Raw genomic sequence first — 137,451 nt, forward strand, 5'->3', positions numbered from 1 at the left:
AGAAAGATTCCATAGAGCATATATTGCCCAACAATGAAAGCAATCTCCATGGTGGTACGGATTAAAATACTGCAGACATAGGTGTTTAGCAAAGTGCCCTGAAGAATTATTCTCCCACTGGGTTCATCCCAGCAGGACAACTCTGTCTTCTCTGGTGCTGGGTAATCCTGCTGGGAAAAAGAGTCACACTTGTTCTGGATTGTCCTTGCTCCTTCCTTGGCCTCCTTAAGTTTCCTCTTCTCCTGCATACGGACAGTATGCATTGCGTGACCCATGTATAACAGGGATGGTGTGGAAACAAAGATAATCTGAAGGACCCAATACCTGATGTGGGAGATTGGGAAAGCTTTGTCATAGCAAACATTCTCACAACCGGGTTGCTGGGTGTCGCATTTGAAATCTGACTGTTCATCTCCCCAGGAAGATTCTGCAGCTGTGCCCAGGACAAGCATCCGGAAGATAAAAAGGACAGTCAGCCAGACTTTTCCCACTACTGTTGAATGTTTATGGACTTCTTCAAGGAATTCTCCTAGGAAGCTCCAATCACCCATGTTTGTTCAACTGGGAGATTGGCGTCTGACGGTAAAAGAGAAAAAAAGGAGTTATGGTAAACAATGTGTCGGACATGGGAAATGTCTTAACTTAATGACCTCCAGATGTATTGGATTCTAATTTTTTTATAGGTGGCCATTAGAAATGCACTAATTATTAGAATTGAAGTCCTCCACATCTGGATGACATATTGGGCAAAGCAGTAAGCCTTTGTGAGTAGCTTTAAAAGACATTAAAGGCATGAAAATGTCACTTTTAAATGTAGATTATCATAAAGGTAATAAGGGAAGCAGGAAGTTATTTTTTTCAGTGTTTAACTTTATATCAGTGCAGCATAGAAAATAGGTTCAAAATTTGTTCAGGGAGTAATATACCCTTTGATTTTAATCTTATTTGTTCATATTCCCAAGCTTTAGACAATGTTTTTCAACCTTGGCAACTTTAAAATGTGTAGACTTTAATTCCATGAATTCCCCAGTCAGCCATTCTGATAAATGGTGCTTTTTAGACTATCCCATACGCACTATCATCCAACTGCCTTCTCTGGTGGCCACAATGTACCTAGATAGTATGGGAAGTTAAAACAAAGGTGGCCATCTTTCTGTCACTATATCAGGGTTTCTCAATCTTGACAACCTCCAGCAAACGTAGCTGGGGAATTCTAAGAATCAAAGCTCTCACATCTTGCAAAGGTTGAGAAACTGAACAATAGGAAGGGCTGGATTCTACGGTGAATTAATGCTAAGAATCCCCTTGAGTCTTTTTTCACTATGTGATCCTTTAGTGAGAAAAGACTCAAGTGGATTCTTAGCACTATCAGTCATGAGGCCTTTTCAAGCTGTCCATCTCTGATTCCTTAATAGATTTGTCTTTCTTAGTTTAAAAAAAAAATGACAGAAGATGAATAGGAAAACTGAGTCTTTATTACATAAAGTTTATTACATAGTTTGGAGCCTCTGTGTCTCAGTGGTTAGAATGCAGTACTGCAAGCTACTTCTGCAGCCAGCTGCCTACAATTTGGCAGTTCAAATCCCACCAGGCTCCAGGTTGACTCAGCCTTCTATCCTTCCGAGGTGGGTAAAATGAGGACCCAAATAGTTGGGGGCAATATACTGACTCTGTAAACCGCTTAGATTGGTCTTTAAAGTACTATAAAGCGGTATATAAGTCTAAGTGCTATTGCTATTGTCCATCTTATTTAAAGGGTTAGATCAGGGCTGTCAAACTTGCAGTTTGCGAGCTGGATATGTCGTGCACTGGCCCTGCCCACGCCCAGTTTAGTGAAGAGGGAAAAAGTCATGTTATGTCACATGACGCCACCATAACGACATGAGTTTGAGACCCCTGGGCTAGATGTTGCAGTCTTCTCTTACCCCGCCCCCATTTTCCATTGCTTCTGCCATCGCTGCTCCTTCAAAACAAAAGGAGAATTAAAAAAGCAAAGAAACAATAGCTACAGAACATCATTTGCCTGGTAGCACTACACACTCTCCATCCAGAGAAACACAGCTTATTGCACTGGAATTAGAATGCTTGACAGATGTTCTGTTTCCAGATTTATTTCAAGCATTTGTAGCTTTAAATAAATTCTGACACTGAAATTCCAATGCATGCTGCTGAATACTTGAGAAACTAGCTTCAGACTCTAACCAAAGGATAATGCTAAGTGGAGATAATGACCTTGGGTGTGAGTGTACAGAAGGCTGCTGCCCAGATGGGTGTTAGATCGAGTTTTGCTCGTTCATTATCAGTGACTTCAGTGTCAAGTTAACCAGTATACGACTAAGCGTGAAAATTGTAGGGCTGGTACTAAATTGGGAGGTGTTGGGTATGTGAGGAGAGCCAAATAATTTTGATCAACCTAGAGAGATTAGGACATATTGACATAGTTTTAAGACAGTTGAAACAAAAGGTTACAGCTGATGCTGCTGAATTTCTCCAAGTTTTAGTAGTTTGCAGCCGGCAACAGGGACTTTTGCTCCTTTAAGAATACATTTTGAAGATGGCGAATAATTAAAAAGCAACAAATAGTAAAAATACTGTGTAATCTTTAGCCTCAGAAGAAATACTTGTGATATGTGTTTATATGCTTAAGCTTTGCAGAAAAGTGTCACAGAGTGCATGTCTTCTGTCTTTCATGTGATACTGTTTGGTTAATTCAAGAAACAACTCACAGTTTAAGATAAACAGTAACTGCAATTTAAACTAGTTTTTTCCAAAACAGTAAGAAAGTCCCCACTTTCTTTGTATCTCTAATAATAACCTGCATTTCTAACTCTACCTTTTAGGATCCCTTTATCTCTTATTTCTCCTTTAGATTTTTCCTTCTTGATTTTATTACTAAATTCCATAACCATTGTCATCTATAATATCTTCATCCTTCATTTTCTTTCTTTGCTCTGCCCAAGGTATCCCAATTGGGAATATTATCTCATGCATAAAATAGTGGGTTCTATTCCAGAAGAAACTATTTAACAATCTCCAGAGATCAGGAAACACTGGGCTGCAGTTGGTATATACACTGTTAAGTGTAAAATATATCCCCATTTGTTTTTTTCTTGCATTATTGTGTAAAGGATTGAGGATACATCCAAGAACTAAGGAAGAAAAATGTCAGTCTCTTTCTGTCCAATATCAAATGTGAATTTGCAAAAGAATGATGAGAACAATATTTTTGGAAGTTTATTCTAATTCATCTTCTAGATTCAAGGGCCCCATATTTATACAAGATATGCTTTGATTTATGGCATAAATTGGGAATTGGAAATATTGAGGAAGGGCTAGGGAAGGGGTAGTGGACTTGATGCTTGAGTAGAAATTATGCATATGTTTGAAGCAGTAGCAATGTTAATTCTGTATAACCAACTATATGATAAATTATGATCACTCCATTAAACAGCTAGAGATCAAGAAATCCATGCAAAATATACTTTCTTCTACCTCTAGTAATGTACATACCTGGACAGGTATATCTTCATTATATGTAACAATAATTCCATATTTAAATTCAATTACAACTTTGCTAGGTTAATTAAACTTCCTAACATTTTTATGTATTATTTAATTTGCTGCTAAATGTCGGAGCAACATGATCTGCAACTTACACATTCTGCAAGCATTGTGGCTCTCCAAAGATCACTTTGTTTTCAACTCTTCTTTCTTAAGGAGGCCAACAAATTTACTGGTTATGATGATATAAAAGAATTCATTTGCTGCTTTACCCAGGAATGAAGCACAATTGATTCTTCTTTAGGACATATAAACTGTTCATTGTTTCTATTTTGCTTTTTTAGTGCCATGTGACAAAGAAGACAAGGACAGTGGAGATGGATGTGTGAAATCTGCCCTCAAGCCAAATAGAGAAAGAAAATAATAGCACATTCTATCATGTTTCCGAATCCTTCTAGCTTTAGCATTCCAAGGGCAAAATAGAGGAATAAAAACATGTAATATTTATACTTGGCATATTCCCAAGTGGTCATGAATCTCATCATTCTGAAGTTCCCATACCAAAATGTAGATAAAAGCTGTGAGAAATAAGTTTGTCTAACTAATTATTGTGTCTTTTATACTTCCTTATTGTATTACCTAAGAGATGATCACATTTTTCAATCATTGTTTCATAATGTATATATTTTAATCAGTGCTAAGGTAAATGCTATATTTAAAAATTGTTTCAAAAGAATTAATATATGCCTGCAGCAACTGGCTAACCATGTATGGTCTCTGAAGCTGGGGCTAATCTTGGAAATTAAAAAAAAAACAACAATCAGAAAATGCCCTGTTCCCCCCCTCCAATTATATATAAGGAGCCATATTTGATGCAGAGAAGAATCTTTATCTGTTTACAAGTTTTTGACTAAGCCTTCAATGCAGTCTAGTAGTTGGAGAAGCCTTGACGCTAAAGAAGATACTAGAACTGCAAAGGGTGGATCAATTGTTGCTGTGGTTACGAAATATCAATACAAGAATATATTCAAACTTCACATCCTGTTGTGTCCCCCAATGTTCTGAAAGTATAATTCTGAAAATATCATGCGGGTTAGCATCAATTAACAAAGGGAACATAGAAATGAGACAAAAAATGAAGTTAAAACATTAAATTACAGCACTGCTCTTGCTCGTTTTTGAATTTCCCCAAAGTTGCATCCCACTTTAGAAAGTGGGTTCTTCCAGTCGTTCTGATATAAGCTTAAATGTACACAATGAAAGGGAGGGAACCTGATATATCTATAGACTAATCATGGTTGCTCATCTACTTTAAAATATTCTGAATGTAATATAAAAATGTCAAATTCTTATACTCCAAAAAGCTACCTGCTTACCCTCTTAATTGTATTTTAGAAATACAGCTTTCTTTCTCAAGACAGAAGTGACAAATTTCTACCAGCTCAGTGCAATTCATCTTTCTGTTTGTAATGATTTTCAAAGAACAGTTTTACTTACCTAACTTCTTTTTCCTTGAAATTCTTTTTACCCAGCATAGAGCCTTAGGCGTTTGTGTTCAAGGTTTTATTCATTTTTTTTCTCCATTTGCAGCTTGTCAGATACATTACTGTCTTCTCTCTTAATATGTGTATTTACTTCTCATCATGTTTGCTCACCCCTTTCCTAGACACTTTTTTTGGCAAAATTGGTAATTTTATAGGTTTCTTTCTTCCTCCAGGGTCTACCTTTGCAGTTGTTCTTACACAAATACTGCTGTTTTGCAGGTTTTCAGTTGTGCTGTTTTTAGTTGTCAGGAGAGCAAGTACTGCTTGTCAAGTGTTCTTTGAAACTGAGGGAACAGTGTGAATCCCTTTGCAGTTGCAGCTCTACGAAAAAAAGTTTTCACCACTCATAAAGAAAAAGAATGGTTGATATTAATGGGTGGGGCAGAAATAGGTTGCCCCTAGTTATCTCTGAAAAACTCAACCAATGAAATAATCCTTTATTCAGCAAATCCCTTGTTTATCAAAGATGTGTTTCTTAGGGGCAAATAGTCATAAATTATGCTGCATTGCTGGATAGTTTAAAACAGAATCAGAAGTTTGTGGATTTTGCTGGCAAAGCAACCAGCTTAATGACAGTTATGGTTTTGAGGCACCATTCATACTGAATCTTATCACACCAAGATTTGTATAATTTCAATATATTTCCAATCCCCTGAAATTCAGCATAGCTTGCTTTTGCTTTATCCTCATAGATGAAGTTTGCAAATGCTTTCAGGAGCTTGTTATCAGCACCTCAGTGAATGGGACATGTACGTATAATTTCAGCAAGATCCTTTAAGATCACCTGGAATTCTTCAGACCTTGTAAAATCTGAGAAAGCAGAAGAACCTTCTGGGGCATGAACTATGTTACTAATAGACTTGTTACATGGTCTTTGTAAGCTTGTTTGTATGTCTGGGCAGTCCTAATTGACTGGATATAGGAGTGGATCCATCTTCTTTAAGGGAGGGTTAGTGCAGGCTGTCCTTTAAAGAGTAAGTTGTATGGTATGCCTTTTCTAAAGAGATCACCTCTGAGTCCATCTGTTTCTGACAATGATCAGCCAATTGCCAATCTTGTTTTTGGAAGAGAAGATGGATCAGTGTTAAATATAGAGGATTCCAGAGGAAATAGATTTTATGGCTCTTTTGAGTAAAAATTCAGACTCGGGCATGAGATGGATACATTCTCGGTTATCCTCATATTAATCCTCATATTTTATCTAAATGGAAGGTGTCATTCAATATAATCAATTTGCTATGAGAGTTGTGGCTTAATAATAGTATAGTACTTCTAAATTTCTAGTTGGTATGCATGAGAAAGATTAATCATGTTAATGTTTGCTTCAGTGTGAGGCTCCAAAATTCTTGGTCCTCTCCCCCATGTTATGTAATGAAGCTACATATTGTTATGTAATAAAGTTACATGAAACTGCTAGGGAAGATAATCCATCAAGTTGACTGAATTAGGTCAGACTAGAGTTATCATTCAAATCCTATCTTGGTCCTTTGAGACTTGAGTAAGTCTCAAGTAGGACTCAAGTAAGGGACTTGAGCCCAAAACAAGCTTAGATTAAATCCCTTGAGTATGAAGTTATGGCATTTCAGTGATTATTCGGGCTCAACATTGGCTTCAACTTTGAAGGTGACAGGAGTTGCAGTCTTCCTGAAGCAGCAAATATAACTTTGGAGAGATCCTATATTCACAGCTCCTGTTAGATCAGCAAATAGAACTGGTAGTCAAAGAAACTTTTCCCATTAGGGGCCTAACTGGGAAGCTGATAATAGAGATTGTGCCAAATGCAGGACCTGATTCTTGCAGAGAGTATTTAGGCCAAGGTGTAGGTGGCTTACTTATGATATACAGTAGACGGGTTAATCAGAAAAGCAAGTGTGGAAAGGCATAGTAAGATGTGAATACAGGAAGAAATGTATAATGCTAATAATGGGCATGGGAGAAAACAAAGAAGAGTATTAATATACAGATCAGTTAATATATTGAATGAAAATTGATTTTTAAAAATGAATATCATTTGTTTTTAAATATCTTATAGTCTAATTAAAAAAGAAAATACTCTCTGAAGCTTTGACAAGAAAACAAATAGCTTTTAAACCTGATGTAAATATAAAATAAGAATACTCCTTTTATGGCACTTTGAGAAGAACAAGTAAGTTTGTGTAAAGCTGAAATTTAGAGCTAATATGGAAGTCTTAAAGGAAGGAGATGGTAAGGGATTCACAGAACCAGGTAATAGATTCTAATGTTCAGCGACATTATTGCCAGGCACAACTTTGATATAAGAGATTGTTGGCAAAAATGACCTAAGAAAAATAGATCACATCACACTCTTTCTTGAGCCAATTAGAAGTGAGATGTGTGAAAAGGCCAAGGCCTTTGTATTTGGGCTATGTTTTTGGCTGAATTAGGAAGATAGAAACTCGGCAAAGATTGGGAGCTGGGTTGATGTTTTTTTCTTTGCTGATCCAGTGCCGGACAATTGATTTTGTTCAGTTTCTATATTTTGTATGTTAAATCGCAAGATTTTGATATCCAGCAACTATCTTCTCACCACTGAAATAATGCCTAAAAGAGCCTACAATTTATCAATTAAAAAAATCTGACAAATGTAATTATTTGGTTACACCTTTCCCCCAAACCCGAGCCCTTATACGTGGTTGTCCCCAGCTGTTTGTCCTTTGTGACAGCCATTCAAATCTATCAGACTGAGAGATAAGAATGGGCCAAGGACACCCAGTAAAGTGGGAATATTCTATCCACTATACCTAGATTGTCTTTCCTGGCATCTTAACTATTTTTTATTATTTACAATATGTTATGTCTCCTCTTGGAAATTCAAACGAACAAACATAAAGCAGCCGTTTCACAATCAAATCAAACTGAAGGGAGTAACAAGATAACAGCTGGCAGAAACTGTTAGGACTCCCCTTCAAAATTCAAACAAACAGAGAGCTCTTTGCAGTGACGTCCTCATTCAAAATAGTCATTTTGTTCCTGGCAAAAGGCACCAGCTCAGCTGTGTCCTTTTATACCCATTAAGGCAACGTGCTAATTAACTGGCTTGCCCTTCAGATTAACGTTTCCTGGTCCTGACGTCAATCCACGATCTAACAGTCATCAGAGTCAAAACTCCCCACAGGACCGATCCTTCCAATCACAACACAATAAATATGCAGTATGATCCTATACAAGTTGCTAGAAAGTATGTTCCTTATTTTAATGGGAATGGCATAACAACAGGTTTGGTTTGTGCATGCACATTTGCGCCAAAAGCATGCTCTGTGTGTGTGCGTAGTACTTGTAAAACAACTTCTCCTGTGAGCTATAATCATCTCCTGCTGATGCGTGGCACTCAACTGTGCTGCGCAAAGCAACTAAGGTTGCTTTAGCAGGGAATAAAGAACAGCCTAGAGCCTGGACAGGTGGGTGGACCCAACTGAAGAAAAGAAGATCTTCAGAGTGAACCGGTTTGGTGTCAGCTGCTTTTTGGAGCTACTGGTTCTATTGTACTGGGCTGAATCGGTAGAATCCCACCCCGCCTGATAATATATACTATTTATCGGTCAATTGCGCAAAGTCTGAAAAAGAGACAAAATGTGAACTGCTATATAACTGAGAAGGAGGGCAACTTTGCACTGCAGCATTGAGTTGCTTGTCTTTCATGCAAGCATTTTCAATTGTCTTTGCAACAACATAATATGAAATTGGTTAAGCAACACCATGTCCATACTTCAAGCTTTCATAACAAACCTGGTCAGGTGGTCTGTCAGAACAACAGGCATGGCAAATGTCTATGGAGATTCTCAGTCATCCAGGTCATGGTTGTCTCATTCTTTTTCAGGAGGCAACTGGACTATATTTTTCATTGAAGATGTTTCGCTTCTCATCCAAGAACTGAAGAAACTTGTTGAATGAGAAGCAAAACATTTTCAAGGAAAAACAAAGTCCAGTTGCCTCTTGAAAAAGAACCTTTGGGATAACTGGAATGGCAATGGCCAATTTGTGGATTCCCTTGTTTCTGTGGCTCTCCCTCAGAATGTGAGAAAACAAGAGCTATTTACTTTATTTTCTATGGGAGGATCTTTGTGGCAATGTGGTTTTCATCCACATGGGTAAAAAAATATCCAGTGGTCAAAGAATTATGCAATGGAAAGAACTTTAGAAATCATCTTCAATTTCTGCTCAGTGTAGCAGTTGCTTGCTTATGTTTCACTGGTCCACTGATAGATTAGTGGGGAAAAACCCATACCATCATTTAATTGTTCTTTCACATTTGAGCTATAACAGGAAAGTGGGAAACTTGCAATTTCACAAATGTGTTGTGAATTTTCATTTCAAAACTGAATCAACATTCAAAATTGAATTGATTTGACATATTTATTTTTTTAAATTTATTGGCTGCCCAGCTTCAGTGGACTTGGGGTAGCATACAAACCTAGAAAAAATATATCACTTCCTAATATACCAATTTATGAATATATTCATCAGCTTTTGATTTCTGTTATTTCTGCTTTTCACTACCAAGTGATGGCTATTCCTGCTAATCAACTATCAAATTTGTTAAACTAGTGCTGCAGGTCAGATGTCCATAAAAATTATAACCTAATCAATCGTAACAGCCCCTATCCCTAACCCTTGTGTACTTAGGTCTCTGACTTGTTGATAGATTTGTAATCTAAGCATATTGCACATACATACCTACATACACTATTAAAATCACTGGCTATAATCGTTGAGTATTACTTTTTTTACAACATTATAACTATTTGGTAATTAAGTTTTTGAACTCTAAAGGAGATGAAAAAACATTGCTTGATATTAAAATTGCTTTTTGGTATTAAAATCCAGGCCATTGTCTTTATTCTCTTTTCACTCTACATGCTTCACTAGTCAGTCACTTTGCACAGAAACAGAAAAGCAGACAGAAATTCCAAGTAATAGTTCAGGAGGTCCTGAAAAAATTCAGACGATCTATTTTGCGTTATGAGCCAAAATGAAGGATTAAAATAATAAAATGTCAAGATACTTAAGTAAAAGAAAACATATTTCTAAATAGACTGTCATGGTTTTTATAATAGCTATTGAACAGAAATGCATTATTTAGAGCTACTCTTCCTCACTAATCCTCAGTCTTTTTATCATGCTAATCTCATGAATATTCATCTAGTATAGACAGTGTCTGTGCACAGTTATTTGAGTATAAATCCCACTTACTACTCTAGGACATGGATTGCTTCCAGAAAAGGCATTCATCATCCACGCACTCCAGTTATTATCATAGTTTTAGGGGATCTTGCATTGTCATTAATTATGTTTTCCATAATTAATTTTATATGTATTTTTTAAAAAATCTACAAAAAAAATCAGAGAAAAAGTTTTTGGATTGGTTTTAGGAGCCCCCCCATCTGGAAGCCTTCCCTCCCAACTGCAAGACTGCAATAACATCTAATTTATCAAATTATCTTGCAGGATATACATTTGCAATAATAAACTATTTGCCAAGAATCATGTAGCAATGTCATATTTAAAAACTATAGAAATGCATATTTGTATTCAATATCTGCTAATTCTTGGATTTAACGTAAGTATGACACTCTAGAATGAAATGGAATCATGGAGACATATATAAATACAGTTTTAAAATATATTTAAAATATATTAAATCTAAATATATATTATATATACATATATTTTATATATTTTGACCAGACAGAAGAAAACCATGACCACCAAATTAAAACTATTGCTAATAAAAAAAAATCACTAATCTATTAGCTTTCAGATCTCTGTTGGAGTTTGCAGGACTGTACCTTTTCTATTTATATCCAGTACAGATTTTTGACTGATGTGAGATAAACACAATCCAGGTGGCTGTTGGAGCTCCAAGCCTTCTGGTCTGGGATCCGCAGGCTGGCTGAAGGATCCCAAAAGATCTGAAAGAAGCAGAGTGGAGGGTCTTCCAGCTTCTGTGTGATGTATGACATGCCCCAGCAGCTGTCAGCCTCCTATAGAGTCATCACCATGAATCAGGATATAAATGTGGTCCCAAGAAAGCTTTATTGTAAGCAGTGACTTGGCTCCAGTCAAGCACTTCCTCTGGCCCTCAGCTCTCTATTTTTAATGAAGGAATTCAGGGTTATCGCAAAGGAAGTCAAATTGTTGTCGGAAAACAATAGCAAAGTAACTAAATGTTTATTAGTTCCTCCCCTGAGGTCTAGGATATACTTGTCAATTGGACTAATGTGATGTATGGATTATTATTATTTTTAAAAAAACAACAACAAATTCTTAGGGCTTGCATGTCCAATCTTGTTTATATTTGGGGGGCGGGGGAGAACCCAGAATCTAAGCCATGCAGCAATTTAGCACTTCAAGTAAAATGTAAGTGGCAATATAGTGGCAGTATCTACACGGCTGCTATGTGATTTTCTCTAAGGCTAAGTGTTCACAGGCCCATAATGCTCACCTCTCTACAGTGCTTTCCCAGTTAAGCAATTCAATTTTGAATTAAAAAGTGTAGTAAAAGTGAAAATCCCCCCCACTAATCTTCTGCTCTGCATCACTGAGCACAATCCACTGGGGATTTGTTTATACAGGCTTCTTTGAAATTTATGATAACTGCTTACAAGAATGTTCATAAGATGTTTTTAAAATGTTGAAAAGAATGTCCCAGGGATCTGGGCTCTTGATGTGCATTTTTCTCATTATGTCTTAAAAGAAAACTTCATTTTTTAATCTAAAACTTATTCAGCATTTTCCCACATAGGACAAGTGGTTTGCATTCTAGCAAATAACTTGAAGTAAAATCATATGATGGCTGAGCATTATCTCTTCTATTTAATCATCTGAAGCTGGAAATGGAGTGTTGAAAGTGTTAGAACAGTAAGGTCTTTTCCTATAATGTGTTGAGCTGCTCTACTACCATTTCCAGTAAGCAGGTTTTTGCAAGTTTCTGGTATTGTCTGAAAAACCTGACACAGTAATGGGCAAAAGAAAAGGTTATGTATGCACAAAGAGAAAACCATGAAACCTCTCAATTTTCACTTTCAACTGTTGAAAAGAAAGAAAAATGTAATCACTTAAATGTAGCTTTGAAATATGATACTTTGAGTTTCAACTCAGTGTCATGTACCAGTTGGAAACTGATAGTTGACAAATGCCACAAGAGTTTGGAAATGAATGAGGCTACACTTCTTACAGACACATTATGGTGCACATGGACATGAATGGAGAATAGAACGGAAAAGAGTATTTTGTCTAAACAGCCAATAAATATAAGCACATGATAAAACCTTGGATAGGTCAAACCAGAAGCTTACTGAAGATGTTTCCTATTGTCCCAACAGATGTCAGAGGAATAGCAGCCTTCCACTTATGCATCCCAGCAATTGGTCTTGACTTACATTTCTTCTAACAGTAGATGCAGATTGCTTATAATCAGAACAGTTATGTAATGATTGAGAGGGTATGAGAGCAACCCATACAATCTGTTTATGGAGAATGAATGAGTAAATTTCTTGACTGGTCAGTTTCAACCAGGTTCTTCTATTTTTGCAAATAAGATTTGGTTGATCAAACTGGAGAACTTCTCTTTTCAGGTCACAGAAACTTTTGGTGCACATTTCTCCAGATTTATACATTATTGTTTCCATTTTTTGCCCAACAGTCATAGTTTTTGCAGAACATTCTCTATCATTATTTTAACCTTATTTTAATTAATTTAATGTTGAAGGATTAGCAACTTTGGTTTATATAAAATAAATGATTTCTCCTTTATAAGTATCAGAAGTTCCCATAATCACACTATTGTAAAATAAATAATTAAATCATTTTCTTAATATCAGATAGATCTTCACTTTCAAACATCTCTGGCAAGAAATTTTAAACTTTTCAAAAATTGTTTGCAATAGAGAATGAACACTTCTTGAAATAGGAAGATCTTGACCACACAAATAGATACTAGAACAGCTTGCATCGTCATGGGAGTGTCACGTGATGTAACGGCTCTTTTCCGCCCTTCACTAAACCAGGCAGGGGCGTTGCCAGTGTGTGACACATCCAGCCCGAGAACCGCAAGGACCTCTGTACTAGAAGTTAGCCTGGCTTCCTAAAATAGATATTTCTGCAGCATAGATAAAGTCACTAAAATATGTATCTAACCTTCTTTTTTTTAGTTTACTATATTAAACTTGACTGGACTTTGTATAAGGTGTTGCACTTTTATTTCTAGAGAAGGAGATTGTCTTTTAAAAAAATACTATCAAAAATGGATTTATAGAGGACAGTGGTTTTTCACTAGCAAGTCTCCAGTTTGGGTAAAGTGTCATCTATAAGCAACCTGGTGTCAGCTGTAACAGCAGGATGGCTGTGCAAAAATGCTTTGTTTCCACTTTTTTCTTTTACTAATAAATAATATTATTCCTAATCAAAGTAAATTAGAAAAAGTCATTGAAAGCTACTATTTGAGTACAGCTGCTTACTGAGAAACTGGCTGCATTTGGGAAGACTAAACATTACAGTGCTGGCATCTTGAGAATTTTGTGCTGGAGTCTTCTTTAAGAGTCCACATTCCTGCCTCCCTATTTTGCTACACAAAGTAATTCCATTCTCTTCTCCCTCACAGAAGAGCCAGAAGCACTAATGACCCTTATAAGTTTAATGGAATTCAGGTTAATGACTGGAGAATAATAGAAGGGAATGGTGAGGAGGTAACTTTTGGCCTGCCTAAAGTCATTCTTGATGCCATTTTATCTACTTGTAAATTGTCTCATGAAAGCTGGTAATGGCTTTTTGCAACTTAGACAGCCTTCTTTTGATTGTTCCTTCTCATAATTTTTATTCCCTGGTCCAATACTAAACAACTGAATGTCCTTTCATCTTAATTCCCATAATACCCTTGAGAAGCATCATTTTAAAGGATTATAGCAACCACACTTAGACTTATATACCACTTCATAGTGCTTTACAGACCTCTCTAAGCAGTTTTCAGGGTCAGCATATTGCCCCCAACAATCTGGGTCCTCATTTTACTGACCTCAGAATGGTGTAAGGCTGAGTCAACCTTGAGCCGGTGAGGATTGAACTCCTGACAGTCAGCAGGATTAGCCTGCAATACTGCATTCTAACCACTGCGCCACTACGTTCCATATAGAAAATTAAAATGGTCAGACAGTTAATATTGCTGCTAGCACTTCAAATTCCCTGTTTTATCACTAGTACACTTTTCTGGCTAGAACTCAGCTGATCTCAGTTGAGGCTTGATTGCAACTCTGCAGCTCAGGTTTTCATTTTGGAGGCTGTGGATGTGTCCAACTCATTTTGACAACTAGATACCAGTTTTCTTAGGAGAAACCAATAATGGATGATCTGACCATGGTGGGCTCATGCCCAATTTCCTATTGGTTCTTGCCTGAATAAAGCCTGGTGAGATCTCAACAAAGAATTTTAGATCTTGATTTACAAAGAAAGAGAACCCACACTTTACATCTCTGCTATATAGAGCTTGTGTACCGTCCCTTCACCGTCCCTCTAATATTTGTATGATTTACTAGTTGCATCTCATAGGAGGGCCTTCACATTGGAATATCTGGATACACTTCCTTCAGTGGTTTGTTGGATACATTCAGTGGTATTCCTCTTCAAGAGCACTTATGCATCTGCTCTGATTCTGAAATTAAAACGTAACATTTGTACCCCTGAATTGTCTGAGTGACCATCCTTGGAGGGTAGGGTTAGAACAGAAACAGCAGAGATTTAATACATAAAATGTAAGGTTTGCTGATATGCAAGTCATGTTGAACTTCATGCCAGAATAAATCCAAAGAACATTCCATTTTATATTTACCGTAGGTTACCCTCTTTGATTGTGACTCTATAATACTGGTTGCAGGTGAGAGAAATAAGAAACACCCCCATATCCTATGCTACCAAAAGTGTTGGGTTTTCATTGTTCATGTCTTTTGCAATGTGTATGCACTGTGAGGAAGAGAGAAGAGATGATCAACCAAATAATTGATCAGTGCTTAATGCTGTATTAGGACAGAGAAAGACTTTACTGTAGTAGCTGATAAAAAGCAGATACTGCAGTTGCCTTTAATTCCTACAGCCGTCCCAATACAACAGAAACTGGAATACCCCAATTGTTAGAGTGTGTGTATAAATATATGTTTATAAAGGCACCTTGGCCGCTGAGATGGTAGGGTGGCTTTCTCCAGCTTTATAAAGTTAACAGCAGCCTAGGTTGTTTCAACTAGCGTTCCAAAGGATATTTTCTTGACATAAGTTTTGTGAGAATGTGCATTATGTGCATTCTTAAGAAGGAAAAGCAGCTATAGAGTTAATCGGTTATTTCATTTTATCTACATCTTTCACTCCTCCAATCTTAAACAGTTTGTATGACAGGAAATGCCACAAGAAACCTGTCATCTGCCAGCCAGAAAATTTGCGGGCAGGGAGAAAAAGAAAAAAAGATGTGTGCAGACTGAAAAAATGGGTGACACTTAGGATAATCAGATTAAGCTTAGAGCCTATCTTTGAAAATGATTTGAATATCTGCCTGAGGAAGAACAGAACATCAGTGCCACATGTGATCCTCATGGGGCTTCTGAAAGCCTTTTAGAAAATTATTCTGTGTCCATATAAATCATTTAGCTAGTTCTTCAGAATTCAAAAGAAATTTAAGACTGGCTTAGCACAATGCACCCATTATTTGAAAGTTTTGGCCATGAGTGAAGTTTATCACAGGATGTTCTGGATCATTATTTTAACAGAACATTAGAAATGATTTAAGAGTCAGACAAAATATTTTGGCAGAGCTATGAGAATGACATTTCAAACTATATTCATAGGTCCACCCTTATGAAAGGGAAAATGTGCATAGTCTTGCCAAGAAGCGGGGCAGGCATAAAATAAATAAATAAATATTGAAGCATTTGTATGCTTAAAAAGACAAAGAAGTGAAGTAATATAGTTTAGTGAAAGTTCCTTAAATACTTTCATACCAATAATACTGGGTTTGGTTTGGGTTTTTTTAAATATAAAAATAGTTGAGTAATGTTTAGTTTATTGAGCCAAAGCAAACTCCTTTTAAAACTCATTGACTACTGGGGAAGAGATGGTTTTCTTACGAGACATTTATTTATTTAAAGCATTTGTATAACTGCCCATCCTAAAACCAGTCTTTGGATGGCTTATAGCCTAACCATATAAACAACATATACAGCAAAACTAAAGAGCTAGCAAACCAAAAAGAAAGAAAGAAAAGTAAACGGGAAAAAAGGATGCTGCAGCCACACAAACCTGCTACATCCCTTTGTGTTCTCATCATGCTGTGACCTCACCTTTTCCCAGCAACTGAGGGAAGTAAAGGTTCTTAAATGCTCTTCAGAAGATTAAAAGTGGGAAGATATTCCATAGGGCAGGAGCTGTAGTGGAAAAGACATGTTTCTGAGAACCCACAAGGTGACAATGTTTAAGGAAAGGGACATGGACCATTACTATATCTATTCTGGTAAATGGGCAGGTACCCTGCTTGGTTCCTCAGGCAACCTGGCACCATGCCTTTTTATTGTACCATTGTTTTTGCCTACTTGAAGATGATTAGGGTGCAATGGAAAAGTCTGATAAAATATAGGGCAGCTTTGGCCTGCTTGTGTCACATGCTGAAATTGGCTAGAAATGGACTTATATTAAGAGATTTGTCATTCATATTTTAATAGTTCTTTAGCTTTGGCTGTGATGTTCGCCTGTTTCAATGGTGGTCGCCCTAGTTCCCAGTTAATGCATTCCTTCTCTCTTTAAACGTCTCACCCATACTGGGAAAGCAGAACTGTTTTTCTTCCTTTCTATAGGTTGCTCTTTAAAGTATCTTTATGAGAGCCAGTGTTGAGTGATGTGGTGGCCTAGTAATAAAGACACTCACGTCCCAGTCAGAAGGTTGGGAGTTCAAACCTAAATAGCAGCAGATGTTTCTCTCTTAGAGTGCAAAGGAAAAAAAAATCTGTTGTGAACTACATGTAGGCATCAGGAAGGGCATCCAGCCAGTAAATTCTCGGTTCCATTACGTCTCCCAGACTCTACCCCAAATTAAAGGGACTGCAGGGTCATAAAAAGAAAAAAGAGAGAGCCAGTGTCTAGCTTGTACTATACAGCTTCACATCCTTTACAATTTGGGTGGATAGAAGGAAGGAAGGTCAATAATTTAACCATTCTTCTTACAAAATGACCTAGATAGGGGAAACTCCCCCTTTCTTTCTTTCTTTCTTTCTTTCTTTCTTTCTTTCTTTCTTTCTTTCTTTCTTTCTTTCTTTCTTTCTTTCTTTCTTTCTTTCTCCAGCTTTATTCCCATGACAACCAAGGAAACTCAATGAGTGCCTTTCTGCCAATCATGCACTCTCTCCAATCATGGCACAAGTTGGACAACCACAGACAAATAAAATCTACGTATGGATGGAGAAGCACTGGCTTAAGTATTTTGGCATGTCTTCTGGGTACAATGTGATACTCTAGAATGGAGAGACATTACACACACTAAACTGCTTCTGTGTGAGTGGACACTTATAGGACTGCTGGCTGTAGACAGTCAGGCTGTATTTCTGAAGGGCTTGGTGTTCATCAATATCAATATGAAAGTTAGAATTTTAAACAGCTATTTCCCACTCCTCATGGAGTGTTAAAATTTTACTCAAAGGTTTTAGCTGAAGAGAGCTAGCAGCTCTATCATCTTTAGCTTGCAGACTAATATGCAAGCCAGTTTTCTAGAATATTTTTTTCTGATATATTCTTCGAATTAACCTCTAATATTTTTGTTTTACAGTTGTGTGATGATTTGGGAATATAATGTTTATTTCCATGTCTGGGGAATACTACATTCCTCAAACACCGGTATTATAACTGCCACTGCAAATAATACAAAAAATAAGTATCACAGCAGGTTTGTTGACTAAAGCAGTAGTTGCCAACCAGTGGGCCAGGGACCACTGTGGTCCACGAGAAAATTTTGTTGGTCCGCAGAGAAATGTCTCCCCCAAAGCACTCCCCCCAAAGCAATTAATCCAGGATGTATGGGAACACAAGGCTGAGCTGTCCGTATGGCCCGCCCACCCACTGCCCCCCACCCTTCGGCCGAGCGCAAACCTTACTTTGATTAGAGCCACACAGGCTGGAACTGGAAGGTAAGACCAATGGCGGGGAGGGAAATCCACCCCGGGGTGGCTTGCTGACGTTGGTGGGAAAGTCGGTCCCATATTCCAGAGCTTCAGTAGTCACAAGACTGGCCCTTTGATCATCCTGGAGCAGCTCCTCCAATCCATGGCAGGCTGGTGCACCCAGGTGGAGGAGCAGCTGCTCTGGGATGACCGAAGGGCCAGGCCTGTAACTACTGCAGCTGTGGAATATGGGATTAACTTTTCCACCAACATCAGCAAGCCACCGCCAGTCAAAATTCATATTAGTGGTCCACAGGATTTGAAATTATGAGTTTAGTGGTCCCCGAAGTCCAAAAGGTTGGTGACCCATGGACTAAAGTGTATTTACTTACAATGGAGTAAATCTCAATGGTAATACTCCATCTTTATGCAAGGATAACTTGCATGAAAGAGACAGCTTGGTCTAGTGGTTAAGGCTCCAGGCTAGAAACAGTGATAGTGAATTCTAACTTCACCTAAGGAATGAAAAACAGCTGGGTGATTTTGAGCCAGTCCCTCTCTCAGCCCAACACACCTCATAGAGTCACTGGGAAAATAGGAGGATGAAACAGTATTAGGCATCTTCTCCTCCTTGAGTTCTTTATTAAAACAATAAAAGCAGGATAAAACTCTAATAAATAAATTATTTTGTGACTGCTTCAATTTTCTTTCCTAACTTGTTATTTAAAAATAATATTTGTCTTTTGTGTAATTATATATAGGGGAAAGGCTCATAATATTGGAACCGATAGGCATAATTTTAAATTACTACCATGCTGCTTGCAAGATATGCTGGGCTAGATGTCTTAGCAGTTCCAACCTATTTTGTATAATCCTGCTGACTGGACACAATGGAACTTGTAACCCTAAATCTCTAGAATCTGTCCTAGCATTTTGCCTAGTTCTAATCAATATATAATCTTGCCTGCTTTAATTACTTTTTGAAAAATGAATGACATATTGTACAATGTTTTGCTCTGGAAATGCCAAGACTGATGTCCCTGAGTATTATTTTATTTTATTGTAGGTACCTATGTGAACATGTATGGATGAGTATATACTGTATGTATACATTTATATATGCTGATCTATGGCTGTAATAAAGATTTGAATTGGTTTGATATGTATAGATGTTTATGTTTGTGTGTATACACACACACATACATATATACAAGCATACATTTAATGAACTGAAGGGCTGTGTTTTTCTTTTCCTTTAAATTACTTCATTTTCCCACTTTTTCTTACCCAATGAGAGACTAAACTGGCAAAAAAAGTCCTTGGCTATATTTACAGGATGTATGGCATGAAATTTCAGGAAAACAACTTACTGTAAGCATTGCCTATCTCCCATTCCACATGGAGGAGAGAGCTTTTACATTTGCCTTGTGGATAATAGGATATTTAACATAACACTCAATCTGCTAGGTTCCCACGATAAGACAGGGTGAATGCTAAACAATAGCAGAACAATAAAGAATGGCCCTTCTGATCAATATCCTGCCTAGACGCTGAGTCAAGTGGTAGTCCAGATCTATCTAAAACCTCTCTTTTGTCTGTTTATTTTTCATTTGACTAGTGATCATGTCGATCTTTGAGACAAAGCAGTAGGAACTATCAGTCAGCCTCTGCACATTCCCATTCTTTGGTTGGCTTATTTGAGCAGAACCCCAATAAAATATCATACACTGAAAGATATTTGTGATTTATGTGGCAGCATCTTGAGCTGCTAGCAGTTACAGAGTTACAGATATTTTTAATTGATTCTTATTGAAAGACCACAGGATATTATTGATGGAGCCTGAGGAGGGGCTATCTAACTGATATGACCTTTGATTTGTAACTTCCTTTTTGCTACTTCTTCTTTCATTATGTTTCTTTTCAGAGAATATCTGTTAAAGAAAAAAAAGAACAGCTGAACAGTGCCCTCCAATCAGTAGCCCTTGGGCAGTGGAAGCAGCAAAAATTACTACACCTTGGTAGTAATAAGGACTGGTTTAAATAATGTTGCCCACAGCTGCAGCTATTGTCATGATTATTCTTTTCTTTTCTTTTTATTTTATTTTATTTGGTTTGTCAATTGCTTACAAGATAATAGGTATAAGTAAAAACATAGTTATGAATAAATGGATACATATAAGAAAAATAAAAGAAACAATAGGACAGGGACGGTAGGCATCTTGGTGCACTTATGCACGCCCCCTACAGACCTCTTAGGAAAGGGGTGAGATCAATAGTAGAAAGTCTAATGTTAAAGTTTTGGGGGCTTGGGGAAGAAACCACAGAGTCAGGTAGAGTATTCCAGACATTGACCACTCTGTTGCTGAAGTCGTATTTCCTGCAATCAAGTTTGGTGTGATTAACCTTGAGTTTGTGTCTATTGTTTGCTCTTGTGTTGTTATGGTTGAAGCTGAAGTATTCATTGATAGGTAGGACATTGCAATGTATGATTTTATATACTATACTTAGATCGGATCGAAGGCGGCGTAGTTCTAGGTTTTCTAGGTCTAGAATTTCAAGTCTGGTGGCATAAGGTATTCTGCAACGAGTAGAGGAGTGGAGAACTCTTCTTACGAAATATTTCTGGACTTTCTCAACTATGTTAATATCAAATACATAATGTGGGTTCCAGGCTGATGAGCTGTATTCGAGTATTGGTCTAGCAAATGTTTTGTATGGTCTAGTAAGTAGTGTAATATTATCAGAGAAAAAGCTACACAAGATTAGGTGAACAACTCTTAATGCCTTTTTGACCATGTAGTTACAGTGGGCTCTAGCCCTTAGATTATTAGAGATGAGTACTGCAAGATCATTGATAGAGTTTGGATCATCAACAAGGTCTTGACTATTCAGCCTGTATTTTATTTTCTGATATATATTTTTTTGCTAATATGTAAGACAGAGCATTTATTTGTTGAGATTTGAAGTTGCCATTCATTTGACCAATTTGATACATAGTCGAGGTCTTTTTGAAGGGTAGCAGTATTGTTTGTGGTGTTGAATAGCTTTACATCGTCAGCAAAGAGAACACAGTTGCTCTTAATATGATCACAGAGGTCATTTATGTAGAGTATGAAGAGAGTTTGTCCTAGAACACTGCCTTGAGGGACACCACTTTGACAGGTACAGAATTTGATAGGATGTTCCCAATTTTGACCATTTGTTGCCCTGATCGAGCTGTGTAGTCCATATGTTTTTGCAGTGTAAGAGTTGCAGATTGCAGGATAGTTTTTTTTAAATCAAATTGTTTATTAGAGAGTAGGTTGTTTGTCTCTAAGTGGAGGATAATGGACTGGTTAATAATTGATTCCATGACTTTACAGGTGACGGAGCATAAAGAGATTGGTCTCTTTATTCTTGAGAACTTTAGTTATGAAGCTCTTTTTGATATTGATTTATGGTTGCAGCACTTCATAGGGCATTACCAGATTCTGCTTCATATCCATATAAGAAGTGAATTGATCCCCTTATAGACAGTCAGTGATCTGGGCTGGCTCTAGAAACATTTTGGTATCTTATCGAATTCATATGCTGGCACATCCTATGCTTCTGTTCGTCTTTCAATCTTATTAGAAATGTTTAAAAGGCACCCTCTTCTGGGGGTTTTTCCCTTTGAGTGTTTAGACATAACAGTTATGATTTTCTTTTTTCAGACATTTTCATCCTATTTACACAGTGGGTCACTTTAATCACACCAGCTCCCATTATTGTCCCATGGCAACAATTCTGTGAAATTATATTGAACTCTTGAGTAGGTATACTGGCTTATAGAATGCACTGCTTCGCATTCTTTTTAATTGTGTTTGTTGGAAGTCTTTTCAACTTTGGTGCTGACTAAAATTTGGCACTCAGGCCTGTGCCTATGTGGCTTTAGGTTAGAGCCACTCCTGTCACTGATGTCTATGGGCACTCACCATTATGTCTGATCTTGCTTTTTTTTTTTTTTTTTTACTGTTATGGCCATAAGCCAATTGGGAAAGGATCCAGTTTGCTTCTTGAGTAGATCTGAATTTATAACACCCATAAGCATACAAAATTTGGTGAAAGGAAGCAAATGGTGTTCTTTTAAATAGCACAATTTAAGGAGCATTTTAAAAAAAATCTGCCTAATCACATGCCAAAACTTTGATCCAGAGTAAATCATGTTTGATTGTGGAGCATAGTTCAACCATTTCATCATGAATTATTGTATTGGTTATCAACAGAACAGCTAAACAAACACGAGAGGCATTGGCTGAGATTATGATGAGAATAGTCCCCCTTTTTTTCCAGCCTGATATACAGTAGATATTTGGCTCCCAAGTGCCACCATTCTGATGCATATCATTGTTGCTACAAAATTATCTAGTGCTAAAAACAAGGGCAAGGAATGTAGGCATAAAATATTTAATGAATTTTTCCATTTCAAAAATATTTCCACAAGACTTTTAGAGGTCAAGTAGGGCAATTCAAGTCATTTGATTTTCAACAGACACATGGAAACCTGGCAAAAATAGCACTCATTTACATAGCTTGATAAAATACTGCTCTTCCATTTGAAAAAAAAAATCCTGTTCCCCACACTGACTGAAAGAAAAGACAAACATGAACTTTTCTGAATGGGGGGAGTCTAGCAGTTTAGGCTATTCAAACTTTCTTTGCAGCAGCATGTCATCCAATACAATTAACACAACCAATTCAACCCTGTGTTGGATTACTACTCCCATCTTATTTGGCCATGATGAAGTTGACTGGAGCTATATTCCAAAGCACATGGGACCACAAAATTAGAGAAATGTGCTCCCTAGATTAAAATGTGTATTGTTTTGTCCCTTGAATAATTATTATTTGCTACATTAGTTTCTTAAAGTGACATGCATTTCAAAAGCCTATCTTGACTGTATGCATTTTTCTACCATGCACATGATAAAAGGGCAAATTAAGGGCTACATCAATTGTATGATATGCCCAATCAAAGAAACCATTATAATGCTTAATGCAATATTAATGCACTGTTGCTTAATGCAATATGTGAACTCAGCTGTAATGTTCTGTTGGACCCACTACCATACTTTTTAAAGTCTGTGTTTGGTTTGTCTTTCCATATGATTTTTAGCATGGATTTCATTCTATTGGAAGGGAATACTTATATTATGTAGAAACAACTCTTACAAGTTGGAAATTACATTTTAAAAACAGTATACATCTACAACATTATGTTCAGTATGTCTGTTTATAAATTGACTTCTTTACAATTAATTCTGTAAAGATTCTGCAGTATCTCATTTGCTGCTTAGTTTCTCAGTTAAGGTGGCATATGTCAATTTTTTTCTGAGTTAAGTAGGCAAAGGTTTAGAGTTTTCAGACATGTAGAAAAGTGAGCTGATGGCACAAATATATTTTTGTAATAGCTATTTAGAAGTTAAGATGTTTTAAAATAGCTTTAAATGGTAAAGCCTAATCTAATGCCATTTTAGACTGCCTTTAATAAGCAATCCCCTATCTGGTAGCCTTTTGATGTTCTGGACTATGCTCTCAGTCTTTTTCAACACAGAGATCTAATATTTGGGCTGGCTATACGTGAAGATTGGAGTTTATATTACAAACATTTAAAGACTATTCAGGGAGAAATGGTTATGAATTCCTCAGATTTAATTCCTTAATTTAATTCTTTAAAGATTAAAGAAAAAAGTTTTAACAATTGTAAAGGATGTCAACACATACCTAAATGCCATAGAATTGGGCTCTCAGACTATTAAACTGCCTTTGCTAGGTGCTGAGAAAGGAACTGTTACTTTCCCTTGAATCCTGATGTCTAAATACAAAATATACTTCATTGCTAATTCATCTTTTGGATTTAGAATCCTAATATTTTAGATTTGTATAGAGCAATTTAAATCATCAATTCTATTCTTTACTCTAGATGTTTTAATTCCTACTAACATAAATGAAATGTTAGATGGGGTTGAAGTTGCAGGAACTTTGGACCAGAGTGACCATGTCATGTTGAATTCAATATAATGTAGACACAAGCAATAAAGCAAAATCAAACTAGTATCTTAGACTTTAAGAAAGAGCTAATTTCAACAAACTTAGAGAAAGTTTGAAAAGGATTTGATGGATGAAAATCTTAAAGGGGAAAATAAGTCAAAAAAAGCTTGGGAACCTCTGAAAAATGAAATTATAAAAGCCCGGTCCAGCACAATACCACCGAAAAAGAAAAATAAGAGATCCAAGAAGAAACCGCAAGGTTGCATAAATAACTCACTAATAAACTGAAAGATGAAAAGGACAAGTATAAAAGAAATGGAAAGAGGGGCATGGATTTCAAAATACATGATCCATAAAACCCACTGACCTTATTTAAGTTCTAATTGTTTACAATGGTGTGTTTGAAGCTTGCATTTGACATGAATAATAAGAATTTAAGAATAAATAGAAAAATTACTTTGTACCTAATAAAACCACTGATCTTTTTAATTCAACATTGACTGTTGACAGGCTGTAATTCTTTCCTGTCCTACAGGAAATGACATGGACCAAAGACAGGTTCTACAGCATGTAGAGCTTGCCTACAATGTAGTTTATATACAGAAATGCTAAAGACATCTTCATTAATCATACATTAATTCTGCCATACTCTTTCCATGGTAATAATGCTATGGAAGCCTGGGAACATTAAAAAGAGGAGAACAATACTAAGGACTTTCTACAAGGCTGCAGAATGTATGCCTGGCAGGACATAATCCTCTTCAACAGCACCTTCTTGTTAACTTTTAACACTTGCTTATCACTTGTTGGTTTACCTCCTCGTGGTTCTGATAAAATACCATCTCCAGTTAAGTCTTCTGACCAGGCTTGCTGAGAATGCAACAGTTTTAGCAGTGGAACTAACACTGGAACTCATAAACATTGAGAAATGTGTGTGTGTGTGTTTGTTTGTATGTGCCAATGTTCAACTTATTTCAAACTGTTTTCTCTCTTTTCTATCCATATATTTTATATATGTAGTAGCACCAGACAACTGGTGCTTATTTCATACTGTTCTATCTCTTTTCCATCCATATACTTTATATATGTAGTAGCACCAGACAAGCAACTTCTAATGCCTTCAAATTCAGATAATGTAAGAGACTGAGAAGAGTAGTGACTCATCAGCAATGTCTGTTTCACCATCCTGCCATTTACAATAGTCACCCACTTGTTGCCTTACTCTAAGAAGTCCTTAGAATAAAGCTCCCCAGAGGTATTGCCTTCTCTAGAGCAACTGAAGATTATTCAAGATCCCCCAAAGGTATATAAATTAATGAAATATAACTTCTAGAAATAAAGTCATCAGGAAGAAAAACTAAAACAGAATTTATCTTCTTTTATATCCCAGGTTCTCTATGTTACATTATTACCTTAAATATCTACAATACATCAAGTAGCCATAAATGTAGTTCTAATACCTTCCATCTGTACTTTTAAGAATTTTTTTAACAACTATAACAGTCAATTTATTAAACCTTATTTGATTAAATGATTTTCCATTAACTTAGCTGTAATTAGTAAGAGAATATATTTTATTTATTTATCAAATTTATATAGACAGATCTCTCACCAAAAGTGAATCTGAACAATGCACAACAATCAGATAAAACACCAAATGAAAAAAAAACTGATAAAAATATAAAAACCCATATATATATATATATATATATATATATATATATATATTTATTTATTTATTTATTTCTGAGGTTCTCGCGGGTATTTGTATGTGGATCTTTGGTTGTTCGGGTTTTCTCCCGCGTAAGATTCGAAGTATCTAGGCAACGTTTCGATGAAGTCTCATTCATCATCTTCAGGCTTCTGTCTTCGGCTCTGTGCTTCTCAGAGTGATGTGAGATTGCAGCTGCTTCTTCCTTTTAACTGCTAGTGGGGGTGTGACTTGATTGGGTGGGGGTTTGGCTGTGTTCTGATTGGTTGGAGGGTTGGCTATGTTCTGATTGGCTAGAGGTGTGTTCTGTTCGGGTCGGGGCTTGGTTGTGCTCAGGTTAGTCTTAGTTGCTGGGGTATTTGAGTTGGTGAGCTGTGATCTTGCTGTTTGGCTTCGAGTTCGTGGTCGTGCTGCATCTTCATAGTGGGTGTCGGTTTGCTTCATGTATGGCTCGGAGGGGTTTGAAGTGGGTAGTGATGCAGCTGCAGTGCGGCTTCTGGTCCGTGGTCGTGTCTTATCTTCTGAGTGGGTGTGAGTCTGTTTTCTACATGGAAGTGTGGTGGTGGCATCTTGTGTGGCTCTCATGGGTGTGGGTCTGGTGTCATTCTTCATGTTAGGTACTCGTCTGTTCATGAGGGCGGGTTTCAAATGGCTGGAAGGAGGGAGGTGTCATCTCGTTTATTCATGCTGTGGGCGTTTTTCTATCTCTATGGCTTCTCTGATTATTCTGCCTGCCCCACCACATACATTGGACAAACTAACAGAAGAATAAGTGCACGATCGAAGAACATAAGAACTCAATCAAAAAGAAAACACTTCCCTGGTCCAACACCTCAAAGCCATAGGACATGAGATTGACTTAAATACCAGAATATACTTCAACAGCAGAATAATCAGAGAAGCCATGAAGATGCTTCAATCAGAAAAACCAATAACCAAAGATCCATATGTAGAATGTGTATATATATATATATATATATATATATATATATATATATATATATATATAAGTTTTCGTATATATATATATATATATATATATGCAGAATCTCATCTGTATACAGAAGCCTGTTGATGGCAGATGAGATTCTGCTAGCTTAAAAGCACAACATAATGACGGGAAATACCTGGACAAAGCTGAATGTACAATATATATATAATATATATATATGAAACCAAAAATATAACTATAGGATAAAAAGGAAGGATAAAAATGCCACAGACATGATAACACAAACTGCTAGGTTGGCAGAAGCTGGAACAAGTAATGGGAGTTCACTCTGTTACGCGGTGCTAGGGATTTGAACTGCCGACCTTTTTGATCGACAAGCTCAGCATCTTAGCCACTGAGCTACTGCAGCCCCAATGCTATTCTAGGAGCACACATAACTGTTCACACTGCTGCAATCTGTACCAGCTGAAGCTTCAAGGGCAGCTCCATGTATAGCACATTGCAATAGTTCAATCTAGGGGTGACTAGGGGATGAATGACTGGATCAGGGACTTCTGATCCAGGAATGGGTACAACCAACATGCAAGATGAAGCTGTGCAAAGGTCCTCCTAGCTACCACAACCTCTTGGTTAACTTTAAACTGTCTACTATTGACCTCATCCCTTTCCTAAGAGGTCTATAGGGGGCGTGCATAAGCGCACCAATATGCTTATCGACCCTGTCCTATTGTTTCTTTTTTTCTTATATGTATCCATTTCATGTATTCATAACCATGCTTATACTTATACCTGTTATCTTATAATTGACAAAATAAAATAAATAAATAAAAATAAAGTAGGAATCATGAATCTAGGAGAACTCTGAGATTGCCACTCCATTTAGCAGCAGAGAAGGCATAGTTCTGAGTCCCCAAAACCAAAGCCACTCAGTCTTTCTAGAGTTCAGTTGAAGCCTATTGTTTCCCATCCAGTCCTCAGAACCTCCAGACACTTGATTAGTATACCCTCCTATGTATATAAGACCCACAGTGGCACAGTGATTAGAATGCAGTACTGCAGGCTAATTCTGCTGACTGCTGGCTGCCAGCAGTTTGGCTGTTCAAGTCTTCCTGGCTCAGAGCTGACTCAGCCTTCTATCCTTCCAAGGTTGGTAAAATGAGGACCCAGATCCTTGTGGGCAATATATTGACTCTGTAAACTGATTAGAGAGGGCTGTAATGCACTGTAAAGTGGTGTATAAGTCTAAGTGCTATTGCTATATAATTTGGTATCATCAGTATAACTCGCCGCATGGCAATGGATGAGCTCACCCAGTGATCTCATGTAGATGTTGAAAAGGATAGGAGAAAGCACTGGACCCTATAGCATCTCACATTGTGGAGACCTAGAGGCAGGAACCAAATCATCATCAACTGGAATTGATCCTGGAGGAAGGAGGTGAACCAGGACAACACGATGCCCCCACCTCAATCCTCTGAGCTAATCCAAAAGGATACCAAGGTCAATGGTACTGACAGCTGCTGAGATGTTAAGTAGAGCAAGGATGGATGCACTACCCCTATTCCAAATATGCATATTAAGTGCATATTAAATATTTAGTACACCTTTTGTAAAAGCATTTTCTTAGAATAAAAGTCAAGAGGATTTTTCTACATTATTTTGTCTGTTCTCACTCATCCCAATATTGGTCCTCAAAGATTTTCACTTATTTCTATTTCAGTCCATTAATACACACTTTAAATTGCAACATCGGAATAAAATTTGCAACAATTAGTCTTGTAAGAAAAATCTTGCAGAGATTATCTCTAGCTTCAGATCAAATGTGAGCCATCTCTCTCACTGTCTGGGGTTTTTTTTTCCCTCTCTCTCTCTCCCTACCCATCCATCCATACACACAGAACAGATTTGTAAGGAAGGGGAGCACAAAGTTAATTTGGAAAGAGGACTGGATTAATATAGGGGAGCAATGCATTCTGAGAGATAATCAAAGGGCTTTATACATTGTCTGCCATTCCGAAAATGCACTGGGACTGTCAAAAAGGATAGCTCTAAATAAACTTGGATATTAATCATTCTCCCTGATATAGATGACATCTCAGATTGCACGGGTCCAGCTAGATATATGATAGCTGGTAGTCTGAAGGTAGAGCTGGTTTCGGGAGGTATGTAAAAGATAGAGCAGATAATTTGTAGGGGTGACAGAATTCTTGGTTCCCTTCAGCTGTTTGGCAGGAACATGGAAGGCAAAACATTCCTGAAATATTTTTTGTTATGGGACAAATACTTTGCAAGTGTTACTTTCCACATTAACATTTTCTTGAGCAACAAGTATCTGGTGGAAATTAGGAGAATGGCATTTTGTCTACAGAGATTTAGAAGAATAGTACTTATTGAGATAAATGAATCACGGGATGAATATAAATAGAAACCTCTGTATATGAAAGGTTGAGCTAATGCAAGATTGCACTGGGCTGATGGGTCCCAAAGGCTGTGAGGATTTCCTAGGTTTCCTGCAGCTGACTGTATCAGATTGTAAACTACCTGGGTTGTATAACAGAAAGAAGGGCATCATATAAGCTAATTATCTAACTATCTAACTAATAAACCAAATATATAAATAATTTCAGCGCTGCTGCTGTTCCACCAGAAATGCTGTACATACAGGTAGTCCTCAACTTACGACTTTCAAACTTACAACTGCACTGAAAAGAGGGACTTATGACTGTTTTTCACACTTACGACCATTGCAGCATCCCCATGATCAGACTCTTGACCACTGACTCATATTTATGATGGTTGCAGTGTCCTGGGGGGTCACTGATCTCATTTTGTGGCCTTCTGTTAAGCAAAGTCACTGGGAAAGCTGGATCCACTTAACAACTGTATTAATAATTTAATGACCATGGTAATTCACTTAACAATCATGGCAAGAAAAGTCATAAAATGGGACGAAACTCACTTCACAAATACCTCACTTAGCAACAGACATTTTAGGCTCACTTGTGATCATAAGTTGAGGACTACTTGTATAGCTTTGCAACATTTCTTGTGGAGCTGCAGGATGAGGCTTTTCCATGGGCAAGAATTTCCCATGTATCTTGTTCTTCTGGGATTCTCCCTTTTTATCCTTGATGTCTTTCCCTTGGCCTCCTAGTTGATCCCGAGCAGTTGCCACCACTCTGCACAGCACCTGTTTGAGATGCTACTCATTGAACAAATGGAGAGAGCCTAAGAGAAGGACAGGGCTGATGAGAGAATGCTTCTCAGGTGGGGGAACAATGAGCAACCTGTATTGATGAAAGGTGAAAAATGATGAAAGACAAGGAGTCAGTGGCCAGACTAGTGAATTTGAATCTAATCTTTATTTAATCTTTATTTTAAAGGCTTTTTATTCTAGTTCAAAATAAATTTGTGTGTGTGTGAGAGAGACAGAGACAGAGAGACAATGAATGTGCGGTAGATACATAATAAACCCTTCTTCAATTTCATTTATCTATATTAGGGGCATCAAACTCAAGGGTTGGGGGGCTGGTTCTGGCCCATGGGATGGTTAGATCTGGCCCGCAGGGCCACCCTGGAAACAACGAAGGATTGGCCTCCGGTGCCTCTCCCAGCAAAAATGGGCTTCCGAGCTCTGTTTTGGCTGCAACGGCCTCCTGCAACCCTCTGCCAGCATAAAAAGAGCTCGGGAAGGCTGCATGAGCCCTTTTCTCTGGCAGAGCTCTCGGGCCACCACAGGTGACCCTGACATGAGTGATGTCAAGCTGGCTATGCCTACCCCGGCCATGCCCACTCTGCCCCCCAAGGTCAAACACAACCCTAATGTGGCCCTAAGGTGACCAACTTTTTTACAATGAAAAGGAGGACACAAATAAATTGAAGAAAAAAAAAAAAGCTACTTGCACTGGGTGCACTCTTGCACAAGGCGCACTCTTGCACATGTTGCAATCTTGCACGCGGCACACTCTTGTGCACGGTACACTCTTGCGCATGGCATACTCTCTCAAAACAATTATCCTGTGTGGAGCGCATGCATCTCATAATTGTGTCTTGCCGCACTGTACTGAGCCTTGACGAATCGTCATGTCAAATGCAAATACATCACATCACACACAACGGATTGGATCGGCATCAATCAAATATGGAGATTTACAGATTAGTCTTCAAATATCAAAAAGGAGGACATGTAGGAAGACACTTTTCAAGAGAGAACTTACAAAAGGAGGACTGTCCTCCCTAAAGGACGGTTGGTCACTTTATGTGGCCCTCAATGACATCAAATTTGACATCCCTGATCTATATTATTCTATGATGCCCAGTCAAACACAGGCAATAAATATGTTAATTCAGCATCTAATTTTAAAAAAGAGGCCATGTACTTTAAGATACATTTTGTGAAAGCTCCAAACTTTTTATCTGCATTCCTGGGTATCTGCTACTATCTGGCTGCCCTAAAGATATGAAAGGCATGGCCGCTGTTCATTTACTTTATAGAATCAAATCCGTTTCTGCTGGGTGGAACAATGTTTTAAAAATCCACATTTGCTGCCACAGATGTGTTCCAAATATAACACTTTGACCGGATTCACAGTAGAAGGGGTATAACTTGATCTGTTAGAGTTCACGTTAAAGAGATTGTTAAAAAGATTGCGCTGCCTGACAGATCATATTAGTGTGGTGTAGTATTAAAGGGTTGGACTAGGATGGGAAAGCCCAAATTCAAAACCATTCCCAGACACAGAAATTCAATGTGTGATTTTGAGCGAGTTGCTCTCACTTAGCCCACCTCTGAGGTTGTTGTTCAGGGCACAAAGTAAAGTGCACATTTCTTAAGAACTACCATAAGCTCCTAGAAAACAACATAATACATATCTAACAATAAATACATAAATAAACCATATGCATAGTTTTTATGTGTAATAATGATTTTAAAATATACATTTAAATATATATATTTTTAAGAATGTATAAATGTATAGTAGGTATTATTAACCATGGTAGTGCAGTGGTTAGAAGACAGTACTGCAGGTTAATTCTGCCGACTGCCAGCAGTTCGATTCTCACCGGCTCAATGTTGACTGAGCCTTCCATCCTTTCGATCAGTAAAATGAGGACGCAGATTGTTGAGTGCAATATGCTTACACTATAAAGAAGCTTAGAGAGGACTGTAAAGCACTGTGAAGTGGCATATAAGTCTAAGTGCAAGTAAAAAGTAAAATAACACAAATTAATAACCAAATATTTGATACGATAGTTTTCTGAAAATTATTAGTTTGGGAGCAACATAGATCTCTGTAGAGATGTCATTCCAGACACAGTTGCAGCCACTGAGAAGGCCTGCCATTTTGGCTCCTGAGAAAAGGAATTGTTTTATCAACAGGACCCAAAGTTCTGCTGGCAGTTGGCAGAATTAGTACCTGATCTAGATCAGAATTAATGCCTGACTTAAATCAGAATTAGTGGTTTCTCAAACAGCCAGGCTCTATGATACTAAAGAGTTTATCAATTTTCATACTTGATATAATTTCTTGTGTTGCCTGAATAATTAAGTAAGAGGGTTCTCCTAGGGAATTTATGTAGATTTATTGGCAACCCGTATATTAGTGGGTTCCAAAATGTTATTCTGAATTCCCAGCCTAGTCCAAACATCTGATATTTCTTGGGAGATCTTACCAAGTCTGTTTAGCATTCTGAGATTACCCATGGCTGGCTAGGTGCTCCCAGTTACTGTACAAAATAACAACACAATTAAAAATGAAGTATACACCCAACCTCCCCAGTGGTGGGGTTCAATTTTTTTTTTACTACCGGTTCTGTGGGCATGGCTTGGTGGGTGTGGTAGGGGAAGGATATTGTAAAATCTCCAGTCAGAGGTGGTATTTACTGGTTCTCCGAACTACTCAAAATTTCTGCTACCGGTTCTCCAGAACTGGTTAGAACCTGCTGAATACCATCTCTGAACCTCCCTTCCCTGGAGCCCTGCCATTCTGTTTGTGTCCAATGCAGCTCTTGTTCTCTCCAAGACATTTACTTTTGTACCCTGTTACTGTAAATTTCTGCCCACCTTATATGTTATATGTTATAACCCACAAAAACCCAAGGTAGGAAACCCATAACAATATAGTTGGGAATGGTATTGTTGTATAGATAACTGGGCACAGCCTCATTCTGGGAATTGACTAGCAATTTTCTGATAGGTGATAAATCTCTGTGCTTCGTTAAATAATAAAAAGTTAACTAAAGTTTTCAGATAAATTGTGCTTTAAGGGAATTGTAACTTTAAGGGATAAGGCTAGAAAGCTACAATTCTTTCCTTTCTGTAGTTTTAGCAGGTAAAAAGAAACTACAACACTTTGAGTCCAATGCTTAAATGAGGAAAAAAAGAACAATGTATTATTCACAATTTATAAAATTGTGCAAATGTTATTTTAGTCTGTCTGAAAGTTGCTGGAACAAAAAGAGGAGTAGAAATTTTGAGAAGAATCCCAATTTCTCTTTGCATTTCTTTTAAGCCATTCCGGATTATACTCTGCTTTTTTAAAAAAAAATCTTCACAAGAGGGTACAATTGTACTTATTTGCAATTGTACTTTGAACATACCTACCAACTGTTCTGGCATTTGGATACTTTTTGTCCTATTATTTAGGCTTAAAAAGTCTGCACTCTTAATACCTAGATTCATTTTAGCTGTGGTTATCTTCTTTGGTGGGCTCAGGCCTCTAAGTTTCAAAAGACATAATGTGGATGGAAGATCACAAATTGCACCAGGTTTATTGAGAAAACAAGCTATTTCCATCTGATAATTATATTTTAGCTGGTATAATTAAGATAGGCCAGTCATGGAACAGGTTAATGAATAAGAAAAAGGCAAAATATATAAATCCTGTGGGTGTGGTTATGAAAATTCTACAGGAGAACTGAGTTGATTGAAAAGTGAAATTTCATGGCCTAGTTGGCCTCTGTGAAAATCAAGATTTGATTTCCAAACACAATGTTATCAATATGACCCAGCATATGGCCTGGCCTGCTGCATTCACACAGTTCACCCACCAGGGAATGAACCAACTGTTCTGCCAAAATCTCATTTATTTTTTGTTTTTGGCTTTCTTGTTAATAAAGGCTGAAAGTCCATTGTTCATTGCTAACACTTGAGCATTAATTCTTCTTTCCTGGTATTAAAAATTGCATGTTAGTATAACATGATTTCAGCTTTCCCCTTTGAGAGCCTGGATTTACTCTAGTTAACCACTGTTTAGTTGTTTTCAGGCAGGAGCTCACTGAACATATTCATATATCCATATTCAGAACATTTACTAACTAGGGAAATGCATTAATAGGCATAAATAATCTGGGTAGTTCTTTATATTTTTAAAAATGAAAGGAGAATCTCCACCAGGGCTGCCAAGAGGATTATTAAGTACTGGAACAAGACTAATATGGGCCCGCTCATACCTGCACATTGTTAACCTGACCCTTATAAAACATTTCCTCACCCCCTCCCCACCACCCTGTGGATTTTGTTTTACTGATGTTACTCCTAACCAACCAAGAGGCTCATTAAAAAAAAAAAGGTGAGGCCCTCTAGGGCAATGAAGCATATTAGGAATTGGGTGGGTGGGGGGTAAGGGCGAAGTATGGAGAAGGGACATTGGAGTCCGTGCAGCCCACAAGTAGATTTTTTTTTCCCCTGGGAGAAGAATGATTCATTCTAGTCTATACGAATGAAAGAAAAGTGATGCTTCCCTCACCTGCCCCCCCCCCCTTCCTCCGGTTTATCCTCCTGCGTTTTAAAGCCACCTCTTGCCATTTACCCTTTGGCACTGCTCTGCTCTCACAGCCAAGCTAGGGAACGCGCAGCGACTCAGCAAAAAGGGACCCTCCAGCCTCCAGGCCGAGCTGCCATGGCACAGAAAGAGCTGCCTTCACACCCTTCCTGCCAACTCGCTTGCCACCTCCCCTCTGAGCAGTTGGGCTCAATCTGCCTTTGCTGTTTGCTGCCTTCCCAGTTGGCTGGTCTTCTGGTTGGGTCCGTGGCAGAGTTCCAGGGGCAGAGAGTCAGACTGTTGCTTGGCAATGAGAGGCAGATATATAGTATGAAGTATATACCCAATATTGTTTTTCTTTTTAAAAAAAATGGTTTTGTAAAAAAAAATTTTTTTTTTAAATATCCCTTCATGGGCCCCCTTTGAGCTCCATGGGCCCCGGAACAATGTACTGGCTACATCCCCCCCTCCTCAGGACTGATCCCCACCCACCCCTTTTAATATAAGAAAGCCGCCATATTAATAAAGAAATTCCCCTTCCGGAAGAGAAAAGGCTTCCCTGAAGTAAAATCTCTCAAATGGCTGTCCCCTATGAATGGATATTTAGTTTCACAAACTGTTCCATTCATAAACAAAACGCCTTCAGCTACAACCACCACAGAAGGTTGGAATTGATCAGATTAAAAAGCAGAGAGACAAAAAACACTTAAAATCAACATTCCCCATCCAGTTCCAAGGACAAGGCATGACCTCTCATCCACAATAGGAATCAGGCAACAACAATTAGAATATTAAAAAGGCACATTCAAGCACAGATTAAAAGTCCATTTCACAATGAACTTGGTCCTCTAAATCACAAAGCCCTACAACCACATAAAAATCTATCCACTCACCAGGCTGTTTTGTCAGCTGTCCCAGAACTGATTTCTGTGTCATTTCACTTCCGATTACTAAATAAATGGAGGCCTCCTTTCCAACTACAGCTTGCCTCCAAATTATTTCTCCTACATCTTTCTCCTGGCTTGGAACCAGACCAGTTTTTACTTCCCAAAATTAGAAATGTATTTACTGAGTAAACAGTCATATTTTTCTGGTTACCTTATATAATATATATCCCCCCTGCCACCTTTTGCCTTTGGCCATATAATAATAAACCTACTACTTGGAGGTAAAATTGTTTTCTTAAATATTATATCTATTTACAATTTTACAATAAAGCAGCCTCCTTTTTTCAATCTTTTATATGCATTTACATAGAAGTTATGCCCACTTTAAAAGAATCTACTCCATTAATATGCTTCTGTAATGTTGAAAGAACATTTTTCCAGCTGTGCTTGGAAAAGAGGCACTGCTTTATGGAATGGCATAGATATTTTACTGATGTCAGTTCCAAAGCAATTATTCTGAATTATTTTAAATGCCTATACAATTTTAATGTGTAATCTCAACTGTCAGTATCTTATCTTTCCATCTCTCCCCTATCAGAACTGATAAAGTTTCTTGCATGAGAAGTGAAACATTTTCTTCTTCCTCAAGGAAAAAACAATCCAGTTGACTTTTGAAAAACCACCTTTGAGACAAGTGTAACCTGGATAACTGAGAATCTCCACTGACAGTTACACAATTTAAATATTTTTATTATCTACTTATTTTTAATATAGATATATTCTAGATAGTTTGTTTGGTTATTTTATAATGGTTGTACCTGAAGGAGAAAAGCAAAATATAATAAACAAAGAAACAAAATAAATAGGTCATTTTGCCATTATAACTTATTGGGTATGAATGAAGGACTATAAATGTATTACTGTTGTTATAGTTCAATAATATGAAGTCAGCTAGCCTTAATTCTAGGACAAAGACGGATAGCAGATCATAATCTTTTAAAAATATGGCAATAATGGAAGAAATGGGGGAAGAGGAAAGAAATATGCTTGTATAAAAGAGTTAAGAGTTATTTTAATGCATTTCTCTGCTCTTTAATCCAGGACCTGAGAAGTAACTGGTGCTCTGAAAATTGGAACAAGAATTTTAATGATAACAATAACTGAAGTGCAGGGTGTTGATCTTTTAGGATCACAGAATCTTTCCACAGCAACACCTCTGCCAAGACTATTGGATGGCATGGACAAAGTATTTGGCACTCTTCTAAGGATGTGTTGATTACCCTTATATGGGACTTGAATGTATGAAAAAATAGCATGTGAAAGCATGTCTTCAGTTGATGCTTCATAATCTTCCTCCTTCTCCTCCTCCTCCTATTTTGAAACAAGTCTTTTATGAGAACACACATTTCAGTGGCTTCTACAGTAGTGTAATTTAGTAGTGGACAGAACTACTTCTCCCTTCTTCATTTATTTTGAAACAAGTCTTTTATGAGCAACACACAGTAACCTCTAGTGCAATTTAGTAGTGGACAGAACTTATAATGGTCAATTGCTTCTCTTCTGCTCTAGTTGACACAGAGATACTCCTGAAGCAGAATTTTCCATTCATAGACTTATATATTCTGAGTTTTCATCTCCCTTTTCTAAGCTCAGCATGGCACCTTCAGCAAAACTAATAACTTACAGTATTTTGTGGTAAATGTCCTGAATCTGTACAGTCCATTTAGCATGCAATTTTGTAGAGCTTATACAAAGCCATCCAGTTCATTAAGCTAATTGCCTATTCTCCACCCAAACTATCAAATTATTTCATTAAAAAAGTTTTAAGACCCACCCATCAAGGAATTGACTGAATTGGATCATGCAATTACCAAGGTGAGTACAGCTACAGAGATGCAGTAAATTCCTTGTCTGCTAGCCCTCTACAATGAAACAGTAGTATCACACTTTACTCTTGAAAGAGTTGTACATCAATTGCATTGGAAGTCTTTCAGAATTATATGCCAGACATTTTCTTTTGTCAAATGACACAAACAAAGCCCAATTTATGCTCACTTTCCCTTATTCCTCATGTCTTACACACAAACTGGATCCACTAAAACCCCACTGTATAATTAGTCTCCCCACTCCTTAATCTGGTCATTTAGAAAAATAGGTGAAAGATCTTAATTGACACAAATGGATACTTTATAGTTGTTTCTTTAAATCAAGAATCAAGTGTTAAATGGAGGAATTTTCCTCCATCTAAGTTTGGCCATTAAGTCATGATCTGAATTAAAGTCATACGCTTATTGTAGACTAAACAATAAAAACGAGGCTCAACTGCTTGCTGGATAATTGAAAACAACATGCAATTTGCTTCTCAGATTTATGTCTAACTGTTATCTGAGTCATGATTAAATCTGCTATTATGAGAATGAGTCTCTTAGAATTAAGTATGGCTATTACCCAAACTAAGCTAATGATAGCGCCTCAGATTTCTGTTCAACTAAGCTGTTACAGTAGCTAACATCCCCATATATGGGAAAATTGAATCTGTCCTTCCAGCCTTGCTCACAATCTAGCTCACAGCCTTGGTTCACAGTTTGCAATATTCCCACGAATATGCCTTCTTCTGTGAATCAGGGGGTGTCTGGCCATAGTTCTGGTGAGAGATTAATGATCTGAGAATGGCCTGGATCCCAGGTCAGGAAAAGTGACTGCTCTCATGCCCATGAAGCTTTTCTTGTTTGGTAAATTGCTGAAGTATGAGAGGCTTCCGTTCCTTTCTGGCATATTTTGTATTCTGCCCAAAGAAACAATCGTATCAGGTTCAGGAAGGCAAGTAGTGGGAAGGGCAAGGAAACAGGAACTGTCTCTACGGATGTCCTCCTGGGAGGGAAGTCAGCCACCTTCTGGAACAAACAGAAAGGCTGAAAACAGTGAGGCCAATTTCAACCAAGGTTCACAGCAAAGTATCTACTTTATCAGATAGGACTGGGAAAACAATGATGGTTTCAAAGTCAGGACCCAACTGAGTGCTCTTCTGTTTTAGAAACCAAGTGGGGATGTCAGACAGGCCAACGTACAGTAGCTGTGGTAGGAGGTTTGTGTCATCATAAAATTAAGATTTGTTTTTAATTGGTGAGGCCATAATAGTTTGGACTTTGAGTTTCAAAATGCAAAATGTATGCTTTACCATTTATTTATTTAGTTTAAATCTTATTCTTTTTGTGCATTTTGCATTGGTGGAGGGAACTATTTGTGTATTTTGGACAGTAGGAATATAATTAAAGCAAGGATTAGTGAAATAACTTATTGAATCAGAAAGAAAGTTTATTATAGGAACTACATGGAGGCCAAGGAACAGCTTGCCTCTTAACTAACAAATCCTTTCAGGTGAGAATCAAGAGAATAAGTATGCTTGTGAAAACAGATAGGTAGGAACATCCTGAGGTTATTCCAAAAGAGTGGGTAGATGAAGAGGCAAAGGATTGTAGAGAAAATGCTTAGTGTGACATACTGTTTGTCCTTCAAGGTAGTCCAGATAAGAAACACCAACCATAAGTATCAACACTATCTTTCTTGTAAGGTTGAGTAAGAATCTTGTAGGATTGAAAACACATCTCTTCCTCCTCAGTTTACCATCCAAAAAGCTAGGGAAGGTCCCTTTTTAGATACTTAGCATGCTGCCATTCCTTCTGAGGACTAAGCTGCCTCTCATCTGACCATCAAGCGGCATATAATAATGATAATAACTCAGTTGAGGAAACACAATCATGGCAATGAACACCTATGTAATTCCAGTCATTAGATCTATCCATCACCATTGACAAAATCACTATCATCAACTGCAAAATATTACTTTACTTTGGACAGTTTACATCTTGCAACACCATTTAACAGCAAAATCTGCTTATCCCAGATCCTTGGGAAAGACTTGATAGGTGGATTAAAAAAATGCCAAAACCAATCTAAACATCTATCCAATTGTACAACCAGCAAAAATAATACTTCCCAGCTGTCCCTTGTGGTCAGTAGGTTTTGATGTGTGAATAATCCATGCCAATACACTCATACATTCTGCAGGTACAACACTGGGTCCCACAAAAATGAGTAATGTGCTAGATATGTAATGTATGTTTATAAATATACTTAACTCTCAACTTAAGTTGCTTTCTAAAGCAGTAGGATTGATGACTATTTCTGGAGATAATATTGATGGAAAGCTAGAATACTCAAGTTTTAAGAAAGTCAATAATTGCTGAAAGAAAGAAAATAATGAATAAACATAAACAACTGATGTAGTGGTTTAAGATGTTGTATTAGGAGTGGATAGACTACAGTTCTATTCTACCCACAGTCATAGAAATTCACTAGATAGTTTTGGCCAGTAATTCTTTCTTAACTCCCTGTGTTATCATGAGGGAAAATAGAAAGAGGGAACACTGTGTATGCTATATATGCTGAATAAATGGTAGAATAAAGCTAATAAATAAAAGCAGACCTGCCCAACAATACTGAGCTTGAATTCTTACATTGAATTCCTACAAGATACCTGTAAACATACAGCTTTTAACATTGGAATAATGGGTAATATGGTTTATTTATCTTCATATAAGTATGTTAGTACAATATAATGAAATTATGAGGTTGGGTCTGCATCCAGATAATGACTTCTACTGTAATTCCAATCACTGTAGAGTTTTTTATAAATTTATTTATTAAATGTGTTTGCTGTCACCTTGTCACAAGATGTACACAATGGATTTTTCCTGATAAGAAAAAGAAATAGGAATAGTGGTTTGAAAAAGATGCTGCAGTTAGTCCCCACCCATAAAATTCTGTGAATTAAGTGTGACAGTTGCACAATAAAGACTTCATCTAAAATCTATCTTCTATCTATCTATCTATCTATCTATCTATCTATCTATCTATCTATCTATCTATCTATCTATCTATCTATCATCTATATCTATCTATATCTATCTATCTATCTATCTATCTATCTATCTATCTATCTATCTATCTATCTATCATCTCTCTCTCTCTTTCTCTATCATCTGTCTCTCTATCTCTATCTATCTATCCAGGGGTGGGATTCAATTTTTTTAACAGCCAGTTCTGTGGGTGTGGCTTAGTTGGTGGGCATGGCTTGGTGGTAATGTGACTGGCTGGCCGTGGCCAACTCAACATCACTCACATCGAGGCACGCATCTCCTTGCCTGGCCTCAGGTGACTGTGGGGTTGCTGCAAGAGTCGTAAGTGTGAAAAATGGTCATAAGTCACTTTTTTCAGTGCCATTGTAACTTTGAATGGTCACTCCACACAAGCAAAGTACCAGCAAAGGAGGGGAAAAAAATCTCCAGAGAAGTTCCAGAGACAGGAAGTCTAGTCCTGCCAAGAATGTAATAAGGGTTAACGGAGAGGCAGTTTCTGTAAGCAACACCAGAATGTTTCCTTCCTGCCTTCCTTACAGGATTAGGCCAGTAATTTCTTCTAACAACTGGTTCTCCGAACTGCTTAGAATGTTAACAACCAGTTCTAGCGAATAGGTGTGAACCTGTAGAATCCTACCCCTGTATCATCTATCTATCTATCTATCTATCTATCTATCTATCTATCTATCTATCTATCATCTATCTATCTATCATCTATCTACATATAATATTGAAATACCACTCATGCATCATCAAAATCTCCAGAATTGTAAAGCCTACAAACTTGCGATTGGGCACGTATGTTCCTCTTGACTTCTAAGTGCTTACTAAGAAAGGACTTTTCAAAATGACCACCACAGCATTAGTATTTCATATATTATTATTAACAGGCTCTGGTGCTAAGGAGTTCAACTCCCCCTCCCCACCTGAAAAGAAATCTGTTCCAGAGGAGAGGAGTTTCAGTTTCAGCTTTAGTTTCACAGCACCAAGCAGCTTTAGTACAGAACAGTTGAGCTAAGCCATGCCCAGGCTCCTTGCTGTCTCCTTCTTGCTCACACAGCAAATAGTTTCAGTTTCTGAACAGCCCTCAACTCTCTCACACACTGATAGGATGCTAGCCAGATGAATACCGATGGATGCTGGTAGGCAGAGGCACAATTTTCCCCCCTTCTTTTCTTCCCCCCAAACTAAGCTTGATTACATAGTTTTGTAGTGAAGCATGAGTATCCAGATAGTATATTATATGCTTGTTGATACTAAGTATTGTTCCTAAATGATAGATTCAGGTCTTGGCCAGTTCCATGTCCACCCTGTGTCCCATGCCTCTATATTTGGATATTAAACTAAATAAGATCCAGGCATGTTATTTTCTTGAAGTGACCATTCTGGTCACTTCCTTACTCTTAACTGCCTTTCTCATTTTCTTTATATCAGTTTTCACTCTCCAATTCATTTTTACTTTTACAACACTCTTGGCATTTCTTTTTTTTATTCCTTTCATCACTTTTTTGTTGGTCCCCTAATTTTCCTTTTCTCTGAAGTTATAAATACCAGTGGTTCTTCTTTTCTCTGAAGTAATAAATACCAGACTTTTGCTCTGCTTCCAGAAGCTCTGGGCAAAATTCCTCTCTGGTGAGTATGTCTTCCTATGGGGGCAGTCATGATTTCAGATGAGCGTACACTTTCTGATGGTAGGGGTCTCTTATTCCTCAATTTTGAAGTATATCTGCAGGAACTCAACTTTACTATTCTGAGAGGAGGTGGCTTTGGCAGCTTTTGGAGGGATCCAGGGAGGACTCTTGGTTTATAAAGCTTCATTTAGGACTGGAAAAGCAGCCAACAAGAGAAGACGTAACACAGAAGTAAAAATCATTTGGTTTTTTCCCCTTCCTACAATGGGACTTGGGAATATCTGTACACATGGCAGACAGGTAAAAGGATGGAGCAGCTAGAAATCGTCTTCATATTAAGTGACTCCTTTAGAACATGTGGCTCTCTATATTATTGTTAGAGTCTACCTGCAAAATACCCCCATCAACATAATAAAAGATGTGAACTAAATGCTAAAAACTTATGCATAGTCACAAGCAATTCCGCTTTCGGAAGTTTGAAAATAGTATGCAACTTCTCCTATGCCTCATTTGCACTGATACAGCCAATGGGAGGTCATTGAATATCAGGGAACTCATTACTGTTGAAGCCAATGTTGAAGAGACATGCAGAGCAATACATCTGAAAATCGGGTTTGGCCCATCTCTGTGTATTATATAGTTTTTTAAAACATCTCTCTACACAAGCATAGGCAACATTTGTAATATTTGGACAACAAGGTGGGATGTGAGGGAGGCAGGATTTTAAGCATATCCTTGCCCTTTCGGTGGGCTAATTTTCATAGAAGTTTTAAAGGGAAAGCTGTATTGGCTCTGTAGATAAAATTGTGAGTTCGCATGTTTTCAAACTAACAAATGTTAAAAGTATAATGCTTTGTGAATTCCATGCATATGATTAAGAGAATTGCAGCTCATAAAGGAGTATAAAGTGTTTAATAACATTTGTTAGGCTGAAAAGGTGCTACTGGGCTATTTAATTTTTATAGTGAGTTAAGCCTAACACATTTGACATTCCTACTAAAAAACAGGGGAAAAATTGAGACCTTATTTGGTATTTGGATGTCAAATATTAGCAGCCTAACATATATCACAAAAATAATTGATAGGATTATTTGCTATCTACAAGCCACATAGTACGTATTGCTGTCTTAAACAAAATGTCATTATTTTCCTCATTAAAATTAGCTGAAAATGTCCACCAAAATAATAGAGGGAGAGAGAAAGGAAGGAAGGAAGGAAGGAAGGAAGGAAGGAAGGAAGGAAGGAAGGAAGGAAGGAAAGGAGATTGTGTTTAGGCTCAATCCATTCCACTGAGGTAGAATGGGGCATTTAGCACACTGCATAAATGTGAATACACAGACAGAGACATTTACATACTTTCATGTATACATACTGTGTAAGATCATTATATTAGGAATCATGCCATCTAGAGTAAGTGGAACATGGAAAACAAAGATTCAAAGTACAACTTAAAATTTCTATTTAATCTTAGGCAGGCATACTAATGTAGCAACACAACACCCTCTTGTGGAATGATTATATACCAGAGGCTTAAAAGTCAATAAAGCTACTTTTGAATCACACTTGATCCTCAGTGACTACATAAGCATCACTCCATGGAGTGATCTTTGCAGCAATATGTAAAACTCTTTTAGCTATGTGATTTCTTATTACCCCCCCCCCCAAAAAAAACCACACATATATTCTCCATCTTTTCTTAAGTTATTCTGGTCCCATCACTCTGCTGGCTTGCCATCATTCTCTTTTCATTTTATTCCTTCTCTGGTCCTACTCAGATTACTTGTCTTGTTCTAAAAGCAGAGTAATTTATCCATTTACAAGCATCCACTCACTTTGACATTATGATAAGTGGATAAATGGTGATCTTAGAGTTCAGCACCATTACTTTCTCCATAAAACACTTAGCGATTTACAAAATAGATAATTAGCAGAGAATCTCTGTTCTTAGCCCAAGTCCAAAAGAGAGGAAAATGATTCTACAGTATATAGACCATATTTTATTAGAATGACTAGCTTTTGAAAGAAACTTTAAAAGTTCAAAAGCTTGAAAAGTTCTTTAAGCATACAAGTCTAGGATTAAAATAACATAAGATAGGTCTTTATGTAAACTCAGTTATGAAGGTGATAGGCAAACAAAATATATTGATAAGACAGAGTCAAATTAATTCTTACTTATTAAGACACCATGGCAATATTTCAAGCTTTGGGGGAACTCAGTCCAATGAAGTTATAGTAATTTTATAAAATTTTGCCATCTTATGGGAGAAACTTTCTACCAAGTCTTTCACTAGTGCTATAGTGATCTTAGTATATATATATAATATATATATAGTATATATTAATTTCATGTTTCCAGAGAACCAAGAGTCTCATATAAATATTCTGCATTGCTCCCATCCAATATTTCTATTGATAATTCATTTTTGTATCTGAATTAATAGGTGGTAAGTCTTTAGTCAAAACCTGGCTTTAAAATATTAGTGCACAAAAGGCAATAAGTGTAAGGATTAAGAAACAGACATGGAACCCTTTCACACAAGGGACCCACAGCATATCTCTCCTGCTGGACCTGATAGGTTGGGTAGATGTAATAGGGAAGAGGTAGCTCCTTAGATAACCTAGCCATTTGGTCAAAATTATTTCCCAGTACTATTCTGTAATATGTTGGGAAAAAAGGGTAACATAAATAAAAGTCACCCAGAACAATCCGTTTGCTCTTCTGTCATGGTCAGAGCGGAATTTGCAATTGTGCGTGGTTTTCTTCTGAGCTCACTTGTTGGAGGTTCCCAATTGGGACCGGAACCACCCTGGAGGGATGGTGAAGAAAGGGGGAATCACTTGGAGGATCGAGGGGAACCGCATCTCCCCTCCCTAACAGGATAAACTCCATCCAAAGACAAGTTGCAGCTGTGGTCAAAAATGGCCACCACAAAGATGGGAAGCAGTCTGGGAAATTAAGACTGTGGAGAAGAGGTGAAGTTGTGAGCAGAGTGTGAACCAGGCTAAACATATGGATATTTAGGTACCCCGGAACTAAGGAATAAAGAACTATTTTGTGAAAGTGTGATGAAGCGGCGACCAGAGAAAGAAAGAAGGAAATTGAAAGTTATAAAACTGGCTTTGAACATTGAAAGAATTAATTTGGAGGTGAAAATTTAGAAGAAAATATTTGAACATAAAAGGCTTGGAATTTAAATTGGATAGGTATTGGATTTTTGGCACTAAATAGGCATAAGTAAATGCTGGAATAGAATGTGTTGAAAAGAAATAATAGCTAATAATTGGAATTAGCAAAATTAACAAAAGTTTTATTTAAAAAAGAGGAAGAAGTGAAAGAAAGGATGGAATGAGGAAACAAAATTGAGAGTGCCACCTAATGGTACAGGAAAAATTTCAGTGACTTTTTGAAAAGTGTCTGGTCTTCTTAAAATTGACTTGGAACTTAAAAGAAAATAACAGGAACTCCACTATAATAAAATAAAAACCCTGAAAAATTCTGAAAAGTGAAATATTAGGATATTACAAAGGGGAAGACATCTGAAGAAATTGCTTTGGAACTATCTGGTGACTTTGGGAAAAACTAATAGAAGGAACCTGGAAACAAAGACTAATGGACATTGATTGTTGAAATTAAATATAAAAGACCACATTTGTAGTAGACAGGAGAATATTGTTACTAATGTAGAAGGAGGTAATTATAATGAATTAAAGGGAATAAATGGAGGGAAAACATAAGGTAAATAGGTGATAAACTCAAATTGACAACCAAAGGGGACAACTTTTTAACTAACAGAATAAGGATGGAATTATTGAATAATAAATGAAATAACAATATGTGATAAAATTGCAAATGTGACAGATAAAAGTAATATGTATAACGAATATAGAAAAGAAATAAGAATCCTTGATGATATTGTAAAGCAAGATATGGAATATTTTAAGAAAAATAAAATAAGTTAAACTATGAACTGAAATTTGATAAAATAGGTTTAATGAATATAATATTTGGGAATATTTAAAAGAAAATAGAATAAGTAATAATGTGATATGAATTTGAACAAGAAAGGTGGATATATAACCATGGTCATGTTTGTATTGAAATGTAAAAGCTGAAACCACACTGCACGCCAAAAGAGATGTTTCTTTTAAAAAATATATATAAAAACAAAAGAAGAAATTGTATAATGAAATTATTATATATGTTTAAATAATATGGTGATTGGCATTAGAAGAAGGTATTGGAATACTGAATAATTAAACAATGAAGGATCATAAATTATTATAAATATGTGTATTAATATTATAATTAGAATGATGAATGTAAGGGATGTGATTAATGTTGTTATTTCTGTTTGCACCAAAATGTACAATGATTAGGTGCCATACTGTTTATGTATTGATGACTATAAGTAAAATTAAAAAAAATTGATTAAAAAAAAGTCACTCAGTCTTTTCATAGCAATGATAATGCAGCCTGTTGTTGAAAGACTGGCTCAAGAGAAAGTATGCCACTTGTTTATGTGTGTGATAGACCTGCTAGCACTAACCTTAGCCTGTTGCCCAAGGAAGTAAATTTAATTTGCCTAATAATGAGGCCAGCTGGAAATTAGCATGGAAATGAGCAGTCTGATGTGGTCCAGATGTTTTGAACTTCAATTTCCATGGACTTGAGTCAGTCTAGCTGCTAATAAAACACAATCCAAAACATCCGGAGTATAAAGATAAGGGAAAAGATATTCCCTGTCCAGCAATGCTCACCTCTGTTCCTTAGTCAAGGGGGCCAAGGTTGTCCAAAGATACTTCCATAGTCATGTGGTCAGCATGACTATACACTGAAGCACAGAGAATGCTGTTACTTTCCCACTGAAATGGTACCTATTTATCTGCTCACATTTGCATGCTTTCAAACTGCTAGGGGAGCAGGAGCTGAGGCAAATAATGGGAGTTTACCCCATCACATGGAGCTAGGATTCAAACCCAGGTCGTCAGCTTTCTAACTGACACTCAGAGTCTTTAACCACTGAGCCATTGCATTCTTCAATCTGGAACACATCAAGTGGCTAATTGCATCCATATTTGATAGAATATGCAGGCTACATGCTAATGTTAATAGGGTAAACCAGGTTTAGAAATAAGTTTGTAACTATTCTTGGATGTGAAATATGAAGAAGGCAAGGGGAATTACTAGGCAAAAATCTTCTGTTTCCAGAAAACATCATTGTGGCTTGAAGAAACAAGGACCTGTCAAACTGAAAGCAATGAATGTTGCCATTCATTGAAGAATAGAGATTTTGTTTACTTCCTGAATGGATTTGCAATCATATTTGGCACTGCCATAGACAGTAGCCCAACTAAGACTGCAGGTGGAAAAAGCAATGGTGGAGATACAGGAAAATGAAAAAGAGCAAAGGTAGAAATTGTCCTTTACCTGTCCCCCAACCCCCTTGTGTTATAGGGTACTTATGCCTAGCAATCTAATGGCCTTGATGTTATTCTTTCATCTCTTGTTGTCAAAATCTCTAGTTTCCTAAACCTTATACAGTAGTTCTATTGTTTCTTCTCTGTTTTTTTGTCAACATCCCCTTTACTTTGTCTTCTAATGGAATGACACTATATGATCTATTAATTTTGAACATAAAGTTATATAAGTATCCTGAGAAATTTCCAGTATGTATCATACTGCTAAATGTAAATAATATACACTCAAATATCATCTGAAGTTGTTCTAAGGTTTATGACAGAAATCCCAAAGGTGTTTTTTGAAGAGGCAACTGGACTTCCTTGTTTTTCTTTGAAGACGTTCACTTCTCAGCCAAGAAGTTGAAGATGACTGAGAATCTCCATAGAGATTTCTGAAAGAAAGTTTGATCAAACTTTGTCTAAGACTAGAGGAAGGTATCTGTGAACTAAAAGTCCCAACCATCTCACTATTGTCTCTACTGAATGAGGCTGATGGGAATTTCAATTCAGCAACATTTAAAGACCCAGAAGTTCCTCATTATCACCTTTTCTCAATTCCCCATAGGCTGATACAATTGTTAAACATATTTTTAGGCAGAATTAAATTGCTCTGATTACGATTATAGGTATAATAATATGCCAGTGGAATATCCTCTATAACCTCAGTATTCAGACTGTGTTCCCTGGCAATTTCTGCTTACATTGAACAAAATTATTGTTACAGCAATAATTGTAACACTTTATTTAAATTAAATGTATTTACAGCACACAAAATTTATTTATTAATTGGTTCATTAATTTTTCATATGGGTACGGGTTCTCTGGTTATCTCAATTTTGGAGACCATTCCTCTATAGGATAATATTGGCCTCTGAAAATAGCCTGTTTGCTTGCATTATATTATCAGTGTCTGGTGCCCAGAGCCTGTTACCAATTCATTTTAGTTCTATTCAACATGCAGAATCTTTTTCCTTTTTTTCCCCATTACTGTATGGGCCTCTTTTTATTTGTCTTTTCTCTCTATTGTTCTTTCTGTCGCCGAATGTCATTCATTTTGTAAAGATGTCTGGCTTAGAGCTTATATACTACGGGGCATGTAAAGCCTACCTGTCAATGCTGATCCAGTCACTTTTGCTCAGTCATGTGACAATTTAGAGGAGGGAAAGTTAAAACTTTTTTCTTTTTTTGCTGCAGAGTACCCAGCAATAACGGGAGCACGTATCTTCAGCGGATCCTTCCACTGTGGCAAGTTTGCTGCTTCATAAATTCATAACAATATTGTTTTCTTCCTAGGTGGTTGAGGGAAAAAAAACCTAGCTCCTGGAATCTGAGGATGTCAGCATCTAGAGGCCAACTGTTAGGTTCCTCCCTTTTTTTAAAAAAGAAAAATGTCTTGCTGTTCTAAAGAAACACCTGAACTCATGGTGAAATTAGGCTGTTTTGCAAGCATGCTTCTAACATGTAGAAACATGTTAGTGAAACCATCTATAATATCCTGCTTTCTTCTTTCTGAACTTCTGCACTTGGGGAAACATACATTCAGCTTGAATATGAAAAGGTCTCCTGTTTGATAGGAGGCTTGGAAATAAGAATTTTCTTGCACATTTATGCCTAAATGCTGTTCACTTTTTATAGGAAGTGTGCAATTTGGTTCTTAGGATGAAGCGTGGATTGTTTTAGCTACAGGACAAACTGTTCGGATGCTTCTTTAAATATAGATTAATATTAATGTCTTTTCAGAATATGTTTTTTTCTCAACTAAAACACTTCGAACTTAGCCAAGTGTTTGCAGTTATTGAAAAGAGTGCAAGAACCAGAAATTTACCATAGCTGTTGCATCCTATCATTGTTGCAGGAATTATTCAGGAAAAGGTTAAAGTATTTATGACTATTGCGATCCTATTGCTGAAAAAACCTATAAAAGGTTATAGGGGCATAATTGGTGGTGTGTGGATATTGCCCTAGATTATATTAATGAAAAGTGTATGCTATTTATGTTATTTTAAGTTTGTCAGAAAGTAATTATATTTGGTTTATATTATTAATTTTAATTATTCTGAACTTATAACTGAATTGCACTGTGGGTGAATACCCTGAGAAATGAATAATTGTTAAGAAATAATCCAATTTATACATGCTACATATAGAATATGTGGAATGCCTTATTGATAATGCTTAGAAATGCAGAGCACTTGTACAATCAAATAGAACATAAACATTTCCAGACTCTTCAGATCTCTAGTATACTACAATGATAGATTACAAATTTCCCAGTGATTTGTATATTTAATATGGAAAGTTCTTGTACAACTGAAACCTTTACACATTGTAACAAGCCAAGTTTATTTATTTATATGAATTACTTAACAGATTTCTATCCTATACAACTCCAAGCCCAGCCAGCTTATAGCTGTGATTTTTTAAGTCAGTGGTTGGTTTCAAAGAGAGTACTAAACCATATGGCAGTTTATTTGGCTTTGGTTTAATGTATTATGTGGCATACTAAATTTGTACTAAGTTTATGATTTAGCAATGCATAAACCTAACCGCAATGAACAAACCATGGCTTAGCACAATGTATGACTCCAAACCACAGAGTTTGATAAAGAGCTAAATGTCCATGAGGCATCTGCTTTTATGAACACTGTAATTATAGACACTGTTACAATTGATATTGATAACAAAACCTATCTAACACTTAACACTGTATTATTTAACATTATCTAAAAGATTAGATAATCTAAAAGATTAGATAATCTTTTCTGGAGATATTGATCACCTCGTTGATAATCAAATAGAAGCTTCTAAAACTAGATGTCAGTTCAATTTCAATTTGGAAAATTGAAAATAATTTTTATTTTATAATATGCCTCAGTGGCATTGCCACCCAAATGCTTTCAATAATTCAGCACATTGCAGAAGTAACCAGCAAAAAGATTCCCTTCAGGAAAAGTGATGACTAGAATTATCTGCATTTTAATCTTCCCCAACCTAGCATACTTCCCATATTTAGGAACCAGAATTATTGCATGCAATGTTCCAAGAATTGCCTTCCAAAAATATCTGGGTTGTGAGATTTTTGGAAAAGGCAATAGCAAGTTGTAGCATGAAATGGCTTCTAATTTCAGAGTAGTTTCAGAGTATTTTTAAAAATAAAAAAGAGAAGAGTGTATGGCTTTGCACCTTTTGCTATGCTGTTTGCTTGCAGCAGCTTCTTTGGATTAAAATGTGCAGTTCAGAATGAAATATGCTTTTGATTTCATTGGAAATATGGATTGTGAAAATGTGAAGCATGTTAAAAATAATGAGCAATTAATAAGACATGTAGAGAATATATATTTCAGATATTAAAAGTATAATACAATGTAATCATTGTCTTTCTTTTAAACAGCCAGCAATGGGTGATTGGAGTTTTTTAGGGAACATCTTAGAAGAGGTGAATGAACACTCCACTGTCATTGGGAGAGTGTGGCTCACGGTACTCTTCATTTTCCGAATCCTGATCTTAGGAACTGCAGCAGAATTTGTATGGGGTGATGAACAGTCAGACTTTGTTTGCAACACTCAGCAACCAGGTTGTGAGAATGTGTGTTACGATGAGGCCTTCCCTATCTCTCATATCCGTCTGTGGGTCCTCCAAATCATCTTCGTCTCCACTCCTTCGCTGGTATATTTGGGCCATGCTGCCCACTATGTAAAGGTGCAACAGAAAAGGAAAGAGAGGAAAGAAGCTGAAAGAGCTCAGCAAAGAAAAGCAGAGGAAGAAAACTCACCTCTTGACGAAGATGATGGCAACTCTGTTTCTATGAAGGATACAAGCCACAGAGGGATCAAAAAGTTCCATCTTGAAGGAGCTATTCTGAGAACTTATATCTGTCACATCTTTTTTAAGACCCTCTTTGAGGTTGGATTTATAGTGGGTCAATATTTTCTGTATGGCTTCCGAATCTATCCCCTTTACCGCTGTGGCAGATGGCCTTGCCCCAACATTGTAGACTGTTTCACATCCAGACCTACTGAAAAGACTGTTTTTATCATGTTCATGTTGGCTGTGGCATCAGTATCCCTCTTCCTCAATCTTGTAGAGATCAGCCACCTGGGTCTTAAGAAAATCTTGAATGCTTTCAAAAAACCAGTGGAACAACAACCTATGGAAACGCAAGAGACTCACCTTCATTCTATTGCTGTTTCATCTATCCAGAAAGCCAAAGGGTATAAATTGCTAGAGGAGGAAGGGAAGCAAGAATTCCATTATTTTCCTTTGACGGAAGTAGGAGTAGAAAGTTCATTGCATGACATGGAAGAGAAGATTAGCATGGAACACCTGAAAGACCTCTCCAGGACATTTAATGAGCAACTGCATTCCTACACACACATAGACCAACTAGACAAGGAGAAAGGAGAAGCAGGGGAGGAATCAGAAGAGAAGGAAGCTGAGGAAGCTGAACCACAAAGATCAGAACTGTTAACAGAGAAAACAGAAAAACAAGTAGAAGAAAAGTCCATGGAGAATGAGGTAGAACCACCACAGCAGAACTTGCCACTATCATCTGCTGATGTGATTACTGACACAAGACCCCTTAGCAGGTTAAGCAAAGGCAGCAGTCGGGCTCGGTCTGATGATCTGACTGTATGAGTAGTAAGCCTAAGAGTCCAACCCCTACACTTACATATATACACACCTCAGATGTCTGAAACAAAATGCTAAAGTGGTCATTTTAATATTGTTTCTTAATATTTTATCAATGTTTTAGCTAGGAAAAAAGTACTATTAAAGTTAACTGTTTTATTATTAGTGTTTTTCATGATACTGGTAGTAGTTATTATGTTAGTCATGTAATGCAACAATGAAATGAATTCTTCACTTGAAATGATTTCATTACTATAAAATAAAATGCACTATAACAATATTAAGATTCAAGGCCAAAAAAACCCCAAAACCAACAACCACTGACTGCAATGAGGAAAACAAATGTAACAACTGTGATTGCAACTGTTTTTATGCTATTCTTTTCTCCTAGCATTTGGGAGGTGTTATTTCTTTGATGATCATATATAGAGATAAATTGATAACTTGGGGCTTTCTCCTCCTTCCTTGTGGAAGTTAAATCAGTTATTTTTCAAAAGGGATTTTAATTCATCTTCCAGTGAATGTAACAAAAATGTTTGCTTATGGAGACAAATGAGGTTTACTTCTATAAATCAGCATAGTTCACAGACAACCTAACTATGGAACCAATATTTGTGATTGTGTCAGACAAACCGTTGGCATGATCAAAACAATTTTTTGGAGATCTGCTGATTTATTTGTTTGTATCTCATGATGGGACAGGGACAGAAGAAAAACAACATAAACCAAATGTGAAAAATATAAATTATTTAATTTGACCTTCTTCTAAAATGTACAGTGTAGTAAGTAGTAAATGCTTGGTTAAATGTGTAACTTCAACCACATGGGAAGAGGTTGCACTGGTATACCTTGCCTACTTTGAGCTGTTCTAGTTTTTGGAGAAAGATACGATCATTAATGATCACATTAGAAATGGAAGAAAATACTGGCATTTTACAGTATGTATTGAAGTGTGCTGTATCTTTATTTTCCTCCCTGTAGCTGTAATATATTATGAGCTCCAGGATAAAATGTGGATTTTAATGGTCCAAGGTTGTATTATATAATGAAAATGCCATTTGCTTATTATAGGTAGCTGAAGGCTAAATTATCCTTAGCTAAATCATTTTTAGCAAATGGAAAGTAAAAAGAAAGAAAAAATCTGAGAATTTAGACTTGAGTTATAATTTGTATTCCAAATGATTCCTTATTCTGCTTTTTGCTTGAGAGCTAAGTGTTAAAGCTGAGGTCCATATTCCCTACTGTGCTGATTGCATGGTCTATTTTGCATAGCCTTCAAATCATTATTCTAGTGGTTTGGACAGATGCAGGACCAGTGCAGAATGAAGCTGGTTGGATAGACCCCTTTAACTGTTTTTGTTGAAGAAAACTGAGATTTACTATTCACTATGTTTACTATTCACTGTGTTTTCAGCAGTAGTATGGGATGACCCATACTACTATTTGGTAGAGCAAAGCAGTTTTCTTGACAGCCTTCCTGCTACTTGGGAGAACAGGGAGTAGCAGTGAGGTGACTAAGAACATTACTATGTCCTTCAAGGTCCCATCTCCAATACAGAAATAAGATTCAGCAGCCATCTGATAGCTGTGCTCTCTTCCTTTCTCTTCTGATAGCAGTATGTTTTAGAATAATGGTAAAAAACAAAAGCTCTGGGAAACTCCTCAGAAAAAGCAACAAATATATCTGGCAGCCAAAGCCATCTGTTTATTTAACAGCAGATTACTAGGACTGAGCAAAACTTTCCAGAGAAATGATTCACAATGTGCAGAGTGATACAAAGTAGTTTTTGATTTAGCAAAACACTTGCTCATTTCCCACTTTCTTAGGAAAGCTACTATGCAAAGAATCCGGCTGCTTTAACAGTCCCAAAACAGATGCTTTGCTCAGCAACCTGCACATTGCAAAAGACCTCTTCGAAGATTTTGCACAATCCTTTCAGATACAGATATAGGTATGTGCCTGCGTAGAGAGAAAGCGAAATTGATTTCTTGAAAATGCCAATTTTTATCTTGAGATCTAGAAAACAATCCCTCTCTCTTATTGGTTTGGTGAAAATATAACTTGTATATGTGTAGCAAATCAAATCTTTTTAAGGCGGTGGAGACTAATACCAACAGAAATGTGCAGGTATGCACTTTCATTGGCTCTGTTTTTTCAGCTCTTAGTGGCTCAGCAAATTCTCTCCAGTCCAGAAACAATGCAAAGGGAGGTTTAATCCATTTCAGAAAATCCCTTTTGCAATAAACTGCCAACACACCCAGAAAGGACCCATATAATTTTTCAGCAGATTAAAGCATAAGCACCTAATTCAGAGGTCAGTTGAACCCAGGGATTTTTCTCCATAATCATGATCCCATGATCTGGGATCAGGACTTTAAACCTCACCAAATTACAATACATTCTATTAATATGTAAATATCACCCATTATCATTTCAACCCTGGAAGCAAGGAAGGGGACTCTCTTAAATGAAGCAAAGAAGTTTATGTAATGATGATTCAATTTTTTAAAAAATTATAGTACTAGTCCATTAAATTTTTCTAGTAGAATATTCTAATGTTCTTTTATTAATAATAAATCTATTATTTCTGGAATTTTGAAACTTGGAAGCCTCACAAAGGGTTTGGGGAGATCAGAATGTTAAACAACAATAACAACATATTGTTATATGTTGTGATATACATCCACCTGGAAGTGAAGGATCAGGTAAGAAACAGCAAATTACATTTCAATTTTCCTTAGATGACCAAGCTTATTTATTTGGTAATGAATTTATAAACTTTTGATTAGGTTTTTAAAAAATTATAAAAAGGTTAAAATAGGGGGAAAAAAATTTAGGAGGAAATCAAAAGATAAATTCCATTTATGACATGGACACCAATTTTTACCAAAAAATGAGAAAACAACTTGAGTACTGACAATTTGCAGCTGTTCATTACTGTACAATAAGTTTAATAAATAAGTTTTTTTAAGGTAAAGTTTTTACAAAAAGTTTTAAGCACAACAATAAAAAATAAATAAAAAGTACAAACAAAAAAGGGAAAAAAAGTGGAAAGAAAACAAAAAAAGCAACTTCCCTCTTTATCTCAACAAGTATCAACAATTTCACTATTTCTTCACCTCCCCTTAGTTAGCAAATGTAAAAGTGTTTATCCCAATCATCACCACCATCATCATGGTTTTCTTTACACAAAACAATCTTGCTTTTTAATGCATTCCAAATATCATTATCCTCTTTGGTACTTTAACAAGCCTCTTTGGTAAATCCATCAGGAAGAAATTATTCCAATTATTGTCTTCAATTGGCATTTTTATTTCCTCCGTAATTTTTAGAAGCTTATCCAACTTCCTTGCACATCCAGTGATACATTCTTGCCCATTTTGTTTTCCTCAAACACCTCAGATATGATTGTTTTAAAAATAGTTTTCTGTAACATTTTATGATGTAACAACATCTGGCAACAAATGTTCATAAAAATATAACAAAGCTGACAATGTTAATGCAAAGTCTTTTTGCTATTCCTGAATGCCATTGTAAGCTACTTCTTGTTTCCAATATTGAATATATTTTTTCTTGTCCACAAAAATGTATTTATTCTTTGTAATTAATGTCAGTCAAGATTTAAAATCAAATATACCAAGTTTTTTAAAACCAGTTTAAGACTTTCTATAGTCAGTACTTAGTCTTGCTTTTTGCCTTTCAGTTTTGAATTCTTAAGGCTTTTAAAGATACAGTGTCATTTTTTTAATATTAAGGATTGAAGACACTCATGTGTTTGCAGCCTTGACATTTGAAGATGTCTAACTTCTTTAAAGCAGTTTATAAGCAATTTCTGAAGGTGGTTAACAAAAGAAGTTTGAATTTAGTGTCCTTTGAAGGCTTTGGTTGAGGCTGGAGCAAGAATTTCCTGGTTCCACCACTCTCCAGAGACCATTGCTTTGCAGTCTCCTGGTGAGGAGCAACCATATGGAGTGCAATCTGGGCAATCTCACATCCTTTCCCCCCTACTTTCTGAGAGGGTGAAAGAAGCCAATCTATTCATCAACTCCTTGTTCTTAGTGGCAAATGTCACCTTTGAAAAATGACTTCAGTTCACAGTTTCTTTCCTGGAAGTGTGTAGTTTAATAAGTAAGTTCAAAAATTAAAGTGCTATGAGTTTAAAAATTAATTACTGAAAATATTATTTTTGTTTTTAATGTTTATCTTATTTCCTTTCAATCACTTTTTATATTATTTTAGTGTTTTTAATTTGCTTTTTGAAAAATGTTGAAGATTTTGAGAAAAAATTAATATAGGAGAAAGTAATCACAACAATTGTATATATCTAATTCACATTCTAGTCACTATGATGTATAATGTAATTATAAGCAAATATATAAATCTGATATTTAAATTTCTGCATATTATTGACACTTGAAGTCACTAAAGCAGCTTTCTCTAAGATATCTTTGCTTACTGTGGAGAGATCTTAATTGTACGTGCAAACCCTTCAATTAATTTTAAAAGGATACCTTGGAATGTAAACAAAGAAGGCTGTAGTACAGCTTTTTATTTTTTCATTATAAATATTTAGGGTTCAACTTGCCTCAAAGTAATGCTAACAAATCCGTAAAATAAAATGATTTAAAGGAATAAAATAAGTCAAAATAATTTTTACTGCATATCTGGAACTTAGCAGTGAGATGTATAAACTGACTTCCTATAGAAGAGAATCTGACACCCAAGAAGCCTATAAAGAGCCCTACTGTTTGCATCCACAATGTAACCTCTCCTGGTGGGGAATATCCAGCAGGACTTCTGCTGAAATTGTAGATTACAGGTAGGCTCATTTAGGAGGAAGTGATTTTTTTTTCAGGTATCCCTGCTCTGAGCCATTGTGTATATGGCATTGTAGAACCAGACAACTCGCAGTAGCAAATGAACACACTAGCAGTCACTGTTATATAGCACTTAGTGAGAGATGATTAGCTCCTATCTGATTTGAGAATTCTAGTGGCTCTTATGTACTCTTGCATATTAAGCACAAAAAGGTGTTGCTGAAGGAGAGGAATGCTTGTTTGCCCTTCACATGTGCCATTATTACACATATGTGCCAACATTATGCACATTTTCACTCCACAAACACTGAAAATATTTGTGTCCCCATGAATGTCCTAACTGTTGACAGTTGATACCAAATGCTAAGAAACCTTGTGGACTGACCAATGTTCCTTTCAGGTTCTCAATGGAGGAGTGCAAAAATGGTGCTTCACTCAATCCCTTGTCTATCTTCTTTTTAACCTTGGCATTCTTATTGTGAAAGGGCCTCTGCATGACAGAGTAGCAAAGCTACCCCTTGAATTACTGGGGAGATGGGGAATAAAAGCAACGCATCCCAGGGCTTTGATTTCAGTTTGGAAGTAAGAATTAAAGGGCTTGGCAGATGGGAGTAGACATTCTGCCATCAGGAATTGACTCACCCTACAGCTCTAGAGAAAACCCTGCAATCCTTCTTTCATGGCCTTTTCCTTGGAGCAACAATTCATTTCATCAGTTCAGAGCTGCAAATTACACTGCCATAGATCGGTGGTTTTCTGAGGTCACAGAAATATAACACAAATATCATATGTGTAACAAAGGCCATAGGTGCTGTATGAGGAATATGAATAAAATATGATGGTTGCCAAATTATATTAGTTCAAATATAAGAAATGACTATTGGTAATTTACCAGTTGTATAGTGTATTATACAATGTAATCATTCCTGAAGTTGACTTCAACTGAACAACGTACAACATTTTGTGAAATAAACAATGCTTAGAGAATGACATCTTTAGGTTGTAGGGGTTTTTTCCCCATTATGATTACAGACACTGGAGACTTTTCCTTCCTCCAGTGGAAAAGGACCAATGAAATTAAGCCATTCATGTTGTGGTGAAGAACAGAAAGAGTTTTCTGAAAGATTTATGAGTGTATAAAATTAGATTTTGTATTGTTTCCAATTAGTGAAGTGAATTGGAACTCAAACAATTCTTAAATTAACTTATTTATAGCCATAATGCTTACATGTCTTAATTATATTTCATTTATTCCCACAAAACTTTTATGACATACTATTATTCAGGTACCACAGGTGTACAGAATGTTCATCAGAAGACCATTGTAACCTCTAGGAGGACAAGAACTCATAGTTTGGCCAACATCAAAGTCTTGGAACTGGCTAATTAGTATGTAATCCATTTTGATACATAATGCTGACAGTATGTCTGTGAACCACAGATACCAGGTATCTCTCTTAATTTAAATGTGTTAATTTTAGTAATTTTTCTCACATCAGAATTTAATAAGGTTTGTCTTTGGCTATTTGAGCTATGATAAGTCTTGTCAGAAATGAATAAGGTTAGACAAACCATAGGCAGACTTGGTCAAATGTGCTGTTTCCACCTGAAGTAACCATTCTGCTACAGCTAATCCCAGAATTAGAGTACATAGTTGGTGTTTAATTGCTGGAACCCGGGCTCTCAACAGATAAAAGGAATGGAAGATCTCTCATGTGTACCTTTATATCTTTCTTTGGGGAGCAAACAAAACCTGTTTGCTTGCTATGCAGCGTGTGATTCTTTCTGGTCTCAAATCTGAACTTTAAGCCTTTTTGCCTAATATCAGGCCTTACTTCTTCAAGCTCTGCAAAAGAGGCAGCAAAACAGATAAGTGTTAGCTTGCTATTTAAACAGTGATTGGTCAAGTAATCTTATTAAATTGGGCTCGTAAGTCAAATTTCAATGCACTACGCTTACTTGTGCCAACATTTTCAGTACTGAATCTTATACATTGTATAATAATTTTTTAAAAGCTACATAAGATTTGCATTATCTTGCATTCTTTATTTATTTACTAAACATGTAGTTTTGCATTTCAAAATAATCCTTAGCTTTTAACTGCGAAAGTTAGTTTTGCTGTTCGCAAAGTTACTTTTCACACTCTTGAGGGACAGTAATTTTAATGTGAGTTGTATGATAAAAATAGTGACAGAAATAAAAATGTTAGTCTCTTAAGCAACTCTACTGCACAGCGGTTAGACAAAGCAATGTTTAACTGTAATAATAATACAGAAAAAAGGTATGTTTAATAAATACATTTAATAGATCAATGTGAATGTAGGCCTAGGAGTGCAATATTCATAATTTATAATTATTGTGGCATAAAAGTCATTGTGGGCTGAGAATGAGTCACTGCCCCAACTTAGCTGGTTTTTATGTCTAAGATGGGAATAATACATTATAACTAGATTTATACTGTAATTAAGAACAATAATACAAATAAAAACTCACAAAAGGTCAGTTAATTTCATTTTCACTGGTAAAATGGTATTTATTTACAAGTGAAAGGAGTCTGCTGATTCACACATGTATACTAAATTAAAAAACGTTATAAGATTTAAGATCATGGTTATTTCTTTCAGATACATAATTATTATATTTTGTACAGTAGCCCTGTACCTTCTTGTTTAAATTATAAATTTTGTGTTTCTATCAGTTCATTTTTCAATTGTGTTTTATCAGTGTAAAGCATAGCCCATTGAAAACAATGTGATCCTAATAGCTAGACAGTATAAACTTTTTTAGTAGCATGTCCAACAGGGCTCCCTGGATTGCAGTCTTTTCACTTAATGAGTCCTGATTAGAAAATTATTCAGAAATATGATTTGTATGGCTTTCTAATTGTTTTACTTTCTCTCCTTTCCTTATAAATACTACTCAGGATAGAATACATTTTGCACTTATGTTTAAAGTCTATACACACCATAGTTTCTATATTCCGGTAGATGTAAATAATATAACAATATTTTGATTTTCTCCAGTGATATGATTCTTTCTCTATTGGAATGACATAAATATTTATTTTCCTAAGCAGTGTATTAATAACTTTTATTTTTACATAAACAACAGGAAAAGATAAAATACTTTTCAGGTTGGATTTTAAAGTGATATTTTTATTGATGAGAGTCCATGCCACGGATGTCAAACTTGTGGCATCATGTTGCCATCACATGATGTATCATGATATTTTCCCCTTTGCTGAGCTGGTGTGGGCTGGCCTACGCGTGACGCATCCGGCCTTTGGGCCACCAGTTTGACACCTGTGGAAACAAAACCAGCTACAAAATGAAACAAAAGTATCTGCAAAGTTTTAACACATCCTTGTAAAGTCAGAGTCATCAGATATATTGAGAGGCTGACTAATAATTCTGGAATTTACGTTCCCCAAACCTTTATATTAAGACATTTCCACATTTAGCTCAGCTATTCATTTTTAATTGTCAGCTTTTTATGGATACTACATATCCACTCACAACATGCTGGGCAATTCATTTATATTATTAGCATAGAAGTATTGCATTTATTCAAATCATCTATGTCTGGTATATACTTGTAACAAGTGGCCAGTCAGAATGCATGTAATTGGATGCCTAGGAAAAGACTGGCAGAAATTTAAGCATCTTTTGTGGACTGCATTATTATAAAACAAGTCTTCAGGAAGAAACTTTCTTCCAGTGGTAGTCATGTGTATGCAATCTTTATTTAAAGATCAGCGAACAAAGGACTTGATTATAGAACTCCACAGGTATCTATGGCCACCACAGATTGATCATTTATTATCACATAAACTGTTATGGATTAATTTGGACTAAATGCAGAACAAACTTTTGATAGACAAACCAGAGAGGATGTTAAAAGGTGAGAGACAAGAGCTAGAAGTGACATATTCTTACATTGGTAAATGGAAGCCTGTGAGACTTGGCATTACATTTTCTACTGAATTCCAGCTCCACTATTTAGTGATGAAATCTGATTTTCGTAAAGGTAGCCACTATGAGATTAGTGAAATCTCCTAGGGAACCTAAATATCTGCCCACTAGCTTGGGCATATTGCTATTTCTGATGTCATATTTGTGTCAATTTGTCGGCAACTTACACCACAGTGGAGGATAGATAAGTTATGATCCCGTGTTATGATCAGCCATTTATTCTTCCTGTCCAAAAGAAAAAAAATATCTCCATCGAGGTTCATCAACTGCCAACAGACTTATATTTAGGACCTGCTCCTTTGTTAGCTGTTTAACAGGCTCTAATTTAGTAAAACTGACCTCATCGTTGGGTCGCCCTTTCTCCCAGGATACTTAATTCGGAACCGCCCGCTAAAAATGCTACCAGAACCTCCTCAAGCCAGGCCTTTCCGTCATTCCCGCGCTTCAGCCTATGAAAACAAGGCAATTCTCTTGCTTCCTTTCCTCTAATTCAGAGGTTGGGGAACTACCTCCCCTTTATGGCTTGTGGACTTCAACTCCCAGAATTCCAAGGGCCATATTTCCCCACCATTCGACAGGTAAATTGGCCCGCCCACCACCCCATTGGCCGCCTTTAGATTCCAGATACCGGAAGTCCAGCTGAACCGCATGAATTCCCTTTTCAAGCGGTTAAATTTGGCTCCATTCCGCTTCGGTGTTAGTTGATGTGCTCTTTGCGTCCTTTTTAGTGTCTCTTGAGAGGTTTTGGACTCCAATATAAAGGAAAGTGAAAGCTACTGCCCTGAAGAGACCTCGTAGAGGTCGACTCTTGGTGGATGCTCAGAAGGATGAGTTCGATCCCAGATAGAAGCTAATATTTGCTCCTGCTTGAGCAGGGGGTTGGACTAGATGACCTCTAAGGTCCCTTCCAACTGTTATTCTATGTTCCATGAAACTGACCACTATAAAATGGACCAAGTGCTTAAATTCAATCCAATCCACTTCTAACTCTAACTCGTTTTCTGCCATACCCCTTCACTCTCTTATAAGAAAAAAACACTTAGTGGATTAGAAGTGCTGCTCATTCTGGTTTTATTAATTTTTATAGTGGGTAGATTAAAAAATATATATAAGGAGGTATCCTTTCCTGCCCAATGTATTTGTGGAGCTTCTCAGTCATGTGGGTCACGGTTGCCCCAAAGCAACTGGACTTTCTTGGGGGTTTTTTTTGGGGGGGGGGAAAGACTTTTCACTCATCCAATAAACTTCAACTCTGACTGGATGATGAGGACTGGAAGGTTTTATATTGACAGCAAATGATCAGCTGTCGGCAAGGAATATAAATCCATTCCCCACCATTCAGGTAGAGCCTTCTTGAATGCAAAATATCTTCAGAGAAAAACCAGAAAGCCCAGTTGCCACTTGGGGAAAAAAAAAAAGCATCTTTGGGATTCCCTTCCCAATTGTGCCCCATCAATTTCCTGAATCTCCCCGGGAGGAATAAATTGAGGAGGTGGGGGTAGGGGGAGAAGACAGACCGACAGCGTGCAGAACAAGCGGGGCAAACAAGGGCTCGCTTTCTGAGAGAAAAAGGCTAGGGCTGCTCTCTCCGTTTCCTATCTCTGCAACCCAGCCAAGGTCTCGCCTCAGGAGCGAAGAAGCGAAAGGGGGCGGGGCTGCGCCTCCGTTCTTGCAGGAAAGGCGCGAGTTCGGCTGAGGGGCTGCTTTGGGGGAGAGGCATCCCGCCCTCTCCTTCCCCCGCTCCCCGGACGGGTTGTGCACCATGAGTTTCTTGATCGATTCCAGCATTATGGTCATCTCCCAGGTACCGGGCTTCTCCAACCCGCGTCAAGCTAGGCTGAGGCGCGCAACAGCGAAAGGCGGGAGGAGCCGGGCAGGAGGGGCAGTCCTGCTTCCGGATATAGGGGAAAGCCTGGCCTTGCAAGGGACGGCGGGGCGGAAGAGGACGGGGAATGTTGAATTTGGTGGCTTCCCTCCTCCTAGCCGAGCACGGCCCCTGTTAAATCAAGGACTTAAACGCGGGGCGTGGGGAAATTCGACTCTTCCTTTAGAAATGTATTTTCTTGTAGAGAAGTTACCGCGCGTCAGAGGGTTCTGGTGAATTAATCTGCCTGAAATTAATGTCTGCTGACCATGTAACTCGGGCTGCATCTGCCAATTGGGCCTCGGAAAATCCGCTGAGGCCTGATTCCTCTTAATTGGCTGTGTTAGTGTGACGTGGTGAACCGTGATTAAGTGAGCCATGGTTTACTCGATTTTGAGTGATGTCTATGGAGATTCTCAGTCATCCAGGTCATGGTTGTCCCAAGAGGTGCTTACCACACAGGTAAACCTCCAGGTGGCCTCAACGATTCTCTAAAAGAATACCAATGACCAGCTGTCCGCAGTCCTTCCATTCCCCACCATTCAGTTGGAACTGAAGAAGATTCTTGGATGAGAACCGAAATGTCTTCTAAGAAAAACAGGAAGTCCAGTTGCCTCTTGGAAGAAAAGCATCCTTGGGTCAATTTTGAGGGGTTGATTGCACATCTTAATTTTGAGGGGTTGATTGCACATCCATTATTAACTGAAAAGCCTGGCTTCGCAAGAGTGGTTATGTGCCCTCAAATTGTTTTTGATTCCTAGCAACTGCATAAAACTTCCCCACGATGATCTATCCCTATCCAAACCTTTTTCAGGTCTTCCAACGGTGCATTCATCACTACTGTCACCGAGTCCACCCACTTTGGTGCTGGTCATCCTGTTCTGTGGCTTTCCACCTTTTCTAGAAAATTAGAATGTTAGTGCCCGAAGTAGGATAATTTGAGCCTGGTCGTACATGCCTATTGGTATGGTTTAATGTATTGTACAAGCAAGTTATGTTGCAAACCATCCCATTTAATCTAATTTGTTTTAAAGAAAAATGAACTTTGGAACAGATAGTCGATATGCTTGTAATTTATCCGCTGCCCATAAAAAGTGAAAGTGACTGAGCTTTCACTTTTGGTAAAGGAAATAATTCAAGATCTCTGTTGAAGCAGGATTTTTGAAAGTTTACAGAATAATCAAAAGTATTATCTTTCTATAAGCTCTTCAGATAGGTATTCATAAACAATATTCTCTAAATTACATACATTGATAAAAAACTTGGTGCAGCCTAAAACTCGTATACGGTATATAACAATACCCGGTTTATTGTAAAAAATTGTGTCACAAATGCAGGAGCAGCAAAATATGTTTTAAATGCTATTTGTAGAAATGGCTTAAGAGAGTGCCCCCCAATCTTTTGGGCACCAGGGACCAGTTCCATGGAGAGAGTTTTTTTCGCGGACTGGAGGGTGCGGTTTTATGTGAGCAGATGAGGCTTCGCTTGTTTGTGTGGACAGGTGCCTTCCACAGACTGGAGGTTGGGACCCCTGGTTTAAAACAAACATGTAGCAGAACATTGGTTAGCAATTTCCCCCCCTCCCCCCATTCTGTGCAATAGTATATATTCAGTTCAGATATTCTGTACCAAAGGTGAGCAGTTTGTTCAGTTCTTGATTTGAAGTGCTGCTTTTCAAGAATTCTATTAAGCATATATTTATATAAATTTCAGTTAAATTAATAAATGTAGTTTAATAAGTTATGCACAATCCTAATACATTTAACAAGAGCTGTTGAAATATTAACAATTAGAATTTAGTAGCCACAATTCTTAGAGATTATGAATTACATACGAAGTTCTAGTAGGAACAGGTTGGGATCTTGAGCTCTACACTATGATGCAGTTTAAGCTTGTGAAACTGTTTAGAAGTTTATCTCTCCAAAGAAGCCAATATTAATCTTTTCAGTAATTTTAAGATCATAAAACTCAAGGTTTTGAATTTTTCAGATAAAGATAAAAAAAAAAAATCCCAAATCCTGATTCTGTAAGATTTTGGGATAGTTAGGTTTAAATGCCTTTCAAGGTCTGCTGGAATGAAGAAACAAAAGCAAAGAATGATTAATTATCCCTTTTAGAAAATATGCCTCTGTTTTTTGGAAACACCTGCATCCTGAGATCTCATTTCTTTAATAAGTAAAAATATAAGGATAAAATTACATGGGGGCACAGCCATGAGAATTTCAGAAGGGGTTCATAAGTACCCCCAGGAATATTCATCATAACTTTGTACAGTCACTAAGAAGCCAATTTTAAATCAAGGATTACTTGTATACTTACACTAATATCTTTGTTTGCACGGTGTATTTTTTATTAATTGATTAAATTTAATATTCTCCAGGACATCCATATTAGGATTTGAAATAGTTTCAAGAACCAAAATGACTTTGTGCAAGTTTATTTTTTTATAAATACTATGTAAATAATAATGAGATATGATCCTTGTGTGAAATTTTGTCCTTTTTATTTTGTTTATTAAATACTTTTCATGATGGAGAGATACATTTGTTGGGTATATGGATACACCAACCAGGTTTGGGTTGAATAAATATGTAAACCTAGGATTAAGTGTCTATGTAGCTTTAAGCAAGAAACTGCAATGTCATTGTGGGTGCGGTTGCAGGCAGTAATAAAGATAGGAAGGGAAACGTAATAGACCCGGCTTCTGGATGCACCTGGTTCTGTTCCTGGTCTGCTGCCTGCTGTGTTGGAACGTCTATCTGCTTACTTTAGGAGGCTACTGTGCCAGATACCATTTCAACTGAACACAAAGACTGTTTGCTTGGTGAGCTGAGGATTCAGCGTTGTCTTTGAGATAAAGGTATCGGGAGGAGAAGATTTACAAGCAGATAAGGACATTGTATTTACTGTTAATGGACTTGATAACTGGATGGATATACTGGATAATGATATATGGACTGAATGACACTTCTTAATCTCTGTGTGTATTAAATAACTATTTTATAACTACAAACAGTGTTTTTGTCTCCAGTGTGTGTATACTCTTGGGCCCACTCTCTCTCTCATTTGCCTGCCTGGCTGGACTGCTGCTGCACACTCTGCTAGGGGGTTTATCCCCAAACACTAACATTGGTTATGGGCCCAGCAGTGTGCACAGTCTAGCTAACCAGGTTATATCTGAGAGTTTGGTCAAGAGTTGCACATTGCTGTAAAGACAAACTGTTTGTTAAATAGTTATTTTTCTGCAGAGCAATGGCACAAGTAAATTTGCCAAGTCTGTCCATGATATCCAGGTTAGATGGAACAAACTATGTTTCATGGTCAATGAAATGTAGTTTACTTCTACGAAGAGAAGGTTTGTGGGACATAGTTACAAACCCACCAGATGTATCCAATTTAGATCCTACTGTAGAAGAGGATGCCAGAAAGATACAGGACTATAAACAAAAGAATGAACAGGCTTTGTGCATCATAGGACTCACTCTCTCAGACCAGCAACTGATTCATATTCGTGGAGTGGAAAGTGCTGCCAATTGCTGGGATAATCTCAAGAAGATTTATGTTCGAGACAGTGTAGGAGCTCATATTAATCTTACACGGAAGCTGTTTAGAACACATCTTGAGAGGAATGGAGACATGTTAACTCATTTAAACTGTATGAAAAGCATTTTTCAAGAATTGCAAGAAAAAGAGCTTATATTTAATGAGTTGCAACAAGTATACATTATACTGTCTTCTTTGGAACGAAGCTATGATGATTTTGTGACTGCATTAGAGGTATTGCCAAAAGACAGTTTATCAGTAACTGAGATAACTGACAGGCTATTGGAAGAAGCCAGAAGAAGGAGTGAACGTGACCAGCTGAGGGAAGATAAGCCTAATAAGGAAAAAAAATTATCTTCAAAGCCTGAAAGAAACCAGCTATGCAAGGTAAAGCACCCGGAGGAAGAGAAGTTATCTTCAACGGCATACACAATTAAAAAGTGTTTTAATTGTGGAGGCAGAGGACATTTGGCAAGATTCTGCAGAAAAGGAAAACGCCAGAATTTAAAGAAGCCAAAGAAATCCTTTGAATTAGCCACGTTCAGCAACTGTAATATGAAGAATGATATATGGGTGGTGGACAGTGGAGCATCCCACTGCATCACGAGAGATAAGACAAAGTTTATAAAAATGTCTACAAGCTCTCAACGTATATCACTTGCCAATGGTTGGCACCTCAAGGCCAAGGGTGAAGGTATTGCTTATTGTCCATGTTTAAACCAGAATATAAAAATGTTATATGTACCACAGTTAAAGATGAACTTACTTTCTGTAAGAGTATTGGATAAATTAGGATATGTGGTTACATTTAAGAATAATAAGTGCATACTGGAAAGAGATGGCAAAAGGGTAACTGCAGCTTTAAATGGAGCATTATATGTCTTACATGATAGTAAGAAAGGGGAGGCACAGACTGTATTTAATAATATCAAGCCTCATGATGAATGTATCCATTTATTGCATAGACGTTTGGGGCATGTAAATTTTAAAATGCTAAAACGTACAGTAGAATTATCTGAAGGAATAAGGTTAAAGCCCTGTGATAAGTATTTGCGTTGTAATGTCTGTTGTGAAGATAAGAGTAAAATATTGCCTGCAAATAGGCTAAATGGTTTCAAAACTAAAGAACCTTTAGAAGTAGTATTTGCAGACATTATAGGTCCAAAGAAACCCAGTATGGGGGGTGCTCGATATATATTGAGTATTATGGACCATTACTCTAGATATGGGTTTTGCTACTTAATGAAAAGCAAAACTGAAACATATCAACATTTCTTCAACTGGTTAAAGTTTGCTGAAAGGAAGACTAAACGGCAACTGATAACCTTGGTGACAGATAATGGCACGGAATTTGTTAATAGCAAATTCCAGAATAGGTTAAAGGCAGCTGGAATAGCTCATAAGACATCTGCACCATACAGACCACAGCACAATGCATATGTTGAAAGGCGAGGCCAAACATTGCAGGCTATGACCCGTACTATGTTAACTGATTCTGGGTTACCTGATTCTTTGTGGGGGGAGGCCACAATGTGTGCTAATCATTTATTAAATAACGTTGTTAACTCAACCACTGGTGAAATACCATTCACCATGTGGCATGGCAGGAAGCCTGATTTGAGTTACCTGCACACATTTGGTGCACCAGCATGGGTGCATATCCCTACACAACTCAGGCGTAAAGGGCAACATAGAGCTAAACAATTATTCTTCGTTGGTTACCAAGCTAACCATAGGGCATATAGATTTTGGGAGAAAGGCACATCTAAGGTGTTATGTAGTGCTAATGCCCAATTTCTAGAGCACGTAGGATGGGATAAGTTAGAGCAGGATAGCAATAACGAGGTGATTATTGAATCATATAGAAATCCCATTAAGTATCCCTGTAACTTTAAGAAAGAAGTAAAGCAAGAAGTACAGGAAGAATTAGAGCCCCTAGAGGAAGAAATAGCTGAAGATGAGGAACAGGTAGTAACTCAAAGAAGCCCTGTAATTCCCAGAAGAACTACACGTGTATCTAGACCGCCTGATAGATACCAGGCTAACACAGTGTGCCAGGTAAATAGAGTTCCATCTACTGTGGATGAGATAAAAAGGTATCCTTATAAAGAGAAAGAAAATTGGTATGCAGCAATGAATAAGGAATTGAGATCCTTGAAGGATATGAAGGTATATGAAAATGTGAGATTACCTGTTGGTGTAAAACCCATTGGCTGCAAATGGATTTTTAAGATAAAAACTGATAAGGATGGAAACACAATCCATAAGGCAAGGTTAGTAGCCCAAGGTTTTAGACAAAGTGCAAATGACTATGATGAAGTATTTGCACCTAGTCTTAAAGCAGCTACGTTAAGGGCAGCCTTAGTGTGGGCAGCAAGCAAGAAGTATATAGTTAACCATTTAGATGTGGAAACTGCTTACTTGCATGCTCCACTAAGACATACTGTATATATGAAAAGGCCTAGTGGATTGAAAGGTGATAATAATAATGATTGTTGGTTGTTAAAGAAGAGCCTCTATGGTCGTAAACAATCGGGCTATGAATGGAACCAGTATATTGTGAAGGAACTGACCAATATAGGGTTTAAAGCTGGTTTAGCCGACCCATGTCTATTTAAGAGAGAAAAGAATGGGAAAATATCATTATTATTGTTGTTTACTGATGATATTGCTCTGATAACTAAGACTAATGATGAAGCAAATGAAATAATAACATCATTAGCCAGGAAGGTAAAAATCAAGCAATTAGGGGAGATAAAGAGATATCTAGGTTTGAATATATTGAGAACACAGAAAGGTTTTAGGATATCTCAGGAAGATAAGATATCTAAATTGCTAATAGATTATAAGATGGAACTTTGTAAGCCTGCAAAGACTCCAATGAGTCAGGATATTTGCAAAATGGATACTCAAAGTCCCAAATGTGATAAGGCACTATATCAATCTTTGATTGGTAGCTTATCATATATTAGCAATTGGTCAAGGCCAGATATAGCTTTTAGTATTAATCAGCTGGCTCGACACAATAATGATCCGCTTCAATGTCACTGGATAGCATTGAAAAGAATCCTAAGATATCTTAAAGGTACATTACACTATGCACTGTATTTAGAACCAAAAGGTGATCTCGTATTGAGTGCTTATGCAGATGCTAGTTTTGCAGCAGAAAGAGATACTAGAAAGTCGACTTCAGGAACAGCCATAATGCTGGGTAAGACATTAATAGGCTGGAAGTCAATAAGGCAACAGCATATAAGTTTGTCTACTATGGAGGCAGAATTCTCCTGTTTATCTTTATTGTGTACTGAGTTGATTATGTACAAACAAATGTTGAAGGATATGGGTATAACTGTAAATTACCCTATAGTTGTACATGAAGATAATCAGGCAGCAATTCAAATGGCCACTAATATTGCAGTTAAAACGAGAAGTAAACATACAGATTTGAGGTATCTTAATGTAAGACAGTCTGTACAGAGTAAATTGATACAACTGGAGTACTGCATGTCGGAGGACAATGTAGCTGATCATTTTACTAAAGCCCAAGGTGCCATTAAGCATCTAGAGAGTTGTGAAAAATATGGGTTTAGAATGTAAAGGCATTACATATTTATATCACCCAAAAGGGGAGAATGTTGGGTATATGGATACACCAACCAGGTTTGGGTTGAATAAATATGTAAACCTAGGATTAAGTGTCTATGTAGCTTTAAGCAAGAAACTGCAATGTCATTGTGGGTGCGGTTGCAGGCAGTAATAAAGATAGGAAGGGAAACGTAATAGACCCGGCTTCTGGATGCACCTGGTTCTGTTCCTGGTCTGCTGCCTGCTGTGTTGGAACGTCTATCTGCTTACTTTAGGAGGCTACTGTGCCAGATACCATTTCAACTGAACACAAAGACTGTTTGCTTGGTGAGCTGAGGATTCAGCGTTGTCTTTGAGATAAAGGTATCGGGAGGAGAAGATTTACAAGCAGATAAGGACATTGTATTTACTGTTAATGGACTTGATAACTGGATGGATATACTGGATAATGATATATGGACTGAATGACACTTCTTAATCTCTGTGTGTATTAAATAACTATTTTATAACTACAAACAGTGTTTTTGTCTCCAGTGTGTGTATACTCTTGGGCCCACTCTCTCTCTCATTTGCCTGCCTGGCTGGACTGCTGCTGCACACTCTGCTAGGGGGTTTATCCCCAAACACTAACAACATTTACAGATACAAACTTTCCTCAGCTTCAGAATGGGTTATATGCCCACATTTTGGAAATAGCATTCTAGCCATTACTATTAAAAACATAGATAGATAGAAACATGCAAAACTGATGGCAGAGAAAAGCCTAGTGGTCCATTGAGTCTGTCCTTTGAGTTTATTTGCTTTTTAAAAAATATATATATATATTTTTCTGTTTTATTTATTTTTATTTTTTATTTTTGTCAGGTGAGGGACATATGCTTATTCCAGGTACTGAGTTTACAATTATTGGTGATATTCTTTCTATTTACTTCTGCAGGTGCTGTTTTTTGGATTTGGATGGCTGTTCTTCATGCGCCAGCTCTTCAAAGACTATGAGGTGAGAAATTTAAATTATAAATTAATAGCAGTTATCTGGGCAACCTACATGTCAAAAGCCAATAATTACAACAACAGTTAAACAGTTAAAATCAATGGTAAAAAAATGGGTTTTTTTGTAAGTTGGAATTTTTATGATTGGAAAAATAAATTTCATTTTACCATAAAAACAACATTAGCTTAAAGAGCTCACTTAACCTCCCAGCCCAAATGCCTAGGGGAACAGCCAGGTCTTTAGTGCTATGCACAAGGCTTACAGCAACTAGAATATTAGGAATTAATCAGAACACTGACTTGTAATTAAAATTTCCCTGTGATTTAAAAGTAAAACCACTAATATAGAATATGTAACCATCAGAGGAGAACGTGTAATTTCCCTTAGTCAAGTTTTGGTGACCAATTGTTCATGACTAATTTTCCCATGTTCTTCTTTTGTTGTATTTGTGTTTTGGTCTGTGACCGCAAATAAAATATTATAGTTAGTTATATAGAATATATAAAAAAATACCCATTATAATATGCCTTGTAAGAATGCACAAACTGTGCACTTGCACAGAAATAGACATTTGATAGAACTAAAGGCATTTGAGAATTGTTAAAAAAAAAGATATTTTAAAGATTTTTAAAAAGTTTGCCATTGCGCTATATGAAAACAGTTATCCAGAGAAATTAATGCTAAGAAAATAAATCTTAGATTAATATCTTTATTTAAAAAATCTTTTTATCTTTATGATCATAGAAATGTTCAGGTTGGGAATGTAAATATATTATTAGTACAGATTTTATCTCAGCAAATACATGCATAGATAATATCCTGTATGTATTTAATTCCAGAATAGTCTGATCTTTTATTACATTACATTCAAGAACGTTTATGTTTGCTTTGTTACAGGTTCGGCAGTATGTTGTACAGGTTGTCTTCTCTGTAACCTTTGCTTTTTCATGCACCATGTTTGAACTTATCATTTTTGAGATTCTAGGCATCCTAAACAGCAGGTAAGATGACACTAACATCCCGCTGCATAACATAGCACTGAGATCTTAATTGATAGATTTGTTTATTTATCTGTGACTTCATCACTGTTTAATGTTTTAGTATGTTTAAATATAAGAAGTGAGTATATACAATATTAATGTGTAGCCGAATATTAAAAAAGTAAAAAAAATGATGGCTAGGCTGTTTTTTAATTTGTTTCTTTCCAAAAACCGTTTGCTGTTAAGTACTGGCAACATTCCTAATGGCAAAGACACATTAAAGAAATTGGCACAAATGGTACAATATAAGTTATTGGTTCTCTGATTTAAAATTACTAAGCTTTCCAAGCAGTATCAGCAAATGCCAAAATATGTATGGTCCCTTAATGCATATTTGTATAATTTATAATTATATTTGTATAATTCCAGTTCAGTGAAGACTTATTTTTCTCAATAATTTATGTATTATTTACTACAGTATCTTTGCTTGATAATGAACAATTGCCCTCTGAAGTGCATTGATGAAAATCTTTACATGCTTTTTAGACTTTGAAGCTTAAAATGCATGCTTTTAGACAAATAACATATATCAAAAAATGTGCCTTCTCCTGAAATTATACTAATGGGAAATTATATAACTTTATTTTTTTTTAAAAAGTTAACTGGTAGAAAAGAGCAAATGTCATATATCTATATAAATAATTTTGACCAGAACATTTAATGTATAACTTGGTATATAGTTTATTGCTGTGCTTATTTCTAAAACTATCTGATTGTAAGTGTAAATCTTTCAGATTATTTTATGCAGAAAAAATTAGAAAAAAAATAAAGCTAGAATTATTTTGTGACAATGATTAGTGATCAATCTTTCTATTACTTCCAGCTCTCGATATTTCCATTGGAAATTAAATCTTTGCGTGATTTTGCTTGTTCTGGTGTTCATGGTGCCCTTTTATATTGGTTACTTTGTTGTGAGCAACATTCGATTGTGTAAGTATGAATCTTGAAAATAAAAATTATAGTGGCACTATAATATTTAAATAATATTTTCAATGTAATTAACATAAAATCTTAATTTTCTTTATATCACTTACAGTACACAGACATAGACTTCTTTTTGCCTGTGTTGTCTGGCTAATATTTATGTATTTCTTCTGGAAACTGGGAGATCCATTTCCTATCCTTAGTCCAAAACATGGTGAGTTTTATTATTTCATTAACTTACAAAAGCACATCTGAATGTGTTTTTTAAATCTGTACAGCTATTGATGGGAATTTCAGGTGCCTTCTCTCTTGCTCTGTTGCTGTGACTGTCTTTTGGATCAGAATACATCCCAGAATTTTGGTGCTGACCCTGTTAGTTTTCCATAAGACCTTGAAAAACTGGCTCTCTCCCAACCATTGGGCTTGGTGGTATTTGACCGGTTCTGCCTGGTTCTGGAGAGCCGGCAGGAGCAATGAGCAGTGGAGACTGAACCGGTTCTCTCCGCTGCTCTAATGGCATTGCGGTTGGGCCCACCTGCCCGTCCAGGCTCCCATAATCACCTTTATCCGCTGAATTTGAAGCGCAGCTGCTTTGTGCGGCACAGCGCCATGCGGCAGCTGCTGAAGCAATCAGGAGATTGTGCAGGCTTGCAGGAGTCGAGATAGAATGCCTCTGTGCCTGCACAAATGCCTCTGTGCCTATGCAAAGTGCGCATTTGGCATGTGTGTGCATATGTGTGTATACATGCGCAAAGCGCTCCCACCAAACCATGCCCACTGAACCAGTGGCAACAATATTTGAATCCCACCACTGATTGGGCTAGCTTGTTGGATAAGCTCTTCTTGCTTTTCATGTCCTCTGCTGGGGATATGAAAGGAGCCCCCAACTAGGGCAATGGTGATGATACAGGCTAATCCTTTCAACCCGGAAGTGCCTCAGTGTTTCTGACTTGAGTGCAAAAAAGCTCCTCTTGCAATGTTTTGAGAGCATGAACATATTTGTGGTTTGGCTTCTTTGTACTAGGTAGTCTTTGCTTAATAATCATAATTAGGGGTGGAATTGCCATCACTAAGCAGAGCTGTTATTAGATGATATATATATAATCACACCACTGAGTGACATTCCACTTGCCTATTTCCCCACATCTCTGAATTTTTGGCCACTCTGTACATCATCATTGCCTACCACTGCTATCTCACCCCCCGAAATATCCCCAGCTGATTTTCACTATCTTCCTCCTGCTGCTACTGGCCTCCCTAGATAACAAGACATCCACATATGTTAGTAATGCGCAAGTTGGAAATGCAAATAATCATAATGCAATAATGGAATTAATTATTTGGAACAACTTCATGCCTAATATTTCATGTATTAATAGGGATCAGAACAAAAACACAGGATTTTCCATTATATCTAACATTTGCTTGCAAATGATGAAGAGAGCCCTAGTTTGTAAAAGGAGTTATTTTTAAATAGACAACTACATTTTTAAGGGCTTGGGATTTTTCAGTTAAATTGGTATGTAATCAAATAAAGTAAGCAGAAACCAAAATTCATAGTGAACTCCCGAAGCAGAATTAAGTTTTAAAACCAGTGTTTTAGTAGCTTAGAACAAGCAAGGTTGAGATTAAAATATTGTCAATACTGGGACCACACTCAGGTATTCAAAGAATTACAATTCAAGGTTACGTAATACAACTAGATATTGTTTGCTACATGTTACACACAACCTGTAGATTCATACTACTTGCAAATTTCACTTTTTGTCCACAAGATATGACTACATTCCTTGCTTGAGAATGAGGCTTTTATCTCAAGTAAATCTGTTTTTGAAACATAGACAGTGGCCTTGAATCTATATGAATAATACCTTTGCTCCAAGCAACCTGTGGAGGTCACTGTTCCCTTGGATGATGAATTCTGTGGCCAACTTTATGAACTACTTCTGAACAAATGATTGAGAACCAAATGAGATTTGTCTTCCCAGATTTAAGGACTCTGATTTTGAATACTTTGACTTTATTTATTCTGAATACTTGAACTCCTATCAAAGCAGGGATCCTATATCCAAATATGTTTATAAACATATTTCTTTTTCTTTGATTGTCTACTGACAATATATTTAGCAAGTCCATGGAAAAAGGAATGGATTGAAGAATAGCTTCAATGACTCATATAGCCTATTATTTAGAATTAAGGAGGACATAAAACAGCATAATGGTAATTATGTTCGCCATAATAACATATTATTCTATTTTCTTGCCAAAATAGCTATTTTTTCCTTTATAGCCAACTAATTCTGTTATTTTATTCTGGAATGGAAATTTAAATAGGAATAGTCTGAAGGCTATCAGAGCTTTTTTTCACATTACAATTGTACACTATTAATGTAGTAAACTGTATACCGCTATCTAAAGATGTCACATGGAATCTGTGAAAAGGTTAAGCACGGACCTTGTGTAGTTAGTTTCACTTTCATATATGCCAATTGCCATTTGAGGTAACAAGGTTGTCAATAAGCTTTACTCAGACTCAGTGAGATGTGCTACAGTGAACTGAACTATATTGCTGTCTTTCCCAGTTTTCAAATGAGGTTTATAAGGCATGATGTCTGTTTCACTGATAATCAGATTAGAAGCCACAACAACCTGGTTCTTTATCTGCTTCCATTCAGTTTACTATGTATTTCAGTTTGGCATAAAAAAGGAACAATTGTTGATTAGTGAAAATTAGACACTGTAGTTGAAGAAGCTTTTCACTTCATTCAGAATAATTCCAAGATTATGACAGTTATATTAAAAGTTATGGTTCATTTTTGGCAAAGTAGTCTGTTAAATACACACATATTTTTGCCCCATTGCAAGGACACTTGAGTATTCTTAGGAAGGAATGTCTAAATAATTAAAACAAAATGGTGTAGATATAATATGGCAGTGAGATTTCTGTTTTTCTATTGTTTTGAGTAAATGTAATGATGAAATTAATCTTGTGGTATTTTTTTTTTATCAGGAATTCTATCCATAGAACAACTCATCAGTAGGGTGGGAGTGATTGGGGTGACCCTCATGGCCCTGCTCTCTGGCTTTGGTGCTGTGAATTGTCCATATACCTATATGTCTTATTTTCTCAGGTAAATCTCCCTTCCTCAAAAAAGATTCAAAGTAGTTTTAAAACCTCTCTCTCTCTCTCTCTCTGTCTCTCTCTGTCTCTCTCTCTCTGTTTCTCTCTCTGTCTCTCTGTCTCTGTCTCTCTCTTTTCATGTCTGTCTGTCTATCACTATATCATCTATCGTATTACTTTAATCTTAATGTCTTGTTGCTCTATTCTGCTTTCAGGACAGAGTTCTCCATCATTGTCCCCATCTTCTTTATCTCAATAATACAGGTTCTAGATCAAATATATCATTGTTTTGCATCATCAATTTGCAGTTTTTGTTATAGTCCAATTAGTGAGAAGAATCAGAGAATAACTAGAATTGGGAAGACACTATTCTAGAAATCATAGGAATAATTCTAGATGTATACATCTATTACAGGAATGTCACAGATGCTGATATTCTATCTCTAGAACGTCGACTCCTCCAGACAATGGACATGATCATCAGCAAAAAGAAAAGGTAAGATAAAGACATTAGAGCATCAGTGTCCAACAAGAAATAATTTGCTATTGAACAATAATTTATATCAGAAGTTGGTGATATAAGTGTGGGTGAAATTTGAATAGAGAGCCACATTTTATCTCTGTACTTGTGTACTTATCTAGGATTAGTATTCTGTTTAGAATTTAAAATTAATATAAGATTTATACAGTAGTACAGGAGTATTAAACCTCAGTTAAACTTCTTTACTTAATATATATGGATGTTCTTAATTAATACTTTAAAAAGTTTCAACTTTCTTCATTACCAGCTAGCAAAGTTAAAGGTTAGATCTAATTTAAGAACAATTCATTAGAATATCCCTGATTTAAATGAGTCACCTCCAATAATAAATGTATGTAGATGTAATTCATAGAGTGTAATGTAGTTTATTCCTATTTGGAAGCATTTTTTACTTTGACATAATAGCATGAGCAGTAGCACAGTTCTACACCAAGTGGAAATCATAATACCTGTTTGATTTCTTTCTGAATGGAATTCTGAATTTTGAAATCCTTTAAATTTTGAATGCTAGATTTTATGAAACATAAAAATACAAATATTTAAAGATTAGCTTAGTTATTATGTGATTAGATTTTAGTTGATATTTCATAATTTTACGTTCCTAACTTTGTCTCCCAACCAGGATAGCAATGGTTCACAGAAACATGTTCCAGAGAGGGGAAGTGCACAACAAAACTACTGGTTTCTGGGGAATTATAAAAAGTGTCACAACATCTTCACCAGGCAGTGAAAGTATCCTTTACTTGCAGAAGGAGGCCCAAAAGTCAGCTTGCTTCCTTTTACAATAAATAAAAAATGGTGTATTTTATTAATGGGCTGTACCTTACTCTCAGCTTTTGGAGATGATATACTTGAAGAGAACAATATCAATCCAAGTTTGTAAGAGTTAAGCACTGACATCTAATCTGCTAGGACACTTTCATGCCCACTTGGACATTGAGTAGCAATTTATATAACTGACAGCATGCAAGAATGGAAAGCCAATTAATTCCACAGAAGAGATTTACAATCCAGTTTAGAAATTTCAGTGTGCCTTTTCCCTCTGTCACTTGACTGTATTTGGGCGCTTGGCAACTGGTCTGCTATTGCTATTTCAGGACATTAAATGTCTGCCCTAGTTTCAATAATAGCCTGAAATTAACTACATGCTATATTGTAGACATGATTTCTTTAATTTAGTAACATAGCAATTATTTTGGATAAGTTTCAATTTACTGGTCTTCATCCAGGCAGAAAATAAAAACAAATCTACATGCCATTTCAGTGTCCATTCCCTGGATAATCTTTAACAATCATTTCAGGTACTTATTAAATCAGGGATTAAATGAAACCCCTATTTATGTAATAATTATTCTCTTATAATGTTTTCTGGAAATAGCCTATCAAGTAGGAATATAATCATTATAAAATAATACTCCCTCTTCAAAAGCTTATTCCATAAGGATACCATAGTCAATAGTTTTAAAAGCTAATTAGAAAGCCAGGAAATCAGAAAGACTGCATTTTCTTGTTTCCTATTGCTTAGAAAAGATCATTCTGTAGCATGACTGAGGTAATTTCTGAGCCAGTTTGGATGTTTACTGAAATTGAAATAGATCTGGAAAATCACTTCGTTTCGAAGTGTTTGGATTAAGTCTGCAAATAAGTACTTTCTATCCTGAAAGGGATGTTAAAAAACTGATCTGTGATTATTCCTACAGCCATAGAAAATTTTATAGTATGCAAGTTGCACCCTTTATTCCTGCAGATGGCAATAATGAACAACTCCCAATTTAATAGTTACTTTACAGACGTTTAAACAAACCTTTTAAATATTCTGCTTTGCCTCACACCTTGTTTTAAAAATTGCCCTTTTTCAAATATTTCAAATTTTATTTTATATCTACTATATGCTAAAGAATAAAATAAAATTTGAAATCTATTTTCACTTGTTCATGAAGCCGTTCTTTGTCACTATGGATACACTAATATTTTTGTACAGGCAAGATTTATTGATATATGTATATAATATAATGTGTGCTTTTGTTTCCCCCCCTTTTAATTAAAAAAAATCTTAAAATATAAGAATCTTAAAGTATTGTTTTTCTATTGATTTTTGGGTTTTGAGAATAAAATATTTCACACTTAAAAAAGAAACATGTTTTTCAAAATTATTTATGATTTTGAGCTTGACTATCTTGGTTTTAAGATTTGACACTCATCCAGCAAGAAATTGATGCTTTAGAAGAACTTAGTCGGCAACTTTTCTTGGAAACAGTTGATTTGCATGCTACCAAGGTGCAAACTAAGGGCATTGTTCCCAAGTCTGATGGGTGGGTAACTGGGATTGATATATGAGAGAAAATGTGAAAATACCTGGAAAATATAGATTAAATGAGCCAAGAGAAATGTTATGACTTTATGATACTGGTCTGTTTTTTATGTTAAAAGCTTGTACAACTTTAAAAAAAGTCTGTTTATAGAAAAATAAATCCTCAAGTATAATTATGAATATTCAGTATATTGAAACCTTCCAGAAATAGATACCATGTTTTGTTACTCAAAAGACAGGCATAGAACACCAGAAATTTGGTTTTGTTCCTATATTCTGTAATTTCAGTTCATTTATCTTAGACAAATGTTGATTTTTCAGTTCCATAGATTCATTATCTATTAAGAAGCTAAACAGCTTTATCTGTAGAAATGATCTGTACTGAATATAAAACCATATGCCAGTTTAAAATAATAAATCTAAATGTTTTCTCTCTCTGAAAAAAATCTATTTGCAGGAAAGAATAGAATATTCTAAAACATTCCAAGGGAAATATTTCAACTTTCTGGGTTATTTTTTTTCCATTTACTGTGTCTGGAAAACTTTTATGGTATGTAAAACTGCTGTTGGTATAGCCATTTATAATTTGTAGCATGACAAAATATTGCTTAATTAAAAAAACGCTTTCTCACCTTCATTTTTTAAAAAAATGTGTTTTGTTGATTATAAACACAATCACATTTTAAGCAAGAATGGACTTTTTTTCATACAGAAACTTTGTCTATGAAAGATAAATGTGTATATCTTATTTTGGTTTTAGTGAAAATGCCTATTTCTCTTTTTTGTCTTTTCAGGCAACTATTAATATTGTATTTGACCGAGTTGGGAAAACAGATCCAGTAACAAGAGGAATTGAGATTACTGTGAATTATTTGGGGATACAGTTTGATGTAAGAGTTCTTTTAGATTTTAATCCTACCTACCAATATCCATATTCATTCTTAATTTTTGTTTTATAGAGAGCTTGATAGTGTAATAGTAAACTTTTGTTGAAAGTGTAGTCTTGGCTAATTTATTTGTCTATAGCTGCTGCAAAGGTAATATGTTGTGAGAAGACAATGGTTTATTCATCTTTCTGTATAATTCTTAACAGCCATTTCTATTGGTACTTATTTTTTGAAGACAGTTTAAGATTCTAGAATACTTGGAAGGCCCTGGATTCAAGAGACAGTTCTAAACAACTCAGTCTTAATTCTGCAGTGTTTCTGTATACTGTGCTAACAGTTATTTTTTTCTGAAAGTATTCTTGTTGATATAGGAAGTCCTCATTTAACGCCCACCATTGGGATGGCATCTTGGTCGCTAAGTGAAGCTGTGACTGTGCTTATAGTCTTATTTCCTTTGCTTTACAGACCTGTGAAGGTTGGAAATTGGGGACTGGTCACAAAGTTACTTTTTCATCACCATGAAAAACCATGGTTGTTAAACAAGGACTATTTGTACTCTTCAAAAGGTTCTGTGCACATAAATATCAACTGAGGTTAAATAGCCTTTCATGTCCTACATGGTTAATGTGCTTATCTGAATCTCTGAGAGTTCAACCATTTCATGTCTTTATTACTGCAGGTGAAATTCTGGTCCCAGCATATTTCATTTATTCTTGTTGGAATAATTATTGTCACCTCTATCAGGGGCTTATTAATAACACTTACAAAGGTAAGGCCGAGTGCAATCTTACTATGAAATTGTGTTGAAGTAAAGAAGAGGGCATGTTAATATATCTGTATATTATAATATAAATATACTCCCTCTGTGTGTGTATATGTTTGTGTGTGTGTGTGTAATATCACTGTAGGAAGTAGCAACTCTAAGTTGCGTTTGTTTTAGTATTGTTATTCTGAGAAGTTCCCAATTTTTGGTCTACAGCCTTATAGAGATATGCAGTATTAAGACCTGTGATAACTCAAATTACTTCATATATGGTACAGATATGTTTTCTGCATTACTTTACAGTTTTTAAGGCCAGAGGTGGGGAACAAGGTTTCTCTTTATGATTCTTATATATGATTGGTTGTTTATATATATAAAGTTTTATTGTTTTTTAAGACAAACAAAACAAAAAACATCAAGCTATCTTCATATATATATATATATATATATATATATATATATATATATATATATAAATTATATATATATACACACACACACACACACACACACACACACACGTACATACATACATACATACATACATACAGTGGTGTCGGTTGGTTTACAAATTGTTTTGTGCTTCCACTTCATGGTCTTCAATTACAATTACATTGTATACATTCTCATATTGTCAATCAAATAAATACATTAATATCATTATTAATCAATCATTTGACTATACTATTATTCATGTTTTACAAGATAATCCATATTTTATTTAATTTGTTTTGTGACAGTTCATATCATCTCAGATCTATCCTACAGTCATTTTGTAGATATAATAAAAAATACATTTTTATATATTCATTATGTTCTAAAAATCTACATATTTCATTACCATGTTTTATTGTCTAACCATTGATAGAATAGATCCCAAATTTTATAAAATTGTTTATCATCTTGTTCTTTGATTTCAAATGTCAATCTACTCATTTCAGCACATTCCAATATTTTCTTAATAATTTCCTCCTGTGATGGTACTTTCTCATTTTTCCAGTTTTTGGCAAATACAATCCTAGCCGCTGTTAATACATTTACAGTCAGGTATTTCAATTCTTTACTATATATTTCAGATAAAATTCCCAATAAAAATATCTCTGGTTTCAAGTCTATATGCTTTTTTGTCATTTTTTTCCAACCATGTGTGGATTTTAGTCCAATATTTTCTGGCATCTGCACTAGTCCACCACATATGGTAATATGAGCCAGGTACTTGATGAAATTTCCAACATTTTTCAGATTTATTCTTGAACATTCTTGCTATTCTTGGCTGGGGGGAAATGCCACCTGTAAAACATATTATACAAATTTTCTTTATATGCTGTTGACAATGTCATTTTATAATTTTGAGACCACAATTTTTGCCATTTCTCTAGATCAATCCCATATCCAAAATTCTTCCCCCAAGCAATCATTGTTTCATTAACTTGTTCTTCTTCTAGTTTAATTTCTAATAGATATCCATACAATTTTTTAATCACCTTTTCATCAGTACCTGTCAAAATCTTATCTAAATCAGTCAGTTTATCATAGAAACCTTCTGTTTTAGCATCTTTATCATACCTTGAATGTATTTGCGCATATGAAAACGAATTCATCTTTATTCCTTGTTCCTCTAGTTTTTGCATAGATTTAAGTTCACCCTTTTCATTCAATATTTCACCATATCTAACTGTTTGTTCCTTTTTATATATTATAGGATAAGAAAAAGCTTCAATAGTCGATAGCCAGACTGGAATTTTCAAATAACATTGCCTTTTAGTCTTCTCCCAGTTTAACCACAGAGACTCCTGTATATAATGTCTTCTAAAGTACCCTTGTGTTTTAGTTCCTTTATACCATAAAAAAGCATGCCACCCCAACAACAGATCATGTCCTTGTGTCAACAAATCTAGCATTTCTTAATGTTATCCATTGCTTAATCTGTAGCTTGGTAGTATAACTCCCAATTAGGCAAACCAAATCCTCCTCTTATTCTAGCATCTTGAAAAAGTTTTAATTTTATTCTCGCTCTCTTACCTTGCCATAGGTATTTCAACACAATTTTATTTAAATCTTCAAAATAATCTTTTCCAAGCCTAATTGGAATTGTTTGAAACAAGTATAAAATTCTGGATAATATATTCATCTTGATTGTTGATATTCTCCCTATTAATGACAGTTGTAAAATTTCCCATTTCACCAAATCTAGCGCTATCTGTTGCTTAAGTTTAATATAGTTATTCTCTTTTAGTGTACTACATCTTGCTGTCAAATGTATTCCCCAGTACTTCATCTTATTCATCACCTGGATTTTTAATACATCCGCCAGTTCTTCCTTTTGTCTTGATAATATATTCTTTGTCAAGATCTTTGTTTTGTCTTTGTTTATTTTCAAACCAGCCACCTTCCCATATACCTCTATCTTTTCTATCAATTTTAATGCTGTTTCTAGTGGGTCTTCTAAGATGAAAACAAGATCATCTGCAAATGCTTGCAATTTAAATTCTTATTTTTTAATTTTCATCCCTTTTATGTCCTTTTCTTCTCTAATATTTCTGTTTAGCACTTCCAAGGTTAACACAAACAACAAAGATGACAGTGGCATCCTTGTCTCGTTCCTTTTCTTATATCAATAGAATCCGTTAATTCTCCCTCTATCATTACCTTTGCTGTTTGCTTATGATATCTAGCTTCTATTGCTTGGATGAATTTTTTACCAAAACCCATCTGTTCCAGCTGTAATAACATGAATCGCCAATTCACGTTTTCAAATGCCTTTGGTACATCTAAGAATACCAAAGCCATTTGTTTTTCAGCCATTTGGTGTGCCTTGTTGTATTCCAAAGTGTCCAAAATTACCCTCATATTATCTTTAATTTGTCTCTTTAGCAGAAATCCATTTTGATCAGAGTGAATAAAATTATTTAGGAATTTTTAAAGTCTTTCTGCCAATATTGAAGCAAAAATTTTATAATCTGCATTTAGTAGGGAAATAGATCTGTAATTCTTGATTTGTAATTGTTGGCCTCCTCTTTTGGGATAAGTGTATAAGCTTCTGACCATGATTTAGGTATCTTCTTCTTTGACATAACTTCATTCATAACTTCTAGCAATGGAAGATTCAATAATTCTTGTAGTGTTTTATAAAATTCCGCTGGAAGGTCATCTGGGCCTGGTGCCTTTCCATTGTTTTGCTTCCTAAGTGCTTCAGTTAACTCCATCATAGTTATATTACTTTCTAACATTATTTCAGTCTCTTTAGGTATCTGGGGTAGGTTAGCATTCTTTTAACTCTTTCATCATCAATATGCTCTTGTGTATATAGTTTCCCTCATTCTTATATATGATTGTTTAATAAGCCAATAAAACATTGATATTGATTTTACTAAGAAGTGAAAGAAATCTGCTTGACATTAATTTACCATTTTTCATTTAGATATGTTTTAACAGTACAAGGCTGGTATAAAGGTGCTTTTTATATACATAATAGTTCTGTTGTAGAATGATAATCATGATCTTAGTGAAATGCTGCTGTTTTTTATGCACATTAGAAACCATCTCAAGGAGTTAGTTATCATTGGCCAGTCTTGCCACATCAGCAGCAATATGTTCAGTTGCACATTGCTCAAGTGCTACTATTTATAGTTGAATTACATGAAATGTTATAATTATTACTTAAACAGTCCCATTGACCTCTGGGCTATGCCATTTGTGTTAGATTTACAAAAATATAGATTTCTGTAATATTTCTGTAATCATGACAGCATTTTTCATCTAAATTCTATAGTTCCTTGGGTTAACCTAATTGTTCACTTAAATGTATGTCTGAAGATCATCAGGACGGCCCGCATGTAGGAAAAATAATAGTAATAGTAATAATAATAATAATAGTATATAATAATAATAATAATAATAATAATAATAATAATAATAATAATAATAATAATTATTATTATTATTATTATAATTATTATTAATATTATTATTATTATTATTATTATTATTATTATTATTATTATTTAGATGATTCTGGGTTAATGAGTGAAATGTGAAGTATACTGAAATATGTATAATGGAAAAATAAGGGTTTTACCACACCTTACATTGTTTCTAACAAGCAGTTCTAATGATGGTAATTACATTAGGCATGAAGATCTTTCCTCACTATTAATGTGGCTTCTTTTTAATTTAGCTCTAAAACATTTATTAAATCATGTTTGTCATATTATCATTATTTCAGTCTGTGAGCTGACTTTCTGTGCTTATCTTTCTTAGTTTTTCTATGCTATCTCAAGCAGCAAGTCTTCTAATGTTATTGTTCTGTTGCTGGCACAGATTATGGTGAGTATTTTAACCCATTTGAGTAGCAACCTTGCTCTCAGCTATGTCAGCAGTGGGAAAAATGGGAAGTCTAATGTTTCCTTTATCTTCTTTGCAGGGAATGTATTTTGTGTCTTCTGTGCTTCTGATTCGAATGAGTATGCCTCTAGAGTATCGTACTATCATTACCGAAGTTTTAGGAGAATTACAGTTTAACTTCTACCATCGATGGTTTGATGTTATATTTCTTGTCAGTGCTCTTTCCAGCATACTATTTCTCTATCTGGCACATAAGCAGGCTCCTGAGAAACATATGACACTCTGAATTTATTTTAATTCTACAGCCTGCAGTTATTTGCAATTATGAATTTGGCATATCACCATTTTAAAATGGCTCTTCAGTGATGGACACTCATTTCTTTGATTCAAATCAGATGCTTCACGATAGACAAGAAGTGACAAGCAGTCTCACAAAGACAGCCTCCGGCTCCATAAGAAAGAGAAAAATAAAAAAAATAAAAGGGAATATTGGAGACCTTTCAAAGACAAAGCCGTGCTGCAGTTTTTATTCAATAGAGTTGGCAAAATATTTGCTTCATTATCTTTACCTTGAAGATAATGATTCTAAAAGACTAAATAAAACAATATTTGTAATAATTCTCAATAAGTTTCTTACAGTTCATAGGTTTGTAAAGTTTCTTCTTTGAAATGGAACAAAGTTTGATGAATTATTAATTTCTAACTGAAGCGGGGGGAAAAAACCCTATATCCCTGAGTTCAAAAATATAGGCGTTGTCTAGTACTGCTAATCACTTTCCCCCTTTCATTGCATTAAATCAGCTTTCACAATGTCAAGTCCAAACATTAAAATTGGTCATCTCCTAAACTCTTAATGTGGCTCTCAGAACTCCTCCAAATGTTATTTCTTAGTTACAACAATGTAATACAATGGAAAACCTAACACCACATTTTGATAGGCCCTTGGCATGTTACTTAGAAACCAAGAACTATATGATCCAAGTAAGTCCCAAGTAACTTCAACATGGCTGAAAAACTCTGTGCACAGATGGAAGTTCAATATGTAAAATGAAGAATGTAGGGTAGTTAAATATCTTAATAATTTAATATATGGAGCACTGAAGAGAATCTATCAGCCTTAGTTCAGATTATTACTAGTATCTTTTGATTTGTGATCCTAAGGACTTAGGGTATCCCCCCAGTTCCTTGTGTCCACAAAATCAAAATTACTTGCCAGCCTCTGTTGAAAAGTAGTACAGTATTAAAATTCTACCAAACAATTGTTAGAAGCAGCAGTAGCAGCAAATTGTCAAATTTAAAATGGTAAATATTGACAGTCAATTTAGTTGTAGTGGTTAAGGCGAGAAATTGAGAGATGATTGAGTTCTAGTCCTGTTTTAGGCATGAAAGCCAGTGGGGTGACCTTGGGCCAGTCATTCTCTCACAACTTAGAAAGCAAGCAGTGACATACCACTTCCAATATCTCACCAAGTAAATTTAAGGAACTTATCCTGGCAGTTGTCAGAAGTCAACTGACTGGAAGACACCAATATACTATAAGTATAAAAACATAAAGGTGATTTTAGGGTTCTCCCATAATTTTTTCAAAATTAATAAAAAGTTTGAGAAATACCGATCTTATGTTGGCATTACAAAGCTCAAAAAAGTTTTGTGGAATTGGGAACTCTGCAGCATTTTCTATCCTTTAAGCAGGTGAGAAAAAGAAATGAAAGAATAACAATAGCCAAGACTGAATACATACTTGTGATATCTTAACAATAGGAAAAATCTTGATTTTTTTTAAAAAAATATTTACTTGGAAAAAGACTGTTGTCTTCATTATTCTTTCACAAGAAGGGCCACTGTGAACGTTACACTCAAGTGTTTGCTTGCAAATTCACAACAAAAGTCTATACAGCATTGGTTGGTTCTTGGCTTCTTTTATAGGACTGTTCAGTTCCTACAGCAGGAAATGCATAATAGGGCAATATCACTGGAAGGAAAAAATTTCTAATTCTAACCTTGAATTTGAAGTGGAGGGAGCTGGGGATGAGGGAAATTGTGCTGCTGTGAAATTTGATCATTTGCTACTAAAATTCATTGATACTGAGGGACAGGATTGGCATCCCTTGCATTACCTAAGTTGGAGCAGTCTACTCATGGGTGGAACAAATGAGTGAAATTTCAATAATGTGCTCTGACATGTTAGCTGGTAAGTCAGAAGCTTTATTATTTGTATATCTCAAGGTGGAGAACATACCTAATATAGTACTCCTTTTTTCTCCTATTTTTACTCAACATTTTAAATGAGATAAAGTGAAACTATTTTTAAACTCTGTATCCATCAGAAACTACAGGTGAAACTCGAAAAATTAGAATGTCGTGCAAAAGTTCATTTATTTCAGTAATGCAACTTAAAAGGTGAAACTAATATATGAGATCGACTCATTACATGCAAAGCAAGATAGTTCAAGCCGGGATGTGTCATAATTGTGATGATCATGGCTTGCAGCTCATGAAAACCCCAAATCCACAATCTCAGAAAATTAGAATATTGTGAAAAGGTTCAATATTCTAGGCTCAAAGCGTCCCACTCTGATCAGCTAACTAAGCCATAACACCTGCAAAGGATTCCTTAGCCTTTAAATGGTCTCTCAGTCTGGTTCAGTAGGAATCACAATCATGGGAAAGACCGCTGACCTGACAGTTGTGCAAAAAACCATCATTGACATCCTCCATAAGGAGGGAAAGCCTCAAAAGGTAATTGCAAAAGAAGTTGGATGTTCCCAAAGTGCTGTATCAAAGCACATTAATAGAAAGTTATGTGGAAGGGAAAAGTGTGGAAGAAAAAGGTGCACAAGCAGCAGGGATGACCGCAGTCTGGAGAGGATTGTCAGGAAAAGGCCATTCAAAAGTGTTGGGGACTTTCACAAGGAGTGGACTGAGGCTGGAGTCAGTGCATCAAGAGCCACCACACATAAACGGATCCTGGACATGGGCTTCAAATGTATTCCTCTTGTCAAGTCGCTCCTCAACAACAAACAGCGTCAGGGCTGTTTGGGCTAAAGAAGCGTCTGGGCTAAAGAAAAATAGACCTGGTCTGTTGCTCAGTGGTCCAAAGTCCTCTTTTCTGATGAGAGCAACTTTTGCATCTCATTTGGAAACCAAGGACCCAGAGTCTGGAGGAAGAATGGAGAGGCACACACTGCAAGATGATTGACGTCCAGTGTGAAGTTTCCATAGTCTGTGTTGATTTGTGGAGCCATGTCATCTGCTGGTGTTGGTCCACTGTGCTTCATTAACTCCAGGGTCAACACAGCCATCTACCAGGAGATTTTGGAGCACTTCATGCTTCCTTCCGCAGACGAGCTTTATGGGGATGCTGACTTCATTTTCCAGCAGGACTTGGCACCTGCCCACACTGCCAACAGCACCAAAACCTGGTTCAATGACCGTGGGATTACTGTGCTTGATTGGCCAGCAAACTCGCCTGACCTGAACCCCATAGAGAATCTATGGGGCATTGCCAAGAGAAAGATGAGAGACATGAGACCAAACAATGCAGAAGAGCTGAAGGCCACTATTGAACCATCCTGGTCTTCCATAACACCTCAGCAGTTACACAGGCTGATAGCTTCCATGCCACGCCGCATTGAGGCAGTAATTGCTGCAAAATTGGCCCAAACCAAGTATTGAGTACATATGCATGCTTATACTTTTCAGAGGTCCGATATTGTTCTATGTACAATGCTTGTTTTATTGATTGCATGTAATATTCTAATTTTCTGAGATTGTGGATTTGGGGTTTTCATGAGCTGTAAGCCATAATCATCACAATTATGACAAATCACGGCTTGAACTATCTTGCTTTGCATGTAATGAGTCTATCTCATTAGTTTCACCTTTTAAGTTGCATTACTGAAATAAATGAGCTTTTGCATGATATTCTAATTTTTTGAATTTCACCTGTAGATATCCTAATAAATAACTACCATAGTATTCTTTGGTTTCTTTGCAGAACCTAACGCTCAGCCAAAAGACCGAAAGTTAATTCTGCACTTGTTTAAAATTGGATGTAGTTGACAAAAATATCACAGAATAAATGCAATATATTTTAGTTTAGATACAGTAACTCTCCTTTCATACTATTGAATTCTCATTGTGATTTCACTTAGCATGACTGGTTTCTGATAAAAAAAAATAGAATAGAATCGAATTCTTTATTGGTGAAGTGTGATTGGACACAAGGAATTCGTCTTGATGCAAATACTCTCAGTATACATAAAAGAAAAGATACATTCGTCAAGAGTCAAGAATCATAAGGTACAACACTTAATGATAGTCAAAGGGTACAATAAGCAATCAAATACTAGGAAACAGTCTATAAATCATAAGGATACAAGCGACAAAATAACAGTCATACTGTCACAAGTGGGAGGGGATGGGTGATAAGGAGTGATGAGAAGATTAACAGTAGTGCAGACTTTGTAAATAGTTTGACAGTATTGAGGAAATTGTTTAGCAGAGTGATGGCTTTCGGGAAAAACTGTTCTTGTGTCTAGTTGTACTGGTGTGTAGTGCTCTATAGCGTCGTTTTGAGGGAAGGAGTTGAAACAGTTTTATGTCCAGGATGTGAGGGGGCTGTAAATATTTTCACAGCCCTCTTTGATTCGTGCAGTATACAGGTCCTCAATTGAAGGCAGGTTGGTAGTAATTGTTTTTTCTGCAGTCCTAATTATCCTCTGAAGTCTGTGTCTGTCCTGTTGGGTTGCAGAACCAAACCAGACAGTTATAGAGGTGCAGATGATGGACTCAATAATTCCTCTGTAGAACTGTATCAGCAGCTCCTTGGGCAGTTTGAGCTTTCTGGGTTGGTGCAGAAAGAACATTCTTTGTTGTGCTTTTTTGATGACTTTTTTGATGTTAGGTGTCCATTTTAGGTCATGTGATATAGTAGAACCTAGAAATTTGAAGGTCTCTACTGTTGATACTGTGTTTGTAAGAGTATTGTAAGAGATGGTAGTATGGGAGGTCTACCATCATTTCTGTGGTTTTGAGTGTATTCAGTTCCAGATCGTTCTGGTTACACCACGAGGCAAGTTGTATAACCTGTCTATGCGGATTTATCGTTGTCTCAAATGAAACCAATCACTGTTGCGTCATCAGCAAACTTCAATATTTTAACAGATGGATTGTTTGAGATGCAGTCATTGGTATATAGGGAGAAGAGAAGTAGAGAAAGCACACAATCTTGTGGGGCCCCTGTGCTAATTGTACAAGTATCAGATGTGATTCTGCCTAGCTTCACCTGCTGCTTTCTGTCTGTTAGAAAGCTTACAAGTGTGTTCAGGTTACCGCTAGTTGGTTTAATTAGAAGAATGTCTGGACTGATGGTATTGAATGCTGAACTGAAGTCTACAAACAGGACTCTTGCATGGGTATTTGGAGATTCAAGGTGTTGTAGGATGTAATGCAGAGCCATATTAACAGCATCATGTGTCAATCTATTTGCTTGGTATGCAAACTGCATGGGATCTAACAGACCCGTGATGGTTTTCAGGTGGGACAGCACTAGCCTTTCAAAGATTTTCCTAACTACGGATGTTAGAGCAACTGTTCTGTAGTCATTCAGTTCCTTGATGGAGGGCTTCTTTGGCACTGAGATGATAGTAGAGCGTTTGAAGCAGGAAGGAACATAGCACATCTCTAGTGATCTATTGAAGATCCAGTTGCAGAGATTTTAATCATGTTCAAATTAACATGGAAATAAAACTTGGTTCAGACCATCTGTTTGTATATCCAAATCACACCTCTGCTCCCATTTTAAACACTGAGGAATGAAGGACAAGAACTCACTATCATGTACTGTCTTAGTACTGTACAATAATACCATCTTTGGCTTAAATTAATCCTGTGATGTTTTTGCATCCAGTGTGATATAGTGGACTGTATCCTTGAGCTTAGCTATATTAATTTTCAGTACATTCATTTGGAAGTAATTCTCGGTGTACCTTGGTTTTAAGTAATAATTATAGGATTACAGTCAAGATTTTTTGGGGGGCAGTATTGGCACATTTGCTTAAGAATAGCAGCCCCTTTCAGTACAATATGGAAAAAGACTTGGGGTTCTGCTGTCTTCACAATGCAGTATCTTCTTCAGAGGAGGATGAGCTGGCCTAGTGAAAGAAAGAAATAACGCTGTTAGAAAGACTGCAAATAGATTTATAGCACCGTTAAAGGGAATCAGTTACAGTATATCATAACCTTTATAGATTGATAGATTGAGCTGTGAGTTGAATTGTCAGAAGTCTGAATTTATGGTCTGATTATGAATGCTCAAAATTTTACAAAATCTTTTCAAAACCAAATCATCTAACTTGGGCGTCAAACTCGTGGTCTGGATATATCACATGCTGGCCATGCCCACCCCCGGTGTAGCGAAGGGGAAAACAATTTGTGATACATCATGTGATGACGGCTTGACACCCCTGATTTAACTGATTCATTACAAATGTTTAATCATTCTGTGATTTAAGTACAGCTTGAGCAAAGGCTCAGTCTAGCTCTCTATGCCAATTCTTTAGGTTAGATCAGGGGTGTCAAACTCACGTCACGGTGTCATCACATGACGTATTGGGACTTTCCCCCCCTACGCTAAACCAGGCATGGTTGTGGTCAGCATGTGATGCATCTGGTCTCCCAGCCGGGAGTTTGACAGCCCTGGGTTAGATCATTCAATCATTTGAAGTGTATCACATTGGTTGATAACCAGATGCCACAGATTCTTGTGAGATTTTCCTGAAGTTAATTGAAGGAAACTCACCCTTTCTCGTGGTTCTGCCAGTGTGTTTTTTGGCTCTGTTGCTTGTATCTCTGCATAAGCAGGAGGCTCATCATGGTCGCCATTCAATGGGTCAGGCTGTAACAGCCTTTTTGAGGCTGTAACAGCCTTATTTTGGGAGTAGTAGTGCTGATAAGCCTTTGCTTCACACACCAGGAGTATCAGAGTGTTACCACTGTCTTGGATTCTTGCTACTACATCTTCGTACTCTTCATTCTGTACATTGGTACCATTCACTTCTATCACAATGTCATCATCTTGCAGTCCTGCTATACTGGCAGGCCCATCCTTCTTTACCTGCAATTAAATTGTCTGAAATTATTGTAGTAGAAGCTGCTATTCTGCTTGATTGAGAGCAGCAGGCAGTCCATGGTAAGTGGCATACATGCAAATACAAATTTACTTTTATTCAAGGGTCTCGGCTGGTTTTAGCCAGGTGCTGCTCTTTTGGATAAAGAGATGACTATTTGGGGAGGGGGATGTGCATGGAGAGTATGCCTGCAAGATGGCAGATGTGTTACAATTGGAGACTATTTGTTTTGTGCGAAAATGGTATGTTGTCAGTTGCAATGCCCTGACTTCCATTTGACAGATTTTGAGCCACTGGGCATTGTGGGTTGTGGTCTACATTTCTGCTGCCATAAGAGAGGTGACAATCCTAGTCAAGGGTGAAAGTCAGAAGTGGCTGCATTCTTGATCCAGCCAAAGTTTCTGGATTTATTACCTCTGACTGGAAAGGACTATTATCTTAATTAACACCTCACAAATCCCACAAGGTATGTTGCTTTGTTTGGACGAGGCAGCCTGGACATCTGAGAAGAGGGACAGAAGAACCTGTTAGTGGCTCCTTTAAGAGGCAAGTGCTACAAGTGAGCGCTTAACTCTCACATTTGAATTAAGGTCTCAATGGCTGCAGAAACTTAAGATAATTATTTTGTCCACTAATATCCTCTCCCCAACATGAAAAAGCACCATTACGAAGAGGAGGATTGCAATTTCTAAAAAAATGAACTACACACAAACTATTCCTTGCTCCAGGTAAATAGGGACACACCACATCTATATTTTATATTTTCTGCTGTTTAGTGAAATGGTAATGACAAGATAAGTTTATCATACAAATCAACATTTTTTTAAATGACTGCTTTTAAAGTAGCGAAGTGTCTCAGAAACAAAACTCCAGTTTCTATGAGCAGGTAAACATTGTCTTTAAGTAATGGGTCAATATTATTTTCCCAATCATTCATCTTAATATATGCCAAGAGATTACAAAGACAATTTACTTGGGTGAAAAATAAAAACACAAAGTCACCTCTTAAGCTACACTGAACATAATTTCAGAATTTATATTAATTCCTGTTACAGTTTCTTTTTCTGAAAATAATTGTGAATTTATTATGCTATCTATTTGTACACTCCTATCAATGTGGGAAATAAAATTGGTTGAAAATTTTATTACTTGGACTTTAGAAAAACAACAACCTGCAAATATATTTATTGTAGACTAACACTTTTTTAAAAAAATTCTTAGTCTGAATCTAATTATCTGATATTTTTAAAATTATGTTTATTTACAAGATGACAATTTCTTTAAATGCATAAAATGCTAATTCAATCAACATTAAATCACATTTTAAGATTGCTTTTAAAAGTTAGCAGAGAAGGAATGAAAAACACTTCGATGGAATTAAAATATAAGAATAAAGGTGTATTACTAATATTAAAGTGTACTCCGTCTAATATTAAATCTCAAAAGTATTTTTCCAGAATGAGCATCAATAAAATATGGAACATATTTTACTGTGTCAGTTTCAAATTCCTTTTATTCAGCAGCTATTGTACCTTGATAAGACATAGAACAAAGATATATTTCTATATACTGCTGAGTACATTCACACTACAGGATAGAAGGCTGTCCTTTTTTGCCTGGTCAATGGTGATTTGTTTTATTTGCCAATGAAAAGATTCTAAAGTAATACCTCTTTGATGAACACTCCAGGTATATTGTTAATGGCATTCAATCGAAAGCCAAATCCGGTGGGACTTTTTATGAGTTTACAGAGTCTGGGCTTGTGATTTTCTTCCTGCATGGCTTTCTTTGCAATACTAAGATGTGGTTCCAGTCTTGTATGGTAGCAGAGACAAGGAGATATTTTAGCCTTAACCAAGAACAAAGAAACATGAATTGAAACATAATGAATATGAGCTGGAACACGATGGTACACAATTCTTCGTGTTGTGGAACAGGAGTGGAGATGCAGATGCCATGGATGTCTCCTCTCCCCTAGCTCTACAGTTTTTCCACAATTCAGAAGGAAGGAGGTTTAAATTACTGGAGGCAGCTAAGTTGTAAGAAAGGATAGTTTGGTGACAGACTCTTGGAGTTGAGCAATGACTCCACTGTTACTCCCGCTGGCATATTTTGACAATCATCTGAGGGACTTTGTGTGGGCCTGGAGGAGGTGGATAATAGCATAGACAATTTGAAGCACTTTCCCATTGTTGGAGAGAAGCTAAATAGGAAAGAGAATTGCACATGCACAAATGCTTTGTGGAGTATATTTCAAAAGAAAACATTTTTTTAAAACTTTAAATTATAAAGCTTAAAAATAAATTGCCTATTTCTGGGCTATTACTCATTGCATATTTTGCCCCATTCCACCACCACTGTATAACTTCTGACCCCTTTCCTGGAGGGAATACAGTTTGGGAGGTAATGTGCTAAGGGGCTCAGGATTGTAACGAGGCAGCTGCTCTAACACTATTCAAGCTTCACAGGGTTGTGAAAAATGAATGGAGTGCTTTGTATGCTGCCATTAGCTCCTAAAATAAAGGTAGAATATACATATAAAAAGGAATTAAATTAAAATCTGAATAGGACTGAAACAAATTCAGGAAAGAGATGTCAGGAAAGAGATGCTGAAAATTTGAGGAATAGCCTAAACTTGCAAGTCAGATCTGCAAAATAAGCAGAGACAATCTCAAACTATATAATTTCTCCTGCCTATCAGTAGATCACACTTTCAATTACTCTTGTTCCTACATCCCATCAAAATAGCAAAAATTAGAGAAAATAAAGCAATTGATTGATATGATAATTTTGTCATTTTAAGATCCTATCCATTGCTTATGTGGTTATATTACATCTTGAATGTAGGCATCCTTACCCTGTGATGACACCTTTAACACTCAAGAAATAGCATCTACCCACTCCAGGTCCTTGAGAAAGACTCAATAGGTAGACAAAAATGCTAAATTCAGTCTAAATATCTGGCTGATTATACAACCAACCATAATACAGGTAGTCTTCAAGTTACAGCAGTTCATTTAGTGACTGTTCAAAATTACAATTACACTGAAAAAAGTGACAGGATCATTTTTCACACCTTTGTAGCATTCACATGCTCATGTGATCAAAATTCAGATGTTTGGCAACTGGTTCATATTTATGACTCTTGCTGTGTCTTAAGGTCACGTGATCAGCTTTTGCAACTTTTTGAAAAGCAAAATCAATGGGAAAGCCAAATTCAGAACCATGTTGCTAACGTAACAACTGCAATGATTCACTTAACAACTGTGGCAAGAAAGGTCATAAAATGCAAAATTCACTTAAGAAATGTACTTAACTACAGAAATTTTGGTCTCAATTGTGGTCATAAGTCGAAGTCTACCTGTCATATGAAAAATGAAGGCAATTGTCTTGAAAGGGATCATCAGTTTCAGGAGGAGGAGAGTACCATAAATATATCTCCATCAACTATTATTTGTTTCAGTCTAAGATAGATAGCAAATTGAAAGATGACCTTATGGCCAAAGTAGGGTTACTCAATTGAGAGCAGTTTATGCAATTTCTATTGTTGCTAGCTTATCTGATTTTTCTGTTTTACATCAAACCCTTTATTAAATATATTCTTCTATATTATATTAAAGCTGTACATGTTGTATGGCTCTAATATGACATGATTTGTTTAGAAGTCCTCATAAAAATAATTTATGACATTCAGAGTGGAAATAAGGTTTAGAAGGAAAACTGCATTTTAAATATGAATCGTGTAGAAAAGTTTTAAATCAAGATAACAATATAATCTCATTCAGCAAAGTGGTATGGTCTTTATGCTAAACTCTTTCTTTCAAACTCATGGAGACTGGAAATCAGATCAACTAGGAAAAAAAATAGTTGGTAGATAGCGATTTAATAGTATAATCCTTATAAATGTCATGTCCTGTATGTCTTCAGCTCTTTTAGTCCCTTTTTTCCCATTTCCCCCATTACAACAAGAAATAACACCTAATCAACCAGGGCTGAGAAGTTAAGCATGTTCAGAGCTGGAAATCAATGGAAAGTTAAAAGAGCATACCTGAAAGAAGACAACAGCAAATCATGTCCATATTGTTCCCAAGAAAATTAAATAGAGGAGAAATCAAGGTCACTTCAATATAACTTTTCTTATAAATAATATAAAAGAATTGATTTGTACAGTTTCCTTTCATTTCAGAATTTGAAGTATAATGTGCAAACATTGCTATTAGTATCCAGATTACAAGGCAGATAGCTACCATGCCATTTAAATATTGAAATTGTCTCCTTAACAACCCTATTAATGTGATGCTTGCAAGAACTTGGAATTTACTACGTATGTAATGGATCTAATGAATGCTCTTTTAGATTTTGTTTTAAATAAAAGGAGTGAAACATAATGCTTGATTTCCCAAAGAGATTACTTAGCTTATAATTTTGCCATGACAACATATTGCCCCTCCCAAAGCAAGTATTATTTTAACAACTGGACAGCCTGAAGGCAGCTGTGTTGTCCTTTCCTCATCCTTAAAATGGAAGAGGATTACAATGTCAAAAATTGCTACAGTGAAATTTAAATTTTTTTGAAATGATCTGGCTGCATTGGGCATCTTTTCATTAGTAACCATATTTCAGAATCCTGGCTTGTGGCCTAACTAGTTCTGACTTTGCAGAAGTGTGGTAGCTATGACTGCTGTTGTAAAAAAGCCTGGAAATTGAGTTGGAAGTATTCCAGAGTGGGTGTTCTTTTTATTACGAGCAGCAGAATTCAACTTCTGGAAAAGTTTAACTAAGTACCATCACTTAATTTGTCATGGCAAGAGAAAACAATGCAGACAAACTCGGTTCTGTAAAGCTACCAGAACTATTTTTTTGGTTTTTAATACTCAAGTGTTGCAAACACAAAGTTGTCTTATAACCAGAAAGGCTGTCATGCCCCCTTCGGAGTTTGACTCTAAGGAGGAAGACGAACAGCTGACAGGGAATGGGAGAGTGGCTCCGTTAGCTGTGGAGGAAAGGATTTGGGGAGAGTTTTTCTCCAAACCAGAAGGTAACGGACATCAGGGGCAAAATTGGAGCTAATAAAGGGATCCCTACTTATTATCTGATTGGGTTGTCTTTGTGCCACACTCTAGGTCATCACAAAGGCTAAAAGAACAGGTATATATAAAGATTTAAAGCGGATATTCCCAGAATGTTACGTATACATACATATTTGCATCAGGACAACCTTACAACTACTGCTCTTTACCCCTTCCCATTATGCCGCAGCTGGCAACATAATTTCCCAATTAACTAATTCTTATACTCCAGCTGTATACCTTACCATTTTATACATGGTATCAGTCTCTTCATCCACCACTAATAAGATTGTGCTTTCACCAGATTGTCTGATTTTCTCTACCACAGCTTCATGGTCTAGTGCTTCAATTGGCTCTCCATTTACAGCTACCAAGATATCATTGTCCCTGAGACCTGCTTTAGCTGCAGGGCTGTCTGAATCAATGTCCTTAATCAAATGACCTGCCAAAAAAAAATTTTTTTTAGAAAAGCCTAATATCATAGCAAAGCATAGGCCCATAGCAAATGTTTAATTTTGTACTTTGGTTTTCAAACTCTAGAATTAAGGCAAATAAGCCTGACCATGGCCCTTTCATTTTGATATATGCCCTCTGTTGTGGACATTCTAATAGAAGAATATATATCAGAAAGCAGAGGCCATACCAGGAGACTACAAAGGAGATAACTGACTAAACCTGGATGGAAATTGTGGAGTTTTTAAAATGCTATTTCTCCTATTAATTATTACATGGTTTGGGAATCTACTACACATCTATTAAAGAAGTAAAGTCCATATTGCATAGTTATACCACCCTGGGGGCTAATTCCTACCTTTGCCATTTTGCTCCATTCTTAGGTAAAATCCATAACCATTATTCCCTTTTTTGAGCTCAAGATTTCGGGGCTTGTGAGGTAATAATTTCAGATTGGCCTTTTCCCTTATCATTTGCATATTCTGCCTGTAGTAATACTGGTCGGTTTCTTCATCTGACAGTAGAAACATAACCTGATTTCCAGACTTTTTTACCTGAGGACATAAACATAGAAAATTTATTTTTGCCCTGTGTGCAGACTGAAACAATCTCACCTATATACAACCAGTACGTAACAGTATCCTTTTTTTTAATGATATTTTCATTGGTGAAGCTAGAATTGTTCTATACCATTATTATAAAACCTGCATTTCTGAAATTGATGTTTACAGTATTTACTTATTCTCATACTTATATATTTCAGGTGTGCACAGCTTTTTAGCTGTTTTGGAACTAATCACCTAATATATCAAGTAATACTATTAGTACTCAGAGTTATTATTCAATTTGGAAATAATTTTTTTATAATGAAAAATACAAAGCACATAGGTAAATATGACTTGATCCAATTCGGAAGATGGGACACTGTTAGGAGGTTAACTTTAGGGACTATGTAATTCACCTTGCTTAATATAAAAGAGTTAATTCAAACCCATTTTTCCCATTCATTGCATGCAACTTTATTTTCCATCTGTGCATGCCAGTCTTTGTCTAAGGTGATCTACTTGCGTATGCTGTGGCAAGATGCAATTGGGAAAATAATTATTTATATTCCATCAAATTACCTTTCTAACTTTATCTGAATTATCTACAAGAATTGGCTAACAAATGAGGTTAAGGCTTAAAGTACCTTCTCAACTACTTCTTCATGTGTACTGTTTTCCACATTCTCCCCGTTGATTTCTATAAGGCGATCATTTGGCTGCACTCCAGCTTTTATAGCTGCACCCAGTGGGGTCAAATCTACAATGAATAAACCTTTCTGTCCTGGAAATAAGAAACAAATGGGAGAAACAAAAATAATTCTTTACTTGTTAATATGTTCATTTTGCTCATGATAAACACAGCACGGGAAGCAGTATATCCAGTGTAGCTCAAACAATACTACTATGGTAGCAGAAATACGGCAATACCATTTATGCCCATCCAGTGCCTCAGAAATCGAAATTATTATGCTGTAACCCAGTAATAGTTTATGCTTTGTCAGATGCTTGCAGTGAGGGCTGCCATTATAGTGGTGTAAGTGACTGATTAGGAGTAGTAAATTACTTATTAACTACTAGTTTTTCCAGTGTTCATTAGAACTTGATTTATTATTTTACACCTACTTTTAAGTACCAAATTTCTCTCTCTCCCCTCCTCTCCCTCCCTCCCTCTCAAAGTACACTAGCTACTTCTAGCATGCAAAATAAAACTACCTGAAGAGATATCTTATTTGTATTTTCAAATATGGATGTAAAGAATCATGAAATAATGCAGCATTCTGGTCACTTCTTTTGTTCACATTCACAGAATGACTTTCTTATTGAGGTTTAACAATATAACAGTCTGGGTTCCTATATCAGAAGGCCATGGCAACCTAGGCTGCAGATGATCTAAAGCAGACTATATAGCTGACAAAACCCAATCAAAATTTCTAGAGTTTGCATTGCTCGTGTGATGTCTGACTTCCAACTGTCTTGAAGAAAAAGGCATTTTCCTGTTCCCTCTGATTTAAACGTTGATACCATAGCAACAAAAGAACCATTACTGTGAGAAATTCTAACACTTAAAATGGGGGCAATTCTAATTAAAAAGCTATTAAACTTTTTTGTCATGATCTGTAACTGGTTGAAGTGATGTACCACAGGGCAACAATGTTTCAACCAAGATACCTGAAATGGACTAATTTACAAGATGTGTCCAAAATTTGGAACTCATTCTCCTGAGGCAATGAAATTTGGATAAATTTGCCATCCCATAGGAAACTATGCCACCATCTCTGCAAGTTGTGACCCTCTATCGACAATACTCTTCTATTTTCCAGGTTGATCCAATCTTTGATCCATACCGTAGTCTCAGCCTGATAATACTTTTCCCAGTCAGGGAGTCCAAAGCCACCCCTTTCTCTTTTGTCCTGTAACAATTTCATTTTTATCCTTGCTTTTTTCCCATCCCAAACAAATTTACTTATTATTCAATCTAATTCTCTAAAAAAGGTTTTATCCAATCTTATTGGTACAGTTTGAAAAAGATATAGTAGTTTTAGTAGGGTAGACATTTTAATTGCTGCAATTTTCCTCAGTAGTGATAGCTGTAATTTCTGGGAAATATAAACAGCATGCATATTTTCAGAGACACATAATTAGAGATTCATTAATTTGGACATGGAACAAGATTAAAAAGAACCATTATACTAAAATATTGAACTGGTTGTCAACTATGGAAGCACAAATATACCCAAATGCAATGGATCTGGAAAAAAGAAGAGTTACAAAGACCTATTAGACACACAAGGAAGATTAAAAATGAGACGAGAATTACAGCAACAAAATATAAAGATAGATTGGTGGCCAAATCCAGGTGAGATATCAGAAGGACAAAGAACAATTTGGTTTCTGCATGGAAAAGCATCAATTAGATAAATTTCTACAAGAAATGGAAAAGAAAATGATTTTAAGAATATATAAATTTTGACTAGATTTTAAAATGGAAGAGGAGGTGGTTAAAGATGGTTGTATGGGTGAAAAATGTTGGCCATAATATAGACCTGGAAAATTGGGAGAGAATGTGGGGATCAAATTACAAACTAATTACATCCACAGCATACAAGGAAAATCAATACAAAATGTTCTACAGATGGCACCTCCCTCCTGCTAGATTGGCAAAAATGTTTAACTCAGACCCAAATTGTTGGAAATGTGGAAAAGAAAAAGGCACTTATTTTCATACCTGGTGGACATGCCAGGAAGTGAAAAAATATTGAATACAATTAGACAATGGATAGAAGAAATCACAAATCAGAAAATTGAATTTAATCCAGAAACTTTTTTATTAGGTATAATAACACAATAATGCAATAAAACAGATAGATATATTATGTTACATATATTAACAGCTGCAAGGATTTCGGATGCACAACTCAGGAAGGAAAAAAGGGTTCCACCGGAAGGCATGGTTATTAAAAAAATAATAGATTGTATAGAGATGGATAGGCTAATGATGAAAATAAAAGACAGAGAAGATTCAATTTATTATAGGGCCTGGTATGCCTGGTATGAGTGGTTTAGAAATAAAAAGAAAAGAAAATGGCAATTAGGAGAAGAATGAGTGAATATGTAAATATGCAAATGGATAAGATTGAGATGTAAGGATAAAAGATAATTAATTTATAGTAAGAGCAAGGTCCAATGGTAAAGGAATAAGTAAATATATATACTGGAAAATGTGAGGAAATGCAAAATATGTCTTTTAATGTATAAAGTATAAATGTATAAAGTTTTGTTTTATGTTTTTTAAAATTTGGAAACTTAATAAAACTTATTAAAAAAAAGAAATTTGGATAAATTGTGATTGCTAGCTGCTGCTGCATGTCACCTGTTCTTCATTTCGACATTCTGTGACAATTTCTCAGTGCGTCTTGCAATCCCTTGTTCCTTCCCCACCCAGTAATTGTCACTTACTTGCCTGCTAGAAAGGGAAGGGAGGAAGCAAACAAAGAATAGGGAGAGAAGAAAGAAGTGAGGGAGGAAGACAGGGAAGAAAGTTGAAAGTTGCTCCCATTCGTACTACATTTTGTCCACCTGTGGTAATTGTTTCTTTGATTAGTTAGGAAATATCTCTGAAAAGATGACTCAACAGACATGGGTTGTCAAGAAGAATAAACAGAATTATGCAACCTGTCACTTCCATATGATTGTGAGTGCATTTACCAGGATTTGTAGCCAGAATGACCAAGAAGGCCACACCAGACTTAAAAAACCACAATTCTTTTCAATGAGCACCCAGACATTGAATAAAAAAGCATTTGAATAGTTTTCTTCTATATGTGAGTAATACATGCAAATATGGTCTAATATGTCTAGAAATTTGGCATTTATAGATGCTTTGACTTGTTATTTCTATCATTTTAGGAATGCTTCAGATTCATTCAAGGACTTATTTTAATTAGTATAACAATTGACCATCCTAATAATGTCCTTTAATAGATGGTTTAGAAATCTGGGCTTTAAATACACATTCAAAATTATGTCAGGATTACAGAAGAGAGGTTTACATGCTATTTTTATTTATTGTCCTTACCTGCAGAAGACTTCAAGGAGAAACCATAGCTATTTTTTTCCTTAGTCAGATAACAGAAACGGGGCTGTGGAAGTGAACCCATTTCTCCAGATTGCACAAGTTGGGGTTCCTCTGTCTGTTCTTGGTTTGGTGACTTTTCAGCCAACTCTTCGAGACTGATTCCTTCTTTTAATGCACTTTCATAAGAATGGTCATCCAAAACAAGGAATAATACAGAAGTTACACCTTTTCTAATTAAATCAGCCACCTATAATTGATTCAACGAGAGATTAAGAGGTAATTTAAAGAAATAGTTAAGGCATAGAACATGAATTAGGAAAAACGTCCACAGGAGATTAGCTAGGTCATACAGCTGTGTCATACAGCTGTTTTAAGAGAGGATTAAAAAGTCAGAATAGCTGTTGTGTCTATGCAATCAAAACCCCACCTCTTTTTGATGTGCATACAACTTGGCATACTTGCACACCTACCTGACTCTGAAGCCTGTGGCAGATACAAGAATAATAAAAAAGCAGAATTTTCATAAAGTTGATTGCTAAAATGGAGAGGGAAAATTATCCTGAAAATTTGTTGAAAATAGCAAATGTTTTATAATACTACCAGTAGGATTTATTTTCTTGAAAATTGTACTTATGTGACATAAGCTTGAGTAGTGCTTTCATATCTGATGTTGTAGAAAATACAAAAGTTGAATTTAGCTGGTTTAGCTAAGATCAGCCATTACAGGCCTCTGTAAATGCTCTCAAATGGTGGCTCTCAGTACTTCACCACATTCTTATCTTTTTGATTGTGCAGTGATGAAATCTCCATGACATTAAATCAGCTATAAGTCTCTTCAAAGTGCTTAGAAGTTGGTTGTCATTTAAGTTCCCCCATCATTACTGACTGGGCAGAAAGGTTAAAGGAAAGGGAAACTGAATTATTTTGCTCATATGGAGAATGAATTACTTTTCTCTGAAAGAACGAAAGAATTTTTTCTTTGAAGAGGCTTTTTTTTTTGACTTTACATGGTTTGGGTGCTGGCAGAAGATTTGGAAGTATTCATCTTTGGAAGAAGAAAATATTTTGAATAAATGCATACAAGGATCAAATTGGTTGACGAGGTGTGTGAAAGTATGTGCTTTGCATTAGAAAAAACCCCACTAAAATAAAATATCTGCTACCTTTCCATGATCTTCCTTATCTATATACACTCCATTAATCTTCAGAATTCTATCTCCATCTTTTAGTCCTGCCTTCTCGGCTGGACTGTCCTTTTCTACATTTCGGATAAGATGCCCTGTTTTGAATCTCTCAATGCGCAGGCAGAATCCATAGCTTTCACCCTCTTCTTTGACCAGTGTGCATTCTCTGGGATGAAGTGACATAATTTCTGCCAAAAGAAGTATAAAAAAATATATGCCAGAACATGTATGTGAAGAAAGAAAGACTTTATTGAAGGAAATTTCTGAAAAAATAAATAAATCAAGTGAACTACTCATAAAAGGGAATGAGAAGGGGGAAAGAAAGCATTTTGACATGGGAAAAATGTACCAAGTACTGATGATGGGGTCATCTCATATAATGAATTTATCATAACAACTTACAGATATTTTCTTAGAAGAAAATTTTAATGAATTCAATATAATTTAAACTTAACAATATTTTGTATATATTGCAGTACATAGCCTGTATTTGTCAGCTCTTCAAAGTAAGTCAGTTCAGATTTATTGTAACTATATTGTTATGGGGGTACAATACCAGAATTTATTTCTACACACACACACACACACACACACACACACGATCAGGGCAGGGCAATCTTGAATTTATTTCTCATATCTTCATCTCTTTCTGGGCTAAGCTAACGTTTTCATAATGGCTGGCACATACCTTCTTCTAAATCAGTGGTAGTCAACCCAATCCCTACCGCCCACTAGTGGGCATTCCAGCTTTCATGGTGGGTGGTAGGGGTTTTGTCCCCTACTTTATAAATCACCATTATTGTGGAACTGGTGACCGGTTAGAAAATTTTACTACTAACAGAGATAAAAAGTAGGTGTAAAAGGGTTGACTACCCCTGTTCTAAATTATATCTGTACTGTATTGCCCAATATTTTACAATATTGGCGGCTCTCATGAAGCTAAACTAGGTTGGACATGATTAGTAGTTGAAAGAGAAACAAACTGGAAATGCCAGGGCTATAAGCCAGACTGGGAAATGGAAATAGAAAATGGAAAACAATCCAATGCACTATTTAATTTGGGTTGGTCACCAGGACCAGAGGTTGTCTTTCAAGTTTTCAGACTTGTACTGGAGCCTATCCCCAGGGAACTTTTCTCTAGCAGAGTTTGTGCTTTGGGCTATTCTGTCAGTGGTATTTATATGGTGCCTGGTTGTGTGCAGCTTTTTAGTTGTTGACTGGGATGTTGATGGAACACCAATGGCCAGCTATTAGTCGTTGGCTGTTGTTTCCTTGTGCTGCTAACAATCCAGTACAGACCACAGTGGAAAATAATTGCTGTATTGTTGCAGAGAAAGCTTTGAAGTTTGCTCATGAAATTACTAGGAATCAAATTTGGCACCAAGGAAACTTTAATATGAAAATCAATTCAGCGCCTGTCTTAATTCTACACTTAGATAAGTAAGATGAAGAAAGCATTTTTAGTAAGATGAACTATTTAGATATTATGCAATGAACTGAACTGCGAAATGCTGAAGAGGAGTCTTTCCTTAGTTTCTAAGTCAACATTTTTCAATCTGTAGGAAGCATGAAGACATAATTTATTATACATCCCATTAGTTCTTATATTGTTACTCATGATTTCTGGAGACCAAGGCATATTACTAACCTTGTACCTCAGGATTTCTTCAACTTCACCTAAGCTAGCCATGTGAATACCCAGGACGTACAGAAAACTGAGTAGGACAGTTTTTTTTCTATTTATGTTATCATTTTTCTGAGGTCAAGGCAAAATTGAAGTGATTCTCTTAAACCATTTTTGCTTATTTTTAAAGTACAGTGTAAAGTGAAAGATCAACTACAACACCTTTCAAGAGAAATAGAAAGCTTAATGTGTTGCTGACAATATTTGTCTACACTGTTCTCTTCTAAAACTCTATTGCTAGTAATCATATTGCTAATTTAGTGTTTTGCAATTATATGTACTTTGTTCACTCTTCCTTTGCTGCGGATGCACGATAATCTTGTTGACTTAGTTAATATATTGAGAATTATGGTTAATATGTGGAAGATTTTTCTTAGGTCATGAGGTGAGGTTAACAAGAATCAGAGTATTAGACTATTAAGAAATAGATGTTTTGTTTGTTGAACTGTTTTTATCAAATGACTTTTGACCATGAATAAATTGAGCTGAATTGACTAGGTTGCATTCAGACTTTCTTCACTATTGTTCTTTCCATTTGAACAATGAATAAGATAGCCAATGCGTTTAGTCCCCTTAAAAGATTGTTAAATAAAATAAAATTACTCCTTTATAAAAGCCCTGTCCACTCATCCTAGCCTCCTAAAAGATCCCTAGACTTCTTGGGAGCATTTTCTATCAAACCCTGAAATATTATGCTGAATATGTCTACAGGTAGGACTAGAATTTCTTCTGAAGACCTACCCTCTAAACATGTTCACTATTATCTCATTGGTGATTTTTGGACAATCGTTATCAGTTTTTTTCTAGCTATGCAACAACTTTGGGGTTATGATTATAAAATGAGGCAAGATTCATAACTGCTTCTTTGAATTTATAAAGGCAGAATAAGAAAGAATGAATATATGACTCATGACTTACTCTGTGCAGGGAGGCATAATCTTATTCTGTACATAGATATACTCATGTATATACTCATGTATATTTGGTCTTCCAAATATGAGTATTAGAGCCAACAAGCATCACACATCTTTCCAGTCTTCATACATTAAAACCATATTTGGTAATTATTGACAATAATTTAACTTTATGTAAGACTATATTTAATATTTTGAGGGAAAAAAGGACTTTCAGCATTCTTTCCCTTCCTGTTCTTCCCCCTCAAATTTGGAAAAAAAGGCAAAGAGAGTCTTACCTGAATATATAGTGCACAGTTCCTCAGAATGATCTCTAGTAGCTCATGTTCTGAACTGCTAAAGGTAAGCACAGTTGCACTTTGAATGAACAAAGGTTGAATTAAAAGATGATTTATTTAACAGGGCTTCACTGCACACATTCCTTGATAACCAGTTTTTCATTACTTTTAGCTAAGCAGTACTGACCTCTTCCTGGCAACTTGGATCCCTCCCTCATAGTTCAGAGATCGTTACAGATATTTCCATTATTACATGGATTTCTGATGAAAAATGCCTGACCATCAGTCAGCCCTCCAGGATAGATAGATAGATAGATAGATAGATAGATAGATAGATAGATAGATAGATAGAGTAGATGTAGATATAGAACGTGTTAGGTTTGAATAAAAAAATGAAAAGCATCTTAAAGAAATACATTTAAAAAAAAAAACCCAACACAAAATACTCATCAATTCTGAATCTTTGGCCTGATCATCAGATACCTTTCCCACATATTTATGATGATCCAAGATACAATACGTTAATCTGTCTTCTTGTCATAACTTGTGAGATTGAAATAGAGTATGTCCAAAGGAGGCCCTACAAAATTAAAGTGAAAGGGTAGATGGGAAAAATGGAAAGATCAATAGATATATACTTAACTTTGAATATTTAAATATTATGATTACCACATGTGTGCATGTGTGCATGTCCCCCCACAAACAAATGGTTTCATTATTGAAAAAATTGGATTTTCAAAGGTTAGACCCATATAAATTTAGAAAAGGGATTATTGTTTAATTAGCACTTCCAGTAACATTTTAAAATACTCATTATAAAAAGAGCTATTCTGTACCTTGCAAGTTCAAGGCACCCTGCAAATGTCTCAGCTGGAAAGCCTTCATTCAGCTTCGATATCATATTACTGCCAGATAAATCTACATCTTCCCTCACTCACTTTCAATCAAAGCCTTTGACTTAATTCTCATGAAGTACCTGTCAATATTTAAGACTTACACAGTCCAGATTCAAACAGAAATTAATAGGATATAACCTGTCCACCAAGAATTCTGGGAAATAAAAGTCTTGTAATGAATTGCTAATCATACAATAATTAGATTAACTTACAGTATTCAACTTAGAGGTTAAGTTAGACCACAATTTTCCTGTCTTCCCCCATGCCCTTCTTTCCTTTCATTCTTTATATTCCATACTAGCAGGCTTGAAGACCTGCATTCCTATTGGTCCAGAAGAGTTGGGCCATGATTGGACAAAATAAGCGATCGTGATTGGTTTGTAAGGGGCTTGCCGCGATTGGGTAAAACCAAGTGTGGCAAGCTCAAAAAGCTGTCATTGGCTGCCTAGCAGCGGCCGGCTCTATAAAAAGAGTTGCCGCGGCTAGGGTTGCTGTCTCAGAATCTGTTCGCTAAATAAAGAGCTGTTGTTCATTACTTGTGCCTCACCTCTCTATGGGACCCACCGACCGAACTTAACATTTTACTTGAGTGCAAATGAAAACTACAATAGAGAACTTCTGTAGGTTATGAGATTCTACACTTTCTCGGATCTCCCTTTGTCCCACAAAAGAAGCACATTCTACAGGTTTTTTTTTCAGATAATTGGCAGCTCTCCCTTCAAATACTTTATTCCCTTGATATCAACAGAGAATTTCTGATCCCTTACCAATTGAAATGAATATAAATCAATATAAATTTGCATTGCAACTAGATTCTGCTTCATCTGGGTAGGAACATTACCTTCATGAAAATACCAATCGGATTGCTTCCTTGCTTTTTTGTCATTTAAGGGATTCCTCTTGAGGCCTGGCTGAATTCCTAATTTTAGTCTTAGATATCAGAGAAGAAATGCAAAATGCTGTTTGAATGTTTTCAGTATCAGAAACATTGTGTCAGGGTTCAGATGCCCTAATAAGCCATTGTATAAGAAAAATCCAGTTTTTTATTAGGAACGCCATGTCAGCATGATCTAGGTGACTTCACCCAGTTCATACCTTGCCTCTGACCCTGTTGCCCACTCCCATGAAGGTGTGTCACCAGTCACATTCCCCAATGAAGCAATTTTGCAGGTCATAGAAGTTACTCCCTCCAGCCCTTGTGGGTCTCCATGGAGATGGCTTTGATTTCTGCTGGCTAGGATGTGTTTTGTTTTGACTGAGGTGTAATTCCTCGGCGCACTGGGAGGCATGATTTCTCATCTCCCTGCCTATGGCAACTCAGAAGCAGGTTAGGAAAGCTTCACAAGTTGACACAAAGTTGATGCAGAATACCATCACCACCACTACCACCAGGAATGCCTTTGCCACAAATTCTATGTCTTTTTTTGACAGTGTTTACAAATAGTTTTCTGCAAACACCATGTTGATTTCTTTAATTGCAGTCCTAATCTCAAAAATTGTAGGGAAATTCTTATTTTAGACACTGAACACAACTGTGCCCTTGTGATATTATTATTAAGATTAAATTTCACAGAATGCTTTGAGTAAAAAAAGCTTAGTGGCATGGTCTACACTGAAACTTCCACTGGGTTGCCTTATGTAGCTAGGAATAAGTCTAAGCTATGTCTGTATCTGTTTCTGTGTCTGTGTCTCCATCTATCTCTATCTCTCTTTTGAATAGAAGATAAAAATGAACCAGACTTAATATAGACTAAAGAGAAAAAAGGAAGAAGAAAAAAGAAAAAGACAGAAAGTGCAAAAAATAATGATACTAAAAGAAATAAAAAGAAGTAATTTCTGGTTTTCTTTGCAGCAAATATAAATGTAAAAATTATCTTTTACTTCATGGTTACAAAAAGAAACCTGATCTTTTTTTCTAATCTTCAAAGCCATAAATCATAGAATTATTTTTTCTGTTTCATGCAAAGTCTATAAAAGGTTTCCAGTCAGAAATAAACATAGAAGTTGTCTTTTCTCTAATCAAGGAAGTCAGTTTGGCCATCTCTGAAGTTCCAGCATCTTCACCAACCATGCCTCCATTGTGGGTAATGCTGAATCTTTCTACTTTTGAGCATATAATCTCGCTCCTGTTATGATAGACTAAGTCTAAACCCGAGTCTCACTGAATCAAGTAACAAGCCTTTAGTTTTTAGCAGAACATATAGGGAAGTATAATAAAGAAAATGCCAAGGATTTTAATACTGAAGAAACACTAGTTTCTATTTTCTATTTTGAAAATAGAAAGGGGCAAATTGTTTTGCTTTCTAATCAGCATTAATCTCCAGTTCAAATGTATTGCACCCTCTTCTCTGAATTCATTAATTTCATATGTTATATTAACATTTAAAAGAATTCAAGTAATGTTTTAGTTGTTCTAAAATGGCCATCAATATTATAATGGTATGATTACTTGCACTACTAGATCAAAGATTCATTGTATATACATATTTTTTAAAAATCTTGAACGGGAAAAATTGTATGTCTGTAAGCTTGCCATTCATTCCATATTTCAAATAACTAATTCTTATTTAGATTCTAAATTTAATGTGGGATTTTTTTTTTGCTAGTTATTATGGAAACACAGTTTGGTTCCCTTTTTGGGCTTTAGAGGTCCACACCAGAAGTGCAAAAAACCATGGCAACATACCATCTGTTTTCACATCATGAGTTAACATTTTTATTTCTCCTTTTTAAATTATGATAGAATTATGATGGGATAGAATTAAGTGTAAACTTTTGATGATGAGCACTATTTAAATCATGATTATAATGGTACCATTAATTCACATTAATCTTAAAATGACTTAGTTATGACTGCGATGTCTGAATGGAGTCCATTGAATAAGTTGTTTCTATATAAAAACATAAGATACATTTCATAAGTTATAGATTATTCTTCTAAGTTAATGATATGTTTAACATGTTATTTTATTAACAATTTAGAGTTCTTCACTTGGTAAATCCCCATGCTGCTGTAGGAGAACCCTTCTCCTCTCTTATATGTATATTATGCAACTGAAAATGGGAATATTGTCATTGATGGGGACTGAATCTTAAAATTCAGATACAATAGGGTCATCAGTTATTTGTTGCTAGGATTGAACAGTGAGAAATGCCTAGGAATTGAACTTCCTGTTTGCAAGCCTAGAAGTATCTGGTTGACCAATGTGGGGAAATGATGTTGGATTGGACAAGATCTAATTATGACTGGGGAACTTTTACATTCTTTTCTTTCCATTTTCTATAATAGACAATGAGCTTCTGTTTTGTACAAATTAACCCACAAAACAAACAATGTATTACTTGCTTATCACAGTGCAGATCTTGTTATCTTCCATTTGTAAGTTTTCCAAGTTTGCCCATCTTTTTTTTCATTTTATCACACTACTTAAGGTAGAAAAGAGTAAAAGATCACAATGACTTTTCATGTGATTTTAAAAACTTTTTCCCTCTCTCTCCTGAGGTCTCTCAATTACAACTGATTTCTATACAATTAATATATAAGGCTATTGATTTACTGATTCATTTCTAATCCAAATATTGCAGTTCTGTTATCAGCAAAATTAAATATGTGAGGTTGAATATATGAAACCACACCTAACCGTGAGACTAGAAATGAGCCACTTTTTGTTCCTGAAAAAGGAAGATAATCTTTAAGGTTTATAAACTGAAAATATATCAGGATCCAATCTGGGCTGGTCACCGGGACCAGAGGTTTTGTCTTCTGAGATTTCCAACATGTGCTGGAGCCCAGCCCACACTGAAAATATATGGTAGCATTGTCTGCTCAACCTCTGTGATATCAGTTTTCCAAATAACCCTTAAAAAATATCTGTAATTTATTTATTGTTGTTTGTTAGGTATGCTAATCCAAAATACAACCCACTTGCTGATGAAGGATAGCCTGGTACTGCTTAGTGAAAAGACATTAATTTCCTTATCTTGAAGCAAAACTCCCATCCCAGTTTGTTCCAAAGTTTTGGCTAAGTGAAGCTTTCATATTGCTCATATTTATAATTTAGGGTTGCTTGCACTATTTGAGTTAAAACTAGAAAAATTTTGTACCACATCTGTGATTTAGTGCTTTAACTTTTGTTAGATAGTATTTATAAGCAAAACCCCAAATTAAAGGATTTATTTAATTTTAATATGAACAATTCTTTCTAAAAGCTTAGACAGGAATGATGCTAGAAAATTAAATTCATTTTGGTTTGTACAAATTTAAAAAGTACACAAGCATTGTTAGTGCCCTGGTAACACTTGTTCTAGTTCTTCCAGATGTCCATGCAGGCAGGATATCACTGAGTTTATATCTTAGATCTTACTGTATAAAATTAACAAATCTTAATTCAATTCAGCATTAATTTAGAGTCATTTTCTGAATGTGTGATATTCAAGGATTAGGATAGTCAAGCTTATTTGAAATGTTAGTGGCTCTTGAGACCTCAGAGATTGAATATCCTTATTTTATGTTGGTGTTTGGGATCATTTTTATTTTTCCTGAAGTAATGGTACTTTAAAAATGATATTTTATTATTAAAAGCAATATTTCATAAGTATTTTTCCAATGTTTTGTGACAGAACAAAAGCTACAAGGAAAAAAAAAAGGAAAAATGAGAAATCCCATTTCCTTCAGATATGTGGGACTTGTTGCACCGACACAGCCTGTTGGAGCAGGATGCCTTGCAGGGTCCCAAAGACTCATTTCTAGTGGAGTTTGGGGGAGAGAAAGAAAGACTTTTGCTGCTTTCCTTGCATGCAGCCAAAAGCAGAAGAAAACAGAAGTGGAAAGAAGCAGCTCAAGGCGAGTGGAGCAAGTTCCCCCTTCCTTCCCCATTCACCTCACTACCTTGTGTTGTTTGCAAGGCAAGCGATGCAAGCCTTGTGTTCCCGTGGGCCATGTGGACAGCTCAGCCTTGTGTTCCCATGCAGCCTGGATTAATTGCTTTGGGGGTGCTTTGGGGGTGGCATTTCTCTGCGGACTACCAAAATTTTCTCGGGGACCACTAGTGGTCCCTTGCCCACTGGTTGGCAACCACTGGCCTAGGGGAGATCCAGTTGGGGCCTCCTTTCATGTTCCTGTTAAACTGCCCACCAAAGCAGTACCCATTTATCTGGTCATGGTCATCTCTTTTTGAACTGCTGGGTTGGCAGCAGCTGCAGCATGTGACAAGAGTCCACCCCCACCCTGCAGCAGTAACAGGGTCTCAAATGCAAGACCCTGCATTGCAAATCATTAGCCCAGCATTTTAACCTCATGAGCCACTTTGCTCTGAGATATTCTTGAATAAGAGCTTTGTTTTGTGATCAATAGGAAGTGGAGATCTGAAGAATCACAGGTATGCCAAACTGTACTATAAAAGTTTAGATAATGTATTTACAATGTTAAAAGATTTTGAACATGCTTAAGATGCTTAATATCGTTCTATGCTATTATGTGGTAAAATAAATTAATGTGCTCTCTCTCTGTTTTAAAATATAATATATAACTGTATTCATCATATATTAAAAGAGAGGGAGAGCTATGCAAGAGGTACCATGCAAGAGCCACAGAACATATTCAGACTCAGGAACTACATAGGACCGTTTATTTTATGGCAAATTCCCATAGATACTAAAGAGACATTCCTCTAAAATATATAATAGTATCATGAGGTTGTGTTTCATTACCATTTGGATTTCTATTCCCTCAGTAATGGTAAGAGTGGAGCTTGTTAAATTAGTTTAATGAATAGACTTCTGAGATTCATCTGAAGAGCCTAGAGAAATACAATTACATGTTACAGATAATGCAACTAATTATCTTACATAAAGTGGAAAATCAGCAAAGATTCCTTATCAGATTTTTCTGTTAATGGTAAATGACTGCTCCTTGTTCCCAGTTGGAGATGATATAAACAAAGTGTCCAAAGTCTGTGTAAAGACGAATAGATCAGCTGATTCAATCAAGGTCACTTTTATTATATTATATGCATTCAATGCAAAACGTACTATACTCTAGATATTTTTTCATTCCTTAAAACTGAACAAGGCCCCTGTCCAAACTGGGCTACAGCACATAATTTTTTTAACATTTATTCCCCCCACGTCTACCTCACTGCTTCTTTCTTGGAAAAAAAGCAAAAAAAAATGTGATTCTTTAAAAAATACTATTTAATTTGAAGGTGTTGATAATCATTTATGGACACAGCAATGAAAATAGTTACTGGTAATCCTTGTCCTAGGAATACAACTGAGTCCAAAGCTTCTGTTATTAAGCGCGACAATTGTTAAGTGAGCTTTGCCTCATTTTATGAACTTTTTTACCAGAGTTGTTAGGTGAATCACTGCAGTTGATAAGTTAATAACCTGGTTGTTAAGTGAATCTGATTTTTCCACTGACTTTGCTTGTCAGAAGGTCACAAAAAGTGACCAGCAATGATCATAAATATGAACCTTTTGCCAAGCATCTGAATTTTGATCACATGATCATTGGAATTCTGCAACGGTTGTAAATGTGAAAAATGGTCATGTCATTTTTTTAAGTGCCATTGTAACTAAATGAACTGTTGTAACTTGAGGAATACCTGTACCAGGCAGCAGACTCATCAGCTGTATGGACGCAAGAACAAGGTAATGACTGTATCAATGATACAACACATCATTTAGCCTTCCTTAACCTTCCGCAGACAGATATATTTAAAGCATTTGTAAAAATATGCAGGCTCCCAGAATGGTTTATAAAATATGAAAAGCAGGTAGTCCCTATATTTAGGATTTCAGTCTAAAAAGCTCAGTATAGAAACAAAAAAGATGAAAAAAGAAAATAAGACATTACAGATTCTCAAGTTTATAGTTTCATCATTTCTATAATGGCCAATGAAGATGGAAATAGATTGCTTAGGGAGGCTGCAGTCATTGCTCTCTGGCCATTATTTTAGGCACCATGCTTTTTCTCACTGGACATAAAGCTTTTTATGAACAGAAAGAAGTCAAGACCAGTTGTCATAGCAATAATGAAGAAGAGAGAATTCTTGAACTCATTGACAGTTGTGGGAATTGTAAGTCAACATGTTGGATGGTGCCAAGTTGGGATAGGCTGCTGTAATTTGACCCTCAAGTGGAGCATACATTTAATAGATACAGAGCTGTTCTCATGTCTGTGGAGAGCTGTGTTAGTTCATTTTATTAGCTCCTTTTCTGGCTAGCAAAAGTTATTAAAAGGCATGGTGAGATGCAGTTCACAAAAGTTTATGTTATTTAATAGCATGATTAGTCAGGAGAGGTGTTTCTTGACTTCTTCTGAGACTTAATCTCAGGATTTTTATGCTGCTGCTTATTTTTCTAGAAGATCTGATTTACCTGTCCCCATGTTGAAGTACATAGGGACAGTTTGGGAATTTTTAATGAGTGATCCTTCTTTATTCTTAATCTGTATTTTTTTCTAAAGAAGTAGCCTTATCTTAATAAGTAGTGCACCCCTGAGAATAGTCACTACTCAGAGAAGGATAATCATGTAAAGACAAAGGTTAACATCCAGATTAGAAGAAATGAATTCAATTGCTGCTGTTGTTGGAGCATGAGTAAAGCTTCAGGCAGAGTTGATTACATATCCTGGTGGTGATTCTGGCAGCTGAATGTCAGCTTTGTTTCTTGCTTATACCTGTTAAACCTGATCTGGTGCATTTATTTTTTAAAAATAGTTTTTCCATGATGCCCTAATCCTAAAACATGGCATCAGGGATTTGGTTTTTGAAAAATGCTGGATGATGGGTAGAACAGCAGTAATAAAGATGAATGTCCTTCCAAAACTACTCTTCCTCTATCAAAACATACTGGTGAAATTAGATAAGTTCCTTGGTGAATTGAATAAAATAACTCTAAATTTTATTTTGCAAAGAAAAAATCCCAGGATTAAATTAAAATTATTGCAAGATGCAGAGAAAGAGGGGGGACTCCCAGATTGGGAAATATACTATCAGGCAGCATCTTTAACTTGGGTAAAAGATAGGATAACATTAGAAAATAGAAGACTGTTAGCATTGAAAGGACATAATCTACAACTCGGCTGGCATGCCTTTTTATGGTATGGCAGACATGATACCCACAGGTATTTCCAATGACACCAGATTAGACAGGCATTACTTTTGGTATGAAATAAAATAAAAAAGCAAATATACATAGAAACCCCAGTTTGGTGATCTATACTGGAAACCTTAGTTCATTGGAATTTCTTTAGCCAAGGGAAAGTCATTACATATAAAGAGATCACAAATGAGACAGGAGGATTAAAATCAAGGCAGGAATTGAAAGACCAATGGGTAGAATTGGAATGATGGGCTTATTTACAAGTCCAGTCAAGGTATGGCCAACACAAGAAAAAATGGGGGATTAGTGGCAGTCCACAATATTGGACAAAATATTACTCAGTTCAGAGGATAAATTGATAAGGAAAATTTATAGATATTTATTAGATTTTAACCTGGTGGAAGAACAGGTAAAAGAAATGATGTTGGTATGGGCAAAGTTTTTTGGCTATGGTATTAATTTGGATAATTGGGAAACTTTATGGGAAAGAAATAACAAAATAACACTAGCCACATCATATAAGAAAAACCTATATAAAATGTTTTATAGGTGGCATCTTCCACCAGCAAAATTGTCTAAAATGTACCCAAACATATATTCTAATTGCTGGAAATGTACTAAAGAAAATGGATCATATTATTATGTATAGTGGAAATGTAGCAAAACTGAGGAGTTCTGGCAGAAAATCCAGAAATGGCTTGAGGAGATGCTAGGTCATAAAACAGAATTCAAACCTGAATTTTTCCTACTTGGAATTATAACAGAAAAATACAATATAGAGGAGATATATCTAATAATACATGTGATTATAGCAGCAAGGTTAGCCTTTGCCCAAATGTGGAAAAACAAAGAAATTCCTGATGAAAATGATGTAATCTGAGATGGACAAATTAATCTGGGAAATTTAAAACAAATACAAGATAGAATACTATAAAATATGGGATAAATTCTATCAATGGTGGGAAAAAAGGAAGGATCTAAAATCAAAAGAGGGATTCCAGAATGAATGACTAAAACTGGGAAATACCATAGAAATGTATAGCTATATAAATGTATAAATGTACCATATTTAAAGTATGTATCCTATACCATAATATGTATGACAGCCAGGATTATCGGGATGGTTACACCACGTCCAATGTTTTTAATAATTTACTCAATAAAGTTTTTTTAAAAAAAAGAACACTGGGAGAACAGATAATTAAAAGGCTGTAATCAAGATATTCAAATTAGTTATTGAGACTAAATGCAGTTTCACCATTTCTAGTTGACCCATCAAGTGGTAAAGGCTGCTTCTTCTTTTTTTTTAAGAACAAGTTTTATTGATTTTTGACGACAAACAAAACATAAAACATAAAGTATAAAACCTCCTTTCTAAGAATTACTTATAAATTTTAACAAAGCAAATAAAGCATTATTTTTTAAGACATAGTCTTAAATGGAATATGAAAAATTAAAAAAAAGACAGCAAAATGGCAAGAATTCCTTGGGAGCTGCCTTCCACTTTTTAGAAATGGCGGTTTCTACGTACCAGCAAATACTTGAGGAAGAAGGAGAAGAAGAAGGAGAAGAAGAAGAAAAGGAAGAAGCCATCTTTAATGGAGTAAAAAGTTCGATTAAGAAAGAAAATGGGAAGAGAGGAAGGAAAAATTAGAATTTAAGATTTAATAAAACAACCAAGAAAAAGAAAAATAGGGTGAAAAAAAGGTACAATGTTAGAAAGCAATTGAAAAGAGAATTACAACAGAGAGGGGAAGTTAAAAAGGGGGAGGTTAGGAGGGGAGGGGGCAAAAAGACCAGACTGGAGAAGAAAGGGAGGGAAAAAGGGAAAAAAAGCCACGGGCTAGGACAAGATGCCAAAAAGCAAATTTTTTTTAGAGATAAAGGATAATTGATAGTGTATAATTAAAGAAAGATTCTGCAAGAGTACATAAGATAGTATTGTAGTATTTGCATTTGAAATAGTCTATTGGAATATTTAATAAAATATTAATGTTTAATAATGATAGATTTCAATATTTCATAAAATATTAAGGAGAATGTGTAAAATGATTAATGTTTAGTTATAGTTTAATTCGTTATTGTCTTAATGTTATTATAAACTTAGTATTTTATTTTCTTATTCTAAAATAATGTACTAATTAGAATTAGAATTAGAATGGAAATTATATACTTAACTATACTATAAGTTTATTATTCTTTTATTTTAAGATGTAATATGTAGAATGTACTACGCAGAATCAGGATGGAAATTATGTATTATTTTAAGTTTTACTTTAGGGGAAGGCGTCACACTTTAAAAGTGATTTTCAGGGGAAATTCTTTTTTTTTTTTTTTTTAAATAAACTTTATTAATTTTACTTTTTTTAAAAAAAGACAACAACACAGCTATAAATTATATACAACAAAGAGACGCACCAGTCTTGGCGTAAGCCAAGAGGGAAAGAAAGGAAAGTTTGAGAGAGGAAAGAGGAAAGGGAAGAGAAGGGGGAAAAGTGGGAAAACAAAGGTAGGAAAGACAATTATAATAAAACCATATTTTGTGACTGTCAGTAAGGTCTTTTCTTCTTCAAAGCTATAACGGCCTTAGTCTTCTTAGCGGTGAACTATCTTTGATTAAGCCAAATATACAAAGGATTCCAATTGCTAGAATAAATTGAAGATTCTTTATTTTTAATGCTTGGGTTAGATTGTCCATTTCTGCACATTGTAAAATTTTCTGAATGACCATAAGTTCAGTGGGGATAGAAGATAGTTTCCAGCACTGGGCAAATGCCAGTCTGGCCGCGGTTAAGATATGGATTGTAATATACTTTGATTTTTTGGATATTCGTTTATCAAAAATTCCTAAAAGGAAGGACTCCGGTTTGTACTCAATCTGTTCCATGGTTATTTCCTCTAGCCAGTGCCTAATTTTTTGCCAATACTTCTGGGTTTCCTTGCATGACCCACCACATGTGGAAGAAGGTACCTTCTATGTTTTGACATTTCCAACACTTGGGGCTCGTGTTGGGGTGCATCTTGGCCAATCTCGAAGGAGGCAGGTGCCATCTATAAAACATTTTATATAAGTTTTCTTTATAAGCTGCTGATTTCGTGATCTTAATGTTCCTGTTCCAGACCTTTTCCCATTCTGCTAGGGTAATGCTCCGACCCACATTTCTGCTCCACGCAATCATATTTCCCTTGACAATTTCTTGTTCCAGTTCTGTTTCTAATAAATATTTGTAAAATTTAGATATATTTTTTTTACTTGGTCCTAATAGAATTTTGTCTAGAGTCTGTAATTTATTGTAGATTCCAAATTCTTTAATGTCTTGTTTGTATTTACTATGAATTTGAAGGTACACCCACTGATCAATTATAAATCCTCGTTCTTGTAATTCTTGTCGTGTTTTTAACTTTCCTTGTAGGTCTAATAAATTTTCATACTTAATCATTTTGGTTATATCCAAATTATTAGGGTGTACTATCGCTTCCATTGGAGACAGCCAAATCGGTATTTTTAGATAAAGTTTTTTACGTACTTTTTTCCAATTAGTTAATAAAGCGTCCCTAATAAGATGCCTATGGAAATATTCTCCTCAGGGGAAATTCTTTGCTAAAGAGAATAGATAAATAGATGATTGGAAAAGAACGGACAAAAGATACAAGCATAATGATTTTGAAATAAGATGAAATAAATAAAACATAATTAAGAGAGTGAAAAGAAGGGAGAAGTTATATAGAAAATATAAAATGGTTAATAAGATATGAATGGTATATAAGGTGAGCATCAATTTGATTTAGGTCTGTTAGAAAAGATGTAACCCGGGGCTAAGCCACTTTTCAAAAGAAGTCTTATGTTTTATGTTCTGTGTTTTGGTTAGTTATGTTTGATTGTGAATTAATAAAACCTTGGAGGAATAAAACTAAAGGGAGAGAAATTTGGAAAAGACATGTATAAATGACAATTAAGGAGGTTTTTTTTTATGTCTTGTTTTATGTTATGTATTTTGTGTGCTTATGATTGATTGAGAATTAATAAAACCTTGATAGAAAGAAATATAATTGAATAAAAGTGAAGGGAGAAATAATGAGAAATTTGGAAAAGATATATATGTGTAAAAGGCTGCTTCTTAAGTGCAGAAATAGATGGCACCCCCTTTTTCAAATCTTAGTCCATTGCAAATGCTTATCACATCCAAAACCACATATTACAATACTTTAATTCAGGGGTGGGCAATTAATTTCTGTCGGGGGCCACATGGAAAATCAGATCTGCGTTTGAGGGCCGAACCAATTTTACAAAAAGCCATTATAAAGGGCCCATTATAAAATGCAGCAAATATATATATAAGAATAATATATATATATATAATATATAATATATAATATATAATATATATATATAATATATAATATATAATATATAATATATAATATATAATATTCTTATACATAATTTGCTGCATTTTATAATGGGCCCTTTATAATATAGATATATATATATTATATATATATTATATATTATATAAAGAGAAAAAATAACACCGCGGCTGCTCCTGCTACTACTTTCCACGCTTTCCAAACACGAGTCCCAGGAGACAACAAACAGCAAACCGCACTCAGGGGCATCCAAGCCCACCTAAAGCTAGGCTGCTGCTGGTGGAGCCTTGCCTGCACGGTGGAGGAGAAATCCGGAGCGCCGCCGGGTCGCCTCCTCCAAGCAGCCTGCCCACCTGCTGGGCTTCCCCTCCGCCGTGCGGCTCGGGGCTAGGCGCGAGCACCTGCGAGTTGAAAGGAAGCCGAAAGTTGCCGGGAAGTTGCTCGGGTTTCCAGGGCTTCCAGGCTTAAACTTTGCACAGGCAAAGTTTGCAGGAGGGAGCGTCTTCCTGCCGAGGAGCGGGAAGGGTTCTGCCCGGAGGGTGGGCGGGCTGCTTGGAGGAGGCAACCCGACGGCGCTCTGGGTTTCCCCTCTGCCGTGCGGCTCGGGGCCAGGCGTGAGTGCCCTCAAGGAAAAAGGACGCTGCAAGTTGCTGGGAAGTTGGTCTGGTGCTGGGAGCCGCCGTCGTGGTGAGCGGCTCGTCGGGCACATACGTGAGGAGGAGGGCTTTTAAAGTGCCGCCCGAGCAGGACCGCCGAGCTGGGAAACGGGGCACCAAGGCAGGGCAAGGCTCCAACAGCAGCGGCCTAGCTTTAGGTGGCTCCAAGCAGCCTGCTCCAAGCAGCCCACCCCCCCACCGGGCGGAACCCTTCCCGCTCCTTGGCGGGAAGACGCTCCCGCCTGCAAACTTTGCCTTTGCAAAGTTTAAGCCTGGAAGCCCCGGGAAAAAAAAGGGGGATCGGCGGGGACTCACCTTCGGAGAGGTCGCACTCGAAGGTGATTTCGAACTCCCAGCCGAGGCCTTTGCAAAGTTCTTCTTTTCTTTCCTACCCCAAGAGTGCTCCACACTGTTTTGCAGCTTTGGGGGCCATGCGGCACAGGGCAATACGCCACGCCCAGTTATTTTTTTTCAGGGGCGGGCCGGATTGGACAGACCAACGGGCCGGATGCGGCCCACGGGCCGTAGTTTGCCCACCCCTGCTTTAATTGAACAAGTGCAAAGTTCCATACTCCTTCTGGGTTATAAAGAAAGAACAATCATTCCACTTCCCATTTTATGTTATCCTTTGAAATGAAAAACATTGATTTAAATTTTGAAAGAATTTGACAATATTATGTTTTATCATACCTTATTAGAAATTATCAGAACAAATGGTCAGAGCTGGCATTTTGGCATAAGATTTGACACTCTTAGTTGGCAACTAAATTTATCAATAAAAAGTTTGAGATTAAAAACAATGGCCACTATAAATGTAATATATATATATAGTTCTGCCTTACCTACCTCTTTTGTGAATCTGTTTAGGACTTGCATATTGAAAACAACTATTGCCTTTTTGCTAAAATAATTTATACGTGTGCAATATTCTTAATGAATTTGAGTCAGCTAAGCTTAAGTTACTTTCCACATTAAAACACTTCATCATTAGTGAAACGTATTTTAATTCAACATCAGAACTTCTTTCAAACTATGGCCCTTCTATTAATGACACTGTTAAAAAAATACAGCTAATTTTAGAACAGTGCCACTACAAGGTCAAAAAGCAGAAGAAATTAAAGCCCTAAATTATAGCCAGCTTTAACCAATGCAAATCAGCCACTGCTTAATTAGACATAAAGAGATAAATGCATGAATTAGCACTGTCAAGCAACTTATTAAGCTGTCAACATTTGCTAATCATAGATCCTATTTTAATCTAGTCATTTACTTCTGGACATTTTATCTGTAGTCATCCAGATTTGGGAGCAAATAGTTTAGGCAAAATTAACATAAATGTTGTATCCATAGCAATAATTGTTATGTCTCATTAAAGAATTAAAGAAGTTTAGGATCTTATTCCTAATTTCTGGTTCAGGTTTATATATAATACTTAACTGTAATGTAGTTTCTTATTTTTGTGAATACACCTATTGTGATTTGTAAATTATGGTTTATGGATTAGTATGCTGTATGAACTCAGCTATTTATAACACATTCAATAAATCATGGATAAGCAAGCTGTTACTGGCATATATGTGAATCAAGTTTCAATAATAATAAAATGTTTGCTGGTATGCAGGTAGCCACAAGTTATATCTAAAATGTCAGTATCAATAACTGTGGTAAATTGTGATGTATCATTGTTTCAGAGCTCATTAATGTCTTTGAGTGAGATAATAAGTATATCTTAGGAAATTCATGTCAGGTGTCAAGGAAAACATTATAAAATTAGTATACCACTTAAAGCTTGACTGCTATACTGATCCAGTTGTGCTACAGCTACTGAAAGTTCCAGCCTCTCTAATAATTATTAAAAACAGGATCCAGATCAATGACACAGGTCTAAGGAACAGCCAGTTAGTGATGTCTTAAAGATTCTGCATCCCTGCTGTATACTGATAGTAGACTGAAATACTTTGGTCCAATCTATTGCTGAAATGTAGTGCCATATACCAGGTAATTCATAATGTATTGATACGGACCAGCTACTTCTGCCAACTAATACCAGAAGCACTGCCCCCCCCTCTCTAAATCTGTGAGTTGTTAAGGTTGTAGTGGATGTTGGTTTTCTATTTCAGGGACTTTAGGCTTGCAGTGTTTGTGCCAGATTTGAAAGCCTCTGACTACTGCATAATTTAGAGAACTCTAAATTAGGTAGTTCTATGCATAAAACATGGCCAAACATAGCCAGACTATACTCTAAATGACTCAGCCTCATATTGAACAACTATTTCAGCCAAATTTGGATATTTTTACTAAAAAGCAATTGGTGAAAAATGGTAGTGGTCAGGTTGCTATCAAGTGCAAAATGTAAGGTGCTTGGGCTGAAAAATGTCTACTGGTTGGCATAATTTAAGGTTCTAGTGTTGACTTTTGAAGTTTAGGTGCTGCTTATTGAATTCTACTCTCCTGGTATGAACCAGCCTGGTTATTTAGATCAACAGAAGAGATCTTTACCATTGCTAGAAGCTCTTTTATTTGATTCTGAAAGAAGGCTTGTTATACAACTTTGAAAAAATATGGTATATTATTTGTAAAGTAGCTGTCTTTAAAGGTATGTCCCAATTAAATATATCTATTATATAGAAGTTGCATGCTTCCATTACATGATTTTTCATGGAATCTGCCATTAGGATTTTTTTGTGGATTTCAGATAAATACATTTGAAGTGTATTCTATTTTTAATACTGTATATATATTATTCATCATAAGGACATTTCTCCAGGATCCTCTGCCTAATTCTAACCACAACTGCTAACCTACTCGGACTTCCAAACTAGAATATAAATTGTTCCAGGGCTCAATTCACAGAACTGAATTCAAACTATACCTTTTTTTTAACTCACTGCAGCTATGCACCTGGGTATTACACACTTACAATAGCAATCAATGGTATAGTTTAAAACGGCATATCCATTCTTCATCTCTCATTTTAGCTGCTACGGGTAATAGATTTTTCCCAGCAATTTATATTTGGACCAAAAATGTCTCAAAGGAAAGGACTGATTCTGTTTTACTTTATACTGCTGGAAAATGTTATGGATAAGATTTTTTAAAAATCAATGCTTATTTTGTTTCCCATTCAGAACTTCTATATGTTTTCCTAACACCAGTAGCTAAAACTTGATGTCCTTAATACTGAATGAATAATGTACATGCATTTTATTATAAACTTGCCCTTTGTAATAACACAATTTCAGGGAAACACAGCCATTATATAGTGTTCTTGCGTAAGAACACAAAATAGAAACTGACCATTACTATCCTATTATGTTTTCCTCTCTCTTTTTTCTTTCCTCTTTGTACATGTAAATTAATCCATATAGATTTAAATATGTTTTTACTTTGAAGTTTTAATCATTGTTGAAATTGGCCAAATTTATCTGGAAATCTGAAAAGCTACAAAATGGGAAAATAAATGGGAAAGACATAAAGGTTCATCACAGAGGTGGTATTCAGCAGGTTCTGACCAGTTCTGGAAGACCAGTAGTGGAAATTTTGAGTAGTTTGGAGAACCAGCAAATACCACCTCTGACTGGCCTGCCCTCATCTATTCTCTGCCTCCCGAGTCCCAGCTGATTGGCTGGGTCTTCTTTTGTTGCTCTGCACAGGAGAATGGAGCTGGAAAGCAGGTTAGTGGGGTGGGAATGGAGATTTTGCAGTACCCGTCCCCTGCCATGCCCACCAAGCCTTTCCCACCAAGCCACACCATGCCACTCCCAAAGAACCGGTAGTAAAAAAATTTTGAATCCCACCACTGGTTCATCTGTAACTTTGTAAGCCACAAACATGAAATTTGAACTTTGGGCAAAATGAAGAACCCCATAGCCACATAAGCATAGAACCATCCTGATGTGATTCTTAAAATACTAAAGACATCAGGTCACCACTCAACCATATAGCTCTCTGTGTGACATTGACCCCATTGCTGTTTCTCAGTACAATCTACCTAATGGACACAGAATGATGGGAAGCAGTCTTGTGTTGCTTTAAGGATAGGTGGGATAAAAATTGATTGGATGAATGAAAAGTTAATTAAAAATATTATCATGTTGGCAGCTTTCAGGTGATTAATGACAATGACCAAAAAGAATATTTCAATGATTTTTTTAAAAAAAACATATCTGATTTAAGATGATGGCTGATTTAAGTGAATGTTATCTGATGCTGATTTAAGGCTAAGCTTTACTGTCTCATTGTAAGAGTAGAGAACCACTGCATGTGGTTCCTATGCTCTTCTTTTGTTGCCCCTGTTCAATCATCCCAATAGATTTTTGTTTCATGATTGCAAAAATTAATATTTTTTCTTTGGTGACAGCAAAGTATATGTGAGCACTTCCTCCACAGAAAACTGAAATGGGGCAAAAGTGATGTCCTCGTGTATTATAGTCCATCTTTTGCATTATCACCTTGCTCATTACCCATTTTGTTTCCTTCCCCAAATATTAAAGATAAAGCCAGGTTACAAAATGTTTGTTCATTCCTACATTAATATACATGCCTTACAAATAGTAATTATGCTGTGCATTATTAGAAATTATACTTACTTGCAATTTATATTCCATATCTAAATCCCTATAAAAGGGATTGTGCATTTGATCATTAAAAGCACTCCTGCCTCTTACTTTAAGTAATATGATAGTGCCTTGTGAAATATCTGTGCCTGGGCAATGGTATCTTTATAGATTAGCCACAATTCAAGGTATCAAATGTTAACTTAGAAGGAATTGTTTCTGAAAGCAATATATAATTTCATATATTTTCCCTGGATATATGTAGAAGTGTGAAGAGACCAATCGAGATTAGAACTGATTAGAATACAGAATAGAATACAAAATAATAGAGTTGGAAGAGACATTGAAGGTCTTCTAATCCAATTCCCTGCTCTAGTAATAGTTATATATAGTTATATAACTAAAAGTGTGGAGACACCAATCAAGATTAGAACTGTAGTATAGATAGAAGGCTAAAATATTATCCTCTGATATATGTTTCTTTGCTCCATCCTCCTATTGAAATATGTCACCAATAAAAGTTTATCTCAAGGTAAATCATCTTAAGGTTAATTTGAAGACTGTTTTCACCTGAGGTTATGAAAAGGGCAACCTAGAGAGTGAACATGATGGGGGTGGAATAGGAATCATGGTTTTGCATTTGTATGCCATGATCTAAGATAATTTCTCATTCACTTTTGTTATTTACCAAACAAATAAAGCAAGTAAATACCACATGTGGTTAACACTAAGTCTACCTTCATTTTAAATATAGCAGTCCTAGAATAGATGACTTTCATATTGAATGTACATGTATTTATTGAATTAGTATGATATAGTTGTTAAGAATATAAGTTGCCAAGTTATTGATTCCTGAGACATAAATTTTTAATCTGAGTTTAAATCAGCCATTATCCCTTCACTCAGTCAAGGATTTCCACCTAGAATGGATATTGTCTTATGGTCTGAGTGAGATGGGCAATTAAGAAATACAAAATATAAACAAGCAATCAGACAAACGAATTAATGATAACTGAGTTAATAGCAATAGCAGTAGCACTTAGACATATACGACTTCACAGTGCTTTACAGCTCTCTAGCCCTCTCTAAGCGGTTTACAAAGTCAGTATATTACCCCCAACAATCTGGGTCCTCACTTTACCTATCTCGAAAGGATGGAAGGCTGAGTCAACCTTCAGCTGGTGAAAATCGAACTGCAGGCATCCAGTAGTCAGCAGAAGTAATCTATAGTACTGCATTCTGACCACTGTGCCCTACAGCTCATGTTGTAAAGCATGTTGTAGAACAATGTAAAAAAAAAATCAATATGTCATATAAATTTAAGGATAATTATCAGAAGGGCTATATTATAAAGCTGTTCTTTTTTTTTTTTAACAGAAAGTTTTTATCATCAGAAGTTTAAATACGTAAGAACTTTTTGTATATTGTATGTCTTGAGCCATTTCAAAACAATTTGCAAATTTGCAACCATGCATAGCAACAGTTTCTTAGAACCTGGATTGTTATAGTTCTGAGTTTCTCTCTTATGTGAAGAGGATCTTGACCTATGCTCGGTCAACCAAGAAACACGCATTGCTGAAATTCAGACCATGTAGAAAACTTTTCATATATAATTGTATGTATGAATATCTTAGCTATGCTCTGAGGGTAAAAGTCTTTGGGATGGAATACTCAGCAAATAGTGCTGATACAGGTAGATTATGTTCTTTTATTCTCCTGTATCTTTTTGGCACAGAATCAGAAGGGAATTTGGAGGTCATCCAGTTGAACCACTTGTCCATAGGTCCAATTCTCATACCATATCCCAAAAGGGCTATTTAATCCTTGTTTCAGTGATAGAACACCTATGAGCCCAGGTTAAGACTATTCAGCTCTTTTATAGATTTTACTGTTGTGAGCACTACTCCTCACCAGTCAGCAATACTGGGCACATTGAAGCCTCCTCTCAGAGTATGGAACACCTTTGATTGGAATAACTGCATTTGTTTGAGACTAATGCGAAAACACTTTCCAAATCGACATATAAGAAAAAATTCTCTCCCTCCCTCCCTCTTTCTCCCTCTCTCCCTCTATGTGTGTGTGTGTTTATATATGCACACATGCACATATATGGCTGTGTTCATGTAATTCACATCTCATCTACTTTGCATGTTAAAGAAGTATATTCTCCCTTTATTAGCCATATCAGTAACACAATTGATTAGACTAAAAACCAAGTAGGATAGAAGTGGCTATTGCAAACTGGATTTTTTATTTTATTTTAGTGAAATATTTATCACTAAATGAAGATGAGCTACATTGGGCTGATTGGATCCTTAGATTCTTACTTGCTTTCATAATGGCAGAAAACCTATTTTCAGAATGTAATGATACAGTGCTTCAAAAATATGCAGCAACAATGAATCAGAGCCATGAAAATAAACTCCACCATACAAAGGTTAAAAGATATAAGCTGCATAGAGATCCCTTGTTGATCTCTATTTTTTTTTAAGTGTATAGTTAACAGAAACATAGAACATTGCTTGCTTCTGTTACATCTCATTTCTGCTGTTAAATCATAAACATATATTGAACCAAGTAATTTGTCCACTTAGTATATTTTCAGCCACATAGATGGGTAGCATTTCTTCTGGGCTTCCATTCAGTTCAGTTATTTGTATTTACATAAATGGATCACCTACATTATTTATATTTAGTTTGAAACAATTAAATTAATTCATTATAGCCATCCTTGAAGTTTCCCTAAACAATTGCCCAAATTAAACAAGCTGTAACAATCAAATGTAACAGTACCCCTAGATATCTCTTGCAGCTCAGCTGACTTCAGGACCTAAGTGATTAAAAAAAATTTTTAAACAAATAAAGTTGACATATTACACAGTGACGTGCTAGACTTTAGCTTTATATGTAATTAAAATAATTTTAGGATATGTTTAAAACCTTCAAATATATAATTTAAATGTGATTTTTGTACAGATTAATAAAGTTACAGATTAATTTGGTTATAAACAATTTGAAAGTGGGTCAAGTTATTTGGTTTATTTTTAATTTCTCCTTGAAAAAGTCTTATCTAAAATATACTGTTGTTTCTAATGCAGAAGCATAGACATTGACAATTATTGATACATTTTTTATGACAGGCACAGGCACAAATGGTTTAGAATGGACAAAAATCACTTTAAGGTGGTATGTTTCTGGGTCCTGGGCTGCTTCGTGTCATTGAATATAGGCATCATACAGTAACCTTTCCTATTTGCTAAGATTCATGATGACCTAATGGCTGTAATGCAAAATGTTCTTGCTAAAGATACTTGTGGAGAAAACTTTATTCTTGCTAATGAAAAAATTGCTTAAAATAGGCAAAAACATACTTGTATTTTAAGATTATTTTGACTAGAACATTCCTGCTTTCATTAGAATACTTCTGGTTGAGATGCTTTGCCCATGTTAGTATTACGTGAATTCACTATCTAGCCTTTCATATAAAAATGTAATGTTGAATTCTGAATGATATTTTGGGTCGCATTTCAGTTGTGTTATATTTTTCTTTCTTCTCCCCACTACCAGAATTTAAAATTTACTGGATTTTTTATGCATCTTAGTCATATTTTAAATATCCCGAACAATTTCAAGTCCAAGGCACGAATGATTCATGACTAATAGGTTCATTCCAGTTTTCTCATCCCATCTTCATAAAACTGTTAAAAGTGGCATACCAGTAGAGGTTTTTTTTTTAACTTTTAAAATCCTCACTTAGAAGAAAATCTGTATTAAACAGACTGATTGCTCAGATATTTTTTCCTGGTCTCTCATCAACAAGTGGAGGACAGAAAAGATTAGCGAGGGAGAAAAACACTGAGAGGGAGAAACAAAATCTCCAGACAACTTGGGGTCACAAAAAGGAGGAGGGGCTTAGATATATTGAATTTTCTTCTTTGAGAATAGAAAGGTATATTACATCAGTTGCCCTTTGGTCTCACATGTACTAACTATGTTAAATGCTAAAAATCCCAACAGATTATGTTGGTGGTTGGATATCGAATAGGCTGGTTTAAATAATGTATCATTTCCCATAACATGAATGTTGATAAAGAACAGATATAATCATCTGTACATCTTCATTTTGATCTACCAGTCTGCTGTCTCTGGGGCACTGGAGATCATATAAATCTCTAGACTCTGCTATTATCGTTTATCTGTTTTGTTTCATATGACATTGAAAACGCATCTGAATCTCCCTTTTTAGTACACATGTGATAATTGTTGGTGTGATAGAGAATATCTGCGTATACAGTACACCCAAGTCATAAAATTTGGTAAGTTTTAAAGTATTTTTGCTGTATGATTATAATCATTTGGTTTCAAGGGCATGTTTCAAAAAGAACAGATAACTAAATTAGCCACTAGAGGGAACTGCTGGCCTAGGAACGAAATTAATTGATTCTAGATGAGTTTAAGTACTGTAGAAATGGGCCAACCACTATGTGTTTAGCATAACCCTGGGTTAAAATACTGCCATTTTCCTTTACTTCTGCTAGCAGTTAGCCAAGGGTTATTAGTCAGAACCATTATTTTATTGGTATTAATTCAAGAAGCACTCAGTGCTAGGAATGCACGTAGTACTACAAGCCTTTTGATTGAAAAAGCTGATTGAAGTAGTTAACAAATTATTTACTTGTCACAATTTCCAAAAAAACATTTAAGCTTCTTTGGCAACATGTATTTATTTATTTGTAGACCACTTTTATTATTTTTACAAATAACTCAAGGTGGCAAACATACCCACCATATCTTTTTCCTATTTTCCCCACCACAATAACTCTGTAAGGTGAGTTAGACTGAGAGAGAGTGACTGTCCCAAAGTCACCCAGCTAGTTTTCATCGCTAAGGTGGGGCTTGAACTTGTAGTCCCTTGTTTTCTAACCCAGTGCCTTAACCACTAGACCAAACTGACTCTCATACTGGTTAACAAACTAATAGGTTACATTTATGAATTATATAGAGCAAAATGCAAGATGAATTGAAGATCAGTAATAATGTAATACTCCCCAAATATCTGGAAGAATTTGAGGGCTTGTTTTCTGATAAGTTTACTGGGAAGTTCTGTCCTACAATATCTGCAAACTGGTAATGTACTTTGCCATTGTATTATTTTTTGCGATCCATCATTAAAACCAAAGTTATTATCTGGGGTGAGCTATCAGGAAGGAACCAAAATCGTGATATGCTGATTGTATCCTTAGCACAGAAAGAAACAAACCATCTCATAAATAAAAAATTGGTAAAATATTTCCATCTAGGACTTGAAGGATTCTGCATGTTCTTGAGGAGAAAGCTGGTTCTACCCTTGCTCAAATCAAATCTAAAATTCAGAGTTAAGTCACTGATAATAATAACAGCACATAATTGTATTCTAACATTCTCTACCCTATGTTAGAAGATCAACATCTGCAACAAAGAAACACGGAAAATAAACTAGCTGCGAAGATTAAGACTTCTTGTTGGATTATTATAGTCACAAGATATCTGTCTTGATTATTTTGTATTTAAAGTATAGTTTTGTCTACTAAATATTTTTCTACCTCCTCTCTTTGCACTTCTCCACCTTGCTGCCACTGGATGTCCTTAGATGTTGATACAAAAAGCAAGCAGCTTGGTTTGTCAGGAAGCAAACTGAGCAGAGTGCTGATGAGCAAAGGGAGATGGTAGTCTAGACAGGACTACACTATTTTAATGCACTCTACTTGGCCTTAAAGAATAGTTGGATTTCATATTGGCTGCTAATTGGCTTCTGAGTCCAATTTACAGTGATATTTATTTCATGGCTTGCCTATAGATATCTTCAAACCCACCTTTTCTAACCAATTTGGCCCCAGTAATTAGATCTATCTGAGAGAAACTGATGCAATTTTTTTTTCCAGTTCGTGGGCTGAGGTGAGAATGTATTGTATTTCTGTTAGATGCTGAATTGTGCAACAGCCCTGTGGAGATTATTGGCCTTTCTTTTACAAATCAGCTCTTCCAGATTTTCATAATGCTATTATCTAGTGAAAGTATTGCTAGTTGCAAACTCATCAGTCTAAACATGAAAAAGAGAGAGGACTAATGAGTACTGATGCAGAAATTAAAGCTAGCTTCTTAAGAAACATCTACACCGTCTTCACTGCTGAGATCTCACTCTACCCTTATTAAGGAAAAGAAACCTGGTCATAAAGGAGTTATCAATGAATTAAGAAGCTTAATATTGCCTAAATACTTCAGAATACACAACAATAAGCCTTGCATAGTGTGCATTCAAAGTTCATTAAAAAAACCAATCTGGATCGTTTTAGCTTTTAGGAAACTATGTCTATGTCTTCAACTATATTTTATTGGCCTGAGTTTGGTATCATAGCAAGCAACCCTTCTGTCAGTCAGTTTATGGCTAATTATAGAGACTAAATTATGTCTTTTCTATTTTAACAAATTTCCCTGCTTCATCTATTGTATATCTCAGTGTGGTTGGAAATAGCACATGGAAGAAGCTAAGTACATAGAATGGATAATTCTACAAACCGTTGCTCTATTTATATTCAATAATACTATTTTTTTTCAAATTTTCTCCTTTCAAAACAATACTGTAATAATTTTTCAGTGGATTTCCACATTTTAATTTCAAATCAGAAAAAAAACTAGCAAGAAAAGTGAAGGTAACCTGAACATATTTTAATAAAAAAACTAGCTGACACAGTTTATGTATTGGCAAAAAAGCCACACCATTGTTTTATTCTTGTCTTTTTGTTGTTGATGACATTAATGTCACATAATGCCCTAACCTGGGTGCCAAAAATAAACAAAATATTGCCTACAAGCAATCATGGAAAGAAAAAACTGCAGTCAAGGTAAGGATACTACTCAATAAGAATTTTTATTTTGATCAGCTAGTCTGTTAATGGCTGTAATCCTTCAGGCTTTACTGTATTATGTCATTAGTTCTACATAAGAGGTATGAATAAATATAGAATAAATAATTACATATTTGGACTGCTGCTTTCCAGAGAAACAAACATTTCTCCACTGGCATAATAAACAAGGAAGATCTCAAAATTAGCATGTACTGTAAACATTGGAAATAATAAAGAAAATGGCATTGGACAGTGCAGGCATGAAACACTTTTCATGGGGATTTGGATAGAAATGAAGAACTTGGAATGTTTCAGAATGATTTTGAGCTTAAACGGATGCAACTCGAAGTACTTATACAATCTATTCCCAAAATTAATTGTTTCCTGTTGTTTATTTATTTAATTTATTTCATTTGTACTGTAAGCCCAGTTTGTAAAACACACCACTTTATGTTGTGTGGTGCTTTGGAGACTTTGAGCACTCCTAAATGTAGCTCTCTGATAAATCATTGAGTAAAAGTAAAGTGACTTGATTCAAGCTTGACTCCTGGCAATTCAGTGGATACAGTGATATAATTTTCTTGTCAATTGTATGGATGTGGTTTGACACACCAGCAGTTTGTTCAACTTCCACTCTAGGATTCATCTCATCTAACAGTTTATGACACTGCTTCACCTTCTCACAGCAAGCAAGGTCAGATAGGTACTGCCACTGCTAAAGCTATCATGGGACAAAAATTAAAAACAACAGCACAATCCTCTTTTAAAAACTGGAAATATATAGGAGGAAGATTCTCTAATGCTTTGGGGTCAGAACTCACACAAGTAATTTGAGATTATGCTACAGTATGGATGCCCAATAAATTGGTTGTCATAAAATGGAATTGTCCATTTATAAATTGCTGTTATTATAGCAGCCTGAAAAACTTTTCACCACTGCTTCCACAGTATTTTTAATTAAACATATATCGTTTCCCCCTATCCTCTTGTGGCTATATATATTTATAGATAAAACAAAGGCCATGTGCTATATTTTCTAAGAAAATAAAGATAGTGCCTATAAAACCTTTATGGAACAATTTATCTTGAAATTAAAGTTTATTGTCGATGATGAAAAATCACTGTACAGTTTTCCAATTTAAAAATTTAAAATTTAAAATGTTTTTGGAAGATGCCAGGTGGGCTTAAATGGAATTCAAATTGGTAAACTGAATTAAGAAAATGAAAACAATGTTGATTTAAGGTAAATTTATATCACATCAAGAACAAAGTGCTTAACATGCCGTTAAAGCAAGATACGATATTTTCAGTAAAAAAAAGCTTCTTCTAAGGAGAAACACTTTTTTACACCATACATACATGCATGCATGTATGCATACATACATTTATGTACAAGGTATTTGTAATCTCTTTCCCCCATCCTGTTTGAATTTTGTTAAGTTCTTATGTTAAAACTAACATATAAAATATTGTTAATTTGCAGTAGATACAGCTATTCCTGGTTTTGCCATTCATAACAACTTGCCCTATTATATAACTGTTAATAGTGAGGGCCTGTGAAAAACAAAACAAAACAAAACATGAGTATGGTGAAATAACGGGAATCCTGGTATGAGCTCGTCAGGTTCTTTGCTTTCCAAAGACTGGATACACCATAGCATCTCTGTACAAAACACTTTATTGTAAAACACATCTTCCCCAACAACAGGCTATTAATAGCTCTGAATAAACTCCACTCTTCTAGGCTTTGCAGAGTAAAGTAAAGATGTCTTTAATACCCACTTCCTTCCTACTTTTTCTTTTAATACTCATTCAGACTAAAGTTTCAAAGTCTTTAAAGTAACATACAGCCTTTCTCCCCCCCCACCCCAACATTCTTGCACTAGCGAGGTATTATTTCAGTGTAATTGCTCCATTTTTAGTTGCTTGCTGAGCTTCAGGCAAATCTCCAAGCTCCAGGCAGGACTCCTACCAGGACATGCTAATCACCACAGCTTCTGGTCCTGGCAATTCAGTGAAACTCCTCTTGTAACAGCTGCCAGCCCACAGACCAGACCTCCACTTCCTCTCATCTATATGCTATCATCTTTCCTGGTACACACCCCCCTTTCCCTACTCTGTCTTAGCATTTCCTTTTATAAGTGTAAAAGACTGGATGGAGTGAGGTTTCATGTGGACTTCAACTGGCCCTTGAAATTAGCTGGTGTGGCTTCATTGGCTAAACAGCTGGAAAGATGGTTTGGATGCCTGTGAGTATAGTTCTGAGGGAATTGATGACTGCCTGAGGAAGCTGGGTGTGGGTGTGGAAATGATGCTTGTCTACATGACTGCAGCTACTTTTGAAAAGAGCTTTACTCCTCCACAGATCTAGATACGTTGAGGCTGCAGTGTTCAAAATTACTAGTTACTGTGTGCCCCAGGTATCCTAGAAATAAAATCTCAAAGCTAAAACACGATACATTTGGAAAGTCCTGAGTTCACAAAAAAAACCACGATAAAACTCCAGATGATTATACATACATTTCATATTCCATAACATTTACTGTGAATCTTGTTATTTTTCACTGTTTGCACTTTGGTTTCCTTTCTGCCCCTCCATCTCTTAAACTTCAGAAGCAACAGAAATCTCTTCAGCTCCAACATATATACCCACAAGGACACCCTTGTCCTTGCTAGATTCCCCTTTTCATTTTGCAGTGTCTTTTGATGCATTTGTTTGATTGCTTGCAAAACAGTTCTGAACATTAGCTTTGGGAAGGAATTTTCTGTGCAAAAACTGTTGTATTTAAAACCTTTTTAAAATTATACAACAAAATCATTGAATCCTTCTCCAACTCTGTTTACAGACATTTCTGATTTCTGATTTTCTCCTTGGAAAAAGTATGATTTTAGATACAGAAAAAGCTGGCAAGCAAATGAGCAGTGATGAGAGAGTCAAAGAAAATGATTCATACAATGCTTATCTTGCTAATGGCGAAACGAAGTCCAAGAGCACTGCCCAACACACCCAAATTCAGAACATAAAAACAAAGCTGATTTGAGACCTTATAATGATGAGTCAATTCAGAAGTGAGAATGAGGCACAGTCTGCAAAGCTAGTGAGAAAAGAATCAAGCAGGGACATAGTAATCAGCAGGAGTTAGGTACATGTAAAATATGTAGCAGGAAATCTAAACAAACTGTTAAATTAATTTATACCTAGCAGGAGCAAGTTGTTGCCGTTTGTCTAAGGCATGGATCCCCAACCCTTGTGGCCTATTTGCAATCAGACTGTGGGTTGGCACACATGCACACATGCAGCTTTGTTCGGGTGAGCGGCGGGCCGGTACTCACATGAATGCATGTGCATATTAGCCCACAGCTTGCATGGCCCAGTTACCCTCCCACCAATTGGACTGCCAAGCCACAAAAGTTGAGGACCTCTGGTGTAAAGGGTGAATCCATGTGCAAATATTTCATTAGAGCAAGGTTTATCCTGTATAATTTTTATATTATCCTCATGGACATTCTCTTTTTCATCAGTGTAGAAGAACTTATTTAGCAGTCTTTCAATAGTTGCTTGAATTAATGTTAGATGTTTAAAATTCTTAATTTAGATTATCTGAATAGAGTTTACAATGACCTTCAGCAGTCTGCAAAAGCACCAGCAGTTATTATCAATATGACCATTGGTCATGTTGGTTGGGATGATGATAGTTGTAGTTCAAGATATTCTTAGTTTATTGTCTTACCACAATTACCACCTTATACTACCATTCCACTTTACCCAACCTGGGTACTTTTTAGGTATGTGAACTTCAACATTCTGTAAGTCCTCATCCATTGCTGTTTTTTTTAAATTGGCCCATTTATCTGGAAAACATTCAGATGTGGAAAGCTACTGTAATTAAATAATCCAGGATTTTCAAATGCTTTCTAATGTGCAAGGTTATCCTCACCAACAGATAACTTATATTTCAATAGAAATTTTGGAAGTATCCATTTTAGTTTCTACCCCCAAAATTCCAACGACATCACATTATGTCTGTTAAATCCAAGTATATTATATTATATCCCAGGTAGAGTTAACAAAATAACATGAGGAGCCATTTTTCTCACCACGAACTGGCCCAGTTATATTGATCAGCAAATACCTTCAGTTCTTTTGTGAGACAAATACCATGTTTCTCATATAATAAGGCCAGGTCTTATTTTTTTTTTGAGCTCTGAAGAAATGGCTAGGCCGTCTTTTCAGGGGTGACTTAATTCCCCTCCCTTGCATCTTTGGGCGGGCAGGCAGCGACGGCTTGGATGTTGACCTTGGTGTTGGTGGGGCACTTCGTATCGGGGTCAATGCAGGCAGCACCATATCCGGGTGTGCAATAAAAGTACTTCCTAATGGCAAGCCCCCCCACCATCCCCCCTATTTTGCATGTTTTAATATAGGCCTTAATTTGGGGGGAGGGGCTTAATTTCATTTCATGCCTATAAAACATGTTGGGACTTCCTATTGGGGGAGGCCGTATTGTTGGAGAAACAGGGTAGCAAACAAGGCATTAAGACTTTTATTGAAAAAAAGACTTTATTATACAATTATTCAAAACAAACTGAATGTTCACATCCTAAAGACTGTGATTTTTGATTTGTGTCATTTTAAAATGATATCACTCAATATTCTTAGTAATTTTTACCTGGAAATTTCATTTTAACCTTAAAACTCTGTGTATTTATCAATAACATTCTCTGTCTGAATGCAAAATTGTTCACTTTACCCTTCCCTGTTTTCACCTCACCATGAATATCTATTATTAATACTTTTTGACTCTTGAATTGTTTCACAGCTTAACTCTTATTTTATTACTTGTTTTATTACTTTACTGTCTTTTCTCTTTCCATCTTTTCTTTTTCCTCAGCTTAGCTCCATTAAAGTTTTTCATTAAAGTCTGTATCTGAGTTGGTGGCTCTCAGTAAAATCACATTGCTCATCTGCTCATGGTGCCATAGTGCCATTTCTCTCTTAGTCTCCATCCATTTGAAAATATCTTCTATGGCAAGGGTGTCAAACTCAATTTCATTGAGGGTTGTGTTTAACCTCGGGGGGCTGGGGGAGTGTGCTGGTATGGGGTGTGCTTGGTGGGTGTGGCCTGTTCAACATTACTCATCGAAGCTCCATTTTTGGCCACAATGGCAACCCTCTGCCAGCTCCCTGAGCTCCATTTTTGCTGGCACAGGGCTGCAAGATGCTGTTATCACCAAAAATGGAGCCAGGGAAATCTGCATGCAGCCCTCCAGAGCTCCATTTTCACTGGAAGAGGCACTGTGGGCCAGTCCTTTGCTGTTTCCAGGGTGGCCCAGTGATCCAGATCTAAGCACCCATGGGTTGGATGGGGCCCCCAGGCCTTCAGTTTGACACCCCTGTTCTATGGCAATTTTGGAGTGAATGTACAAAATGCTTTTGCCATCTTTCTTTTTTATCCCAGCCCTTGTTATCTCTATTGAGCTTCTTTACACATTATGCTTTCTCTGATGCCAGTAGCCATCACCATCCTCGACTTTGCATAATACCAGATTTGGGAAAGACATGGTGTCTCATATGAATAGCAATAGCACTTAGACTTATATAATGCTTTACAATGCTTTATATGGTCTCTCTAAGTGATTTATAGAGTTAGCATATTGCCCCCAACAATCTGGGTCCTTATTTTACTAGTCTCAGAAGGATGGAAGGCTCAGTCAATCTTGAGCCGATCAGGAGTGAACTCCTAGCAGTGAGCTGAATTAGCCTGCAATACTGCATTCTATGCCACCATGGCTCCTCTTCA

The 137,451-nt window shown here is 36.1% G+C and overlaps 4 protein-coding genes and 1 long non-coding RNA gene across 9 annotated transcripts in view; 2 read left to right on the forward strand and 3 right to left on the reverse strand.

Annotated features, from left to right (window-relative positions):
- The window catches only part of GJA5 (gap junction protein alpha 5), a 13,515-nt gene extending 2,382 nt beyond the window's left edge, over positions 1-11,133 (reverse strand). Inside the window, exons 1-2 of one of the 2 annotated variants that reach the window (XM_026700683.2) lie at positions 10,853-11,133; positions 1-576 (exon numbers count right to left, since the gene is read on the reverse strand). The exon at positions 1-576 is cut by the window's left edge and continues 2,382 nt beyond it. In XM_026700683.2, coding sequence (XP_026556468.1) covers positions 1-551 — 551 coding nt within the window. In that variant the 5' untranslated portion in view covers positions 552-576; positions 10,853-11,133. Of the gene's footprint in view, positions 577-4,998; positions 5,105-10,852 lie in introns of those variants that run through there. The other variant, XM_087937488.1, reaches the window with a different exon arrangement.
- A 37,588-nt stretch (positions 11,134-48,721) lies between these two features.
- GJA8 (gap junction protein alpha 8) lies at positions 48,722-52,396 on the forward strand. Its single transcript, XM_026700483.2, has 2 exons — positions 48,722-48,768; positions 50,915-52,396. Exon 2 carries the CDS (start codon positions 50,917-50,919, stop codon positions 52,153-52,155), a length of 1,239 nt encoding a protein of 412 aa, XP_026556268.1. The 5' UTR covers positions 48,722-48,768; positions 50,915-50,916; the 3' UTR covers positions 52,156-52,396.
- A 4,199-nt stretch (positions 52,397-56,595) lies between these two features.
- On the reverse strand, positions 56,596-62,141 carry LOC148125312 (uncharacterized). Of its 2 annotated transcripts, XR_015744334.1 has the most exons (3): positions 61,278-61,513; positions 60,094-60,269; positions 56,596-58,813 (listed from the first exon to the last, which is right to left on the reverse strand). It is a non-coding gene; the product is annotated as an uncharacterized LOC148125312 (long non-coding RNA). The 2 variants fall into 2 exon arrangements; XR_015744333.1 differs by lacking the exon at positions 56,596-58,813 and having other exon boundaries at positions 60,102-60,269; positions 61,278-62,141.
- A 407-nt stretch (positions 62,142-62,548) lies between these two features.
- GPHRB (golgi pH regulator B) lies at positions 62,549-85,477 on the forward strand. 3 transcript variants are annotated; one of them, XM_026700682.2, is made up of 14 exons: positions 62,549-62,742; positions 70,868-70,927; positions 71,819-71,922; positions 72,785-72,891; positions 72,998-73,099; positions 75,896-76,016; positions 76,422-76,502; positions 77,170-77,279; positions 78,736-78,824; positions 79,316-79,408; positions 79,653-79,748; positions 80,425-80,514; positions 84,769-84,834; positions 84,932-85,477. In XM_026700682.2, the coding sequence occupies exons 1-14, from the start codon at positions 62,701-62,703 to the stop codon at positions 85,136-85,138; spliced, it is 1,368 nt and encodes a 455-aa protein (XP_026556467.1). In that variant the 5' UTR covers positions 62,549-62,700; the 3' UTR covers positions 85,139-85,477. The 3 variants fall into 3 exon arrangements, with proteins under 3 accessions (XP_026556467.1, XP_087793616.1, XP_087793615.1); XM_087937490.1 differs by lacking the exon at positions 62,549-62,742 and adding an exon at positions 62,823-63,035; XM_087937489.1 differs by lacking the exon at positions 62,549-62,742 and adding an exon at positions 62,839-63,264.
- Positions 85,478-89,038: 3,561 nt separating this feature from the next.
- PDZK1 (PDZ domain containing 1) lies at positions 89,039-106,268 on the reverse strand. The gene is made up of 9 exons (XM_026700681.2): positions 106,185-106,268; positions 103,288-103,496; positions 102,125-102,371; positions 98,694-98,830; positions 97,863-98,058; positions 97,297-97,493; positions 93,652-93,831; positions 91,655-91,969; positions 89,039-91,007 (listed from the first exon to the last, which is right to left on the reverse strand). The coding sequence occupies exons 2-9, from the start codon at positions 103,489-103,491 to the stop codon at positions 90,969-90,971; spliced, it is 1,515 nt and encodes a 504-aa protein (XP_026556466.1). The 5' UTR covers positions 103,492-103,496; positions 106,185-106,268; the 3' UTR covers positions 89,039-90,968.
- Positions 106,269-137,451: the final 31,183 nt, after the last annotated feature.

The sequence above is a fragment of the Pseudonaja textilis genome, chromosome 7, assembly GCF_049901715.1.
Source record: "Pseudonaja textilis isolate UNSWEBS1 chromosome 7, rPseTex1.2, whole genome shotgun sequence".
Classification (NCBI taxonomy): Eukaryota; Metazoa; Chordata; class Lepidosauria; order Squamata; family Elapidae; genus Pseudonaja; species Pseudonaja textilis.

Excerpts from the sequence above, each read along its gene's own strand:
- GJA8 (XM_026700483.2), top strand. The coding sequence starts at position 50,917 with ATGGGTGATTGGAGTTTTTTAGGGAACATCTTAGAAGAGGTGAATGAA.
- GPHRB (XM_087937489.1), top strand. The coding sequence starts at position 63,181 with ATGGTTTACTCGATTTTGAGTGATGTCTATGGAGATTCTCAGTCATCC. Across the intron at positions 76,503-77,169 it reads ATCATCAGCAAAAAGAAAAG|GATAGCAATGGTTCACAGAA; the intron begins GTAAGATAAAGA and ends TCTCCCAACCAG. Across the intron at positions 78,825-79,315 it reads TTGATTTGCATGCTACCAAG|GAAAGAATAGAATATTCTAA; the intron begins GTGCAAACTAAG and ends ATCTATTTGCAG.
- PDZK1 (XM_026700681.2), bottom strand. The coding sequence starts at position 103,491 with ATGTCACTTCATCCCAGAGAATGCACACTGGTCAAAGAAGAGGGTGAA. Across the intron at positions 102,372-103,287 it reads ATAAGGAAGATCATGGAAAG|GTGGCTGATTTAATTAGAAA; the intron begins GTAGCAGATATT and ends AATCAATTATAG. Across the intron at positions 91,008-91,654 it reads TGGCAGAACCACGAGAAAGG|GCCAGCTCATCCTCCTCTGA; the intron begins GTGAGTTTCCTT and ends TTCTTTCACTAG.